This window comes from Triturus cristatus, chromosome 5_2 (genome assembly GCF_964204655.1).
Source record: "Triturus cristatus chromosome 5_2, aTriCri1.1, whole genome shotgun sequence".
Taxonomy (NCBI): Eukaryota; Metazoa; Chordata; class Amphibia; order Caudata; family Salamandridae; genus Triturus; species Triturus cristatus.
Window position 1 is genome coordinate 899,437,999 of NC_140588.1, and position 144,179 is coordinate 899,582,177.

At 46.0% G+C, this 144,179-nt stretch overlaps 1 protein-coding gene across 1 annotated transcript; it reads left to right on the plus strand.

Annotated features, from left to right (window-relative positions):
• The first annotated feature begins 55,466 nt into the window (after positions 1 to 55,466).
• LONRF3 (LON peptidase N-terminal domain and ring finger 3) lies at positions 55,467 to 112,609 on the plus strand. Its single transcript, XM_085608040.1, has 12 exons — positions 55,467 to 56,426; positions 59,397 to 59,515; positions 60,425 to 60,547; positions 62,639 to 62,794; positions 63,814 to 64,045; positions 64,345 to 64,435; positions 66,675 to 66,789; positions 75,426 to 75,547; positions 90,632 to 90,790; positions 94,418 to 94,580; positions 96,721 to 96,870; positions 109,091 to 112,609. The coding sequence occupies exons 1-12, from the start codon at positions 55,577 to 55,579 to the stop codon at positions 109,247 to 109,249; spliced, it is 2,439 nt and encodes an 812-aa protein (XP_085464166.1). The 5' UTR covers positions 55,467 to 55,576; the 3' UTR covers positions 109,250 to 112,609.
• Positions 112,610 to 144,179: the final 31,570 nt, after the last annotated feature.

Sequence of the window (144,179 nt, forward strand, 5' to 3'; positions counted from 1 at the left end):
CAGACATGGCTATTCTACTCCATCCGGGGGGTCCAACCCTCAGACAGGCGGCAATACCATCAATTTTTCAGCTATTGGTAGGAGGTGAAGCCGTAGGGCTTTTATTAAGGCGAACTCAGAGGAGTTATTTCAAGGAAATTGGATATAAGGCGCTTGAGGATGTATGGTATATTTGGAAAACTGTCAAAAAAGCTCAAAATATACCTACCATCCATTATCGCACACCACTTTGGAACTCAACACTTTTTCCAAATTTTAGTAGGGATGGAACGTGGCGTCATTGGGAGAGTCATGGTATAGTGGAGCTGGGGCAAATAATGATTGGTGATCAGTGCAGAACACTTGAAGAACTTACACAACACTATTCACTACGAGGCTATCAAGAATTCAAATACATGCAGATTGTAAATAGAATTAAATCAATTAGGCCATGTATCACTCTGCAAGGGAAATATGAATTAATTGAGTATTTGAAGTCAGGGGGCCATAGAATTAGAGATATATATAAAATATTAAATGATGCAATGATAGATGATATCGGGAAAATCGAAGCTGCATGGTCTAAAAAATTGGGAGACCCCGAAATAGACGTTGATAAGGCGTTAGCTATGGATAAGAGGTTCTTACGCTCCTCGAATCTCAGAGCCCAACATTACAAAACCCTATTTAATTTATACTACACGCCAGAAAAACTATTTTCGTGGGGGAAAGCGACAGATAGTAATTGCCCCAGATGTGGAAAAGGTACAGCAGATCTTATACACATGTTCTATGGCTGTGAAAAATTAAAATCAATCAAAACTGAAATAACACGGTTTTTAGAGGGGCTACTTGATGTCAAAATTAACCTATCCCCGACCCTGATAATAATTGGCTGTGACGTGAAACTAAATATAAGTATCGAGGCTGAAGCTTTAGTTTTTATCTCTGTAGCAGTTCTTAGGATTCTAATTAGCGCAGCCTGGAAGGATACAGAAGCCCCAACTTTTCAAATGTGGTTGTGCAGAATGTTGGGTATACATAATATTGAGGAGGCATTATATGATTTAAAGGGAGCAAAGTTAAGGGATGTGGGCAAGCGACTCTGGGCCCCAGTGGCTACATGGAGGACAGCAAAATTAACCACAAATGAATGACATACTGGCTGTGTCGATATTTAACATGTCAATTTAATTCGTATTGTTTGTCACTGTTTATCAATCTTTCTGGTTTTTGTCTCGCATGACGGTATAATGCTATGCTTCTATTCTATGTATCTATGTACCCATTTAGTAATATGTATTTACCGGTACGAACTCTCAAATAAAATAAATAAAAAAAATTAAAAAAAAGTGATTGGTTAATGGCGCTCGTAGCAATACAGCATGAGTAGCTGATCTTGCTGTCCATATTAGATTGCAATTATGAGATTCAGACTGTTTTTTTAAAAACTTTATTTACCATTTTAAACATACAGTAGCATTGTTATGAGTGCTCATTGCCTTATACACATCAATATAGGCAATAAAAAAGAAAGAAGCAGCCAACGACCGATGTATGATACAGTACTGAAGGCAATCGTTATATATAGGTCTAAAGAATATCAACTCTAGCTTGCCCATCCTTCCCACCCGCCCCAGCAGGTGTTCTCCCACAACTGGGTATAGGTTTAACAACAAGTTATGTGGATTCTCAACTGAGCAATGTACCAGTCAACACTCAAACCTTGAGGGGAGCCTAATTTAATGTTCCACAAAATCATGCTGGTGGTCTCCTTGCTTAGCACCGGCAAATGCGCTAATACTGGTCCTGAGACCTGTGCCAAAGAGTGCTCCGTTCCTTAAGGGATATCGTGACTATCTGTGTAAGTATTCCCTTGCATCAAGTTGTAAATGTTTTCTACTTTGTTTTTAAAAAAAGCTGCAAGCTTATTGCATCTCTCCTTTGATGATGATTGAGGGGAAACCTATTGCTCTATAGAAGTGAGAGATCTGAGCACCTTAAAAAGTTCTCTAGAGTAGTTGAGAGCTGAATTTATTTTTTCCTCGAAGTGCCTGGCTTGGGCTTGTTTAATTTCATCATGGTAATATCTGATGGCCTTCTTATACTCACCCTTGATGATCGGACCATATGTTTTTCTCCAATTTTTTTCGATTTGTTTGCGTGCTTTTTTCAGAGAGGCAAGATGGTTGTTAAACCATGCAGTTTTTCTCTGGGTTCGGTGAGATCTTGGCCTGTCTTTCTGGATACAACGTTCTGCCGCTTGATTGAACCAGTCAGACCATAACATATCTGCATCCTCTATATTCCCTGTCATGACCGGGATTTGTGCTTCTAGGTAATTAATCATGCTGACCGGTATGAGTCTAGGCCACTTCCTACCTGCCTTCAGGGTACTGTGAACTACTCTTTGTGTATGTGTTTTAGCCAGGGTGATTGGAATATAAAAGTGGGCTGACCAAGGAACTGGTATAGGTGTGTCCACCTCTAATTTGGTGTCGTTGAGGAGGATCGCATCTAGTGTGTGCTCTTTTTCATGTGTGACAGATCGTACATACTGTCTGAGTTGCATTGCTTCCATGTCTTGCATGAATCTGTTGGTGGATGCGTTGTTATGTTCGTCTAGGTGTAGATTAAAATCACCTAGTACGGTCACCGATCCTTTACTAGTGGTGGTACTCGCTATGAGATCAGGGAAACTCTCCAGGAATGTGTTAGAGTCCAGGTGGCCTATAGACAAGCATCCATGAGAAAGTACAGGTGGGGGATAGTCCGATACTGAATTGTGTACACTTTGTGTAAAATTGAACATCAGGGACCACCAGGCCACCATCCTCCATGTCCTGTTTCACCTTTGCAAGAGCCAGCCTACTGCGCCTACCCGTCCACAGGAGTGTCACCAGCAGGCTATCCAACCGCCAGAAAAAGTGATCTGTCAGTGGAAACTTAGGGCCACATTTATGAGGTTGTGGCATAGGGCAGCGCCACAAGGAATCTTTTTGCGCTGCCCTACATCAAACCAAAAGGGCTGGAATGCGCCGTATCACCAAGATATGGCACATTCCTGTCCTTTTCCACAGCGCTGATGCACAATGGGCTACCATATGCCAACGCAGGCATCTTGTGTTGCGGGGATGATTATTTTTGTGCAGGAAGGGAAACCTTCCTCCACAAAAACAATTACAAGGGTTATTTTCCTCTTTCTATGTGTGCTGCAAAATACAGACATCTCTGTAAGGAAGACCATTTTTGCTATTGCTGCCCTGCCTGTAATCAGAGAGGGGGAGCCGGTTTCAGAAGGTATTGGAGTTCTCCAGACCAGTCAACACCCTGTCAGCATTCTGATGCTGGTGTGGGGCATCTGTGTGGGTAATCCAGATCCCCAAATATCAGACCCCTTCCAGTTCCCATTGGAGTTCCACAGCTGGCAGCTGGTGTAGTTGTCTCCCGATCAGCCCTCCCAAGGGAAACACAAAGGACTTGTGGATGTTAAACCCTGAGACAGCACCAAAATCATCTCAATGCCTCATCAATAACGAGATGGATTCTACCGGTGAGCACACATACGCCAGCGCATCGCCCGTATAAAGCATGGTTACATGATTATTGTTCACCACACCGATTCCCAAGGGGGCCATCTCCGCGCGCAGCAACAGCTCAAGAGCCTCAATCACCTAGGCGAACAATAGAGGTGAGTGGGGACAGCCCTGTGGAGTGCCCCTACCCACCAGCCATGACCCCGAGAGGTCACCCCCCACCCTTATAGGTATCGAGGGTTCAGAGTACAAGACCCGAACCCAGGCACACAAATTCGGACCAAACCTCATGCCCCTCAGTAATGCCATGAGAAAGGCCCACTCCACTGTATCAAATGCATTTACTAGGTCCAGTGAAATCAGGGCCATCGCCTCCTCCCCATGTAGGGCAGCATGAAGCACATGTTTCAACCTGTGTGGTGCTGCACGTTTGCATGAAACCATATTGGTCCTCATGAACCAGGTCTTGTATTACCCCACCCAATCGTGTCGCCTATCTTGCATAAGATTTTTAGATCGGTATTTAGCAGAGGTAGAGGTCTGTATGCAGATGGATCCACGGCAACATTAAACAGACCACTCCCTCTCTCATAGTCTGCGGCAATTGTCCCTTATCTCTCGCATCCCGATAGACATCCAGCAACTACTCCCTAAGGGCCAAGGAATAGGCCTGATAGAATTCCACCAGGAACCAATCATAGCCAGGGGCCTTCGATTTGCATAAGGCCTTAATGGCCGCGCCCACCTCCTCCACAGAGAGTACCTCTTCTAACCCTAACATGGCCGCCCTCTGTAACTGTGAGAGTACCACCCGAGTAAGGAAGTCCTCTGTTCAGCCCTCAATATCTGGCGGGCCAGCCTTATAAACTGATTTGAAAAGGTCCAGTCGTGTTGTCAATATGTCTTGTCACTGGGAATATAAATGACCCGGCGCGTCCCGTATAGATACAATGGGGGTATCTCCGTCTTTCTCCTAAGAATCCACACCAGGAGTTTACCCTATTTTCCCCCTCTCTATGTAGCAGTTGTCAGTAATTCTATCGACCGCTTTTATCCAAAGTGTCCCAGAGGGAGCGTACCTCCCTATGACACTCTAGTGCAGCCGAACACTTCTCAGTCGTGAAAGCCTCTTGTTTTTGAAGACTTGCCAATGGGTCCTCTTGATTCTTTAAATTCGCTTTAAGCCTTCTACGCACTCCACAGACAGTACTAATACATTCCCCCTCATGACCGCCTTTAAAGCCTCCCACTCAATGGCCCTGGTGTCCATCGTTCCCTAATTGTTATCAGTATAAGTGTCTATAGCAGCCCTCAGGTCTTCCCTACATGTGGGATCCTCTATCAAGTCAGGGGGCATATACCACGACTTGCAACTACCCGACCTTCCACCCCAGCCCAGCGTCAGTAGGGTTGGGCATAATCAGAGAGAAAATGGGCCATGTGGGTCACAGTACTAATCCTAGAGTGATCCAGGCCACCCACCAAGAAATGGTCCAGCCGGCTATAAGTGTTATGGGTCAGGGAATGACACGTATACTCTCAGCCCTCCGGTGTCAGAGGTGCCACCCATCCAGCAGCCCCAGGTTACCCATTGCCCTGTCCAGAGCGCTTGTCATCAATGGTGTGGTCCAGTCGCAAGGGGAGTAGCGGTCTCCTGCCCAGTCCAGTACACAGCTGAAATCACATGGGGGATCCTACGCTGTCCGATAACAAATCCTGCAACCTCTCAAAGAAGAGCCTGTCACCAATGTTGGGTGTGTATGAATTAAGCAACATGAACTCTTTCCCATCTAAAGAATCTTGGATCAGGACATACCTCCCTTCTAAATCAGCCTCGCAATAGGTGACCCAAGCCGTGATTCCCAGGGCCACCCATCCAGATAGCCACCCCCTAGCATAATAGGAGTAAGAAGCAGAGAACACTGCGCCCTCCACTTTTTTTGTAACTTTCGTGCCTCGGCAGTCCCAAGGTGTATCTCTTGTAGACCAGCAATCTGGATCTTGTGGCGTCTGAGGATGGAATGGACCTTATAGCGCTTCGCGTAATCTCGAGCCACCCAGAAATTCCACGTAACAATGTTGATTCAGTCAGCCATACTTATTACGGGCATTCCCTCTCATCTTTCCCCATTCCTCATCACCCATAGGATTCACCAAAAAGGCCGAAAGCCAACCACACTTCACACTGCTGCAAAAACATGTATCATAACAACAACAAAAACTGTGGATCTTCAACCGAGGGATACAATAAACGTCCCCCCTTCCAGGATATACAGTGTAACAACATTCCTTCCCACTGCAAATCCAATCATAATATTGCTGCCAGGACCTACACCCTAACCCTATCCCCCCCCAACTTGCACCTACCACAACGGTAGGGGAGGCTGCCCAGCAAATCGTATCCAAAATTCCAGAAAACAGCCCTTGCAGGATGCTAGAACAACAATCTATACCCTTCCTAGTAATTGTAACCACATTTCAATGGTATACACCACTCCACCACCCTCCCCTTGATACATTTGTCACTACATATTGCAGCATAAAGTGAAGTAGGCCTGCTGTAAGAAAGGCAGTCAGTTAAACAAACTGTATTCAGGATTTTCAGTTCATCTCTGTAGGAGCTGTTCCAAGTACATCTTCCTTCCATTGCACAGCATCTTTTCCCACCTCGGATTGCTCTCCAATGAGGGCCAGAGCCATGGAGCCATCCTCCTGTATCTCCACCCTAGTGGTATCCGTCCTCTCTGAACCTTAATGAGGGCCAGATGCCGGACCCACGTCCTGCCTCCAGCCGTACCCCCTCAGCTGTGTCCCCCTCCAAGTCCCCGACCTCCAGGAGCCAGTACGTTTTCTGGGCACTTTGTCCGACATCATCCGTTGACTTGAAAAAGTGTGATTTGCCCACAGACAGAACCTTTAAGCATGCTGGATATAGCTGAGTCCCATAGAGCACAGTTTGGCCTTGACTTCCAGGAATGTCTTTTGGGCTTCCTGTACCTTGTTTGTGTAGTCCAGATAGATAGAAATCTTATCATTCTCATACTTAGCAGCATCAGCATCTCTGGTCACCCTCAGGATGCTGTCCCAATCTTTATAATTCAATATACATGCAGTTAAAGCCCGCGGAGGGGCCCCAGGCAGCGGCGGAGCAACCAGTGCGTGATGCACCCATTAAAAATGAACATGGGAGATAAGCCATTGAGTTTCAATGTATTCTTAATACAATTTTCAATAAACTCTTCAGGGTGTGCTCCCGCCACCCCACCGGAAATCACAAGAGACACACATTGTGACGATGGGAGTAGCCCTCTGTATATTCCACTCTCACCTCTAGGGTGTGACCGCAGCAACCTGTTTCCTCAAGGAGGCCACCTCCGTCTGCAGCTCTGCGATGGAGCCCTCTGCCAGATGAACCTTATCAGAGACCTTGCGTAGATCAGTGCGCAGTAGATTGCCCTCTAGGGTGAAATTCTCAATTTTATTTTCTAGGGCAAGGCGGGAGCCCTGTACAGCCTTCAACAGTTCAGCCCTCGTGGGCTCCCCCACCGACGGTTCAGTGTCCTCATCACCCCTGCCAGCCATCACCCGTGTGGAGAGCTGCGAAATGGAGGCCAGGGTTGTATATTGATCCAAAGTGTTGCTCTGAGGGCCCCCTGCCTGTTAGTTTCTTCCCATGTCGGCCCCAAAGATTAGAGGGCCGGCCTGTGCCCAAGCAAAAATGCCCAACAACCAGGTCCTGGGTGAATCCCACTACACAGACGGAGAACACAGCAGTGCGACCCACCAACGGTGGACCCATTCACAGAGCGGTTTGGGGGCCTCTGATGCTCCTAGAGGTTCTCAGCACACACCCCCCTCTGTCAGCAGGGGAGCCACAGAGTGCCAGTCCAGGCCCAGGCACTAATTCCGGATCTCTCTGGGCCAATGATGAGCCCACCACACACGGTTGTATGATTTTACTTTGCAAACAATTACCACGCATGGCATAACCATGCAAATGTTACTTTGCAAGTGGCAGTACCACACAGCTTTTTACAACGCAGCATTTTACCACGCTTACTTTTAAACTGCAAGTTCGTCCCTAAACATAAAACGTTCCTTAACCACGTTTTCCCTTCTAATGTACTTAATTACTTTGATTGGTTGAATTATGTCACGTAACTTTTTTTAACGTTTTTCTTTCGTCACTTTTAGTGACCCTCTACAAACGTGTCCCCAAGCAAGATGGCTGAAATTCTTTCAAATAAGGCCACTTGGTATTTTCAAAATACATTTTAAAATTCACATTTAGTCACGATTTGAAATGTTTTTAAAATCAGTTTCTAAAATGTATTTTATTTATTATTATCCTCCATTAACATATATAAAGAATTAATTTAAAGTAAATGTCCTGACCCGACCGCTCCACGCCTTACATCAGACCTTGACTTCCACCAACCTCTGAAACAAACCACAAAACGCATCTACGATGATCCTAGAAAGTAAAAAAGGACTCAATGAAGTACGTTCTGACCTGAAGCCGAACATGCGTTTAAAGGAAGAAGATTTTCGCTTGAGATTCTCGATCTTCTGCTGCTATTCCGGTCCTGTATCCTGTGAAATCGTTCCGATGTTTGTGAATTCCTGCCTTCTGTTCATGGTAAGTGCAGTTTCCTATTTCATGAATGTTCTTTTTTTATTCATTTCTCAACATCACGACGGGAAACAGGTGCGGGTTTTTTTGGGAGGGGGAGCCCACCAACCACCCCTTTTCAATCGCACGTTTTTGGTTTTTTTGGTGGGGGGAGACCCCGCGACCCCCCTTTTTTTTTTCCTTTAGCACACATGCCTTTACTACATATCTCGTAGTAAAGGTATGCGTGGTAAAGGCTGTTCATGGTAACCACGCATGCATTGTAATGCATGTGTGGTTATGGTAATGCGTGGAAGTGGCCGCGTTGTAGTGGCCGTTTCCCGCCACACACAGGCCTCTAGGGCCTCTCACCTGCTGTCTCCACTCGCCCCTCAAACCACCCTGCGGATTTCCTTGAAGGTGCTAATAACTCAGGCGGCACGTCCGGCTTGCCCTGATGTGCCACCTTGCCTTCAGCTCTCCGCAGAGGCCCCTACGTTTTCAGACCCAGGCGACCATGCCCAGGTTCACAAGCAGGGCCAGGAGCACACCGACAAGATCAGCGGCAGGACAATGGGCTGTGAAGGGGCATCGGCCGACACCGCCCCCCCACCCGACACAGTCAATTAAGACGGTCCGCGGCCGCTCCTCCACACCCACTCTAGGCCGCCCACCGCCGCGGGCCCAGCTCACTCCCCCATGCGTCCTCCGCACTTCTCAGTGCACCCGCTGCTGGTGGGCAAGAAGTTCCCTGCGGCCGCCCAGTGGCGTCCCAGGTTCCAGCAGGGGATTCGGTCATGCCAAAGGAGGGAGAACCAAGTCAAATACGGCCCAGCAGGCCGCAGTGCTCCTTCTGCTAGGCCCCAGGCTCACCGCAAGCTGTTGCGTATCTTTATTCTCCCCCGCAGCCCACAGGCACAGATCTTGGGGCGGTATGGGAAGGCTGGTGTGGATGCCCCCTTGGGGATAGCTATTCAGCATACAGTGTGGCCGGATTTATGCAGGATAAAGCGGGATCCACCAGGAGCCTTGGAAGCGCGTCCTCTCGGCCATCTTGCATGGCCATGCCCCATTCTTTGGAAGTTGAGAGTTGTGTACCTGCCGCGTACTCCTCCCTTCCCTCACTAACGCATTGCCCCAGTCTGCATGATATATCTAATTTAGGTATATATCCAGTGCTTTAAATGGGTTGGTACTCACTGGTACTGAGTACCGGCACTTCTGAATTTTCTGGCCCTCAGTACCAGCACTTTTTTTAGGTCAAGGAGAGTACCGGTACCCTGACCCACAGCACGGCAGGCTCAGGTTAGGTTTCTCCTCCAGTTCAGGGCAGATGCCGCTCTGGTTCCGAGGAGTTTGCAAGTCACTGAGCCCCTCAGTGGCCTTTTGCAGAGTTGCTGCTGGAGATTCCAGCAGCGCTCACTTGAATGGCCCCAGCCTGCAGGGGTCTGAGAGGGCTGGGTTTTTACGTCATGCTGTGATCAACAGGACTGGGTCTAGACAGACGCTGCACTGTCGATCAGGTGCGCAACAGCTATTAGGCTTAAAGTGTTAAAGCCCCCCACCCCTTTCCTCCATCACGCGTGTGAAATGGGCTGGGGCTGCCAGTCAGTAATCCTGTCTCATTTAGGGAAACGCACTGGCCGTACTAAAGTGAGCAGCAGCGCCACACAATCCTCTACCTTCCCCAAAGCCGTTTATTTAATCTTTTTGTTCAGCACAGAGGCTGTTTTCCTTTGTGTGCCCCTCCAACACTAATCGCTGCTTTTGCATGATACCATGACTGACCTGGGTACTGGCTCCATGGGTGTAAAGTTAGCCCTTCCCATAGAGAAACGAACAGCAGGGAACGCTGCAGCACTCCAGGAATGGCAAATGGATTTGATTGAGGGTAAGTTAAGATGAACATAGAAGGAAGGGGGAGGGATGACTGTATAGAAGTGTTATGATTGCCACTTTTTTCACATAAAAATACCAGATATTTGTTGAGTTCTGAAATCATGAATGGGCTGTAACCGAGGTCTGTACGACTCCATAGCCGGCCCACGCTCTCTCGGGGTCGACCCAAACTTTGAGATTCAACTTCGTCAAGCACGTTATTATAACTGCCGCTGGAGCTATTGTGTTTCTAAGTGCTAGAACTGCATTTAATCTTGAAGAGATTCGTATTTTTATTTGTGTATGTTGGATTTCTGTTGTTTTTGGTCGTTTTAATCAGATAAATATTGGCTATTTTTCTAAACTGGTCTGGAGTACATTTGTGGTGCTTTCACTGTGTTACTGTGTTTGCGTGCACATATACTTTACACATTGACTTTTAAGTTTAGCTTGACTGCTCTGAGCCAAGCTACCCGAGAGTGAGCACAGGTAAACGTGTAGTTTGTACTACACTTACCCTGACTAGGATTGAGGGCCTCTACTTGGACAGGGTGAAACCCTCTGGCAACTAGAGACCCCAGTTCTAAAAAGCATAATATTTCTCTATGTGATATTCTGATATAAATCTACTCCCCAGTGACACGGACACCACCACTCAAGAAAGAGGGCGAAGAGTTCAGGGCACCCAACACCCTTTGACACCAGTACTCGTTGAAGAGCCACCATAGGGCACAAGCTGGGCTTGGTGCCACTTTGGAAAGCTCTGCTTCTCCCAAGCTGCTCAGTCTAGCTTTCCTGAACAGTGGCAAGGGGAAAGCTTCTTCAAGAGGATATCAGAGACTTACAACTTTTTTAGGTAATATTTGAAGCAGTATCACTTCATCTTAGATCCAACGCCTGAAGTTCTGAAAGATTTCAGCAGGATCATTGACAGAAATGGTCTGATGACTCTGTTATGTTTCTGAGGAGATCAGCACATGACAGCCCTCTCTCCCAGAGGGTTATCACTCACATTTAACACCTGTTCCTACACATGTCACCAAATTGGGTGAATAAGTCACTTTGAGTACACATTCTCTCAAACCATGTTATGTTATGTTATAATTTTTTGTATAGTACACAATTCAGCCGTGAGTATATCCTGGGGCTAATATCCTGGAGCTGGCCTTTTACCACGAAACTATGGTGTCCATGCCATCATCCTTCGCAAAGTGGTCTATCCCACCCAAGACACCAAAGGCTACGGAGTTGTGCAGTCAAGCCACTTTCCCTACTATAAATTCTTAATCACTAAACAGCTATAAATGACTGAGAAGAACAAGTTACTTACCTTCAGTAACGCTTTTTCTGGTGGATACAGTATCTGCCTGTGGATTCCTCACCTTGTGAATATCCCCTGCGCCAGCAACATTCGGAAACTTTTGTAACAGTCCACGCCGATGAGGTCGAAGACGACGTCACAGAGACACGGCTCCGCTCGCGACTCCGCTGATGTCACCGGCTCCATAAGAAGACCTCGTCGGCGTGATGACATCAGTTCCGCCCTTTTTTCAATGCCTTCGAGGCACGCGGACGGACTGACAGCAATATATACACAGTATACACAGTACATAATATACAAATCAACACACACAGTGTGGAGAATAAAAAGGAAGGCAAAAGAAACAACACAATGCCTTTGACAGTTACAAATACATTTTGAAACACCATCATTAAAATTGTAGGTATACAAGGGTGGACAACGGGGAGGCGGGTGGGTCAGTGAGGAATCCACAGGCAGATACTGTATCCACCAGAAAAAGCGTTACCGAAGGTAAGTAACTTGTTCTTCTGATGGATACATCTGCCAGTGGATTCCTCACCTTGTGAAAAGATTCCCACAGAAGTCCCAATCCCGGAGGAGGGTGTCCACCCTTTTATACCAGAAAGTCCTAAAGGACGGAACGAGCAAAATGTCCGTCCCTCCTCACCTCGGAATCCAAGCAGTAATGCTTTGCGAAAGTGTGGAGGGAGGCCCAAGTTGCCGCCCTACAAATGTCCTCCACAGGAACACCTCTAGACAAAGCAGAAGTGGAAGACTTAGCTCTAGTAGAATGAGCCCTTAAACCCTCTGGAGGTTCCTTACCCGCCAAAGAGTAGCATATCTTGATGCACAAGACAATCCATCTGGAAAGGGTGCGCTTGTGCACCGCTCTGCCTTTCCTGCAGCCAATAAAGCCCACAAAGAGCTGGTCGTCAACTCGAAAGTCTTTTGTCCTGTCAAGATAGAAGCTCACCGCCCTCTTAGGGTCCAAGCGGTGAAGTCTCTCCTCCCCCTTGGAAGGGTGAGGGGGAGGATAGAAGGTAGGGAGGATTACGGACTACCCCAGATGAAAGGGAGTTACCACTTTAGGCAGAAAAGCAGCCCTGGTCCTGAGTACCATTCTTTCAGCATGAATGGTCAAGAACCGGGGTTTTGAACTCAGAGCTTGAAGCTCACTTACCCTCCTTGCCGAGGTGATCGCAATGAGAAAAACCGTTTTGAAAGACAACAGTCTCAAGGGACACTTGTGCAAGGGCTCGAAGGGAGAACCCATCAGATAAGTTAAGACAAGATTTAAGTCCCATTGAGGCACAATAAAAGGAGTAGGAGAACACTTGTTTGTAAGGCCTTTCAGAAATCATAAAACAATAGGAGATTTGAATAATGACGGCTGATCCGGCAAGCAAAGGAAAGCCGACAAGGCCGAAAGATAACCCTTTACAGTGGCTATAGCAAAGCCTTGCTGAGCAAGAGACAAGGCAAACTGAAGAATGTCAGATAAACGAGCCCTCAAAGGGTCAATAGACTTCTCTCCGCACCAAAGAACAAATTTAGACCACCTATAGGAATAGATAGATTTGGTGGAATGACGTCTGGCAGACAAAATTACATCAACCACATCTGGTGGGAGAGAAAAAGAATTCAGGTTGCCCCGTTCAATCTCCAGGCATGAAGGTGTAAGCTCCGGAGGTGGGGTGTAGAACCTGCCCCTGCGACTGCGAGAGGAGGTCCGCCCTGAGAGGGAGACGGAGCGGAGGGCATGAGGAGAGGTGGAGAAGATTTGTGTACCACACCCTTCTTGGCCAATCCGGAGCGATCAATATAACTTGGGCCCGGTCTTGGCGAATCTTCCTCAGAACCCGAGGAATCAAGGGTATGGGAGGAAACGCGTAAAGGAGACGTGAGTCCCATCTCAACTGAAACGCGTCCCCCAATGCTCACTGCATTGGATACTGGAGACTGCAGAATAACGGGCAGTGAGCGTTCTCGTGAGTGGCAAACAGGTCCACCCGAGGAGTTCCCCACATCCGAAAGACGTGACGAACCACCTCCGGATGGAGCCTCCACTCGTGGTCGGTGGAAAACTGTTGACTGAGACTGTCTGCACGCACGTTCAGAACTCCGGCCAGATGATTTGCCATCAGACAAATCTGATGATCCTGAACCCAGGACCAGAGACGCAGAGCCTCTCTGCAGAGACAATGCGACCCCACTCCTCCCTGCTTGTTGACATACCACTTTGCGGTAGTGTTGTCCGTCAGGACTTGAACCGACTGACCGTGAAGGGAAGGGAGAAAGGCCTTGAGCGCCAAACGTATCTCCCGCAATTCCAGAAGGTAGATGTGAAGCAACCTTTCCTCTGGAGACCAAAGACCCTTGATCTCCAGATCCCCCAGATGAGCACCCCACCCTAAAGTGGATGCATCCGTTATTACTGTGGCCACCGATGGAGGTAGATGGAAGGGCTTTCCTTGAGACAGATTGCCCTCCACGCTCCACCAAGACAGATCTGCCGCAGCTTCTCTGGAGATCCTCACAGACTCCCTGAGATCTCCTTTGTGCTGATACCCCTGCCTGCGGAGGCACCACTGGAGTGCCCTCATGTGCCAGCGTGCATGGTTGACCAACAGAATGCAGGAAGCAAACAGGCCGAGCAGGCGAAGGACCTTCAGGACTGGAACGACCGCTCCATTGTAAAACAAGGGAATCATTTCCTGTATGTCGAGAATCCTTTGTGGAGGTGGGAATGCTCGACACACAGTAGTATCCAGTAGTGCCCCTATGAACAGGTTGCGCTGAGAGGGCACCAGGTGAGATTTGGGCACGTTTATCGAGAAACCCAATTTGTACAACAGCGGAGTTGTAACCTGAAGATGACGAAGCACCTTCTCTGGCGACTCCGCTTTTATCAGCCAGTCGTCCAGATAGGGAAAAACTGGAATCCCCGACTTTCTGAGATGGGCTGCCACCACTGCCATCACCTTGGTGAAGACTCGAGGTGCAGTAGTAAGACCAAACGGAAGGACCGCAAACTGAGAACGTTGCGACCCTACCGTAAACCGGAGATACTTCCTGTGCGACTTCAGGATGGGAATGTGGAAATACGCATCCTGCAAGTTGATCGACACCATCCAGTCCTCTTGTTGCAGCGCTTGAAGAACCTGCGCAAGGGTGAGCATCTTGAACTTCTCTTGCTTCAGAAAAAGATTCAAGATCCTGAGGTCCAATATTGGACGCAATCTGCCGTCCTTTTTCGGAATCAGGAAATACCGGGAGTAGCATCCCTGACCCCTTTCCTGCTCTGGAACCACCTCTATCGCACCTTGACAAGGAGGGTAATTTGGAGGGAATTCCCGAAAGGGAAGGGCGTACCCATTTTCTACAAGGTCTAGAACCCAAAGGTCTGTAGTACCCGATCCCGAATCTTGTAGAAAATGGGCAAGCCGGCCCCCCACAGGACCAGCATGATCCAGAATGCTGGATCTAGGGCTGCTTTGCAGTGGTGGGAGGGGCTGAGGAGGAGGAGAGCTGTCGACCTCGAGTGCGACCCCTAATTCTGCCTCTGTAGCTTTTATACAGAGTGTTTTGCTGCTGTTGCTGCTGCTGCTGGGGCTGTCTGTAAGAACGAAAGGATGACCTTCTGAGGCCCCTGTACCTCTTGAACGAACCCCTTTGCTGAGTTTGAAGGCCCAAAGATTTAGCTGTGGCCTTACTCTCTTTAAATCTTGCAAGCGCAGCATCCGCTTTCTTGCCAAAAAGTCCAGAGCCATCAAAAGGCAAGATCAACAGCGTTGACTGGACATCAGGGGAGAACCCTGAAGATTTAATCCACGCACTCCTCCTGGTGGCAACAGAAGATCCCATGACTCTTGCAACCGAGCCAGCTGTATCCAAGCCACTTTGGATTTCCTGACGAGCTGCCGCTTGGGTATCCGAAAGTACCTCATTGAAACTCATCCTATCTTCTTCTGACAGCTTTGGGGCTAGCTGCTTTGCTGAGTCCATAAGAACATGGCTATAACGGCCCAAAAGACAGGTGGCATTCGTCGATTTAAGGGCCATGCTGGCAGAAGAGAAGACCTTCTTGGCCGACTGATCCAATTTCTTTGCCTCCCTGTCACTCGGGACTTGAGGAAAAGAACCTGTTGATTTTCTGGAACAGGCAGCCTGAACCACCAGACTCTCCGGGGATGGGCGAGATGATAAAAAGTCTGGGTCCCCTGGAGCTGCCCTATACCTCCTAGCAATAACTTTAGAAACTGCAGGAGCAGAGAAGGGCTTACGCCACACCTCCATTACTGGTTCTATAATGGCGTCATTAAAAGGGAGTAAAGGCTCCGATGCAGTAGAAGGAGAGTGCAGGACCTCCGTTAGGATGTCCTGCAGCAGGAGGAGTTATCTCCCATTCAGGCGACAAATCCAGGCCACTAGCCTCCTTTAATTCATCAAACACATTGTCCGACTCCATCAGCTCACCTTCCTCTACTTCCTCCATCAGGTACCTCTGTTCATCCAGCACCCTTTGGGCCTCCCTCCTAGACCTGATCCTCACAACAGGAGTCGGCGGCGCCGTGACCGAATCCGACGGCACGGGAGCCGGCGTCGAGCATGGATCCAAAGGAACAGCCGGCGTCGAACTTGGTCGAGTCGGCGCCGGTGAAGAAGGAAGCGGCGTCGATGTCCTCGGTGCCGGTAGATGCCAAGACGGCGTCGCCGGAAAAAATGGCATGAAGGGAGCCTGAGGATAAGCTTGGGGAACTCCCAAACTGAAGGCCATAGGACCCATAGGACCCAAAGGTGCACCAGAGGGGTACATGGCTCTGGAGAAGACTCCATACATAGCATTAAGATAATGCATAGGGTCCTGACCTGGGCCTGGAAACGCAGGATATTGCTCAGGCATCACCGGACTCGGGCCGACCGGCGCCAACGGTGGAATCAGCGGAGCCTAAGGCTCACCCGGAGCTGGAAGCTCCTCAATCGGAACCGGAGACTAAGCCGGAGCCGGAGATGGAGCCGGCGTCGGAGATGGAGCCGGGGCCGGAGCCGGAGAAAGCTCCGGTGAAGCCACAGGTGACGACAGGCCAATAGGTGAATCAGGAACAGGCGAAGGAGATACAAAGTCCTTACGGCGTCGGGAGGGCGATGTCGATCTCGGAGCCGTATCCCTATCTGAGGGATGTTGAGATGAATACCTCTTCTTTTTCTTGTGCTTCTTAGACTTAGAAGCATGTCCCGAAGTCGACTTCGATGCCGACCTCGACCTCGATCTTCTCCGGCCTCTTTTTTCCTTCTTCATCTTGGCAATGAACAATTTTGCTTCTCTCTCCTTAAGAGCCTTGGAGCTCATCTTGCGACAGCAAGAACATCCTTCCACATCATGGTCCGATGACAAGCACCACACGCAGTCTTCATGCGGATCCGTTATCGACATGTGCTTTCCACACTCTCGACAAGGTTTAAAACCAGACTTATTCGTCGACATTTCAGCTGAAGAAGAGAGAGAAAAACCAGCAGAAAAAAAGTAAGAAGTACAGCTACAGAGAGAGTCCCGAAATCCGTTGGCGTCGACGGCGCGGAAAAAAGGGAACTGACGTCATCACGCCGTCGAGGTCGTCTTATGGAGCCGGTGACGTCAGCGGAGTCGCGAGCGGAGCCGTGTCTCTGTGACGTCGTCTTCGACCTCATCGGCGTGGACTGCTACAAAAGTTTCCGAATGTTGCTGGCGCAGGGGATATTCACAAGGTGAGGAATCCACTGGCAGATGTATCCATCAGAAGAGCTTTATAGAAGCATGCTTCATCTTTCTTTATCCCTTTTCCTCCTGTACCATTTGTTCTGGAGAAGGTGAACTATTCAATAAAATGTATGGAAAAAAATTGTGTGAATACATTTTGTAATGTAACCTGGTATTTGTATTAGTAGTCTTGTAAGTAAACATCTAGTAATATGCAACATTTGCAGGTATAACTCTACAAACATGTTTGATTGAAGCCGGCTCTCCATTTTTTTAATAACTATTTATTAAATTTCTTGTAATTTTCAAGTTATTTCTACATTTTTCACAACTTTTAGCAGATTGACACAGATCCAATGGGTTATTAAAACATTTTCAACATTGTTAAACTAAAATAGAATAACATTGCTAAAACATTCCTCATATGTTTATATTGATTTTATTGGTTTCTTGATTTATAGTTTAGTAAATTCTTGGTGGGTCCAGTATGTCAACTCCTTCGCTTTCCACCCCTGTGATAAGCCTTTTTTGGGGTAGATCGCGCTTAGGCCCCTGTAACTTTCTGACCACATAAGGTATCCACGCGAAATCTGCGTCCTTTTCGTGCAACATCATGGGGATTCTAAAGGTAAAAACCAAAGGAAATGATGGACGGAGTGTTGAACATTGCAAGCACTCACCCCCAGTCAACTGATCTGGGTTTAATCCATCACCGTTCTTTAGCCCACTCTGCCACCCCAGTTCAGACATGGCCATATGCAAATCAGTCTGACCCTGTGCCTCATGGGAACAGTCCAGCCCGAACTGCCAAGCCATGTCTTCCCTGGACCGGAAACAAGCTTCCTAGGACCGGTTTCTGGCATTTCAGCCGTCTTCAGCCAGGCTTGCTTGAATCCAGTGGCAAAGTGAGCAAGGGACTCACGTCTGAGCATACCCTGCCAACTTATGGCGAACAAAGCAAAAACCAAAGGAAATGATTGACGGAGTGTTGAACATTGCAAGCACTCACCCCCAGTCTAAAGGTACCCATGGTTTGTGTATTCCCTTGGAGGGGGCCAAGAAATTAGCCAAAATACAGCTAAATGTTTTTTTGGGGGAAAAATGGAAAAGAAAGTGCTGCAAATGAAAGCGTCTGGTTTTTTCCCTGCAAATGGTATCAACGAAGGGTTTGTGGGGCTGAAATCACAATTTCTCCAGCTTTTATGGACAAGCACACTTTAGTCAGAAAACCAAGTTTTTTACACAGTTTTGGCATTTTACTGGGATATAGCCTATTTTTGCTATTTTCTGTGCTTTTAACCTTTTTCCAGTTAATGGTAAAAATGGGTATGAAAGCAATAATGGATCCTGGAAAGCTATACATTTTAGAAGAATAGACAAATTCTGAATTCAGCAAGGGGTCATTTGTGTAGATCCTTCAAGGTTTCTTTATAGAAACTAACAGATAAATATAGGAAAAATTGAAAATTAGTTGAAAAAATCAGCAATTTGTGCCAACGTTTTCACCTGTAACTTCTTCTATTTGTGACAGCTGTTTGAAAGCAATATACCGTTACATCCACTGGACCTTTCTGGTTGTGGGGATATATAGGACTTGTAGATTCACCAAGAATCCGACTAACCCAGAGCCAATAACTGAGCAGCATCTTGCAATGGTTTTTCATTATGTACCAGGTATATAGCAAATAATTTTGGGATAATATATACATGGAAAAATCGGAATGAAAGGCACCTATGTATTTCTGAAAATTGGAACACAATATAAAGTTTAGAAACAGTAGATATTTGCACATTTCCGAAATTGCGAGTACCCTTACTAGCATGAGAATTCTAGGTCATTTTTCAAAATGACTTTTTTTTTTTACACATTGTCTTTCATTTGGAAGGCAGAAATGCATCGAAAGTCAATAGGTAATCACAGTTGCTCTACAATTCTCTGTTACCCTAAGTCTCCCGATAAAAATTGTACCTCACTTGTGTGGGTAGGCCTAGTGCCCGTGACAGGAAACGGCCCAAAATGCAACGTGGACACACTTTATTTTTACAGTGAAAACTGACCCTTTTTTTGCAAAGTGCCTAGCTGTAGATTTTGAACCCTAGCTCTGCCGGCACCTAGGGAAACCTAGCAAACCTATACATTTTTGAAAATTAGACACCCAGGGGAATCTGGTATGGGGTGACTTGACTGGCTCTCACTAGGTTCTGATACCCAGAATCCCTTGCAAACCTAAAAATGTATTAAAAGAAACAAATTTTCCTCACATTTCTGTAGTGGAAAGTTCTGGAATCTGCGTGGATCCACAAAATTCCACCCACCCCGCGTTCCCCAAAGTCTTCCAAGAACAATGGTACCTCACTTGTGTGGGTAGGCCTAGGGCCCACATCAGGAAACGGCCCAAAGCGCAATGTGGACACACCACATTTTCACAGTGAAAACTGATCCTTTTTTTTTGCAAAGTTCCTAGCTGTAGATTCTGAACCCTAGCTCTGCCGCCACCTAGGGAAACCTAGCAAACCTATACATTTTTATAAACTAGACACCCAGGGGAATCCAGGACGGGATGACTTGACTGGCTCTCACCAGGTTCTGTTATCCAGAATCCCTTGCAAACCTAAAAACTTGTAAAAAAAAAAACATTTTCCTTACATTTCTGTGGTGGAAAGTTCTGGAATCTGTGTGGATCCACACAATTCCACCAACCCTGCGTTCCCCAAAGTCTTCTGAGAAAAATGGTACCTCACTTGTGTGGGTAGACCTAGTGCCCACTGCAGGAAACGGCCCAAATTGCAACGTGGACACACCACATGTTCACAGTGAAAACTGACCCTTTTTTTGCAAAGTGTCTAGCTGTAGATTTTGAACCTTAGCTCTGCGGGCACCTAGGGAAACCTAGCAAACCTATACATTTTTGAAAACTAGACACCCAGGGAAATCCAGGATGGGGTCACGGGTTCTGTTACCCAGAATCCCTTGCAAACCTAAACATTTGTCCACAAAAACACATTTTCATCACATTTCTGTGGTGGAAAGTTCTGGAATCTGTGTGGATCCGCAAAATTACACCCACCCCGCGTTCCCCAAAGTCTTGCGAGAAAAATGATACCTCACTTGTGTGGGTAGGCCTAGTGCCCGCAACATGAAACGGCCCAAAATGCAAGATGGACACACAACATTTTCACAGTGAAAACGGACCCTTTTGTGGCAAAGTGCCAAGCTGTAGATTTTGAACCCTAGCTCTGCGGGCACCTAGGGAAACCTAGCAAACCTATACATTTTTTAAAACTAGACACCCAGGGGAATCCAGGATGGGGTGACTTGACTGGCTTTCACCAGGTTCTGTTACCCAGTATCCCTTGCAAACCTAAACATTTGTCAAAAAACACATATTTCCCTCACATTTCTGTGGTGGAAAGTTCTGGAATCTCTTTGGGTCCACAAAATTCAACACACCCCTCGTTCTCCAAGGTCTTCCGAGACAAATGGTACCTCATTTGTGTGGGTAGGCCGAGTGCCCATGACAGAAAACGGTGCAAAACGCAACGTGGGTACACCACATTTTCACAGTGAAAACTGACCCTTTTTTTGCAAAGTGCCTTGCTGTAGATTTTGAACCCTAGCTCTGCCGGCACCAAGGGAAACCTAGCAAACCTATACATTTTTTAAAACTAGACACCCAGGGGAATCCAGGATGGGGCGACGTGACTGGCTCTCACCAGGTTCTGGTACCCAGAATCCCTTGCAAACCTAAACATCTGTCCCCAAAAAAACATTTTCCTCACATTTCTGTGGTGGAAAGTTCTGGAATCTGCATGGATCCACAAAATTCCACCCACCCTGCGTTCCCCAAAGGCTTCCTAGCAAAATGGTACCTCACTTGTGTGGGTAGGCCTAGTGCCCACGACAGGAAACGGCCCAAAGCGCAACGTGGACACACCACATTTTCAGAGTGAAAACGGACCCTTTTTTTTGCAAAGTTCCTAGCTGTAGATTTTGAACCCTAGCTCTGCCGGCACCTAGGAAAACCTAGCAAACCTATACATTTTTTAAAACTAGGCACCCAGGGAAATCCAGGATGGGGCGACGTGACTGGCTCTCACCAGGTTCTGGTACCCAGAATCCCTTGCAAACCTAAACATCTGTCCCCAAAAAAACATTTTCATCACATTTCTGTGGTGGAAAGTTCTGGAATCTGCATGGATCCACAAAATTCCACCCACCCTGCATTCCCCAAATTCTTCAGAGAAAAATAGTACCTCACTTGTGTGGGTAGGCCTAGTGCCCGCAACAGGAAATGGCCCACAATGCAACATGGACACACCACATATTTTTACAGTGAAAACTGACCCTTTTTTTGCAAAGTGTCTTGCTGTAGATTTTGAACCCTAGCTCTGCCGGCACCTAGGGAAACCTAGCAAACCTCTACATTTTTGACAACTAGACACCCAGGAAAATTAAGGATGGGGTGACTTGAGTGACTCTCACCAGGTTCTTTTACCCAGAATCCTTGCAAACCTAAAAATGTGTCCAAAATAACATTTTCCTCACATTTCTGTGGTGGAAAGTTCTGGAATCTGCGTGGATCCACAAAATTCCACCCACCCTGCATTCCCCAAAGCCTTCTGAGAAAAATGGTACGTCACTTGTGTGGGTAGGCCTAGTGCCCGCAACAGGAAACGGCCCAAAATGCAACGTGGACACACCACATTTTTACAGTGAAAACGGACCCTTTTTTTGCAAAGTGTCTAGCTGTAGATTTTGAACCCCAGCTCTGCCGGCAGCTAGGGAAATGTTGGACTTGGCCCTTCTGGCAGGTTCACCCCTGAACTTTTTGCTTTTTATTGGTGACTTGGTGTGGTGATTTTTGGTTTCTGCGCACTTTCCCTGTGTCCCAGGGTAAAGTGCGTGCGCACTCTGAGTGCATGTGGTGAGATAGGCCTGCCCTCCCATAGGAATGCATAGGGAATGTATGTGTCCCTAGTAGTTCCTGATGCGTGGGGTGTGCAGGCCCGAGTTTGGTATGTGCGGACTCGTGGGATTGAATGCTGCGCGATGATGTGTGCGGCGTGCATGTACCTAGTGTGGAAGTGCCACTTCTAGAAGTGGGCACTTCTGTGTGCAGTGTGTCTGGCGTGTGATTGGCTGGAGCTGGCTGGTGAGCCTGGCTCCAGGAGTCTGGTTGGGTCTGCCCCAGTGGTGAGTGTGAGATTAGCATGCTGATGGCTGGGGAGGAGTGCACCTTGGACCTGAATAGGGCAGGGCTTTCCCCACACAATGCTGGCTCCGCCCCCTGTGGTGCGACTGACGACCCTAGCCCTGCCAGTGAATAGAGTGAGGGGCTGAGCACATCAAGGGTGCTTCCCAACCAGCTGCGACTGGTTTTCCCCCTCACCCTGAACCCAGAACAAAGGGTTTGTACTGTATAAAAATGGGGCTGTGTCCCCACAGAAACTGTTCACTTCCAGGATCCTGAGGGGGGCTGCTGCTGCTGGAGGCCAGGAGGAACCGCCACTTGGGACTGCCTTCCTGCCCTGGAGGGCCCAGTGAGCTGGCCCCAGGCCCAGCCTTGCCCCCCACCCCTGCTTTGCTGTGTGCAGGGGAGACTTTTGCTGGACTTTGTGGTAATTCGCCCCTAAGCGCTGGGAGCGCTTTATTTGTGTCCCTCAAGCGCCTGGAAGCGCTTTTATTTGCCGTTTAGCGCCCGGAGCGCTTTATTTCTGAAAGCCGGTGCCCACCCGGCGTTTGCCCTGTCTTTTCCGATCCTGAAAGTCCCCTGGCAGGTGCCCACCCTGCCAGGGACATTGCCGTGGACATCGGCGGGTGCCCACCCCGCATTTTTGTATCCTCCGTAGCGGGTGCCCACCCCGCGCTATATATTTAGTAGAGAGAGGGAGCCTACCCCTCGTTGCAAATCCCCCGAAGAAGTGCTCGCGATCCGCGGCCCGCCTGGTTGGGGGCGGGGCTTCGCGGACGGAAGCGGAAGGGCCGTGCGGCAGGAAGCGCCGCGTTGAGACCCAGGCGGGAGCCCACCCCGCACTGGGACTTGCCGGCCGGAGTGAGGAAGCAGCCTGTTTGGGGGCTGCCGCGCCCCAGGACCAAGGCGGCGGCCTCCGGAGCAGGGCTCCCGTGTGTGGTCAGATCCCTGCCGGATGTCAAAGACGGGACCCGTCCGGAGAGCAGCACAGGAGCCCCCGCGAAACGTGGTGAGTGGGGCTCTGTGGGGCCTGTATTCATTATTTCAGAGTGCGTGGACGCTCTAACAACCGGGGGCATTTCTTGGGTGTGTGGAGCCCACGAGGCTCCCACGCGGCGCAACAGTTGGCCGAGCCCCGTGAGGCTCCACTACAGAGGGGCATTCTTTCCTGGTGGCAATCAGAGCGGCCCCGGAAGGCAGCGGGCCGCTCCACCGTTTGGAGGCACATTTGTTTTAGAGCGCTGGGCGCGCCAACATACCTGGGCATTTGTTGGCTAGTAAGAGCGGCCCCGGAAGACAGCGGGCCGCTCCACCGTTGCCCCCACATTTGGTCCAGAGCCCACGAGGCTCCCACACCGGGCATTGGTTGTTGCTCAGAGTCCAGAGGGACTCCAACGACGGCGCATTGTTTGTTCAGAGCCACGGAGGCTCTAGGGGGCATTTCTTGTGTTTTGAGCCCAGCGAGGCCCCAGCGTTGCCCCCCCCATTGTTCCCAGCTGCCCAGCACTTCGTGGGCAGCTGCTCCGTTTAGGCCCCTGACTCTGCTGGACAGGGCGTCCTTGCCCCTTCAAGGCCAGTTGGCCTAGGGACTGCCACAGGTTGTGGCTAATGTGAGTTTGGCGCTATTCTTGTCCTGCACCTCTGAATGTGTTATTTTATGCATCATGTGTTTTCCTTTTCCTACACCTCGGAATGTGATGCATCATGTGTAATGTGCGTTTACCCCTACAGGTATTGTGATACTTAGGTGGTTGTTTTCTCCCTAGTACAGGTGGTGCTAGTGAGGTCCTGATTCCCTGCGCAATATTTTCCTAAGGTGGTTAGGGTTGCGTAGGTGGTACTTACCTGTTACCAGTAGTTACTGGTTGTGTGCTACATGTTCTATTTTAGTGCTACAGTGATTGTGTGTGCTATGTTCTAAAGTATTATTCCTATGTTCTAAGTGCTAATTTCCACAAGTGCTAATTCATGATAGTGGTCCATGTGGCCCTGTCCCCTGTACATATAATCCCTTGTAAATTCTGCCCGTGCCTGTTGGCACATTGTAGAGTGTGTGTCTTTATCTAATGTGTTTTGGTAATACAAAGGCTATTTTTATAGAATACCTTGTGTGGAGTTTCCTTTGTGGTGGGCCTTGGGTGTTGTTGCTGGATGCGCGCGCAAACGCTTTACACATCGCCTCAGAGATAAGCCTGACTGCTCGTGCCAAGCTACCAAGGGGGTGAGCAGGGGTTATCTTTGGCGTGTAACTTCCTTGCCCTGACTAGAGTGGTGGTTTCTGCCTGGCTTTGGCGCAAGCCCTAGCCAACCAGAAATCGCCATTTCTAACAGGAAACCTAGCAAACCTATACATTTTTTAAAACTAGACACCCAGGGGAATCCAGGATGGGGAGATTTGAGTGGCTTTCACCAGGTTCTGTTACCCAGAATACCTTGCAAACCTAAAACTTTGTCCAAAAAACACATTTTCCTCACATTTCTGTGGTGGAAAGTTCTGGAATCTGTGTGGATCCACAAAATTCCACCAACCCTGCATTCCCCAAAGTCTTCTGAGAAAAATGGTACCTCACTTGTGTGGGTAGGTCAAGTACCCGCGACAGGCAAGGGCCCAAAACCTATTGAGGCAACATCAATATTACCTATCACAAAACAACCTTGTTTTGCAAGCGGGGTCCTATGTGTTTTTGGCCCCAGGCTTGGCGGCCATCAAGAGAAACCTACCAAACCCACACATTTCTGAAAACTAGACACCCGGGGGAGTCCAGTGAGGTATGGCTTACATGGATCCCCCAACGTTTCCCTACCCAGAATCCCCTGCAAACCTCAAATTTAGCTGAAAAAATCACTTTTTCCTTACATTTTTGCCTAGGATCACCGTGCCGGCACAAATGTCCTACCACTCCTTGGAGTGATAGTAGCGCTATAGAAGTGGATTTTACATTTACATTTACATTTACTCTGCTTTCCCCTTGTTCTCCTGACTAAAATAATACCTCACTTGGGTGGGTGGGCCAAAGCCCAAAGAGCTTACAACATAGGGATTTAGGGTATAGCACGAGGATTCGAGGGGCTACTTTTAAAAAAAAAGAAATACATTTTTAGCCAATTCTGCTTTGGACACTGTTAGAACCGGGGTCTCTAGTTGGCCGGGGGTATGTACCCTAGTCCAAATAGGGCAAAGAGGGCAAAACAAAATGTAGGGGACAGGTCTAACACGTGTCCCCGCCAGCCGAAAGTGGGGAGAACTACCCACCCTCTTGGGAGTTCTCGTCACTAAGGCGGAAGAACCTAGAGAGACCGTCAGCATTGGCTTGGTCTACTCCGGGTCGATGTTCCACCCTGAAGTCCATACCCTGTAGGGAAATGGACCACCTCAACAATTTCATGATCCCATGGAAAAATGTAAGGAAAAAGTAAATTTTTCAGCTACATTTGAGGTTTGCAGGGGATTCAGGGTAGAAATGTTGGGGGACCCACGCAAGCCATACCTCGCTGGACTCCCCCAGGTGTCTAGTTTTCTGAAATGTGTGGGTTTGGTAGGTTTCCCTAGATGGCCGCCGAGCCCGGGGCCAAAACCTCATGGGATCTCCCTTGCAAAACCAGGTTGTTTTGAGATAGGTAATTTTGATGTCGCCTCAAAAGGTTTTTGGGCCCTTGCCTGTCTGTTGCGTGTACTTGACACTTTTTTGTGTGCTCCTACGTAAATCTCGCAAGTCGTAGCACGCCCCAAGCAGTAGATGCTTGGGATGGCCCCAATGTTGAAGCATGTCACCAAGGGGCAACCCTGGGTGAGTGAGGGGACTCTAAAAAAGCATTTTTCTTTTCTAAATTGTTGAGGCTCACCAATTTGGTGAACCCACTGTCTGTTGACTTAGGCTAGTTTCTCATGATCCATTATCTATGGATCAATTGAGTGTACTTTAATGATATAGGAGGACGAACCTAGCCTGAACCTCCTTCTCCCTCTTATTCTGACAAGTAAATCGTAATGCAACAATCAGGTAGTTCGTTATGCAGAAATAATGCAATGAGTAATGCAACAATCAGGCAGTTTTTAATACCAAAATGATGTTATGCGTAATGCAACAATCAGGTAGTTTCGTAATACCAAAATAATGTACTCCAGCACCGATCACGGTGCTCGGGACCTACTCTATGCCACTTCTGCTGACTTGCGGTCAGCTACTGCTGCAATATGCCCCCAACACTAGTCTGGTGTAAAACAAAGTGTAGTTCCACACTCCGGCCTCGGTACTGCCACTCGTCGGTAAGTACGGGCCGCGATATGAGCTTGAGTGGAGGCTTGCGCTGCGAGAATGGGAAAGGCTTTCCTGTCTGAGCCCGCACCCTGCCCCAGGCAGCAACACAGGCACGCTCGCTGAGCGTTACCTGGGGGGAGCGACCTCGCTCTCCTCGCGAATTGAGCCTCCGATGCGACTTTGTTGACTTAGGCAGTGGAACTCGGGCCCCCCCGACGACGGAGATTGTTCGAGAACCCTCCTTGGCAAAGGCAGGCTCGGGCCGGTGGCACAGGTCCTCTGGGGATGCCGGTCCGGGCCGATGGCAATGAAGAAGATCTCGGGCTGCAACAGGGCACGTCGCTGGGACTCACTTGAGCTCCGGGTGTGTACAGTCACATGGCACTCCTCACAAAGGTCTCAGGCTGCACGAAGCACACGCACCCAGCGTTGCTGAGACTCCCTTGAGTTCTGGGTGCACACGATCACAGGGCAATCCTCACAAAGGTCTCAAGCTGCACAAAGCACACACACATATCGTCTCTGAGACTCACTTGGATTTCGGCTGCGCACAATCACTGGACGATCCTCACGAAGGTCTAAGGCTGCACAAAGCACACGCACACAGCGTCGCTGAGACTCACTTGAACTCCTGATGCCCACGATCACAGGGCAATTCTTACGAGGGTCTCAGGCTGCAAAAAGCACACGCACACAGCGTCGCTGAGACACACTTGAGTTCCGGGTGCACACGATCACAGGACAATCCTCACAAAGGTCTCAGGCTGCACAAAGCACACGCACACAGCGTCGATGAGACTCACTTAGATTCCGGGTGCACACAATCACAGGACGATCCTCACGAAGGTCTCAGGATGCAAAAAGCACACACACACAGCGTCGCTGAGACACTCCTGGAAACGTTTGTGTTCCTGAGTTTCCACAACAGAGAGCCAGCTCTCCTCGGGCCCTTAGGGATAAGTACTTCAGGACATAGAACACAGCAAAATCCATTCAAGCAGGGGGACACAGCACACAACAAAGTCCCTTTAGCCTCTCCTTGGTTAAAGCAGCAAACTGCAGGCCAGCCCCAGAACACACAGCAAGAGTCGTTCCTTTCCTTCAGTCTCTTCAGCTGTTTCTTCCTTGGCATAGGTTCCTCTTGACCACGAAGTAGGTTCAAACCTTTACAGTCTTGATCCTTCCATTTTTCCAAAGTTCAGGGGCTTCAGCTCTCATAGTTATACCCCTCAATGTCTTTGAAGTCTTTTTGTTCAGGGGGGCACTGACCCCTGTCCAAACCAGTTCTAGGGGTCTCCCTGCCAGTGATACCTTCTTCCTTTGATAGTGGGGGTCTGGATCCTTAATCACTCAGCAGGAGATGGAGCCATTGTTTTATGGCGACAGCACAGGCCTCTTCACCTCCAGGGGCTACTCCTCCCCCTACACTCCAGATGCAGGTCAGCCTGTTGTTCTCTCACCTCCTCCCCTGGGTCAAGACATTCCCCAGAGCCTATCACATTCAAATCCAGACAGTCGATCTGCAACCAGGCAGAGACACACAGAAGTGTTAAAACACAAAAACCCAGCCACTTCTAAAAGAGTGGTTTCTAAACACACAATGCAAAAACCACCTTCACAAAAAGATGCATTATTAAATTGTGAGTTCAGGCACACTAAACTTCACCTCTCCATCTTAAGCCTATCGGAAGATAGGCACGAAACATATTACAGAGTCTGCTCCATTCTGTCCTATGGGCAAGATGGCCTTTCAACAGTAAAAAACGAAATGGAGAGTATTTCACTGTCAGGACATGGTACACACCTTACTACATGTCCTACCTATCACATACACTGCACCCTGTCCAGGGGGGTACCTTGGACCTACCATAGGGGTGTCTGGTAAGTATAAAAAGGGAAGGGTAAGGCCTGGTAAGTTGGTGCACTTGTCAGGACAACATGCCAGTTTAACAAACTATTTGCAGGCACTGCAGTGGCAGGCCTGAGTTCTCTCTTTAAGGCTACTTGTGTGAGTGACACAGGCCCACTAGTAGCATTTGCATTACCAGCCCTGGCACACATAGTGCACTTTACTAGGGACTTTACCAGTAAGACAAACATGGACAACCAATTACCATTACACTTTACACAGGGAGCACTTGCACTTTGACACTGATCAACAGTGGCAAAGTGCCCAAAGCATCTAAGTTGGCAACACCATGTCAGAAAAAATGTCTAGGGGGAAGGCAAAAAGTGTAGGGAACTTTAGCCAAAAAGGGCCAAGCCCAACATTTCCCTAGATGGCCGCCGAGCCAGGGGCCAAAAACTCATGGGACCCCCCTTGCAAAACCAGGTTGTTTTGTGATAGGTAATTTTGATATCACCTCAATAGGTTTTGGGCCCTTGCCTGTCGCGGGTACTTGACCCACCCAAGCGAGTGAGGTACCATTTTTATCGGGAGACCTGGGGGAACGCAGGGTGGGACGAAATTTGTGGATGCACGCAGGTTCCAGAACTTTACCACACAGAAGTTTGAGAAAAAAGTGATTTTTTCAGCTAAATTTGAGGTTTGCAGAGGATTCTGGGTAGGAAAATGTTGGGGGACCCACGCAAGCCATATCTCGCTGGACTCCCCAGGGTGTCTAGTTTTCAGAAATGTGTGGATTTGGTAGGTTTTCCTAGATGGCTGCCGAGCCCGGGGCCAAAACCTCATGGGATCTCCCTTGCAAAACCAGGTTGTTTTGAGATAGGTAATTTTGATTTCGCCTCAAAAGGTTTTTGGGCCCTTGCCTGTCTGTCGCGTGTACTTGACCCACCCACACAAGTGAGGTACCATTTCTATCGGAAGACCTGGGGGGAATGCTGGGTGGTAGGAAAATTGTGGTTTTTCTGACAACAGAATATTATGACACAGTAATGCAAGGAAAATGCATGACTATAGTCACATTTTGAGGTTTGCATGGCATTGTGAGTAAAAAAAAAATAGTTGGAATCCATGAGAAGCACGCCACCCAGCACTCCCTATTTTTTTTAAATTTACATATCTAAAGTTGGTACATTTTCCCTAGAGACAGACTACACCTTAGCACAGAAAGACAAATGAGACAAATATGACTGTTCCTCAAGTACACACGCATCCTGGTGGGATTTGGCACGAGGGTGAGTGAAAGGTTCAAAATGTATATTTTATTAACAAGAGATTTCACAAAAAAGAAATGCACTGTTAATAATTAAAAGGTTAAAAACCTGAACCAATGACTCACAGCTCGTGAGCTGTAAAGCCACGGCAAGGCACCAACCTCTTTACAGGCCATTCACACACCTTTCATACGTGACACACAAGACCATTCACACCACCAGCCGCGAGCCCAGCACATTAAAACATTCACATCATTCACATCAACAGACAGCGCCATTCAAGGGCCCATCACTTTCATACGCCCACATGACTGACACAGCAATCACGCCGGCTGGTGGTTGACATAGTGTCTGCAGTGGCGTTTGACTAGTAGAGTGTGTAATGACCAGCAGCAAGTCACTACTCACACACTGCCAGACAAATGCCAGCCCACGCACACCGACAGCCAAGCACCATCCAACCCCCACTGCCAGCCAAGCGCCAGTCCACACACACCACCAGCCAAGCGCCAGTCCACGCTCAACGCCAACCAAGTGCCAGTCCATGCACACTACCAGCCAAGCGCCAATCCCCGCACACCACGGGCCAAGCGCCAGTCCACGCACACCGGCAGCCAAGCACCAGTCCACGCACACCGCCAGCCAAGCGACAATCCACGCACACCGCCAGCCAAGCGCCAGTCCATGCACACCGCCAGCCAAGAGCCAGTCCACGCACACCGCCAGCCAAGCACCAATCCATGCACAAGAAAGAAAACACAAACCAATTACAACTAGATACAAAACTATAACTACAAAAACAACAGCAGTAACTAAAGACAGCTTTCTATTGCCAAATGTGAACTGAACAACAACTATATAAACCATACAGACCAGGCAGTACACTTATAGACTAACGGTTGCTCCCAAAAACTCTTTTGAGTGTGATACAATCGGAAATATGTGGGCACACACAGCTCTGGATTAGAAGGACAATCAGCACATTGCATACGACTCTCCTTCCGCATACCTCTTCGCAAGCAGACTCTACATCTCTTACAGGGATTGGTCTTTTTGGGCTTGGGAGGAATTAAATCAGGAAAGTGGCGATCTTTCAATCTAGCTACATCCTCCACCACTCCAACTCTAGGAACACTTGCCTGCTCCACAACAACAAGGCTGCCTATCACAGACTCCTGAAACTAAACAAAAGTCATCTGTGACGCAGGAGAACACTCCTTGAACACAACAAAAGTACTGAAAGTTGCTAAATTCGAATGATGGATGGCCAGCTTCTTATACCAAATGTAAGCCTTACGAACAGCAGTGTAAGGTCCCAACCTCTGATCTACTCTATCGACACCACCCATGTGCTTATTGTAGTCGACAATGCACACAGGTTTGCGCACTTCAGCAACCTGACCCCAAACAGTCACAGGTGAAGTACTCTCATCATGAATGGTAGTCCTGTCCACAAATTTCACAGCTAGCAGTTCCTCACTACGCAAGGCACTGCACTGTTCCCTCTGAAGCTTTTTGCAAACAAGCTCTTTTGGGTAACCTTTACGGTTAGAGCGGATTGTACCACAAGCAAAAGTGTCCACTTTAAACAATTCCTTAAACAATTGCACAGCAGTGTAGACGTTATCAAGGTACCAATGGCGGCCTCTGTTAAACAGTCCTCTAGCAAAATCCCCCACAATTTTCTCTGAAACTCCAAAAGTGGACGGACAACCAGGGGGGTCAATAGTGGAATCCCTACAAGTGTACACCCGGAAATTATAGACATATCCTGTCCTACTCTCAGACAACATATAAATAAATAAATAATTCCGTATTTTTAATGCGCAAACTACTCACCCTTACGGGTCTCAAGGCGCTGGGAACCGGAAATTAAGTGAGCTACTGCCCAGAGTCACATGGTGCTGGGCTGAGCTGCCGCTGGGGATCGAACCGTGAACCCAGTGCTCAGAAGTCAGGTGCCCTGGCCGCTGCACCACACCTCTCCACTGTACATATACATCTTAATTCTATAACGTGCCCTCTTGCTAGGAATGTACTGCCTAAAAACCAAACGGCCCTTGAACAGGACCAAAGACAGATCATGAGCTATTTCTTTCCCTGAAGTATAGAGCTCTAAAAATCGATCCACAAGGTGATCAAGAACAGGCCGAATCTTAAAAAGACGGTCACAGTCAAGGTGATCACGTGGCAACGCCAAAGCATTATTAACAAAATGCAGCATCCGAAGAAAAGGTAAATACCGATCACGACTCATAATTGCAGGAAATATGGCCATTGCCATCAAGGGACTGGTAGACCAATATGAAGCCATGGACGGCTTCCTTATCAAGTCCATCAAAAAAGTCAAACCCAAAATCTTCTTCATCTCATCCAGACTCAGTCCACCGCGTAGCTCTAGAGCAGGGCCTAAGTCTGGCACTGTTGTCCCTCAAAAACTGTTCAGCATACAAATTAGTCCGCTCAACAGTCTCAGCCAAAAATACATCATCCATGAACAACTGAAAAAACTGTATAGGCAAAAAAATTCACAATCCACTCTACACCCTGCATCACCACTAAAGGCAGGCAACACCGGCTGCACCGTGTTTGAATCAACCCAGAGTCCAGCACTTCCAGTAGGAAGCCTTGCAGCCTCAGGCTGCAATACCAATGTCTCTTGCGGCACTATCGACACATCAGTGTCCTCCTCTAAAAACAGGCACTTCATCCGCACTGACAGTAGCTTCATCTCCACTGAGAGTAGCTTCATCATCAGATGATTGCACGTGAACAGAAAACTCACTGCCAGAATATTGCACTCCCTCCTCTCCCTCAGACGCACTGTCAGTCTCATAATCCTGCTCAGAGGAAGATTCAAAAAGCATACCAACCACCTCCTGAGCAGTAATTCTACGGCTAGCCATAATCCTTACTAATAAAGGATCTTGTCAAACAAGTCAACACCAACAAACACTTTGTAAAATAAGCAATAAACAAAATGTGTCTTTATCACACAGACCTATATACTCCAAAACAATACCACTCACTTGACTGAAGCAGCTAGACTCATCACCACCTACTCTGCACAGACACAGTAAGGATCAACAATATCCCACTACAAAAGAAAAAGAAAAAAGAAAATTACACATAAGACAATGCAAAACACATCGCAAAGAATTTCATGCTCAAAACATTAACTAAATATGCTGCCATTATTACACCACTTACAAAAAACTTCATTCATGCATGACAATAATACTCATTTGGGGTAAACACAACAAAAATGTTTTTCTTACCAAATAAATGCAATTACGCAAAATTGCAGAACAACCACTGCCGAAACCGCAAACAAGAATCAAAAGCATTACACTAGAATAAAAAGAAGAAAAAAACATTACAATCATATATGCAGATAATGCACCAGTCCACACACAATCCACCAACCAAGCTAAGGGGTAGGTGAGCCTAAGAGTATAAATAAAATATTCACCCCCTTAAAAGGGGAGCAACCCTTGCCCAAGAGGCCACTCCCCAATACCAAAATTTACAAAACCCTGGTGTCTAGTGGCTTCTGCCCCCCTTGGGGGCAGATGGGCATAAAAACATACTGCTGATCTGCCACCCAAAGAGGGCAGAAATGGCCTCAATCTTCCCCCCATAAAGGGGAGCGACCCTTGTCCAAGGGGCCGCTCCCCAACATAACAAAAAAAAAATCCCTAGTGCCCATTTGACCATATAAAAAAGAATCAGCCAATCTGCCCCCCAGGGGGCAGAAACAGCCAAATTAATTAACCTGTGCCTTGTAGAATTCGCCCTGAGTAAGTCATCCTGCAAGTAAAAACCCCAGCAGCTCTGGGAGTGGCCTGGACTCCAACACCTGGTCCCCTTCAGGTATCTCATTCTCCTCTACTCTAGAGCGAGGGCAGTGGATACCACGGCCAGTGCCTTCTCAGAGTCTGCCCTGATCCATTGACTTCTTTGGCACAGGGTCTTACACCTGACAGCCTCTCATATGAAGCTCATCCTTGTGACATTTAATTAGGATGGGCTTAGAAGACTTTTCCTTTCCACCCTTTTCCTTCCTTTTTTGATGACCAGGAACCCAATTCCCTTTCTCTTTCTGCACCCACTCCCCCCCCCCCCCCCCCGGAACCATGGGAATTGCCTTGACCATTACCCTCCAGTTTGAAAGCAGTCTTTGAATAATTCTTCTCCCCCTCTAGTCTACAGTCATGCTTCTCCAGCCCATTGTTAACCATTGTAGCTAACCATTTTTCAGCCAACACTGCAAGTTTCTCTGGATACTTCGCTGTTCAAGCTGACAGATGGTGTAGAGTACTCCAACATGATTCGTCCTCTAACCATCAATTGGTGCACAGCAAGAGCATATTTAGCCTTCATCCCTCTCACCCACTCCTTCCAATCACTCAATACTCAGTGAGTCTAAGTCCCAAATGGTAAACCATACGTTTTTGCAGATACTGAGCTGACTTTAACACAAACCTTATAATCGGAGCTTTTTTTCATCTACTCATACGCCATTTTCTCTACAACAGATATCCTTCTAATGACTGTTGTCACATCCAAAGCCAGCCGACTTGTGATAGTTGCTGCCTCAGACACATCATTCAAAACCTGAGCCTTACAAGCAATCTCAAAACTCACAAACCATTCAAAAATATGTTGTCCTTCCACTTACATGTGCATACGCTCTTTTGGAATCTTGGCAAGAACACCTGAAGAGTCTGGAGTTTGGATTACTCCGTCACAACCATGGCCAAACTTCTAAGAAGGCCCGACGGCTGTAAGGGCCACGGGAGAATTGGCTGTATGTCCATCCACCCAATCAGGATGGGGCAGGCATATATTCATTTTTTTTTTTACTGTTCGCCACCACCAGGCAAACCCTGGTGGTAAGGAACAGGAAAAAATAAATAATGCCCCCTCTGCTTGGAAGATGACTCCCATGGCGAGGGGGGCATTATCTTTTTGATTTTCAAAAGAAAAACCCACTTTCAGATTTTCTCTTTTAAAAGAAAAAAGAAAACTGCTTAGTTCAGGGCTCCATAATGTTGCTGGATCCCTCAACCAAACAGCAAAAAGCATTGCCCGGATAGCCATCACAGCAGTTCCTGCCAGTGCTTTATAAATAACTGCGAGCTTGACAGTCATTTATAAATCTAGCAGGCAGTTCTTCCTCCAGGGTGATGTAGCAATTCACTTGGTTGCCCTGGTGGGACAATGGGCTGTCTGCCAGGATATAAATGAGTCCATAAATCACATCCCTGCCTTCAGCTGGACTAAAAAGGTGGGACCATGAGTCCCACAAGTTGTCCTGAGCCTAGAGCACCAGCCTTCTGTCTGCCTGCCAAGGCAAACATACCCTGTGAGGAAGAGGTCAGTACATGGAGGGAGTGAAGTCCTTTGGGGATCCTGCCAAGTGGATACGGGTGAGCAAAGTGTGAGGTGTCTGGTCCAATCAGGACCGTTGTTGGAGTGAGGGCTGTCTGCCCCCTCTCGTGGCAGCCTGCAGCCTCCATATAACAGGTGGGGTCACTGTGATGCTAGGGCTGTCGACCTTGCTGTCTAAAGTTAGCAACACCGGTATGCCAGGTGGGAACCACCATGAAGTTAAGGCAGTTGCCATTGCTGTGTAAAGTCGGCAACCCCAGTATACCAGGTGACACCCAGAGCGTACTTAGGGCTGTCATCCTTGCTGTGTTAATTTGGTGACCCCCTTGTATGCCAGGTGGGGCCCAGTGCAAATTTAGAGCCATCTTGCTTGCTGTGTAAAGCCGGCAACCCCCCTGAATGCCAGGTGGGGGCTACTGTGAAGTTAGGGCCGTCGCCTTTGCTGCATGAAGTCAGTGAGCCCCATACACCAGGAGGGGGCTGCTGTAAAGTCAGGGCCATCAACCTGGAATGCTATGTTTAGCAGCCACGGACGGTCTATTGGGGCTGAGGGGCCACGCCCCTCCAACCTTTGCCCCTCATGAACATTGCCTGTCAGGCTGAACAATGGTCAGCCTGACAGACAATGTTCATTTTGAGGTCAGGCAGCCAGGAGCCAGACATGCACTAAATGCGCAGGCTCCTGGCTGCCTGAGCTGAACTTTGCTGGGCCAAGGAAGTCACAGCTCCTGTGGGCATGACATTGTCAGCTCATCAGAGGTCCCTGAGGTCCTCCCCTTAGTGACGAGGGGTAGCATCACTGATTGCCTCGCACCTGGGCGCTTCAGTTTTAAGCCCTGAAGCACCCTGGGTCGAGTGTCAATCAGTGACACTTCATCACAGAGTGGGGTCGGGTCACCAGTCTCACTGACCCCGTCCCACTCTGTGATGACATTGGAACTGCTGCCTTCCCTCACTGGCTGACTTTAGGTCAGCCAATGAGGGAAGGCAGCAGTCCCAAGCCTGCTGGAACCTCCGAAGCAGATCTTGCTGCAGGTAAGTGTGTGTTTTCTTTTAAATTAATGTTTGGTGCGTACATGTATGAATGTTTGGTAAAGAGTGCTGTGAATGGATGTGTTTGTGTGTGCGCACGTGTGAATGCATGGCTGTGAGTGTTATGTGTATGTGTCCCGTCCACCCCCCTCCCTCCAAAACTTACCGGCCGCCACTGTTGTTAAGAGGATCCCAGCCGGGGATTAACCACAAGGGACATGCCCTACAAGACCACAACCATGTTAACACTTACTGGCAGTTGAGGGAGCTGTGAAGACAACATCTGACACAGACGCAAACTGTCTGGAGACAGTGACGGCCCGAAGCATCATCTGGAGAAGACCACATAAGGTTGCAGTCCTCCAACATCGAGGGGTTGAAGCCCGCAAAGAGGTTTCCCGGTCATCTTGCATTGCAGACTGCCATTGGGTTGGATAAAACTGTTCTAGGCCACCAGGCCTCCTGGGAACTTATATAAACTAAGCACATAGCGCTGCTGAAGTTGACTCTTCAAGCCAAACTCTGACTTTGTTGCATGATGTCTCCATTCTCTAATGGGGAATAACAGCCCCACTAGAAGGGAAAGGAGGACTCATGGATACTACCCAGGGTGAAACTAGTGCACCATCATTAAAAGACTGGGGGACGGGGAAATATTACTTAGGGGCCGATTACGATGTGAGGCGGGAACACTGACTCGGAATCAGGACCGACCGACTTGCGGTCGGCGGTTCCGCCCGCCCAATTACGATGCGACTGAATACTGTTTTGTCCAATTCCCATTGTTTCCTATAGGAGCTTTTTTATTTTTTATTTATTTGATTTTTATATTGCGCTGGCTAGACCTGGAGGTATCATAGCGCTTTACATACGGATCCACAAAGTTACAAAATTACATCAGTTACTAGTTACATCAGTTACGAGAAAACATTTCAAGAGCGTCGGAAGATGGACTAAATGGAGCTAAGAAGGGTAAGGGGGTGGGGTAAAGGTGTAGGAGGGAGAAAGGATGGATGAAGAGACAAAGGAGAGTCTGCCCAAAGTCCGGCTGGGTAGGTGACGGCCGAGGGGGGAAGTCCACAGCCTATCTCCTCTATAGCTATCAGGTAGCTCCACCGGGCCTCAGTCAAGCGGCTAGGTCTCAATGAGAAGAACAATAAGAGGGCAAAGAGAAGGGATAAATGGAGCGTAAAGGAGAAAGTGGGTGGAGTAAAGGGGTAGGCGGGAGAGTACAACAGAGAGACAAAGTGAGGTCTGCCCAATGTCCGGCTGGGTAGGTGACGGCCCATGGAGTAGTCCACAGCCCATGTCCTCTATAGCTATCAAGTAGCTCCACTGGGCATCGGCAAAAAGCTAGTTCTCTATGGTCTCCGATATGTTGTTTCATCCCAGTGTTAAACAATGAAGTCCCACAAATGTTTGGGTGGCTGTCAGAAAGGTTAGCTTGACGCTTTGCCTGAAGGAAAATAACACATTAAAGGGCTGAGCACCATGAGAGTTGTAGAGGGCACTGGCACTTTGCTGTTCCTCAAGTACACACACATCCTGGTTGGATTTGGCACGAGGGTGAGCGAAAGGTTCAAAATGTATATTTTATTAACAAGAGATTTCACAAAAAAGAAATGCACTGTTAATAATTACAAAGTTAAAAACCTGAACCAATGACTCACAGCTCATGAGCTGTAAAGCCACGGCAAGGCACCAACCTCTTTACAGGCCATTCACACACCTTTCATACGTGACACACAAGACCATTCACACCACCAGCCGCGGGCCCAGCACATTACAACATTCACATCATTCACATCAACAGACAGCGCCATTCAAGGGCCCATCACTTTCATACGCCCACATGACTGACACAGCAATCACACCGGCTGGTGGTTGACATAGTGTCTGCAGTGGCGTTTGACTAGCAGAGTGTGTAATGACCAGCAGCAAGTCACTACTCACACACTGCCAGCCAAATGCCATCCCATGCACACCGACAGCCAAGCACCATTCCACCCCCACTGCCAGCCAAGCGCCAGTCCACGCACACCGCCAGCCAAGCGCCAGTCTACGCACGCCGCCAACCAAGTGCCAGTCCACGCACACCCCCCGTTAAGCGCCAATCCCCACACACCGCCTGCCAAGCGCCAAACCACGCACACCGCCAGCCAAGCGCCAGTCCACGCACACCGCCAGCCAAGCGACAATCCACGCACACTGCCAGCCAAGTGCCATTCCATGCACACCACCAGCCAAGCGCCAGTCCATGCACACCGCCAGCCAAGCGCCAATCCATGCACACCGCTAGCCAAGCGCCAGTCCACGCACACCGCCAGTGTAGTGAGGGCTGCAATTTATATACGTACATTGCTAAGTTAGCATAACCGCGTTAGATGTTAGAAAGCCATCTTGCCACTTTTGCTGCTTTTGCACACAACACTGCAGTTACATTTTATTATTTGAGAAATGCTTGCTCGCCTTTTCTTCACATGAGAACTGTCTGTTGTTCACATCCCTAGCTGTGAGCTGCGACCTTGGTATGAACATTGTGTAAAGAAACAGTCTGGGTCGCTAGACTGTGGAAATTTAGTTCGTATCTGAACATTATCTGCGCCATCTTGTCTCTCCCCAAGCGCCACACGCAGAAAACGCGCGACGGCCATTTTAGGCGCCATGGTCTCATTGCCGATCGCCAGCGCGTCCCTCAGGCGCTGCAAACATCCCCCGCGCGCCGGCCACCCCCGCTCTCTCATACATGGGCCATAAACCCTCTCCTTCTGCGCGACCCTGCCATGGAACCACATCCCGCGCCTGACCAACACTTCCTTTCATCCCATACATGGTCATACATCCTTTTTGATAACCTCCTTCCCCTGCGCCCGATTGTTCGAACCGATCCCAGGCCATCACCTAGCCCTGCGGATGCAGTTTATTGCCCCTACTGTAAGGGAAACACCTCACATCAAAGGGATTACAGTAGATCAAGGCCCCCACCCCCTGAGACCCGACCAGTCGCACACACCCCCGGGAATTGGCGGAATGTCCAGCTGTGTGATAGCCATCTCCTACTGTGGGTGGGGTGGGGACTTCCACTGTAGATATGTTTGAGAACGAGCTTGAAGTGGGGATTCCGAGGATGTTCTTTCATGTATCAAAGCAATCTCAAGAATGTGCCATGTACAATAAACCGGTAATAAAGCAATAAACCTATGTATAAGAGGCCAGGCCTCAGAGATGTGGTTAGAGCACCTCGAGACGATACCCTGCTGTCTGATCTGACGTGTTCTGCTCCGACGGAATAAAACTTTGTTTCCTGCCTTCCAGTCTCCGGCGCCTGCCTCTTTTGTTGGTTAATCATCGAATGGTATAAGAGGCGATTACCGCTGGGCAATATTTGAAAGGTTATCGACTGAAACTGCCGCTACCATTTAACAAGACGGTGCATGTTTTTGGGTTCAGGTTGATCAGCCCACTATTTAGCCATAACATGCACACAGCTGCAAATACCTGAGAGTCGAGCGCTTTTAATATTGCAGGCTGCATGCTTGACACATTCATTCGGAAGAACAGCTTTCCCAGGAGCAGAGTACACCTGATCCTGTGATGTGATTCCACTAAGCTGATCTTTACGGTATGGGGTTCCCCATTCAAGCCTAGATACCTTCTATTAGTCTAATAATATTAGTTTACTAGCGAAAGGAAGGTGGCTGTATTCCACTGTCATTATATTATGATTTCTCCTTTCATTTTCTATGGTATTGTAACTATGCTGATGGTTTTGATTTTAATAATTTGTCTGCTTATGTTAGCCAAAGTACTGCATCTTAGGACACGAGGTTTATAAAATAAACTCTTTAAACTTTACTGTGTCTCTGTTTACTCTTGTTGTGGACTGATACGAGAATAAAAACGAACAGGTATTTCTGATTCCCACCATTCCTGAGAATACACTAAGTCGCTTGTTCTGGGTTGTCTATACATTGGGACCGCCGAGATAAATACGGATAACAAATGGGACACTGATGCTGGTCGGATAGGGGTTCTGGGTACTGAGGGGAGTTTTTGGTACACCGCAATTCACTGAGGTCCTGGTTTCCTGCGCATAGTTCTGTGCATGAGCAGAATCCCTGCAACACCAGCCAAGCGCCAATCCACGCACAGCGCCAGCTAAGCGCCAGTCCACGCACACCACCAGCCAAGCGCCAGTCCACGCACACCACCAGCCAAGCGCCAGTCCACGAACACCACCAGCCAAGCGCCAGTCCACACACACCGCCAGTCAAGCGCCAGTCCACACACCGTCATCATTTTTTTTTTTAACAAGAATGAAAACACATATCAATTACAACTAGATACAAAACTATAACTACAAAAACAACAGCAGTAACTAAAGACAGCTTTCTATTGCCAAACGTGAACTGAACAACAACTATATAAAACCATACAGACCAGGCAGTACACTAATAGACTCACGGCTGCTCCCAAAAACTCTTTTGAGTGTGATACAATCGGAAACATGTGGGCACACACAGCCCTGGATTAGAAGGACAACCGGCACAGTGCATACGACTCTCCTTCCGCATACCTCTTCGCAAGCAGACTCTACATCTCTTACAGGGATTGGTCTTTTTGGGCTTGGGAGGAATTAAATCAGGAAAGTGGCGATCTTTCAATCTAGCTACATCCTCCACCACTCCAACTCTAGGAACACTTGCCTGTTCCACAACAACAAGGCTGCCTATCACAGACTCCTGAAACTAAACAAAAGTCATCTGTGACGCAGGAGAACACTCCTTGAACACAACAAAAGCACTGAAAGTTGCTAAATTGAAACGATGGATGGCCAGCTTCTTATACCAAATGTAAGCCTTACGAACAGCAGTGTAAGGTCCCAACCTCTGATCTACTCTATCAACACCACCCATGTGCTTATTGTAGTCGACAATGCACACAGGTTTGCGCACTTCAGCAACCTGACCCCAAACAGTCACAGGTGAAGTACTCTCATTATGAATGGTAGTCCTGTCCACAAATTTCACAGCTAGCAGTTCCTCACTACGCAAGGCACTGCACTGTTCCCTCTGAAGCTTTTTGCAAACAAGCTCTTTTGGGTAAACTTTACGGTTAGAGTGGATTGTACCACAAGCAAAAGTGTCCACATTAAACAATTTCTTAAACAATTGCACAGCAGTGTAGAAGTTCTCAAGGTACAAATGGCGGCCTCTGTTAAACAGTCCTCTAGCAAAATCTCACACAATTTTCTCTGAAACTCCAAAAGTGGACGGACAACCAGGGGGGTCAATAGTGGAATCCCTACCAGTGTACACCCGGAAATTATAGACATATCCTGTTCTACTCTCAGACAACATATAAATAAATCCGTATTTGTAAAGCGCTAACTACACACCCTTACGGGTCTCAAGGCGCTGGGGGCCGTCGTCGAAATTAAGTGAGCTATTGCCCAGAGTCACATGGTGCTGGGCTTAGCTGCCGCCGGAGCAGGGGATCGAACCATGAACCCAGTGCTCAGCTCAGCTGCCCTGGCCGCTGCACCACACCTCTCCACTGTACATATACATCTTAATTCTATAACGTGCCCTCTTGCTAGGAATGTACTGCCTAAAAACCAAACGGCCCTTGAACAGGACCAAAGACGGATCATGAGCTATTTCTTTCCCTGAAGTATAGAGCTCTAAAAATCGATCCACAAAGTGATCAAGAACAGGCCGAATCTTAAAAAGACGGTCACAGTCAAGGTGATCACGTGGCAACGCCAAAGCATTATCAACAAAATGCAGCATCCGAAGCAAATGTAAATACCGATCACGACTCATAATTGCAGGAAATATGGCCATTGCCATCAAGGGACTGGTAGAACAATATGAAGCCATGGACGGCTTCCTTATCAAGTCCATCAAAAAAGTCAAACCAAAAATCTTCTTCATCTCATCCAGATTTCTGGGAGTCCACCGGGTAGCTCTAGAGTAGGGCCTAAGTCTGGCACTGTTGTCCCTCAAAAACTGTTCAGCATACAAATTAGTCCGCTCAACAATCTCAGCCAAAAATACATCATCCATGAACAACTGAAAAAACTGTATAGGCGAAAAAATTCACAATCCACTCTACACCCTGCATCACCACTAAAGGCAGGCAACACCGGCTGCACCATGTTTGGATCAACCCAGAGTCCAGCACTTCCAGTAGGAAGCCTTGCAGCTTCAGGCTGCAATACCGATGTCTCTTGCGGCACTATTGACACATCAGTGTCCTCCTCTAAAACAGGCACTTCATCCGCACTGAGAGTAGCTTCTTCTCCACTGAGAGTAGCTTCATCATCAGATGATTGCACGTGAACAGAAAACTCACTGCCAGAATATTGCACTCCCTCCTCTCCCTCAGACGCACTGTCAGTCTCGTAATCCTGCTCAGAGGAAGATTCAAAAAGCATACCAACCACCTCCTGAGCAGTAATTCTACGGCTAGCCATAATCCTTACTAATCAAGGTAACTTGTCAAACAAGTCAACAACAACAAACACTTTGTAAAATAAGCAATAAACAAAATGTGTCTTTATCACACAGACCTATATACTCCAAAACTATACCACTCAATTGACTGAAGCAGCTAGACTCACCACCCACTAATCTGCACAGACACAGTAAGGATCAAAAATATCCCACTACAAAAGAAAATTACACATAAGACAATGCAAAACACAGCGCAAAGAATTGCATGCTCAAAACATTAACTAAATATGCTGCCATTATGACACCACTTACAAAAAACTTCATTCATGCATGACAATAATACTCATTTGGGGTAAACACAACAAAAATGTTTTTCTTACCAAATAAATGCAATTACGCAAAACTGCAGAACAACCACTGCCGAAACAGCAAACAAGAATCAAAAGCATTACACTAGAATAAAAAGGAGAAAAAAACATTACAATCACATATGCAAATAATGCACCAGTCCACACACAATCCACCAACCAAGCTAAGGGGTAGGTGAGCCTAAGAGTATAAATAAAATATTCACCCCCTTAAAAGGGGAGCAACCCTTGCCCAAGAGGCCACTCCCCAATACCAAAATTTATAAAACCCTACCCTGGTGTCTAGTGGCTTCTGCCCCCCTTGGGGGCAGATGGGCATAAAACATACTGCTGATCTTCCACCCAAAGAGAGCAGAAATGGCCTCAATCATCCTTCATCCTCCCATAAAGGGGAGAGACCCTTGTCCAAGGGGCCGCTCCCCAACATAACAAAAAAAAATCCCTGGTGGCCTAGAGGCCATATTAAAAAAAATCAGCCGATCTGCCCCCTAGGGGGCAGAAACAGCCAAATTAATGCTCCCCAAAGGGGAGCGACCCTTGCCCAAGGTCTGCCCCCCAGCCAAAAACATTGCCCCCAAGGGGGAGCGACCCTTGCCCAAGGGGCCACTCCCCACAAATTAATCCCTGGTGGTCGAGTGGGCCACTAAATAAAAAAAAATTGTGAGATCTGCCCCCCCTAGGGGAGGAGCAGACAGCCAAAAACATTGCCCCCTAGGGGGAGCAACACTTGCCCAAGGGGCCACTCCCCATAAAATAATCCCTGGTGGTCTAGTGGGCCACTAAATAAAGAAAATGGTGAGATCTGTCCCCCCCGGGGGGCAGACAGCCAAAAACATTGCCCCCAAGGGGGAGCGACCCTTGCCCAAGGGGCCACTCCCCACAAATTAATCCCTGGTGGTCTAGTGGGCCACTACATTAAACAAATGGCGAGATCATCTGCCCCCCTAGAGGGGCGCAGACAGCCAAAAACATTGCCCCAAAGGGGGAGCGACCCTTGCCCAAGGGGCCACTCCCCACAAATGAATCCCTGGTGGTCTAGTGGGCCACTACATAAAAAAAATGGCGAGTAGTGCCCTCTAGGGGGGGCGCAGACAGCCAAAACATTGCCCCCAAGGGGGAGCAACCCTTGCCCAAGGGGCCACTCCCCACAAATGAATCCCTGGTGGTCTAGTGGGCCACCAAATAAAAAGAAATGGCGAGATCTGCCCCCCCCCAGGGGGCAGACAGCCAAAAACATTGACCCCAAGGGGGAGCGACCCATGCCCAAGGGGCCACTCTCCACAAATTAATCCCTGGTGGTCTAGTGGGCCACTTAAAAAAATGGCGCGATCTGCCCCCTAGGGGCGCAGACAAAGCCAAAACCTATTGCCCCCAACAGCAGGGGAGCGACCCTTGCCTAAGGGGCCGCTCCCCGCAAACAGGTAAACACTTTTTTAATTAAAAGAACAAAATCCCTGGTGTCTAGTTAGGTGTTAAATTTACCAGCTTCCTGCACAGTAGGCAATCCTACCACCCGATATACTGTCTCCTTACCACTCCTGGCCTTCCTTATGAAGTCCCACGAGCATAGAGTACATAACCTGTGCCTTGTAGAATTCGCCCTGGGTAAGTCATCCTGCAAGTAAAAACCCCAGCAGCTTTGGCAGTGGCCTGGACTCCAACACCTGGTCCCCTTCAGTTATCTCATTCTCCTCTACTCTAGAGCGAGGGCCGTGGATACCACGGATTACACCTGACAGCCTCTCATATGAAGCCCATCCTTGTGACATTTAATTAGGATAGGCTTAGAAGACTTTTCCTTTCCACCCTTTTCCTTCCTTTTTTGATGACCAGGAACCCAATTCACTTTCTCTTTCTGCACCCCCCCCCCCCCCCCCCGGAACCATGGGAATTGCCTTGACCATTACCCTCCAGTTTGAAAGCAGTCTGTGAATAATTCTTCTCCCCCTCTAGTCTACAGTCATGCTTCTCCAGCTCATTGTTAACCATTGTAGCTAACCATTTTTCAGCCAACACTGCAAGTTTCTCTGGTACTTCGCTGTTCAAGCTGACAGATGGTGTAGAGTACTCCAACATGATTCGCCCTCTAACCATCAATTGGTGCACAGCAAGAGCATATTTAGCCTTCATCCCTCTCACCCACTCCTTCCAATCACTCAATACTCAGTGAGTCTAAGTCCCAAATGGTAAACCATACGTTTTTGCAGATACTGAGCTGACTTTAACACAAACCTTATAATCAGAGCTTTTTTTCATCTACTCATACGCCATTTTCTCTACAACAGATATCCTTCTAATGACTGTTGTCACATCCAAAGCCAGCCGACTTGTGATAGTTGCTGCCTCAGACACATCATTCAAAACCTGAGCCTTACAAGCAATCTCAAAACTCACAAACCATTCAAAAATATGTTGTCCTTCCACTTACATGTGCATAAGCTCTTTTGGAATCTTGGCAAGAACACCTGAAGAGTCTGGAGTTTGGATTACTCCGTCACAACCATGGCCAAACTTCTAACAAGGCCCGACGGCTGTAAGGGCCACGTGAGAAATGGCTGTATGTCCATCCACCCAATCAGGATGGGGCGGGCATATATCCATTTTTTTTACTGTTCGCCACCACCAGGCAAACCCTGGTGGTAAGGAACACGAAAAAATAAATAATGCCCCCTCTGCTTGGAAGATGACTCCCATGGAGAGGGGGGCATTATCTTTTTGATTTTCAAAAAGAAAAACCCACTTCCAGATTTTCTCTTTTAAAATAAAAAAGAAAACTGCTTAGTTCAGGGCTCCATAATGTTGCTGGATCTCTCAACCAAACAGCAAAAAGCATTGCCCGGATAGCCATCACAGCAGTTCCTGCCAATGCTTTATAAATAACTGCCAGCTTGACAGTCATTTATAAATCTAGCAGGCAGTTCCTCCTCCAGGGTGATGTAGCAATTCACTCGGTTGCCCTGGTGGGACAATGGGCTGTCTGCCAGGATATAAATGAGTCCATAAATCACATCCCTGCCTTCAGCTGGACTAAAAAGGTGGGACCATGAGTCCCACAAGTTGTCCTGAGCCTAGAGCACCAGCCTTCTGTCTGCCTGCCAAGGCAAACATACCCTGTGAGGAAGAGGACAGTACTTGGAGGGAGTGAAGTCCAGTGGGGATCCTGTCAAGTGGATACGGGTGAGCAAAGTGTGAGGTGTCTGGTCCAATCAGGACCGTTGTTGGAGTGAGGGCTGTCTGCCTCTCTCGTGGCAGCCTGCAGCCTCCATATAACAGGCGGGGTCACTGTGATGCTAGGGCTGTCGACCTTGCTGTCTAAAGTTGGCAACCCCGGTATGCCAGGTGGAAACCACCATGAAGTTAAGGCAGTCGCCTTTGCTGTGTAATGTCGGCAACCCCAGTATAGCAGGTGACACTCAGAGCGTACTTAGGGCTGTCATCCCTGCTGTGTTAATTTGGTGACCCCCTTGTATATACCAAGAAATCCTAGGGTCTATTCACATACCAATAGTGTACGTGAAACAATCGTACTCCTTAATTAAGGATGTATCAATAAACAACAATGGAAATGAAAGAGTACTCATGGGGTCACCTAAGGGCAGATCCCTTTAAGGACGTAATCCCTCACTCACCAAAGGTGACATGCTTCATCATAGGGACTCTCCTCCCAAAGGAAACACCTAGTTCCTTTGAGGGCTACAACTCTCTCACTGTGAGGGAGGAGCTCAGGGATGTTTTGATGGAGTATGTGGGTGTCCTAAACCCACTAATGATGAGTCTAATGTGTGAGTGAGAACGCAGCGCAAAGGAAAAATCTACCAAGTGTAAGAAAGTGAACGAATATTAAAACTGGCTATTAGGCTATAGAAATCAGTTTAATCAAGATATGCCTAATGTCAGGATTAAAATAGCAATGCACACACGGTATGGATTTAAACCGCTGTGGTGTGATGACCACATAAGGTTGCAGTCCTCCAACATCGAGGGGTTGAAGCCCGCGAAGAGGTTTCCTGGTCCTCTTGCATTGCAGACTGCCATTGGGTTGGATAAAACTGTTCTAGGCCACCAGGCCTCTTGGGAACTTATATAAACTAAGCACATAGCACTGCTGAAGTTGACTCTTCAAGCCAAACTCTGACTTTGTTGCATGTTGGCTCCATTCTCTAATGGGGAATAACAGCCCCACTAGAAGGGAAAGGGGGAGTCATGGATACTACCTAGGGTGAAACTAGTGCACCATCATTAAAAGACTGGGGGGCGGGGAAATATTATTTAGGGGCCGATTACGATGTGAGGCGGAAACACTGACTCGGAATCAGGACCGACCGACTTGCGGTCGGTGGTTCCGCCCGCCCAATTACGATGCGACTGAATACTGTTTTGTCCAATTCTCATTGTTTCCTATAGGAGCTTTTTTATTTTTTATTTATTTGAGTTTTTTATAGCGCAGGCTAGACCCGAAGGTATCAGAGCACTTTACATAAGGATTCACAAAGTTACAAAATGACATCCGTTACAAGTTACATCAGTTACGAGAAAACATTTCAAGAGCGTCGGAAGACGGAATAAATGGAGCTAAGAAGGGTAAGGGGGTGGGGTAAAGGTGTAAAGGTGTAGGAGGGAGAAAGGATGGATGAAGAGGCGAAGGAGAGTCTGCCCAAAGTCCGGCTGGGTAGGTGACGGCCGAGGGGGGAAGTCCACAGCCCATCTCCTCTATAGCTATCAGGTAGCTCCACCGGGCATCAGTCAAGCGGCTAGGTCTCAATGAGAAAAACAATAAGAGGGCAAAGAGAAGGGATAAATAGAGCGTAAAGGGGAAAGTGGGTGGAGTAAAGGGGTAGTAGGGAGAGTACAACGGAGAGACAAAGTGAGGTCTGCCCAATGTCTGGCTGGGTAGGTGACAGCCGAAGGAGTAGTCCACAGCCCATCTTCTCTATAGCTATCAAGTAGCTCCACCGGGCATCGGCAAAAAGCTAGGTCTCTATGGTCTTCGATATGTTGTTTTATCCCAGTGTTAAACAATGAAGTCCCACAAATGTTTGGGTGGCTGTCAGAAAGGTTAGCTTGATTCTTTGCCAGAAGGAAAATAACACAATAAAGGGCTGAGCTCCATGAGAGTTGTAGAGGGCACCGGCACTTTGCTGGATCATCTGATAAGAAACTGGTAATGTTGGTGAAATGCCTCCCATCATGGTGTAACAGAAAAGAGTTGAACCGATCTCTACCTTGCAGCAGTGTCCGACGGCGATATCACTGAATGGATGAGCTGAAATCTGAGTCACGGGCGCCATCTTAGGGTCAGGCTCTGCTCGCATGAAGATCGCTGTGGTGATGAGGTCGGCTTTGCAATGAAGCGCTCTTTACAAACAGCAGGCAGTGAGTTAACAATGATTGCCCAAATTGTCTTAGAGTTCAATGCGCAGCTCCACAGGAGAAGGTAAAACGCTCCCCGTACTCCTCATAAAGCCGCCATCTTGGGGTCAGGCCGCTTTAGACATAGATCATCGCAGGGTTAAAATCTTTTTGCGTAGCTGCAAAAGTTAAATATACCTTATCGACAAATTAGGCTGTTCAGATCTTCGTGAAATGGGTGCACGGGAGGGCAATCAGGCAATTACTGTTCCTTCGGTATTGAGGTTGTTAATGTTGCTCATCATCTGCCATTTTGGGCTGTTGCATTTCTTCGGTCGGCAGAGTTATGGGCGGTAATTATGCTACAACCAGCAACATTATATCAGTTATTGATGGCACCCACTGTAGCAGCGCTCCACACCATCGGGTCGGCCCCACACCATCCGCCGATCGGCTCGAAGGTGTCCAAGGCACGAGTCCTGCTCTGAGGCCCGCAGGCAGACTAACCGGGACGAGTTGAGATGCCTGGAGGAGCTTGTGTTCCACCCGACAACACAGGCTCCTATGTGGAAATGAGGGAAAATGGTGCCTGCCGTACAGTGCAGGGTTTTACAGGGGGGTCCCTTGGGAACCCCCTCGACCCCTTGTAATCCTTAGGTCGGAAACGCTGTCTATAGGGGTGTACAATGCAGTTCCGATCGACTCAAATCCTTCGGGAGCAGGTCAGAACCAATATGAAATATCCGTGCGGTTCACCTTCCAACCTAGTACATCGTAATCGGTCGGGCAAATTGTAAATCGACCAAGTCGATCGGAAGGGCTCCGACACAGTCAAGGAAAATCCGACTGTTGGGAGGAGGCTTTCCGTCCGACATTGTAATCGGCCCCTTAGTGTATGTGTAAGAAATTAGGTTGTTTGTTGACTGGGGCGTGAGCCCTGGTGAAGCGGCAACCACAATCCTTGTCACGGTGAGGTAAAGCCAACCTTAAATTAACCTGTGCTCAACCCTCTGGTAGCTTGGCACAGAGCAATCAGGTTTAACTTAGAGACAATGTGTAAGGTAGCTGTACAACACTTTAAACAGTAATACAGTGAAAACACCATTCAAAAAGGATCCCACACCAAGTTAGAAACATAGTACATTCTTTATTAAATAAAAAAAGACCTAAACAACAAAAATATAATCATTAGAACCATAGATATTCAATTTTAAATATTATAGTGAAAATAGCGCCAAAAGCATAAAGTGCCAACTGTGGATATCTGATTGCGGCGAACCGGGAAAAGCCACAAGTTCAGGCCGATAGCGATGGAGCATGGGCCAACTACTGGGATCCAGTTAGGCTCACTCAGCAGAGCACCTTATCTCCTGGTTTGCGGAGCGTTGCGAGAATCGTGTCGAAGATATGTCACGCGGGCGAAGCAATGCGTCGGCTCCGAGAGGTGGCTAGGCTGCGAGGCGATGTCCCACATTGTTGGCGAGGGTCCCATCGATGGGGCTTGCAATGCAAAGTCCGTTTTTGAGGCTGGGGTGCGAAGGCGGGTGATGCGTCCGTTTCAAGGTGCTGCAAGGCTGCAATGCGGAGTCCGGCGTCAGCATCGTCGAGGCTGCCATCGAGGAGGGATGGGACGGCCTGCACCGAGGATCTGTCGGGCAGTGGCAGTTCTGATGAGGCTGTGGAGGTGATGCGATCCAATTCATGTAACAGCGGCAATGGCTCACTTCTGCTCTGGTTTGCGCTGTGCAGCAAAAGTGAACCGTAGGTTCCGCTTGATCCATGGAGGTTGGTAGAGCACCTTAAGCCCACCTCCAAGGGTCCAGGGCTCGGATGGAACCACTTGGCAGGGCAGACACAGAGATAGCAGAGTCCAGGTGCAAGGTTGTTGCAAGCCTGTTGTGTCCCTGTTGCTTCAGATCAGGAGGCCAGTCAACTAGCCCTTGCAGTGACTCTGGGTTCAAGAGATGCAGGTCCAGTCCTTCTTACCCAGGCAAGAGGGCAGCAGGTCAGCACAGCAGAGCAGTAGTACTTCAGAGCAGCAGTCCTCCAGGGTGGCAGTCCGTTCCGCAACACATCAGTCCTTCTTCCTGGTAGAGAATCCACAGGTCCAGAAGTGAACTATAGAGTTGGTGTCTGAGGTCCAGTATTTATACCTAGTTGTGCCTTTGAACTTGGAAGAAGGTTCTAGGGGCATGCCTTTGAAGTGCACAGGTACCCTGCCTTTATGGCCCTGGCTCCAGACCAACATACAGGAGGTAAGCAGCTCTTTGCGTGGAGACAGGACACAATGTATTGAAGTGTAAGTGGGGGTGGGCCCAGCTCCTCCCTCCCATCTAGCCAGTGATGGCCTATCCAGTCAAACCTAAGTCTCCGTTGTGCGTGGCTGTCTTGGAGGAATACTTAAAACCCAACTGTCAACTACACCCAGTGATGTGACCCTGAGACAGGCACCAAATGACTAAGGCAGAACAATGACAAATTTCTAAAAGTTTTTCAAAACTGTAATTTAAAATCCGACTTCACCATAAGTTAGGAATTTTCATTACAAGTCAAAAGACAGCAAACATGAACTCTTTATCTGTTCCCATTTGGAACTTGCGCTTTTTAAATGTAATAAAGTAACTCCAATACTATCCTATGGGACAAGTAGGCCTAGTAGTGGTGAAAAACGAATTAAAGAGTTTTTCACTACCAGGATATGTAAAACTTAAAAGTACATGTCCTACTTTATTAATACATTGCACCATGCCCTCTGGGCTGTTCAGAGCCTACCTTTGGAGTTGCTTATATGTATTAAAAAGGAAGGTTTGTGCCTGGCAAAATGTTTCCTTTGCCCGGTTGAAATGGCAGTTTAAACTGCACATACAGAGTCTGCAATGGCAGGCCTGAGACATGTTTAAAGCGATACTTAAGTGGGTGGCACAATCAGTTTTGCAGGCCCACTAGTAGCATTTAATATTCAGGACCTGGGCACAGGTACTGCCACTTTACTAGGGACTTACAAGTAAATTAAATATGCCAATTGGATATAACCTATCTAACATGTTTTAAAGAGAAAGCCCAAGCACTTTAGCACTAGCTAGCAGTGGTAAAGTGTGCAGAGTCCTAAGGGCAGCAAAAACAGGAAGTCTGAAGGCAAAATGTTAGGGGGAAAATCATGCCACAGGTGGCAGGTCTAACAGTATGCTTTGTGTGTTTATATTAAATACTACATTTATCACACAAGCCAGTATTTGACTGGACAATCGCTCACTGAAATTGAGTGTATTTTGAATCTTGTGCCTGTGAACACCTTACACCTTCCTCCTCCTGAAGAGCCTTAGTCTACTCCAGCCATGCTATCACTAAGGTTCCAGTGCTGAAGGGATATTATTTGGCCCAATTGCTCAGACCCATAGTAGGTCGGGCCCCAGGATGCCAGGAGTAAAAGGCCTGATGCTGAAATATGAAAAAAACATTAAACAACATCCATGGATCATTCTACTTAATTCACTTGTCATTCACACGAATGTATACCACTGTGAGTATAGGACATTCTGCATTGATCTAAGGACACTAATTTAAAATCCAACAAGGATATCGCAAAATTTCACCTTTATGAGAATGATAAAATAGGCCACACTGAGTTAAGTAGTAGGAATTCTTATATGCAGCACCATAAAATAGCAAAATGTGTAGTAGCACCCTTTAAAACATAAGTTCTTAGATATTTTTTTTAAATAAAATACAAATGTCAGTAGATGTTCAAATTGCAATGGATGTAATGAAACAATACATATAAAATAACATGTCTCCAAAGAAGTGAAACGATTGGTGAAAGTAATGTATCACATCACTACACAAATAACCATTCCTGAATAATTCAGGGATTAATGTTGAGGGATATTGGTGAGCATTCAGAATACGTAACGGATTTTATATACCAATATCTGCATATTTGTTAGAAGCAAGACAAGATTTCTTCTTAGGGGCATATTTACAACTAACTGGTGGAGTGCAGTGTTACGACAAAATTGGTAACGCCCAGCTAAGACAGTTTCAAAATGTAGGGATGTGCCGTATTCAAAAGAATGCAGCGCACACATGCGTTACTCCTTGCGCTGGTGCAAAAAAGCTGCCTGTAGATAGTGCAGGCACACTAGCGCCATTTCGCTGTGGTGCCTGCGCTGCTGGGGCAATTGTTTATGCGCAGGAAGGAAGCATAGCTGCCAAGGTTTCAGATTCCTATGAGTGACATTTTCATAATTTCAGTGTAATTATGAGTAACATTTCAACGACTATGAGTGACACTTTCTGGCGAGCAAAATGAAGCAACAAAGTGGAGGGAAACATATAAATATCAGACATTACACCCATTTGCGCAACAAGATTGTCTGAATCTTACTGTGTGTGCTATCCAAGACCATTTATTAAAGGGGATATCTAGTGAATGATATCAATATAGGTTTCAACATCCGAGCAGACGTCATCCACGAAAGAACATTCTGGAATGCTTACTGGTGGTGCCTGTTTGTGCAGGAGAAGCCTGTTGCTCTCTCTTCAGAGGATGCCCCTTTAAGAGACAACAATCTCAGCCATGCAGCAGCTCTACAAAAGCGGTTTATGATAATATGATAAAATTAATTAAAGATAATTTCACTATGATAAAATTAATAAAAGATAATTTCACAGTGGGAAGAAGGCGGTTCCATCCTCAGCTCATTTATCATTGGTTGTTAGGGCAGAGCTGCCGTCATAGATTGAAAACTGGAATGAAACCCTGGCTACCATCAAGCATCTCTCCTTTCTCTTTCTCTCTCTCTCTCACTTTTATCTTTTTTATCTTCTTCCTCTCTTCTCCTTAATAATTTTTACATCTGGTCTTTTTAGGGGTCACACGTCCACTTTCTCTCACCTTTCTTTTTCTTGCCTGTTTCCTTTCACCACCTTCTCTTCTCTTTCCTTCCTTCCTCTTCTCTTCCCCCTCCTTCCTCTTGCTTTTTCTACTCTTTCCATAACTTTCTTTCTGTCCACTCTCTTTACTATCCCAATGTCTCCCTTCCTCCATCTCCCTGCAACTTATGTAGCAGAATTATAACTTCAGCTGACTGATACAAAACTTGAGTGACTGACTCGCTTTTGCCTCATTTTTTTCTAATATGAAATACATTTTTCTTCCACCAACCTCCGAGCCTCGTGCATTCCAGTGGCAAGGTCACCCCGGCCCCGCATTTCAATATCAGAGGATGCTTGTCACAAACATGACTCCTAAAGTACTCTGAGGCAAGACACATACTTTACCCCAGCTTTAATGTGCCCGTGAAAAAATGCTTCCCATTGGCAGAAATGCAAAGAGGCAATGCATCAGCAGGCACGTTCCAATCCACTTACCAGGCAGCTGACTCCGTACCAGAGGTCTTAAGGGGCACGAGACTGAAGCGTTACCTGGGGGCGTTCACGGCGATCAGGTCATGTTATTGCAGAGAGTAAGCTGCTGCTCCTGGAGAACAGAGACCTGCATTTCCCAGCCAGTTCCTCTCTCACCAATTTCATTTGCCGTTGCAGCAGGGGATCAAATTTACAGCAGCTGCTTGGCTCCTCACACTGAGACAGGTGAGCCACGCGGTGACGGAGGAGGCGAAGGCTGGCCCCGGCATGATGATTTGCTGCAACGCCTGCCTCCCAAAAGTTAATTTTCCAGCCTCAGGACGTGACGACCGGTCGGTCCCCATGCGCCTCATTCTACATTGTAGCATTAAGCACTGCAGCCTCTCAGCAGAGCGAGCCCCAAGCCTGCGGAGCAGCACACGCACTTGCACGCCACGGTGCGCACTGCCAGCTGCCACTTAACAGTTTTATTTAGGCAGCACTATAAACTGTCTTGACAGCTGAGGCGCTATGCATAATGCGTGACTTCGCATTTCAGTGCGGTGATGCGGATCACCGCACTGAAATGTGTTAGTCTAACGGCTGATGCGTGGTACTTGGCAAGACTGAGGAAGGCCTTCCTGCACATAAACAAACTTTACAGGCGGTTTGCCGTATCACGTGGAAAGAGCAAAATACAAGGAGAAATAAAACATTTCTCCTCGTATCGCCTGCTTAAGACCAGATATTCCCTGGTGGTATATTTCGTGCTGCCCCATACCTTGCAAATATAGAGCAGCGTCAAAAAGCAATGGGTGTTGCGGCGGAACGCCCATTGCATGTACATTTCACGCTAAGTGCTGAGTGAACAGGGGAATTAACGCCGCCTTGTAAATAAGGCGAAGGAGTTAACGCCACCAGAACGTCAGAAAATGTGACTGGTGGCATTAACTCCTTGTAAATATGCCCTTAGTCTCTTTTTTTGGAGCTAAAAATCTTCCAGCGGGGCAAGCCTGAAGCTGTATCTAATTAAGTCCTTTTGAAATCAGATACCTTTGTCGCGGGTCCTGCTAAAATTCTGGAGGTCTTGGAAGTCCAAGTCCCAACTTTTCAGACTTCTGGAGCAGTTCCTTTTGGTAATCTCTAAGCTTGCAATTTTTTAAAGAAATAAAGTAGGAAAGATGTGAATGTCCCATACTGCTCCACAAGTCTGTGAGCATACCATGTATTACAGCTTCCAACAAGCTATGAACCATGCCTTGGCTGATGGCGCAAGTCACAGGCAGGATGGCAAAAGTAAGTATGTGGCTTTTTAGGAGGCAGCTAGTGTGTTCCACGCTGTCGTTTAGGGCTGGCAGCTCGGATAACACCGGGCAAGACATTTCTCTGCAGCTGGATACCCAAAGGAAAACTGATGATGCAAAACGACACAAGAAAAGTTATAATTCACAAACCCTTTGTTATTTAAAACCTATGTAGAGTTCTGCTGACATGATAATTGGCTATAAGGTGGTGCTTTGTAAACGTCACCAGAACTCCATAAAGTTTCATATATTTTTGGATTTCCATACATAAAGTGTGTTACTCTACATCAATTCTTGTATAATTTGTAATACACATGCCTAAAACATAAGCATGCTCTTTCTGGCAAAGGGGTGATATGTAACGGCAGGCAGCCCACTGATGCCTGTAGTGCTTACCTCACCGGTTACCTAAACACCTCGCACAGCAGCCAGTTGGGTCCGAGTGCTTACGTTCTCAGCCCAGCCTGGCTTACAAAACAACAGTGAAGCCCTCACCACCTTTGTTGCTGAACCGCCAGCGGTTTTATAACCTGTCGCGCTCGGCTCCCCGCTGCCCAATGAGGAGCGCCGCCGCAGGTCACGTGGACATGTTTTATGTAACTCTTCTACGAGCGACGGTTATTTAGAAGCCCGGTGGGATGCTGCTCGGCAAAGAGCTGGGGTGGCCGCGCGTTAGGACAGGCGATCCCCCGCACCTCCCGCAACCCTGACGATGAGTCAGGAAGACGGTCAGCTCATGCTGGAGTTCGCCGCCGAGGCTTTCCAAGCGGGCAACTTCGAGTTGGCGGCCGAGATCTACGAGTGCCAGTGGAGAGAGCGCGGAGACGCTGCCGGCTGGGACTGGGAGCTGCTTCTGCGTACGGCCGATGCCCTTTGCGGGGCGGGCAGGATATCCGAGGCCTTGACCCTGTACCAGAGGGCCGCGGCGTGTGGGGAGGTGGGAGCCGGCCGCCTGGAGGCGGTGGTGCGGGCCCTGGCTGAGAGCGTACGGAGCCGTGAGGGCGTGTGCGGGGAGCGGCTGGAGGGCGCAGCTGAGTTCCTCTGCCCGCACTGCGGGGGCTTCTTATGCGACCCGGTGTCCCTGCCCTGCGGGCACACTTTTTGCCGATGCTGCCTGGAGAAGGACCCTGCGATGGTGGAGATCGACCCCACCAGATGTGGAGCCTCCGCAGCACCGCACGACCTAACCGTGAGTCACACGGTCAATGGTCAACCTGGCGATGGAGGCCACGCTCCCGCGGAAGATCGAGCCAATGATGAAATGGATTGTGAGGGGAGTCACGCCCCCGCGGGACTGGAGAAGGTGCGAGGGCCCCTGGCCAAGGACTCTGAAGAGGGAACTCCCCAAAATTCTCATCAGACTGTGTGTCCTCTCTGCGGGGAGCCCGTAAACCCGAACACTGTACGCTCCTACCGCACCAATGTAGTCCTCACCCATCTGCTGACCAAGTGGTACCCTTCTCGGGTGAAGGCCCAGCATCTCAGGCACGAAGGAAACGCTCTCTATAAGCGGAAGGAGTTGGCAGCAGCCCTACGAAAGTACGACGAGGCCCTGTGTTTAGGTAAATGCTGGGGACATTTATACTAGATTTTGCAGTTCAATGGCGTTTTTACAGGCGTTACCCGTTATACATGAGATACATGAGATGACCATGGTCAAAGTAGGGTGATGGTGCTAGGCAGCAATAACCTCAATTTCACATTGGAGTTTTTCGAGTCAGGCCTGAAAATACATTGAGCTTCCTTGAAGCATCCACGAAATGTGGGAGGTGTTCCTCCTACATAAGAGGGATGTCCTTTGTTTGTGCACGAATTCAGAATCCAGTATCGAGGGACTACACAAGATTGCAATTTATAATAATTGCATGCAAAGTGATTCGATGTGGGTGCTGTGAAAATAAGGCCTTAGTGGAAGTATGTTGGACGTCTCAGTTCTATACCATAAGCCAGTGATTCCCAAACTGGGGTCCGGAGACCCATGGGGGTCCCCGAAGCCTCCTCAGGGGGTCCACGACTACTCTGAAAATCAAATAATATTAACAGATAAATAAAGATGCTAAATGTACAATTGAACTTTTTAAAACAAACTGTAAATGTGTAGGAATTTGAAATGGGAGGCTAAAAATTAAATTAGTATCCTCAGATTAATTAGTGGGAGCAGTGCAAGTGTATCAATCTGAATATAGTATGGAGATGAGTGGCCTCAATTGAATTTAGAAAATCTCCAACCATTCTATTAAAATTACATTTTGATGCTTTTTTATTTATATCTGTTCTAATTAAATAAAAAGTGTAATTGGTGTATTTGTTTGATGAATGCTTTTTTTCTGTATTATTGTGCATTGTTTAGTGATTCAAATCATCAACATTGCTTAGGCCGGGGTCCCCGACTTCCAGTAATGACTCATGGGAGGTCCCAGGATTCGAATAATGATTCAGTTGGGGTCCCCGGATTGCAGTAATAATTAAGTGGGGGTCCCCAGAAGTCAAAAGATTGGGATCCACTGCCATAAGCAAATGCTTAACTGTAAGGTTATACGAGCTGGGCCGTAGTATTTCTCGCAGAGGTGGCACAAGTTTTCACATATTGAGCGTGCGATAAATGCAATAGTTTCCTGTCAGTACAATAGCAAAGGAAAACCGTTTTCCTTGATGTTAATTTGAAATCATCCAGTAATTAATTCAATTGCCGTACTTTACAGTTTACTGAAAGGTAATTTTTCTAACATCCCCTGTGAAAAAGAAATATGTGAAATAGTTACAATTGTTGCGAGTAAAAGGGCTGTAAATATTTTTTGGGGGAGGTAAATCTGACATTCACTCATTTGCCCTATGACTGGTAGAAATCGATGTTTTACTTTGGCAAGGATGGATGTGCTTGTTGGTTGAACGTTTTCTACCATACTGATAAAATTTGACTGCTCCCTTCTCTTGCCTGCCCTCATTTTCCATACACACATTTTCCGGTTCACACCTCTCTTTATGCACCCACATCACCGTGGGTGCGCACAAAGTACCATCTACGGGCACAAAAGTCAGACCCTGGTTAAGCGAGATGACTATTTTAAGACATGTATTGTTCTCATCTTATGAATGTGACAATTTTTCTAACATGGCATATTTTTGTCGCTCTGTGCTTAGGACTATGTGGTGGGGACATGAATATACACTGGGAAAGAAAAGTGGGTTTCCATTTCAATGTAGTGAACATATTGTTCATAAACCTTCCCAGTTGTTTCCAGGCCCAATTTGCTCACGCGCGCTTTTAGTACCAGAATAAATCGAGTTAGCTGGATGTGAATATAACCCACATATTTTCCGGCCCGCTTTTCTTGCATTTAAGTGTGTACACCTGGAGATTTTTGTGCGTCCCCAAAAAGTACTAACTTAAAGAACATGGTAAGCATAAACTTGGACTCATAAAGAGCGCTTTCTGTGTGAAGCTGCCCTGCGCTGCGCCTGCTGTCAGGGCAGATCCCAAGGTAGAGTAGTGTCCGTGTCCAGGGATGCTCCATGCTCGATACAGTACTTCCAGAGCCTCGGTGATGTGTGGCGGTGTGTCAGGTAACGACGGTGGCTCTAAAAATAGATGTGATTACCGAGAGGGACAATAGGAGCTCGCAGTGATAACTTTTCAGTGAAAGGTGAAACTAGGTCAGCATCCCAGTTGCGTAAGCAGCTGCTCTGGATTCCCTGCCCGCATGTGAACTGGTTGTGTAACAAGCATGCTAACAAATGCATCACATGGGCCAGGCTCGGGAATCTGCCGAATTTTAGTGACGACTAACCCGCATCTTTTGCTGTGCTTGTCGAGCAGTTGTTATTTCTATAGAATGGCTACAGAACAGTACAGGGTATCGGGGCCCAAAGTAAAATCGCTATATTTATAGTGGGCTGCGGAAATCATTACGTTTCCCACTTCTCTCTTGAAAACATGGCCAGTGCTTGCTGTGTAAGAGCGTGAATATCATCGGCAAGACCATTTCCACGGATAATGGGAAGACAGGTGGCTTCGTGGGTTAATGATCGGGTGTGAAACAAGGCAGACCCAAACTGTAAACTCGACTTCTCAAGATCACCGGACGGTGGACCCTGATAAAAAAACTCTCTCCCTGTGCTTCTGTGCTTTTGTTTGCACGAATTAATGGGATTTAAAAATAGGATGCTCTATGAAATACTGGACGTTTACATGGACAGTTTAAACCCACTATTGATTCAGTATGTGTGCTCACGACATAACGTCTGCACCGTAGGATGCTTATTATTGTACAGTAAGCCGCAGCAGTACATTGTTTTGGATTACTAAAAAGCCTTTTGCTTTCTTAAACTTTGAACGTTAACTGGTAAGGATGCCTGGTAATTCCTTAGAATTGTTTTTATTGAAGCTCTTAAACCGTAGTGTGCGAGCTGCGACTGTCAGAAAAGGCACCTTGTCAGTTTATAGAGATATGTTTAGAGGAAATTACGTTATTTGCTGTTCTTAGTATTGTAAAGTCAAACTTTCTCCTTTTCATGTTTTCTATTAATTACAGCGCCATATGACCACGTGCTCCACAGCAACCGTTCTCAGATCAATACGAGTCTGAAGTGCATTGAAGCTGCATTGCATGATGCTGAAACTGTGTGCAGAATCCAGCCATTGTGGTTAAAGGTGAGCCCATGAAGAAGGCAATGGTTGTGTTCATGCCATCACTTGCCACCTTCATTATTCTCTGCGCCTTTGCACTTTTCATTTAAGACCTGTTTTTTCCTTTCCTCCACATTTATCCTATTAGAAATAAGTTGTGTCCAACCATGAAACTATTCTGTGTAGAATGTGTTTAGTAGTTTTTGAATTTGGTAAACTAGAATGAAAATGAGGGACTTGGAATCTTTGTGTAGAGAACTCCATGCCAGACTGTGACTCTAAATATTTGTTGATGTCCCTGCTTACTTTGTTGAATGTACTTTAAACCGTTTGGGAGTGCCCTCGTAATTTAGGTCACAGCGTTTTTAATATGGGTCAATCATGAGTCGTGATCACATGTAGTTTTGGGAGTACCCCAATTTTACAGTAATTAGTCAGAAAGTAGGTCAGTTCTTTTCTACAAAGTAAATGCAATATATCATTTTCTGTTTCTCCGTGTTTTCTTAATAATTTGGTAGACAAACTATGCTATAACATTTGTTGCGTGCTACTTGTAGAACATTATTTTACTTTCTATTTAATGAAAAAGGGACCACACCAAAGGCTACCTTTAATTACCATTTAAACTCAGCCCTTGGGGATCTCCTGTACTAAGCATTAAAACACTGTATACATATAGTAACTTTAAGACTTATGAAAATTCTGCAAGTAGTCACAAATGTGTGACTGATTTGCAAGCATTAATATGCACTCTAATATGCACTCATTGTAAAGGTAATGGACAAAACATTAATAGCAATTCCAGCTTAATATCTGTGCTGAACCCAAAAAAATACAGCATGTTTTAAAAGGCTTTTGGACCCACGTATATTCCTCTTTTCCACTGCTGGAAACTCCATCTAGTGAAATGTAAATGTGAATTATTATTTTTAGGGTCATCTGAGAAAAGGTCAAGCATTAGCCAAACTTGGGAAGACGGAAGAAGCTCTAAGAGAGTATTTGTTTTGCCTTGCCTTAGACATGAGTAACAAAACTGCTAAAATGGAGGCCCAGAAGGTGAGTTTTCACTGTCCCTTTTGTAGTGAAAAAGTTAAAGAAATTTATACTAACGCCTAGCATTTTGTTATTTAGCCTGTTTATGAGGATTTAACCCAGGGCTTTCAGTAGGCAGTTGGAACATACACTGATAATAAGAATTTTGATATTTATATGTGTAAGTCTACCAACCAGCTTTAAACACTGTCTGGGCACCTCTGTTGCAGGCTACCTTTATTCAAAGTGTATGATAAGATAAATCCTCGCAGGTTCAATCACTTTTGAAATAAATGTGTATCTAGAAGAAAGTTAATACACAGACGATTAAATGATATAATGAAAATAAAAAAATAGGGAAAATGTGAATGTTACAGACAAAAACCCCTAACACGCTATTGTTTAATATTGGACCCAGAATACAAACATGCAAGTGGTGGTCATTCAAAAGTATATGACTGTGAATAATACAACTCAGTATTTGAGCTAGACATCGTTGTTCAGCAGTCTTATTGTAGGATAATTGACCATAAGTAATTTGGATTTGCTGATTAGCTGCTCATGGGTTCTTACAAAACATTCAGGAAATAGTTCTAATTTAGCACGAGTGAAGTCAACCTTATTGCTGCTGTGCCTTTGTCTCCTTGATGTACTTGTCAGACTGGAGCTAATAGTGCAGGCCTGGATACTTTCTGATTGTGTCAAAATCTTTTTCGAATTCAGTGCTGTTTTTTCTGTTTTGGGTTACCAGTTCACTGTGGTCGGATTTGTTGTGGCCACGCAGACCACAGACTTCAGCAATGGTTAAAAGTGTGTTTTCTTTACTGTTATCTGCTCTCCTACTCTACCATGGTGCCTCTGTTGCGTTTCTTCTCTTTATACTGTAAATAAATACATTTGTATGTGGCTGCTCCATGTTTCTGTGGCTGTATGAAAAGTCGTTTAACACTGGAATGAAATGATTTTTAAAAATACTTTTGTACCTCCCTTTTTGCCAGTATAAAATCTGTCCAAAGCACTGTCCTATGATGAAGAGAATGTGATACAGGGGTAAAGCATAATTGATACTTTGCTTGGTTGTTTTTTTGTGTTAGATGCTGCATCCCCCATATAACACTAATAATGTAAGGAACTAGGGGTCTCATGTATGAAACTCTTTTGCAATGGAAAAGCCTGGAAACCGCAAAATAACAAGCTTTGCAACCACAAATTACTATTTGGTTATATACAGAACCCCTCATTAAGAGTCAGAAAAGTATGTCTGACTTGTATAAGGGGTTTTGTGACTTGATACAAATCGCAAATATGAGGAAGCATGAATTAGATGTTCTACTATTTGGGAGTTGCTGCAGAATTTATCAATGCTTTGTGATATTTAAGCAGCACCGGGGAAAGCGGTGGGCAAGCAGTCATCTAGTGTCCCCCTTTCACACCTCCCCGCCGTCCTCTAGATGTGTTGCCAAATGGAAAACATTTTTTTTAAGTAAAAAGGAGAAACAAATGTGCACCTTTCCTTTTAATGTACATGGGCTGCTTTTATTTTATTTTTTAAAGATGTTTCTTGAATGTAGGAGCAAATGCAAGGATGGTGTGTGGCTTGCTGACCCTTTGATGCCACCTTCCCTACATTCACAGGAAGTCACAAATTTGAACCTGCCTCATTTAATACTCATTAGACATGTCTTTTTATGACCTCCCTGCAATTGTACAATTTGAAATGCAAGCTATTAATACTTAGGTCTCTGCGCTGACTTTATGGCCATTTACATATCAGTCAGTGTGCAAACTGGACACCCTGGTTTGCAAATGAGTTTTGTACATTGAACCCTAGTTTGCTAGCTGAGAGGCTTCACGGTAGCAAATACCAAGATTTAAGAAGGAACTTACTTATCTTTGTGGTCTTAACAGCGATAGGCGAAGGAATTGATTGCACTGAGGGGTCTCTCTGCTTCATGACATGCCTTAATATTGATTAATGAAGCAGATTGGGTGCGTCAAGACGAAATTTTCAGCGTCTTTGAACAAATGTTTGCCTCTATTTTGACAAAAAATTACAAAAACGTGCAAATAATGTTATAACCAAGTAAATGGTTTTTCCTTTTTTCTTTACAACAGCTCCTTCTAAACTTATTTTCACTCCTGTCTGGAACGTCTCAAGGACAGATACCAGATATCCTGCAGGTGTTGTCACATCATTCGAGGTTAAAAGGAAATATTCTGAGTTCATGGTCCCTGGGTGGTGCCAGCAATTACCCACATAGTTCGTTAAAGGTAAATCACAGCTTGTTAGCCATTTTCTATTTTTATACCGTTTTTGGTCAGTTATGCAAAGGAATGGGGGAGGGGAGAGGCTTAAAGGAAAATAGGTGTTGTATATTGTCTGTGACAAAGAGCAAATTTTTGTCAGGCAGAATCCTTATTGGGGAGCACTAGTTTGTTAGTTATAATATTTGAATTTTTAACAGGAATAAGGATGTGCGTCTTATATTGTTGCCCATTTATCTGCTATTTATTTTGTCGTGGGGAAATATATCCGCTTTTCTTAAACGGAGGAGCACTTTATTTTCTTTTCTACTTTTATCAAGAGTGCTCCATTATTCTCTTATAGCAGTACTGTGGCTATTTTATTTTTGGCAGATCATCATTTAGCTTCATGTCATCAAGTTCCTAACACTAAAGAAGACGGATTTTCTTGCAGTCTTCCATTTAGTATTTTGACAATGATAGCCAACATAAGCTAGGGGGTTACGCATGCAAACAAAATATGAAAATAATGAGAACCCTAGCAAGGACTTGCATTACATTATCTCTGACTCAGTAGATATTATACACATTACTTGTCAGAATGTATGTTTTATTTGTGGTTGTATTTTGATACAATTATTTCTCCTGTCTTCATACTCAGAGTAACTCGCATGTTAGGTGTGAGAAGCATAAAATTAAGGATGAGACTTTCTTACTCTGTGGTCACAACTCTGGGTGTTAGGCTAACATGCCTTTTAGAATCTTGAGAGATTTACCTTACTTTATTACCCTAGGCAGTTTATACCTGTGTGTTTTATAAATCTGAACTCCTTTTTTTAACTGATGCTTTCAGAGGCTGTATCGCCTATTGTTGCCGATTTGCATTGTATCAGTAGGTCCAATAGATAGCAGAATGTTGCATTTCTTATTCATAACCATGTGATAGGAGGACTCCGGGTTTGATGCATTATTTAGAGACCACACAATCTCCGTGTCTCTGTATCCAAAGTACCATCTCCTAAAGATAAAATGTTTACGTCATCTAGGTGATCATGGAGCAGAAAAGGGATTCGAAAATCCAAGAAGATCCAGTACCTACCAGTTGTGATCTAATGAAGTCTGTACCAAAGGAAAACAAGAGGAGCTTTCTGGACGTTGAAACCAAACAGTCTTTTCCACTGGAGTCTGCGAGTCACAACGTTTTAAAAAGGAAACACTGTTCCTATAATACAAATGACACAAGGAGCTCAGAAATACCCAGCAAGCATATGAGAAAAGGTAACTTTATGATATGTATGGTGCATTGTCTGTGCTTACCTCATCTTTTCTCCCTCATTATATTGCATTTTATGTATTTAGCAGAACAATGGCGCTTGAATGCAAATTTTTAGCACGTCCCAAGATGATGTAGATCTGAATGGTAGTAAGCATTTGAAAGCTACAAATTGACTAACATGGCGTTCATATATGTACAGTTAAGACACTGCAGCCTTGCTTAAATGTCAATTGGAAAATATTACTTTGTTGGGCATATTCAAATATTGTTATTAGAACGGTTTGTCAATTTTGCATTTTAGACGTACCTGGTACTCAAAGCTGCGAGACAGAACAACCCATGCCAGCAGAATGTATTGACCCAGCCGACCTGGACTGTTCATTGTGCATGAGGTATCAATATCTGCCTGCTGAGCGCCCTGACCTGTATTTTACACTTTGCAAAGTGGATTTCCTTGTTTGTTAATTATGGATTAATGACTAGTTTTTCTTTACAACCATTACTCAATGAATATGGTGTATAACGAATTCAGCAAATATGTACTGTAATGTTTGAAATAATTGTACAACAGTTACCTGTGTACAGGAAGGCGCAGATTACTGAGCATTTTGATTCAATTTCTTTTACCGATATTTAGGGTCGCATTTTCTTTTTATTATTATTGTGATCTTTTTTCAGTCCTACAAGTATATAGATCATCACCTCTCAGTTAAACCGCTTTGACCATTCGATCCGTCTTATGTCAAAGGTCAGAGTTCAGACGTGATTTACTGCAAAAAGTACAGTTCTGATAGGTTACGTTGCCATCATTCCCAACACTGTGGGCTTGGCATAATGGATGTGATTGGAAAGCAGTGAAATATAAAGATACCTTCCCAATATTTAATTCATATAGTTCAGTCTCCTTGCTGTCTTTGCCAATATTAGTTTGCTATACTTCTAATTGCTTCACTATTGCCTCCATTATACATGGAACAAGGTGTACATAGTTTTCCACCCTACGATTATCGGTGGGTATAATCTCTACACCACCTACCATGGTATTACCTATAGCATGCCTAGGTGTAAACAATGTAGGGTCAAATTGGCATATTAGTCGATTGTGGTCACTTTCTAGCCATTGCTCTAGGACCATATTCACCCAAGCTTCATTAGCGTAAAACATAGTTGCTAACGATTGGCCTTTTTCCTGAATTAAGCTTTTATCTGCTGAAGAATCCGATTGCATCCGTACATTTAAAGAACATAGGTCACAAGCAAACATACATCATGCATAGTCACTTCCATGCCTGCTGTTTTTTATGCCAGTATCAAAAGCAAAAGGGGGAGAGTAGAGGTGGGCTAGAGTAGGGACCTGTCCTCCACGGCACTATATAAATAATCAAGAGAGGCACCCTCTAAAGGGGGAACGGGTATTCTTTACAATATCTTGCAGGAGATACAAAAAGAACAGAAAAGGTTTTCTTTTCCGGGTTGCCCCTTGGTGGCATGCTTCATCATTGGGTCCATCCCTGTCCTCTACGGACAGGGGCATGCTGCTACCAACAAATACGCGGGAGCACTGAATTGTTAAATATCGGGGGGGGGGGGCCTATACACCTAACCACATATGATACATTTAAAGGGAGTGGGTTTTTTTGTTGCAAAAATGAAAAAAGTTTAAAAATACCAAATTTGGTCCAAAAACAAATTTATTCCCTAGCCCAAAGAAGGTATGTTAAAATTTGGGGACATGTGGGAAAAACCTTAGGCGTCAGTACCTATTGTTTCCCTTTATGGTCAACTAGTTTTATGCCTCTCCCCAAGGCATTTTATCAGGACCTAGAAGGAAAAAGAATGTTCCCACTGTGTCACAATTAACACAATTATTAAGGAGAAAATGGTCAAAATAAATATGCCGCACCTAATTGGCCTGTGTTAAATATCACAAAGACTTATAATGCGACCTTCATTGGGCCCCATGAGTCCATCGGTAAGTATGAGTAGGGACGCTTGAAGTCAAAACTCCGTCAAGGCTACTCCTCTTCTGTTAAACCTGACCGTGCTCGACCATGGTTCAACCTTGCTTGAACTTTGGAGCCACGGTCGGGCACAGTCAGTTTTTACAGAGAGGGATTAGCCTTGACAGAGTAGCCATCTCAAACACTGTTATGCTATGGCTAGAGGATGTCAAAGGTATTCTGCCTATAGCAGTAGTCCCTCTTGATATGGAACAAGCAGACATGTTTAGAGAACAGCCATATTTGATATTGTCTTGTTATCATCATTACCCAGTTTTCAATCACAATTAGATTAGTAGCACAGGGGGCCATTCTTGAAGCGTCAACATTTTATGTGTACAGTTGCAACCATTTTGTACAAGTTCATGCGTTGGAAACTGAATTAAGTTTGCAGATTATATGAACTATGATTATAGTTTTGATGAAATTGATATAAACACATATTCAAGTGCCAACATACAAAATGTCTTGATGGAAAAGGGTGCAGTGTAAAATAATTAAAATATCTATTATAAATACCTTATCTTTGATTAATGCAATTCACCTATTGATACGTCTGCAAGCACGGCTAGACAATAGCCTAACATTCTTTCTGTTGCAAGATATTGTTGTCTTCTGTTTTTTGCTTCAGGCTTTTTTACGAACCAGTCACTACACCTTGTGGACACACCTTCTGCCTCAAATGCCTTGAACGATGCCTAGATCACAACTCAGCATGTCCACTCTGCAAAGAAGACCTTTCTAAGGTATGGCCAAGCGAAACTGAAGTTGCCATTGGACCAAACCTTCAGGTTCAAAGAAAACCACCAGTTTCCATTATCAAAGTGTACATCTAGATCGTATATATTGAGAGTACCTTACTTCCAGCCTGTTACCCCAACTAGCTATCTGATGACTCTTCCGCTATGGTGAACATAGCATTGTGTAAAATCCATATTACTGCTCTAGCTCTTTTTCCAAGTACAAAAGCAGTAGATGGTGTGCAATGCTATGGTTTGCCAGGGCCACACAAGAAGCAATATTTATAAACACCTGTGATGAAATACATTTAGCAAGTTTTTCAAGAAAAGCTTAAGGAGCTTTTTGGTGTTGCCTTACTTATGCATGATCTTAAACAGTAAGATGTGAAAATCGTCTTGCAGTATGTCTAGCTTATTCTTGAGCTCAATGATGTGGGTATTTGTTAAAGTACAGTCACTCTTTTACTCTGGAATTAGTTTAAATTTGAATGTAACTGATTACAATAATACTCCCTCACATTTGAGCATCTTTCACAAATTGACCAATTTTTTTCTGAATTGTAGGGATTTTTATTAATAGTCATAAACCTTAGAATAATTGCCCACTGCAATCCATATATTTATCCATAAAATCGTAAATGGGTTGTGAATGACCATTTAATGTACAGCACCCTGAGAAAACTGGAGCTTATTACATGCAAGATTGTTCCAAATATGTAGACTGACAAACTTGAAAAAATTTGTTTCAAGACGTCATTACAGCATCTAAAACTTTTTGAAACTTTGTGGAATAGGCTTACATTGATGAAACTTAGATAATAGTTTGCTGTACCTTAAAGACTGCATGTGCTCCCACTACCCCTTATGCTTTTCACTGGCAGTTGCCTCACAGAGCTGGTTCTTTTTCCGGCTTGTGTGAGGAGGATCCCAGTACACACTGGAGGTTTAACACCTCTGTTTTGTAAAATGTCACTCCAAATTTGTGTTTTTTCAGTTTCACTCTGCACATTTACTAACTAACTACTTAGCAAACATGTTTTTTATTTTTATGTAGCAGAATTATTTTCTGTCACAATGTCTTCCCTAATTGTACGGAAGCCAATGAAGCTGCTTCAAACGGGGTCTGGGGATGTGATGATGAATCAACCTGACCGCCACATTCTGTATCATTTGAAGTCCATGGGTCAGGAAAGCCGGAAGCCCCAGATATAAGCTGGAAGCGTAATCCAAGCGCGATGTCACAATTAATCGCATGGAACATGATCTTTGGCAGGAGGTGCAATAGTTTCCTGACTGATCTTAAGTACAGAAAGCAGGACGAACAGATCTGCCGTACAAAGGTCAGAGTCAAACATGATCCCTAAGTTTCTAGCTGAAGTGGCCGGGTTTGGTGGCGAGACTAGATGGAAGGGGTGCCATCTGACTGAAGAAAATCACCTCAGTTTTGTCCATGTTCAATTTCAAGAAGTTGGTATCCATCTATTTGACAATGCCCTTTAAACACTCTTTGAGGTTGAGAAAGGCATCTTCTGAATGTTCTCTAAACGAAAACACAAGTTGTGTGTCATCTGCATATCAAACAACCTTCACGCCCCAGGTCTCAATAAGGGGGGGCCAAGCAAAGGTTGAAAAGCAGTGGATTGAGGGCCGAGCCTTGTGACACCCCACAAGCAACAGGTTTAGGTGAAGATGAGAATGGGCAAATGAAGACTCTGTGAGTTCAATCTTCTAAAAAAGATCGTATCAATGACATCCCAGTGCTCTGAAAGCCAAAATGGCATAATCTATTCAACAAGGTAGAATGTGCTACCGTGTCTAATGCTGCTGATAGGTCGAGATTCACTACTATAGCAGAGGCACCGCCATCCAGAGCCTCTCTGACAGACAAGATAATTCCAGTAGAGACAGTCTCCATGCTGAAGCCTGCACGGAAGCCAGATTGGGTGTCGTGAAGCAAATCATTAGCTTCAACAAAGGCAGACAATTGGCGATAAGCCAGTTTTTCTAAAAAACTTCGCAGGTGACAATGAAATAGGCCTAAAATTGCTGAGCACCCCAGGGTCCACATTAGGTTTTCTCTAGCAATGGCAATAGGAACTCCTGTTACTGTAGAGTAGAAAAAAGGTCTGATTTCAAAGAAGCATTCCAGATCCTATTAAGGAAACGATTTACAATAATGGCAGCCAGTTTAAGAAATTGAGGAGGACAGGGGTCCATCCTCTGGGCAGCCAGAGTCGCGTTTGAATAACTCGTCAAGCGAGTCTTTTTCGGAAATAGTGCAAAATTCTGATAAAGCAGGTACTTGACTGTCAGACGGTGTCAAAGGTCTTTCTGAGCAGATTTCGGATGAGAACAATGAGTATAGTTTTCTAATCTTCTCATCGGGACAGATAAAAAGCACTTTTAGAGTCTTCCGGTGTAGTAAAAGATTTAACGATATTACACATTTCACTGGATGAGATAACAGCATTCTTGATGCGAAACGAGAAATGCTCTCTCATCGTTTGCTGCGCAAGACATTTGTTACGGGCCGCCTTGTAGACGTGAAAATGCTACAGGGTCATAGAACCTTTTCCAGCTCCGCTTAAGCCTCTTACAGAGGCTATTCGCTACTCTAAGGTCAGCAGAAACCCATGGAGCAGATGGCTTAGATCTGTTGGGTGTCACTGTTTTTAGGGAAGCAAGCAAGTCCAGCACCTTAGAGATCCATACATTGAAAAGGATTGAATCTCTGTTGAGATTGTCTGTAAAGGATGGCAAAGTAGGTTGAAGAGAGGGGACAAAGGACTCTGTAATATTTTGCCAATTCCTCCTCCTTTCAGATGCTGTACTTATCTCTGGTTTATTGCCCACACCATAAAAGGTGAACGAGACAAGTAAATGATCATTCCACATCGGGCGCAACTGTGTAATGCATTCCAAGGTATGAATCAGCTGAGAGGCCTGGGAGCAGTTCGGCTCATCAACATGCGTGTTAAAGTCTCCCAAAACCATGAAGTTAGCATATTGTAAGGATAGTTGGGCGATGGCATCACATAATTCTGGGAGGCTGCTGTTCGTGTAATCCGGGGGTTTATATATCAACAAACCGGCTAAAGTAAAAGAGGGGGTAAGTTTGATAAAAAAAAATAAGGCCCTCAATATTCCCTATTTGACCCAGCCTAGAGGATGAATCTTCCCATGTGTCCCTAAGAATAATAGGTACACCTCCTCCTATCCCATCCCCACCTCGGTTGTCACACAGGATCCGAAAACCAGGGGGAAAGGCCAAGGCGAGATCATGATTAGAGCCGCCACTCCGCCGCATTTCCATGAGAAACATAAGATCCCAAGTATTATCTGATAGGGAGAGTCATATGTCAGCAGAGTGTGTAGGAAGGGTCCTGAAATTAATAAGGGCGACTTATTCAGTGAAAGGATATGAGTTGTGTTGAAACATTTCTAAAAAAAGCTTGATGGATCGGGACCATGTCATACTAAGGCAGGTTGGAAGACAGAAGAAAGCCGAAAAGCCCTCCAGCCATGTAGCCTCTGCTCAAAATGAGCCAGTACCTCATAAAGACCCTCATAGAGGGAGAGCTTAAGAGAAGATGTCGAGCAAAGGGGAAAGGAGGTATTATCACCATTCTCGTCGTCATCCTGATGGACGTCCATGGGCTCAACGTCAAATGCTTGGGCCCTGACATGCTCACTTTTCAAGGCTGGCTTGACGATGTTCACCAGTACAACTAGAGATCATCTAAACCTTCAACATCAAGGCACTCCTGACCGACCGTGACTTATTCACCTTCATCGCCAAAGTCAGTTATTCAGCAACGCCATCACAGTCTACTACAAAGGGCTCCTAGTGCATGGCGACGGCTCCATTTGCCATCAGTACAGTCCATCAGATCAATGTTGTCACAGCCCTCCCCGATGCTGGGCCTTCTGTATCCCCCCACATTATGATGCCACGATTGAGGCCTACATTCATCATTGTCTCTGTCACCAAGGAAGAGACTGAGACTGTCTTCTGAGTTGCCAGCATCTGCACCATTGGGCCCTCCATGCTTCACCATTCCTGTAAAGGCCCTTTTAAAGTACACCTGAAGCCATTAAACCTGCCTCTACTATACATTATTTCATGTCTAATGTCCCCGTCACAAAGATTCCTATGGCACCCAGAGAACCATCACCTGCAGGATCACCCCAGCATTAGCCAGCCTCTCCTCAAGGGAGAAAGAACTTTCTGTGCACCCCAGAGTGGTGCAGTAGACACAGATCTCCTGTATTTTCCTGATGGTTACAATTTGATGGTGGTGATAATCATACATCTTACACTCGATTGTCTCCTTCAGCTTCACAAGTGTCACCAGTGGGTGACATCACCACCTTCCACGACATATTCATTAGGGGTACTTCTTAATTTAGTATCCCAGTAGAAGCACCACAAGCTGCAGTAGTCATCATAATGGAGGTGCTAGAAACCGAGGGTTTCACCAAGACCTCTCATGCCTCTAGCTCCAGGGCTTCTTGAGATCGTAGAAAGAGAAGTTCCTAACTCCTGCTTCTGTATTTACGGAAACTCCATGCCGTCTTAAATAATAAAAGCTACCGCAAAGTGACATAGGATTCTTAAAATAGGATGGGAAACATCAGTAAACGGATGACTTGCCTAAGATATCACTCCTCCATCAGAAAGGGCGAGCAAGCGCATAGATGCTACAGCAAAGAAAGATGTACAGCACAGCATTACCGCATTGTAAAAACACCAGTATGACAGCTTTCCTGGGAAGGCAGATCAGAGAGATATAGGAGGAGATGAAGTATTTTACATAGAACCTCCCTTGACATATACAGGGAAATATTAAAATAATGGTAAAAGAGGGCGCGTTCCATTTGTGCCGCAATGGGCTCAGCTGTGCTGGCAACAACAGATTATTGCCATGGAGTCTCCCTTCGAAGAGCATCTAAGATAATCATGGCTAATGCTGATACGCTGCAAACTAAGGATCTCAAACCTGCCTTTCTCAGGATCCATCTTATTTGGTCACCATACCGAAGACAAGGTGGTTAAAATGGAAAATGAGGCAGGGGCCCAACAGGTAGTAGGGCCTGAGGAGAAAGAGGCTTCTCAAGTCTCAATATAAGTTTAAGGAGCATTGAAATTACTGTTGGAGGGTTTAGTCCTCTTGCTGGCCTTATCAGCAGCAACACCATCAGCAAGGCCAGAGTGATCACTACCAAAGGCAGCCACCCAAGGCCCAAGTTAGTACCCTCAACACCTTCTAATTCACTGGGATAGCATTACTTTGGTAACTTTCAGTGATGACCTCATGATCTCCCACACACACACATACATAAGGAATCAAACATCTGATCCTTGGAGTCCTTTGTCCTGGGTACATGAGGGAGCAGACCCACTCCTTCAGGGCTCCTTTCAGGGTACATACAGCAAGCAAGCAAGTCCTCTCCTGATCTTCTGAAGGTCCAGAAATTGTTCTGAGGAGGGTGCCACATTTATGGGTGGCACCAGTTAGTGAGTGGGAGTGACTCTTGGCTACTCCCTAACCCATGTGATAGTTCCCAGGCAACCCAACCCACATTTTAGCAGTTCCTGTTAGCCCTACTGCAAACAATCCCGCAGTGCACCTTAAAAATTCAAGATGGAGAGACCCTTTCTCACTTGTACAAAGTCTGCGTGCCCACCCGGAGTTGTTGCCTTCATGATCACTCAAAATAGTTCTTGCGGTAGCCCTAGGCGCATTTTTAAAATCCATGGCCATGGTAGCGGCTCACCCACCACACTCCAAGGAAATTTGTCTATCCATATCTAGAAGACCGGCTAAGTAAAGCTTACAGTCCATTGGGGTGAAGCAAGGCATCAGGACATCACTATTGCTTTGCAAACTAGGCCTCCAGGTCACTCATCAGAAATCGGTACTAACACCTTCTCAAATTCTATCCTAGATAAGGGCAACAATAGACACAGTAAAAGCAAAAATAATTTCTTCGCAGAAGAGCAGCACCAGTCCAACAGCTCAGCAGATCCTCTCCCTTCTCGGTTCTGTAGCTTCCTGCATTACCTTGATCCCGAATGTAAAACTGCATAACAGACCCTTGCAGTAGTGCCTAGAGAATTAGTGGTTGCATAGACATGACAACTGGGACACCAAGCTCTAGCTAGTGATTACAGCATAGCGCTCCCTCTCATGGTGCAAAATAGGAGATTTTCAACGATATTCACTTCAACAAGAAACGCAGTTGCAGACGATTGTCACAGATGCATCTCTCATGGGATTGGAAACTTATCTAGTAAAACTGTCCGTACCAGGTGATTGATCAGAGAAGGAGAGCTCTTATCAACTACTTGAAGTTGAGAACAGTGCTTTTGGCTCTCAAGGCTTTTCTTCTGTCTCTGAGAATGAAAATCATTCTCATTCAGACAGAAAATACAACGACCAGGCGATACCTAAACAAGAAAGGAAGCCCAAGATCGAGACCATTATTGCTGGAGGCGCAGAAGGTTTGACAGTGGGCAGTAACCAGAAGTCCCACATTAAAGGCAGTGCACATCCCCGGCATGCAGAATTGACAGGTAGACCTTCTGAGCTGCTTCTACCAAGAAAGTCACAAGTCGGTTTTGGACGGTGATCTTAAAAGAGTAAGCAACTCCATTACTAGACCTTTTCACATTAGCTCCAAACTGAAAATTCCAAGGCTTTGCATCCAGAACCAGACGCTTTGGGCAATACCCTTTTAGATGAGTTGGAGCAGAACATTATTACTTGCCTGTCCTTCAGTCTCACTGATTCCATCTGCAGCTTTGAAGTGCCACTGTCTCAAATGACAATGATACTCATAGCGTCAGCCCAGCTTCAACAGCAGTGGTGCCCAGATTTAATGCAGTTGCCTATCATACACACACTCGGTTGCCATGGAGACCAAACATACTGACCAGGCCGTGGGCAATTTCAACATCTGGATTTGATGTCATTGAATTTGGCAGTCTGACTCCTGAAATCAGACAATCCATATGATCATTTAAATCTGGCACCCGCGCATATAGGCATTCTAAGGGAGGCAAAGCACCCATCCACAAGGACCTGCTTAAATGGAAATGATTCAGCATACGGTGCCTGAACAATGCCCATAAACAAATCACAAGGAAGTCATCCTCCCATACCTCTTGTAGTTGGCACAATCCAAACTACAGTTTTCATATATGAAAATTCAACTTGCTTTAATTACAGCCGTTTGAAATACTCCAAACCAAGTGTCCTTCAAAACATCTGTGACCAAAGACTTTTTAGAAGGTGTTCCTCTAAATAGAATTCCTTTTTCCTCCAGTGTAACTTAATCTAGTCTTATCTAAATGAATAGGCCCTCCTTTTGAGACTATTCACAAGGCTATGTTACAGCATATTTCCTGGAAAACAAATTCTTAGTAGCAATAATATCTGCACATATCATTAGCAAAATCCAAGCTCTGTCTCCTTTGGAACTTTACACAGTATTTCGCTCAGAGTGATAATGAAAAAATCCCCATCTTTTCTCGCTTAGGATGTGTCAGAATCCCACATTAATCAATCCATTACCTTGCCTTGTTTCCTAATTCACTCATGCCAGCAGAGTGTTCCCTTCACTCTTTAGATTTAAGAAGGCTAATGCAACACTAAGACACTTCATAAAACCAGACAGTTATTTATTAACTGTGCGCATATTCAGCAAGATCTAGCTACAGCCAAACAATCTACTGGCTAGTGGTTTGTGGCCTGCATATCCATATGTTACCAATTAGCTTGTAAATCTCTTTGAGGAAAAACAAGGGCCCATTCCACTACGTGAAAAGTAGCTACCACAGAATAGCTTAGAAATGTTCCACTCAGACATATGCAGAGCATTCACCTGAAGACCATTGCATACCTTCACAAGGCATTACTGTCAAGAGAGGGATGATTTCCAGTTCGCTACTCTAATCTAGCATTTATGACTATCAATAAAGATCTTACTATGCAGAATAAATGATTACCTATTTGTAATCCTGGTTCTGCAACATGGGAATATTATTAAATTAGTAAAATGCTTTAACTTTTCCCTTAGTTCAACTATCTTGGCCATTCGAAACAGTAACTGCTGCATAGTTTATCATATGCTCTTTATCTTACCTCAAAAAAAACTATCTGTGATGCAGCTGCCAGTATAAAGCAACGTAAGTAGTGGAAGCTCCTGGAGTCTTGAAGGCTATTTACCACTCCTCTTCAATGTAAGCCTATCAGGCTGAACTTTTCCCTCAGTGTTAGACAAGTACTCACCATTTTGCACTGTTGGTGCTGCATTGAAGTCTCAAAGCAGAGTTTTTTGGAATTTGTCGATCTAAAGATCAGAAAAATCCTGTCTTTGCTGTTAATTTATGGGCAGATGTATTGATATGAAGTATTACGTTCGCAGCAGGCAAATTATTCTGTGATTTATGACTTCAGTGAAGATTCCTATGATACAGAACCAGGACTATAAGTAAATAACCCTTTTTATTGAGTATACATAACCTATAGTAAGAAAATTTAAATAAGGCAAAGGTGTATTCTGAGATTCTCAGTTTGTCACCAGATCTTTCTTTTGTCAAAAAAGTTTTATATGAGGGTTTTGCTTTCTTGTTCCAGTACCTCGCATTGCGAAAATACTGTAAAACTGAATTGATGGAAGAGCTGATTGCCAAATACTTGCCAGATGAGCTCATTGAAAGACGAAAGGTTTATGAAGAGGAAGTTGCAGAGCTTTCAAAGTAAGTAAGCTACAAATTCAGATTGGTCTTTTTTAAAACTGTGATATAATATACATGGTGTGTGGAGGGACTGACCACTTGTTAAGCAAAATACTTCACATTCCCGTGACAGGCATTCATGCTGTGAGTGGTGATAGGAGGCTACTAGGTATGTTCTGGGAGTGCTATTAAAGAACCTAGTTAGCTAGGCGTAATAACTACTCGTACGTGCAAGCAATCTAGCAAATTAAATTTGCTATGGAAAGGCGTATTGCAGAATACACCATTGCCCTATTATAATGTGCGTGCTGTAGAATCTTTTCTAAACATTTTTTTATTTTGGGTGTACAGTCTGTGTGTAAGCAAGAAGTTGGGCACTGAGTGAAAAGGTCTAAGATTTAGCGTAAGCATGTTAGAGATGAGATGAAGGGAATAATATATTGGTAAGTGGTACAAAATTAGACTAGAAGGTTTCCCTGAGTGCAAATAAATGCGGATGCAATGGCTTTGTAAGCGTGTCACAAAATTGCCCCCAATCTCATCAGTGCTCGGAACATGAATAGCAAAGAATTTCGTACTTCACAGTTTTATTCATCAGTATGGTCTCCTAAGTAAGGCATCTATTGCTTCTTTCATCTTTGAAACATGGAATCCATGGGGCGTATTCACAAAGCCATTTATATGTTTGTGAAGTAGTATACCTCTAGTAATATTTCACATGCACTTAAATGCCTTTACGAATGACCCCAAAACGTATCCAATGTGAATATTTGGGAAATATTCATCTACAATTAGTATAAAGAGAGAACTTTGCCCTCTTTGAACTTTTACAAATATGGAGGTTGAACATTTCTGGCTCGCCTTACAAAGGTATTTCTGTAGTAGGGGATCTCTGTGTATAGTCATAATCTATGAATAATCCCCGCCCATGTGCGGGGACCCCGGAGCAATCAAAAAATATCTCTTAAGCTGTCCGCATTTGCAACCTGCAAAGACACTTAAGAGACAGACAAAATAATACAGCCTAATCACAACAAGGCTGCACTGGCCAGCACTTCCTCTGAAGTGAACACAAAAGCCAAAATAAAGTTGAAATGTCATTTTTTATTCACATTTGACATGTTCCTTTATTATCACACACTCCCTTCACCAAAATCCCTTTAAACAATAGAGAGGAAGGGGTGGACAGACAAGCCCTATAGGCTGTCATTATGTGTCTGCTAAAGGGATACCGTGCCTTTAAGAAACTCTCCAGAGACCCCCGGTATCCCAGGATGCACAGCCAACACAAGTTACTTTCAGTTCTTTTTTCCGGCTCCTGCTAGCAGGACCCTGGAGCTTGAGCTCTACCCTTTTGGGTGGTTTACTTAGTTAAAATTGGATTTTTTGAATTAAAAGTGGTTTCATTCGACGTCTAGAGCCTTTGTCTACTACTGCCTGCAATCTGGAGCAGTTTTGGCCCACTCTCAGCATGGCTTTATTCGATAAATGCCCTGAGTGTGGGAGGAAGAAGGCTAAGACGGACCCACATGAGGTGTGTATCCTCTGCTTGTCGCCCTCACATGTCCCAGCTGCCTGTGACATCTGCGGCACCTTTTCGAAAAGGACCCTGAGGGACCGGGAGAAGACTCGCCTTCAGGGACAGGAGAAGCAGAGGACCGGTGAGACTTCAGGGCATGGAGGGTCCCATTCCCCCTCCTCCGCCCATGCTCCAGCCCCCGGAGGGACCTCCGGGCAGAAAAAGGAGCAGAAACGACGACTACCGGCTGGTAGGTCGCGTTCGACGTCGAAGGCGACGACGTCGACGGCGAGAGAGAAGGCACCGGTATGTTCGCCGTCGATCCAGGGCTCTGGGTCGCGGCAGCCTCGGCGTTCGACGTCGAGGGAGGGGCCGGCGGGACCCGGGACCGGGTCGCCGTCGCAGGTGTCGCGGTCGACGTCGACAACACATCGACGTCGTACCGAGCCCCATGGACTGCACTCGCCGCCGTCTACCCACGGCTCGACGCTGACGGAGTCGACGCCGAGATCCCGGCGCCCGCCGTCAAAGCGGAGGCGGTCGACGCCGAGACGCAGGTCGACGTCGAGACACCAACGATCGACGTCGAGACACCACCGATCGACGTCGAGATACCAGCGATCGACGTCGAGATACCAACGATCGACGTCGAGATACCAACGATCGACGTCGAGATCGCAGCAGTCGACGCCGAGGTACCGGCGGTCGACGTCGAGACGCCAGAAGTCGGCGTCGAGACGCCAGAAGTCGGCGTCGAGGAGACAGTCGACGTCACGGCAGACACCCCGACGACGGCGATCAAGGTCGACGTCGAGGAGACTTGGTTCGACGTCGAGAGGACGGTCGACTGCGGGGCGGCACTCGTCGTCGAGGGCGAAGAGACGCCGTTCGAGGTCGAGGTACAGTTCGACGTCCCAGACATCGGGGAATACGTCCTCGGTGATTACGATCTCCAGTCGAGGATCAGGGAGGCGCAGACGTTCGCCTTCGGTGGCTTCCCCGCGGGACAGGCCCGCCAAGAAGAGGAGAATGGCCGCGAGCCCGGACAATGATGATGGGGGCTCTCCGGCTAGAAGTGATGGGGCTTCAGACCATCTGACCCCGCTGCGTACCCAGCGGCCCCCTTTGCCTCAGGTGCCCGACCTTCCACCGGCGCCTCCACCGGTGCCTGCACTGCCTCCTCCTCCTCAGCCTCCTCCTCCTCTTCCTCCGCCTCCTCTGCCTCCTCCTCCACCTCCTCCGCTGCCTCTGCCCGTGCCTCAGCTGCCTGCCTCACCACCGCGGCCACCGCCTCCTCCCCCGAGGGTCCCTCACCGGCAGAGATCTCGCTCTCGCCCTCGCAGGCGCTCACGGAGTAGGCGCAGATCCTCCACTCGCTCTGGACATGGTCGACGGAGGTATCGGTCCCGTTCCAGAGGGTCGAGGGGCACGTACTCTCCGGGGGCTGGCAAGTATTCGCCCTCGCTGTCAGAGACTCCTCCTTCCCGCGTCTCTCCAGTGGATGACATTGCCACGTTCCAGGAGGTGTTGCTGAGAGGGGCTGCAAAGTTGGGGATATCAGTGACTACCCCTATTCCCACTACGTCTGTGATTTTTGAGACTTTGCATAAAGTACATCTGTCGCGCCCCCTCCTCCCGCTGGTCCCAGGACTGGAGGAACCTGCGATGGAGGTGTTCTTAACGCCGGCTGTGGTGAAGCCGGCGCCCTCGAGACTGTCAAAGAAGTACAGGGCCCCTGACTCGGATCCGGCGTTCCTCAGAGTGGACCCCCCACCGGATTCCGTTATCGTGGCGGCGGCTCGTAAGCAACACTCTACGACGCCTTCCTCCACGGCTCCCCCGGATAAGGAGAGTCGCAAAATGGACTCCTTGGGGAGGAGGATGTGCTCCACGTCGGCTACTACAATGAAGGCCGCTAGCGCCTCCGCTCTGTTAGGGCGCTATGACAGGTCGCTTTGGGACTCCCTGCAACAGTTCGCGGCCTCCCTGCCCAGAGACAAGAGGGAGGATTTTCAGGAGGTGCTGAACGAGGGCATGATGGTCTCTAATCAGATCATCAGTGCGGCGGGGGACGTATCGTTGTTGGCGGCCCATGGGTACTGCCACGGCATACATATGAGGAGGCATTCCTGGCTGCGGCTGACTCCGCTCAAGCCGGAAGCGCAGCAGAAGATCGCCAATCTACCATTCTCTGGCACGACGTTATTCGGGTCGCATGCGGATGACGAGATGGCCCGCATGAAGGCTGAGGCGGAGACCCTGAAGGCGGTGGGGCTGGAGCGGCCTAAGGAGCAGAGGAGGTCCTTCCGTTCCTCGGGCAGGCGCTACACCAAGCAGAGGGGCCAAGGGCGTCAGTCGGGCCCCCAGCAACAGCCCCAGCAGCAGCAGCAGTACCACAGGCAGCCCTTTCAGAAGCGCCAGAGGGGCAGAGGCCAGCATCAGTCCTCGGCGGGGAACAAAGGCCCGTCCGGGTCGAAGCCCTGAAAAGTTACTTCCCCCTCATCCGTTACCCGCTCCGGTGGGGGGAAGTATTCAACACTACCTGGCAGAGTGGAGGACAATAACACAGGACAAGTGGGTGCTGAATATTGTTTGCAATGGCTACTGTCTTCGTTTCACCAGTTCGCCTCCACAGATTCCACCAGTGCGCTCCCTTCACATGGTGCGGGAGCTCCAGCGGGAGGCGGACGTTCTATTAAAAAAGAAGGCGATAGAAGCTGTTCCTTTGAGGCAAAAAGGAAAAGGTCTCTACTCACGGTTCTTTCTCGTAAGAAAAAAAGACAAGAACGAGTTCAGGCCTATTCTGGATCTGCGTCAGGCAAACAGGTGGATCCGGCGAGAAAAGTTCCGTATGTTGTCCCTGCATCAGATTTACCCTCAGTTGCATCGAGGAGACTGGCTGTGCGCCATAGATCTGCAGGACGCTTACTTTCATGTGCCGATCGCACCGAAGCATCGCAAATTCCTGAGGTTTCTGGTAGGCAACAACCATTACCAGTATTCCGTACTCCCGTTTGGCCTGAAGTCTGCGCCACGGACGTTCTCCAAGTGCATGGCGGTGGTCGCGGCACACCTGCGGAAGACCAAGGTGTTTGTGTACCCTTACCTGGACGACTGGTTGATCAAAGCGTCCACTTATCAGGAAGCCCAGTGCCATTTCAACAGGACGGCGGCTTTGCTTCACCGTCTGGGGCTGCACATCAACATGACGAAGTCAGTGCCGATCCCTGTGCAGTGTCTCCAGTACTTGGGGGGGCTTCAGTCAATACCTTGACCGCAAGCGTGTGTCCTTCGGAGGAGAGACGCTTATCGATCCGTGGGAAGGCTCTGCATCTCATCTCAGCCCGCTCTCCTACGGTGAGGACGGTGTCTTCATTACTGGGGTCGATGGCTTCTTGCATCTTCCTCACCCCCAATGCACGTCTGCATATGAGGCCCCTGCAGGAATGTCTGGAGGATCAATGGGACCAGAGGAGGGGGCGTTGGGAGGACAAGATCCAGTTGTCTCAGCACGCTCGGCAGTCTCTGAAATGGTGGTGTTCCCCAGGGAATGTCTGCAAGGGGACCCCTTTTCACAAGGACATTCCGGCCCAGACCATAGTGACCGATGCGTCTCTCCAGGGCTGGGGAGCGCATTCGGGCCCTCTTCAGATTCAGGGGATATGGTCGCAGATGGAGACGACCTACCATATCAACTTTTTGGAACTCAGAGCAGTACACTTGGCCTTGAAGGCGTTCCATCCCTCCTTCAGGACGTCCTCCCTGCTGGTTCAGACGGACAATACTACGACCATGTATTACCTCAACAAGCAGGGGGGCTCCCGGTCACGCACCCTGTCTCGGGAGGCACAGGCGATCTGGAACTGGCTGGTGGCCAGGAATCTGACGATCACGGCGACCCACCTGCCGGGAGTGCAGAATGCCCAAGCAGACGCGCTCAGCAGACTCGTTCAAGAGAACCACGAGTGGGTGCTAAACGACGACGTGCTAAGAGACGTCTTCGCAGAATGGGGCACTCCGGATATAGATCTGTTCGCCACGGCAGAAAACAGCAAATGCCGCGACTTCGCGTCCAGGTACTACCAGCCAGGGACGCTGGGGAATGCACTATGGATCAGCTGGTCCAACAGCTTTCTCTACGCCTTTCCACCCATTCCCCTGATTCCGGCGGTGCTGATCAAGCTGTCGCAATCCAGAGCCAGAATGATCCTGATTGCTCCGGAGTGGCCGAGACAATGGTGGTTCACCGACCTTCTTCACCGGTCTGTTCTGCCACACCGGCGCCTGCCTTGCCGGCCAGACCTCCTCACGAAGTTCGGAGGGCAGATGGTTCACCCCAATCTCTCGTCCTTGAGTTTGGCAGCATGGCTCCTGAGCTAGTGCAGTATGGACACTTGAACTTGCCTCAGGACTGTATGGAGATCTTAAAAGAGGCTAAGAGACCGTCTACGAGGACCTCCTACGCCTATAAGTGGAAGAGATTCTGCTTATGGTGCAAGGCGAAGGACTTTGACCCTACATCCTGTAAAGAAGACGTTATTTTGCCTTATCTGCTGCAGTTAGCTCAGTCTGGGCTTAATTTCCAATCTATTAAGGTCCATCTCGCAGCTCTGACTGCGTATAGGAAGGGCCCTTCTCAAACTTCATTTTTTAAAATCCCTGTGATTAAGGATTTTTTGGAGGGTTTGCGTAAGGTGTTTCCCCCTGTTAGAAGGCCTTCTCCACCTTGGGAATTGAATGTGGTGTTATCTAGATTGATGAGGGAGCCTTTTGAACCTATCCATAAGGCTTCTCTGCAGCATTTGTCTTGGAAGGCGGCCTTCCTTGTAGCCATTACATCGGCCAGGAGGGTGAGTGAGATTCAGGCTCTGTGTTGCCAAGAGCCGTATACTGTTTTCCATGCTTCTAAAGTAGTGATGCGTACCCATCCTAAATTTTTGCCTAAGGTGATCTCAGATTTCCATGTGAATCAGATGATAACTTTGCCTACGTTTTTTCAGCATCCTTCCTCTCCGGCGGAGAGGTCTCTGCATTCACTTGATGTGCGTAGGGTGTTGAAATTCTACCTGGATAAGACAAAAGATATCCGCAGGTCGGATCAACTGTTTGTTAATTATGGTTCGGTAAGAACTGGTTTAGCTACCTCAAAGCAGTCCATTTCCAGATGGATTGTTTCCTGTATTCAGCTTTGTTACCAAAAAGCTAATAAAACATTAGGGGGTAAGCCTACAGCACATTCGACTAGAGGAAAGGCGGCTACCACCGCTTTGCTTAGGAATGTTCCCATTGCTGACATTTGTAAGGCTGCCACCTGGAAGTCAGTCCATACGTTTACAAAGCATTACTGCCTGGACTCTGATGCTAGGGCAGATGCGCAGGTTGGACAGGCTTCGCTAAGGAATTTGTTTGCACAGTGATTTGTTGGTGGTTGGTCTTACTCCACCGCTTCTTGTTGGTGGGGATGGGCTTGCCATTCTATTCATAGATTATGACTATACACAGAGATCCCCTACTACAGAAGGAGTAGTTTCTTACCTGTAACTCCAGTTCTGTAGTAGGGGTATCTCTGTTATAGTCATAAGCGACCCTCCCTCCTCCCCGGTGGAGTAACCTGACGGTATCAGGCCTGTTGTTATACACCTTCAAAAAGAACTGAAAGTAACTTGTGTTGGCTGTGCATCCTGGGATACCGGGGGTCTCTGGAGAGTTTCTTAAAGGCACGGTATCCCTTTAGCAGACACATAATGACAGCCTATAGGGCTTGTCTGTCCACCCCTTCCTCTCTATTGTTTAAAGGGATTTTGGTGAAGGGAGTGTGTGATAATAAAGGAACATGTCAAATGTGAATAAAAAATGACATTTCAACTTTATTTTGGCTTTTGTGTTCATTTCAGAGGAAGTGCTGGCCAGTGCAGCCTTGTTGTGATTAGGCTGTATTATTTTGTCTGTCTCTTAAGTGTCTTTGCAGGTTGCAAATGCGGACAGCTTAAGAGATATTTTTTGATTGCTCCGGGGTCCCCGCACATGGGCGGGGATTATTCATAGATTATGACTATAACAGAGATACCCCTACTACAGAACTGGAGTTACAGGTAAGAAACTACTCCTTATGAGTACACACATTAGTACTTCTATAGTACTACTTCACATAGTCATAAATGCTTTTGTGAATCAACCCCATATTTTCTTCCATGTTACAATATACCTGGCCCGTGAAAATAGGGCCTGTTTCAGCGTATCTAGTACAATCATCCCAGCTCTTATGAGCTACCAAAGTGTCTAATTTAATTAATTTCCGAATTGCTTAAAATTCCTTCCTGCACTGTGTAACACAACCTTATAAGACCCACCTATATTGCAATGTGTTTTGGGTGACTTTGACCAAATACACGTCGTAATGAATAGAATTTTATTCTGTTTTGCGAACTAATTCTTTACAGAATTATCTGGTTTTGGCTGCAAAGTGACTTGAGTGATTCCTAACTCAGAGAAACGTGTATTCATCATAAAGTGACTTTAAATCTATGTTGACTTAGACTCCATTGTGCATTTCTCCTTCGTAGGATCCTTGCTGAAATTCATCAACTCTGAATATCACTGCGTCTCTGTTGGCTTCCAGAATAATTCATACAAGAGATATCTCTCTATATAAAAATCTCGCCAATCCTTATATAATTTCTATGCCTATGAAATGAGGCACTTTTTCCTTTTGTCTGTACACATAGGTGCCTTTCTAATAAGCATTCTAGACTGCATTATGCCAAATTAATCTGAAAAATATTATTTGTTTATTTTTACATTTTTAAAGCCAAATACTGCAATTTCACTTTTTTGAGAAAGGGAAAATTAAAGAACATAGCTGCATTGACACAGAGAGCCCTAGCTAATGTCAGAAGAGAAACTGCACTCTGCGTTTCATACTGCAGCTTGACCTAGGTATTCCACGAGCCACAACTCGAGGCATTTGGGTTCCAGTACATCTTACTGCACTTCAAGTCAGGATCCTTGAACACAGTCCTCTTCACAATTTTGATTAAAAGGATTGTTTTTAAAAATTTGGGCATGATTTAGAGTTTGGCAGAATGGTACTCCATTACATATGTGATGGATATCCAATCTGCCTTAAGTGTATTATATCTCTATGCATAGTGTTGCAATGCAGGCAACCCCCTTTTTCCACTGAGCTTGAGGCCTTCCTTGTCTTTCAATGTCATCCTGGATATTTTTCAGCAAAATTCATAGTCCTTCCTTTTATGGCTGCCAGGGAGGCAAAGAATACAGAGAGATTATGGCTCTTTCTCTACAGTGCATAATGCACTTGTAATAAGGCGAACAGGATAGCTGTTATGTTTGTGATGGAGTACTCGTCCGCCAAACTCTAAATCAGGCTTTTTTTTTATTTTCTGGAGTTTTATATCCGATATCAGAGCGCTTTACACAAGCACCAGTTACGTTACAGAAGGAGACATTCATTGTCTTTTGGATATTATTTTCTTCAGTTTTGAGACTCCCAGGCTTTTGACGGGTTTTTTTTCTCAGTGAAAATGGGCCCGATTCACAGAACTAACTTAAGACAAAATCCTAAACTTACTACTTTTGGTATTCTCAGAAGGCATTTAGTAGTAGTAGTAAAGTTAGGATTTTGTCTTAAGTCTGTCTTAAGTCTGTCCTAAGTTTGTCTTAAGACTGTCTTAAGTATGTCTTAAGTCTGTCTTAAGTCAAACTTAAGACAAAATCCTAACTTTGCTACTACTAAATGCCTTCTTTGAATACCAAAATTAGTAAGTTTAGGATTTTGTCTTAAGTTAGTTCTGTGAATTGGGCCCACAGCCTTTGCGTTTTGTAAAATACCCACAGTGTGCGAGAAAGAAACAAACGAAGGATCCACACATGCTTTCTTTGTGGGTCCGCAACCATGGTGTCGCCAGTAGATTATGTTATTACTTTTCAGGAGCTTTTAGCTAGAGGAAGTACATAGGCATAGCTTTTGAAACTGTGCAGGGTATCTCTTCTGTAATATTTGAAACCGTACATCACATATGTCAGTTGATGCTCCTTGTTCCAGGAATTGTGCAGCCAGTCATGAATATTTTTGAAACCCCAGCAGCTCATTAAGCCACCACGCATCGCCTTTTCAAAATATACAGGGACCCTTAGCAAGAACTTTCTTTTGTTAGAAGTGATCATCTCCAGATTCAATTATTCTATTGACAGCTAAGAAGAGATTCTAGCATATGATCTCTACACAGTACTCCCAGAAAAAGAAAGTAGGAAACTGGATGCAGTGGGGAAGAATGTTTTTGGAACATCTCTGATACATTAAGAGCAGCAAGCCCTTCAGCCGTGTAAGGAAGTTGTGATCACTCACTATGGTGTACCCTCATTTTGTAGATTGTCTTCCTTCTGAAGATAATTAAGATTTTTTTTGGAAGTACTTACGAAGGTAAGCTGGTGGCTAACCGAATTTGGAACTTCGGCAGATGTTGAGATTTTGCAGCATATGATTACTGCCACAGCTTGTGTCAGAAAGATCTGTATGGGTGTGACTTGCAGGTCTCAGTCCTGATGCACAGCAAAATATAGTGAGTCTATCCATTCTCCAATACTTCGTTGTTTGACTCCCATACTGATTGCAAGATGCTTATCATGAAGGCCGGAGCAGATAGATACCTCATCTCTAAGCCGATTGGCTTAAAAAGGAAAAAACATTTCTCTACATCCAAGTATAAGCACTGTCATCATTATCATCAGCAAGAACAACAAGACCATTATCGGACCTTTCAAAAGTAAGCCTAAGCTATCCATCAAAGGGAACCTTCCAAAGGGAGGGGCACTATAAAGAAGCATAATAAACTGAACTCGAACATTTCTTCTGTAAAGAGTCCAGGAGAGAATCATCTTTGATTCATAGCCTTGATTGTTTCAAATCAGAAAGTATGTATTCAGTTTCATCATGAACATGTGATTTCCATAAAATATCAGAAAGTTAAATAAGACGCTTTATTTATAAGGTTTTATATAGCACGGACTAGACCCGATGAGGGTATCAGAGCACTTTACAGAAGTTACATCAAAATAAAGTTGCGTGCTAGACACATTTAAATGAGTATCTAAGAAAAAATCGTATATGTTTTAAGTTATTGTTGAAGGTCAGGATTGTGTTAGTCATTCTCTTTTTGCGATCATCATGTATCTTGGTAGACGAGCTGCTTCTGGTTGGTATCAACTTGCATCAGGGTTGGGATCCAGAGAAAGTTTTATTCATTCAAAGTAGTTTGACTTCATTTTTTAAGGTGGTGGTGGAGGGGTTCACCTTGATTGCTTGGGGCAGGGCGTTCCATATCCTAGGTGCTAGGCCAGAGAAGGTGCGTGTGTAGGTTTTCTTTTTCCTAAATTTTTTTTGTTTCAGTAGCAGGGTGTTGGTGCTTCTCAGAGTTCTTCTGTTGCCTGATAATTAGAGTTTATTGGCTAGATACTTTGGTGTATTGAGGTGTAGGGCTTTGTGCGTCATGCATGCAATTGTTAGCTGTGCTCTTGCCTCATAGGGGAGCCAATTCAGTTCCTTTAGACCCAGGGTGATGTGGTTGTTCTTTCTGGAGCCAGTGATGAGTCTTGCAGCTGCGTTGAGTGAGGCTCTTAAAGCAGCCAGACTGGATCTCGGCAAGCCACATAAGGTTGTATTCCCATAGTCTATTTTGGGTAGAACTAGAGATTGAACAGCTGTTTTTAGGTCGTTGTCATTGAGGTAGGGTTTTAGTTTTCTGAGAATGCTTATATGAAAGTTGGCTCCTCTGGTGGCTGTGCTGATGTGTTCCCTCATGTTGAGATTCTTGTCAAGTATTAGTCCCAGTGATCTTGTGGAATCGATAATGTGAGGTTTGCAATTGAGGATTGTTAGGTGTTTCATCCAGTTTACTATGTCACCTTGTCCTTGTGGTGGGGAGATAAGGAAAAAGTCAGTTTTGAGTGCATTAATTTTGAGGTGGTTTTTTGTTAGCCAGATGTGGGTTTTTTGTAAGGTTGTGTTGAGTAGGCGGATGTCATCCGGCGATGATATTTTTAGGTATAGTTGGGTATCATCCGCGGACATGTGGTAGTGGATATTGGAGAGTTTCAGAATTTTGGTTAAGGGTTCCATGAATAGATTGAAGAGGGTAGGAGATAAGGCGGAACCTTGAGGGACTCCCAGAGTGACCGGTGTTGTCAAGGATAGCGATTGGTTAATCTTGATTCTTTGAGTTTGGTTGTCTAAGAAGGAGGCGAGCCACTTTAGGACAGCTCCTGAGAAGCCCATTCTGTGTTCGAGTAGGTCCAGGAGACTGATATGTTTGACCGTATCAAAGGCTGAGGATAGGTCAAGGAGGATTAGGAGGCAGGGTTCATTTTGATCTAGTATTCTGAGTGCATCATTGTCGATCTGGGTCATGGCCGTTTCTGTGCTGTGATTCTGCCTGAAGCCTGATTGGAACCGGTCAATGAGTTGGAATTGTGCTATATGGTTGCATAGTTGGGAGTGGACGCACTTTTCTAGTAGTTTTGCTAGTGTAGGAATAGTGGATATTGGACGGTAGTTATCTGGAATTGTGTAGTCAACCGAGGTTTTTTTTTTATAATGGAGGTTACCTGTCCTTCTTTTAAGCAGCTTGGAAGGGTTCCTTGTGATAGAGATGCATTCACTATCTTTGTCCAGATGGGTATAAGAGCAGGTTTGATCTAGCTGAAGATGTCGGCTGGAAGCGGATTGCAGACGTGGTTTGACGGTTTAAGTGTTGTTATTAGCTTGAGGATGTCCTCTTCTTCAAAGATCTAAAAAGTGTTCCATGACGCATTGTTTTTGAGGGTAAGATCATGCTGGATAGGTGTTTGAGCCGATTGTGGCACGTTGGGGTTAGGTGGGGGCGACAATAAGAGTTGTTCATTTGCTGTAAGGAGCTCTTTTTCTATCATTTTGGATTTTTCCAAGAAGTGGGCAGCAAAAGTGTTGCAGTTGGGTTGCAGGTTGGGGCCTACAGAGGGGTCGGTATGATGTTGAGCGGACTGAATTTTAATAATTTCGAATAGTTTTCTTGGTCGATTTCTAGCATTGTTTAGTTGGTCTTTGAAGAAGTTAGCTTTTGAGATTCTGATGTGTTTGTTGTAATTACTCCTCCTTGATCTTAGTTGTTTAAGGTGCTCTCGGGACGGTGCCGATCTCCAGGTCCTTTCCGCTATTCTTAGGTTGCAGCGTTGATCATTCAGGCTCCCATTGTACCAGGGTTTAAAGTCTTTCGAGGATGGCCTTTTTAGTTGAAGGGGTGCCACTGTGTCGAGAATGTTACTCATTGAGTTGTTGTGGTGGGTTGTGAGTTCATGTACATCTGTCAGGTCTACTGGTGGCGATAGGAAATTGTTGGTGAGGGAAGTTAGGTCATTACGGTTAATGTCATGAGTATTTCTTTTTCATTGTTTGGGTTTTTTACGTTGTAGCTTATGGGTCTTTGTTGGTTCAGTGATGAGGAAGGCGATGCTGAGGTGGTTCGTCCAGTCACATGGGATGATCGATTTACGTAAGATGGAGTTTGGCCTGTCAGTGATCAGATCCAGCGTTGCGCCTAGGTTGTGCGTTGGGTTATCGCAGAATTGGACAAGTTTGAGGTCAGTTAGGAAGGTTTTTAGGATGTTAACTGTGGGATTGTTATGGTCGTTCCAGTGAATATTGAAGTCACCGAGGAAGATTTGGGGGCAGTGTTGCCCCAGGTTGGAAGAGATGATTTCCATGATTTGTTCGGTGAATGCAAGATCGTAATTTACATAGGTGACTGTTGTTGCTCACGTTTATGCCTAGGTATTCGCACGTGTCAAGATCGCAAGATTGTAATAGTCACCACTAGGTTGATGCTGTGTATGCAGGCTATGCCTCCCCCGAATCTTTCCTGTCTATCGGCTGTTAAGATGTCATAGCGTGGGGGATTAGAATGTCCAGGATTGGTGCAGAATCGTTCTTTAACCAAGTTTCAGTTAGAAGGAGTAGGTCAAGGTCCTGGGCGAGGATAAGGTCTGTAATGTCAGCTGCGTGTTTCCAGGCTGTTCTTCAATTTAGGAGAATGCATTTCAGGTGGGGTTTGGTGTTGGATGTGGTTTTCTCTGAGATGGGTAACAGTTTGAGGGTGGCCTTTTTTAACTCTCTGTTGTTTGGTTTCTGTTCCCTGTAAGGATTTGAAATAATTGTTGAGATGGGGTTAAGGCTATGTGACAGGTCAAGGTGTGCACTCTTGTATGTATGGAGAATGACTTGGATGTCCCTGTCAGATAGAGGTCTTGGTTCTGGCTGGTCTTGATGATCGCTTCAAGATGGATCTAACACACATTGCAAGATATTAAAAGCAGCTGTATCTCCTTTGTTGATAAATATTCTAGTTTCAAAAATATACAAGGCTGCAACATAGTGAGCATTTTGCCAAACATTACTGTGTAGACTCAGATGCAAGACTAGATGCTCAAGTAGAACAAGTATCACTATTCAATCTGGCGAGAGCAAGTCCTACTGAGCTCATCCTTGGGTGTGGCCTCTTATTATTAGCCCCCTCTTATAAGTAGTGAGCTTGTTATTCTACTCAGTTATAAGTGTTAGCAAGGATTCTACGATGTGAAAAAGCTACTTGCATGTAATACTGGTCTCCATCATAGGTATCCTTTCTGATTCATGAACAGCCTCCCGCTCCAGGTATCAGGGGACCAGGTCATGAGCTCTGTGAGTTGGGCTTTGTTAGTTTGACTTAAGTGCAGAACATTAAGATGAGCTGGAGCCCAACTCTCACAAGCTGTGCCTCATAGGATTCTTGCAGACTTTAATGCATAGTATAGATGTTTTTCTTACTTTGGTTAAGGGCTCTCTCTGCCTATGCCTCTATTATATTTCATTTTCCCTCGTTCAAAAGTACAAGATAGGGATATTTTTTCTTTATAAATGGAAAACTAAATGGAAGAACAATATCTTTATTTTAATTAAGCATAGTCAATCTAAAATACTGTTTAGAAAGTCACTTATGTGCGCAGAAAAAGAAAATAAAAGCGTCTTAATTTCCCTGGGGTGGGCATTGGTTAAGATATGGTGATTGTACAAAAAGAAATTTCTCTTGTATACAGTGTTTCGGAACCCTATACGGAGGAGGAGATGTTCAGTGTTCTTGAATTCAACAACTATACCTCTCATGGAGAAATGGTATTAGACAGTTGTAACTTTCTGCATCTGAGTCCAGGGCATGCAGACTAGTTGTCACTTGTCTGTCTTGTAGAGACTGTAGTGCTGATACTCTCTTGTGAACACCAATAAAGAGAATGTGAAGAAAAGCATTTCTAGAGTTTCCAAAACACAAGTTACAATGGAAATAATATATAAATGACATGGGAGTATACTATTTATTTAGTCTGCTTGCCTTCCTTTTGAATAACTGGCTTTGTTGGTGTCAGAGTCTTCTAAAATAGAAGTGTACAAAGTACATAATGTAGAAATGCAATATTTACTTGTGACATGGTACCACATTTGTAGTTTGATGTGATAGTGGATGTATAGGTACTTAGATGTTTATTTTTATGTTTTTTTAAAGCTTAAATACAAATGTGCCTATATTTGTCTGCACGATGGCCTACCCCACTGTGCCATGCCCACTGCACATATTTGAACCCTGTTACCGGCTAATGATTCGAAGATGCATGGAGACTGGCACCAAGCAATTTGGGATGTGTATTAGTGACGCTGTGAAAGGGTGAGTGCTTTTCCATTATTCACTATTTCATGAGTTTTTTTCGGTGCCAAAGTTTGCTGAAAAAAGCCTTATTTAATACCTACTGTGAAGGTGACTGCTGCAAGTGTTTACTGCAGTAGCATGTGTCACTAGGAAAGTAATCTACATACAAATTGTTCAATAAAAAATACAATTTTCTCCAGAATAATCAAGATTCCACCCATTTGTTTACTGGAGCAGTGACATTTCAGTGTAATTTCTCAAATTGGTTTGGATTTGGCAGCATCTAGGTATTAGCTGACAGGCTAGAGAGTAGAATTAAGCAATTCTGTGTTGGAATTAACTGCTCGCAAATAGGCCCAAAAACCTAGATTTCGATAAAGCCTCCGATAAGTTACTATTAATAGGGGAAGATTATGGAAAGCAGTTCTCACTTCATATTGATCTTAATCTCCTGATGTTGTCGGAGGTGTTGCATAAATAAACTGTGAGGACTAGTCCAAATGAGTAAAACAACTGTGAACTTCTCCACCCCCCATCCGCCTCCCCGATACAATTCTTACTCAGAATGGGCTTAAGTGGGGATCCGTTCTTGCACCTTCTCTTTTTAATCTGTACGAAGGAGACGTCTCAGAATTCTTGCGATCGGCAAGATACTTCCCCCTAAATTAGACGCAGTCCATGTCAATTTCTAAGATTGTTGACAACCTCGTACTGGTGGGTAATACTCATGTTGGTCTGCAGCGCTTCTCAAGTACTCTCTCTAGATACAGTTATTTTAGCAGTGTAAATGTGAATTTAAAGAAGATAAGATTACAATTTTAAGGAGAGGTTCGTAAATGGACGTAAAATTGAGAGCATAAAGGATGCGAATGGCTGAGCATTACATTTAAGTGTTTGTCCTGGGTTGAACAGATGGGTGATTGGCTGCTAAATAAGCGAGAAGGCTGGCATAAGAAGATTCCAAACCAAGTACCTGCTGCCCTCGTGGAACAGCACCTGCTACCTGTGTTGCACCAGCTTGAGTGAGAGTGCATACCACAGAGGTGCTGCAACTATGGCTCAGGCAGTCATAAGATTGAGCGACAACACAGAGGTTTGGTTCATGCCTCTGCAGAACTTTTCTGTATCTCATGCTGTGGACATTTCCACTGGAGGCATGGAGCTGCAAGGGGTTCGCAGTAGCGTAGATGCCCAGTTGGTGTTTCTTCTGCAGTGAGTTTCCTTTAACCCTAATTATTTGTTTTGGGATGTGCTTCTTTTTAGCATGCCTCATTGTATATTTAAATATCTACCCATTAGGATCCTGATGTGACCCAAACGACATTGTGCTTGGAAGGAAATTTTCAAATTTTCTACTACTTAACATTTCATTGCTTCCAAGGGAAAAGCAGAAAATTAAAACAAAAAAATAGAACACAAACTGCTTGTTTTTTCACAAAACAGAAGCCCTTAGCTACTAAATGGCTCTATGGCATTCAGTCCGTTCTTTTTATTTAGCTAACAATGTAATCATTTGGCTGCATAACTCAAACGGGAGGCCAAGGTTACCTTTAAGAACTGTTTCACATCGGTTGCGTTTTGGATGAGTAACAAAGTGGTGGCAACTTGCTTTCTATTTATAAAGAGACTGAGAACAAGGTGTCCTTTTAATCCCTAACAGAGTAAGAAAGGGTGTTCAAGGCAACAGTGTTATCCAGGCTGAGTTACTTTAATGCTGTTCTGCTAGATAAATTGATAGACAAACTTAAGTTAATACAGAATATGACAGGGCAACATCTCCATAGCTGGCCACATATCCTTTCTTGGACTAGGTACATTAGTTAATGATAGAGAAATGGATTGTGTTCAAATGTCTCTGCCTGACACAGAGCGTTCTACTGAAATTGATAGCATGACTTACAAGATAGGCTTAAACCTCAAATTTCACCATCTTCTAGACAACTCTCTATCAGGAACGCTTCAGGAAGATTCACTGGCTCCCCATTCACAAGCACAGCCAATTCAAACTTCTCACACACATCTGCAAAGCCCTACACAACACAGGACCAGAATACCTGAACAGCCGCAGACACTTTCACCAACCCACCAGACACCTACGCTCTGCCTCACTCGCACACACTCCTGCATTCGCAAAAGCAAATCTGGAGGTCGCTCATTCTCCTACATCGTACCCAAGACATGGAACAACCCCCATCAACACATCAAGACCTACTCCTCACTTCTTGAGTTCCGCAAGAAGCTGAAAACCTGGCTCTTTGTGTAGGCACCTCTGGGACCACACACCTATACACCTGGCCACGTGCCTGGATACCCTCAGGTGATTAGTGCACTAAACAAATCAATATAACATAAACTGTGTATGCCAAATATATGGTTGTGTTAGGGTGGACAGGCCTTTTCTGTGCAGGCAGCAAGGAAATGAAACGCTTTGGCATAATCTCTTAGATTGACGTCTGATTTTTAGAAAGACCCGTAAAACATTGATAAATAAAAGATGATGATTTTACAAGTGCTTATTTGGTAGCTGATGTTAATGGTCTGTCTTGATACAAAGACAACCTTGGGGTATATGCGACGCCCTGCTAATAAAATAACATAACAAAATAGCATAACCTTATGGGATTTCAAGTTTTGCATTCCCATTATAAGTAAGGGTTTAAAAATTCCACCATGTAAAGCTGTGTTAGGTAAAGTTACGGGACTGGCTGAAGGTGCTACATGGCATAGAGCCATTTGAGAGCTAAGGACCCCTGTTGACATACTTTGTGGAAGATCAGGCTTTGACACACATCACCCATTAAAGCCAACATTGTGTTTTAACGTATGTTAAACTGCAAGTCGTAGTAGTGCAGTGAAAGCCGCCTCCCTTTATGGACATGCACATGCAGTGTAACAACAAGGAAAGCTTCTGTTCTAGTCAAAACAGGTACAGATCAGGCAGCAGTGCAAGTATCCCTTCTCCATTGGAAAGGTGTAGAAGCTGTGCAAACCCTCCTCCTTCATAAAGATATAGCTGAGGGAGCAGTAATTCTAGATACTCTTCATCCCAGAACAGGCACAACAATGCAAGGTTCCATCCTTCACAGAATATGTGCAAGTCATTGATTAGTGGCTTGCAAGTTACACACAGATCTCTGCAGTAAGTGTTTAACCCACTGAACAGAGTTTGAGTGGATGAGTAAATAAATGCACATGAGTACTGCTGCCACTCACATTCAGTTGTTTTTTTCCTTCCAATATTCCTGATATCGGTTTTTCACTCTTAATCTCACTTTCTATGGTGTTGTGATGCTTCACTTGTATCCTCATACTTCTGCTTTGAAATCTATGGGTTCTCCAGCGTTGGATCTTTCATAGAATTACATGCTTGGAATATTCCCTAACATTGGGGAACAATTCAAACGTGACTTTATGAATTAATCTTTTGGGTACTTCTTCACACCTCGCAGTTTTCTTATGTGGCAATCATCTACTCACAATAACTTTAGAAAGTTCGTCTAAGTAAAGACAAGTCTACGAATACAATATTTGCCACATACCGAATCCTAAAATGTTATTCTGTAATTTTACAGCGTTAATTATTCTGTGACCTTGCATTTATTATTTATTCAACTGATGCATCTGATTTGTTTTGCATTTCAATAGATTTGCAGATTATGGCTGTATTCTGGAGATCAGAAATGTAGAATTCTTCAGTGATGGTCGCTCGGTTGTAGACAGCATTGGGAAAAGGAGATTTAAAGTAATACAGCATAGCCAGCGTGATGGCTATAATACTGCAGATATTGAGTACATTGAAGACAAGAAGGTGGGTGTGAAAAGATGTTTCAAACCATAAGCTATATCACTAACTTTATGTAACAAGAAGACCATGTGCTCAAATCATTCTAAAAGCTATACAGTAGAGACTTTTAAGTAATGTATTTAGTGTGACTTTTATAAGTTATTTGTAGATTTGATTACACTATCAGAAGGCTTTATAATTAGAGGCCACGTCAACCATGTGGGCATCAAATCCTGTGCCATGCGATATACTTGCAGATGGTTGTAAGATGTTCATTGTCAAGTAGAGTACTACTTTCAAATATGCCATTAATATCTATTAACCACTGTACATATTCAATCCTTTTATGCCGTAACGAACATTACGTTGCCCTCTTTCTAGAAGAAGAAAGATGTCCACAAGGATAAGGCATTCACAGGACCACTAAATTAGATATTTACCCTGAAGTGTTGGACACTTTGCTAAAAAAATCATAGCTACATTTCTGTCTCAATTGTGAATTCTTTTGACGATTTTGCCATAGCAACGGCTGCTGAATGGCATTTTCATGCATTTTGCACCCTTTTGGAAAGTATTTTTTCCATTATACTTTTTTATGTTGCTGTTCTGGAACTGTGCCACTACTTGAACACTTTAAGTGTCTGTGCTGTATTTAAATATTTCTGTATCCCATACAATGTTTTGGATTCAAATTTAAGTCCAGCACAACTCTCATATCATATCATTTTGGGGATGGCTTTGAACCATTCCAGTAATTCTCACCTGGATTGTTTCTAATCCTTTTTTTATCTTCTTGCATATATGTCCACCAGAACTAGACAGGACTCAAGGTAACTTAATTGATTTATACAGTGGAAACACAATATTCAATTTTTCTTTCCTTGAGCACCCAACGTTTCACAAACTCTTCATGCTAGCATTGGACAAATACATTCATTTTGGAAAGGTCACAGGCTCAAACCCCATGAACATGCTCATCCTATCATCCTTCAGAGGTCGATATAATGAGTGCTATTGAGTTGGATAATAAGTGCATGCTAAGTGCCTGGAAACCAAACATATGGCGCAGTGTACCATATAACTACTAATTATTGTTAAAGCCCCTTTACCCTGTTTGGAAACTTATGGTAGTTGGATGTGATAACTCCAATGAAACCTAAATTCCCAACACATCATAGAATTGCAGAGAGAGCTCTGACCCAGTGTGTTGACAAAACAACAACCGTTGGCTAACAAGACCCAATTTAATGTTTTGATTACAGAGCGAGTAAGGCTATCTGCGACAAGGTATAATGAGTTTTATTCTTTTTTCTCCCGTGCTGGTGACATCTTTTCCCTTTAGGGACAGTACAGAAAAAGATGTCACCACACTGAAAAATGTCCATAGGCATATTTTTGGCCCGCCAAGCCCTTGGATCGCCACAAAGTTATAATTGTAAATTGTGTGGTACAGAAATTAAGCACTTTTAGAGAAACCCATGTTATCTTCCATTGTCTGACGAGAAAACCACAACATTGGCATTAGTGTTTTATTGTGACAACCGGGTCATTATTTCCTTGGGGGGCCCTTCTGATTAGTTACATATGGACTTTAGTATGCTAAATATCCTGATTCCTTCAGTGACTGTCCCGCAGTTCCCCGTGCATATGTAACTTAACCAGGTTTGTCATTGTGTAGTACTGTTGTACTTTGTTTCTTTTATTTACAATGCAATACTTCACCTGCATTGTCACTGTGGTTCTGGTTGCACTCCGCTTCACCATGTTATTGTAGCCAACAGCGAACCATACTGCATCAGGTACAGCTTGAGGAGCCTAGAGTTTTAGAGCCAGGCACCCGTCATTATACACAGCTCTTGAAATGTTCATTGTATCACTTTTGTACTAATAAAAAAACCTAAAATCTCAATGAAATGATGTTAAGTTTCGAAAAACACTCAAATAGAGAGGAAAGACAATAGTTCATGAAAATCTGCTATAATGTTATTTTCAATTTATTTATCTTTTTGGTGATTGTCAATAAGAATTTTAAATCTTGGTGCACAGATTATTGCACTCCAGACATATCTAGATTAATAAATATTACTTGATTGTACTACTATTTCTAAAAAATCCTAATGAAATCTTGGCGACATTACTAACCATTAATTTGATATTTTTTCAGGTGCAAGGAATGGATTGTGCTGAACTTCTCGCTTTACATGACTCTGTTTATGATCAGGCTCATACATGGTTCAACTCGCTTAAAGAAGCACTTAAGAGTCGAATCCTTGGTCACTTTGGTCCAATGCCAGCAAAGGATCCTGACCCACAGGTACATTTTATTTTAAGCAGCGATTATTGTAAATTTGAAATTACATGCTGTCAAGAATACCTTTTAGGGGAGGAGCCAAGATGGCCGACGGGTCGGACGCCTGAGCTCCCGGCTCCGTGGACCGTCCGGCTTCTTTTGTTAATCCTGATTAATTCTCCTGACCTGCGCCGCCCAGCCGCCGCGGATTACCGGCATTGAAGTGACTGGCGTTCTCCTGACACCTTTGTCGGCGGGTTTGGTGGCTGACTCGGTGTCTACTACGACCTCCGGCGCTCCCACGGGTCCCTGCGTAGATGGCCGCCGCTGGACGCCGAGGGATGTGGACGGGGTGCTGAGCTGGAATACTGCGGGTGATCGCGGGGGAGGAAATGCTGGCCGGGCGACTGGAGTCAGACCCTTACGTCCGGGTCGGACTCCCCCGAGCGCCGGCAGTGGTGTGGACGACGTCGGAGCCCCCTAATGCTAGCTCTCCTCCGCCACCCTGAAGACAAGCGAGCGGACTCCATTTTGTAGCGTCTTCCTGCGGCGAACGGCCGGTTCTCGCGGTGGCCGTGGGGCGCTCTCGCCCGGTGCAGCTCCCGAGTGGAACACGACGCTTTTCCGGTGTCTACATCCTCGGATCATAGTCATTTTTGTCCCGTCACTAATTGCCCGCAGTGGAGATGACAATGGCGTCTGCTCTTCTTGCTGAGACGCTGGCTGACCCGGGACTCGCAGTGTCTGCGCGCCCATGTGCCGCATCGGAGGAACAGCGGGATAGTGCGGACCGATGCTTGGTACAGAGGGACCCGACCTGTGGGGATGTATTGGCCGCCCTTGTGGCGTTAAAAGTGGCAATGCAGAGTACTTGCCAGGCGCTGACCCGGAGAATCGATGAGGCACTGGTTGCAACGGGACGTTCCCGGCTGGAGGATCCCCCGCCGCCCCTGTTTTCTCCTGGAGGTGAAACAATGTCGCAGAGTGGGGGGCCGGTGGTGCGGAGTCCTCCTGGCTACAATGTAACGCGTCAACCCATCGACACGGATACAGTTGCAGGGACACCCTTCACTTTGAACGTTGTGACTCTGCCTACGAACTACCTGCTGAGACCTAGCCTTTCGCTTCCCTTGCCAGATGTTACCCTGAAAGCACCTATCGCTCGAGCCTCTGTGGCATGTTACTGCTGCGTTTGGGACCCTGTGGTACGATACGTCTTCATTGTCCCCTTTCCTCGAGAGCGGCCATCTTGTCTCTTTGTCCTGGCTGAAGGTGACTCGCAGCAATGGACGGGCCTGAATCATATCTGCCGGTCCGGACAGGGGTGATGGCATGCCGGTTGTCGCTTTGGTTGGATCGGCATACGGGCCCTGGACTGATACACGTTTTGTAATTTTGGATGAGTAGCCTTTAATGACCAGTTTTTGTTACATGTCGCTGTGATTTCGCCTCCTGTTTCCTTCTTCTGCCGGGGGGAGGACTTGTGAAGTGCTGAAGTGCTGGGTGTTATTGAATCGGGACCACCGGGTTTACGTGGGTCTTTTGATACTGTACTGTACATGGCGCAGGATGTATGAGCGGCGCGGGAGTCCGGGAGTTCGGCAGTGTGGTGGGCTCCTCCCCGCTTTATGGTCTTTTTTCCTTTCTTCTTTCCTTAATTCTATATTTCGGGTTCCTATGGGGCGACAGACACGTAGCTAGGGGGGGGGTAGGCCATAGCCTCGGCATGCGTGTAGGGTGGGGGGTCTTCTTCGATACGTTTTTTGTTACTATGGGCCTTCTTTTTCCTTCTTCTGTCCTTTTCCTACTCTTTTTCTAGGGTCAGTGGGGGGGAATGGTGTTAGGAGGGTAGCGGCTGGGAGGCACATTTCGCTGCGTATCTATATCCTGGTATTATAGTTTCGTGCCGCCATTTTAGATATGTTCACTGTTAGTTGACTCTCCTGTTGGATGTTACCCATTTATCGTATGTTCGTCTGTTCTGTGCACTGATCCGTTCTAGCTCTGTATCTCCTTAACTTTAAAACTTTTTAAAATTAACCTTACTGTCTCCTGCCACTCAGTGCACGTGGATTTTGCAACATAGGTCGTATGCTTTTAGGTGCTGCCGTGCCACCGAGTGGACGTATACTTTGCTATCAAGCATCAGAAGTGTCGAGGCCGGCCGGATGGTTGTAGGCCCGTATTTGTCTTGTACACAGTGCTAAATAAAGGTTTAAAAAAAAAAAAAAAAAAAGAATACCTTTTAGCCAATCCAGCCTCTTCCCGCAGTAACATAATGCCATTGAAAACCTTTAAGGGTAACTATATTTGAGCTAATAAAACTGTACCTTGCCGCCTCATTTCTGAAGGTTGAGAAAAATAACTTTAGTGCCGCTGCCCCCTCACTTTGGATCAGTGTTAAAAAAGTATGAGTAACAGAAAATAACAGAGGCTTGTTTTAAACGATTAACAAAACATAGATTACAGAAATCTTGCGACTTTAAACCCAAAACAGAGTATTGGCATACAAACGAGGTTTTTTTGGCATTTCGTTAAGTTTCTGACTTTTAGTTGTTTTATTTATTTTGTAATATGCCTGCTTGTGAAAACTGCCACTTGGTACGGCTGATTTGTAGCTTTCATTTATAATTGATGGACTTAAAGCAGTTCATAACCCCTTCCTGGTGGGCAAGCCCCATGAGCTCCCTGACTAACACATGCACCCCCCACTTCCTTTTTGATCACAGATGTGTGTCATCATTCTGGCATTCGTTCTGTTTTGCCCACTCCAACAACCGAATTAGAGGCATTTGCTCCTGTACTCGATGAGTGCAAAATTCCCTTTAGTTCCAAACTGCCATTTGAGATTTTTATTTCAGTGCAGCAGTAGTATACTTCTGCCTGCACACTTGGTCCTCATCCTTGTATATGCTACAGTCTTCGGAGCTTAAAGAATTTAATTCTTACTGGAAGTGCAACGGGATCTCGGACAGATGCTCCCTGTGTAAATCTTCTGCCAAACAGGTCCTAAGCACCGTAACCTTCTTCAAGCACAAGAGTGGCCATTTCTAGGACAGAGAGGGACTCTTCCAAGGAAGTGGTGTTGGACCAAAAATGTCTATATTTCAACACGCCAAAAGAACAGATGTTGGACGGAATGCTGAACAAATCAAACATTTACCCCTAGTCACAGATCTGGGTTAAATCCACCCCAAACTGGGGTGGCATTGTGAGCAAAACAACAATGGATTTAACCCAGATTTCTTGACTGGGGATGAGTGTTTGAAAAGTTTCAGCACTCCGTCCATCATCTTGTTGTGTTTTCTAGGTTCGCCCCAATTGGCCAAGGGTATGCCCAGGCGTGGGACCCTCGCTCACTAGGCCACTGGATTCAAGCTAACCTGGCTGATCAGGGCTGATACTCCAAAACCGGTCCCAGGATGCTTGTTTCTGGTCCACAGAGGACCTGCCCTGGCAGTTCGGGATGGACTGTTGACATAGGGAGCAGGGTCAAGACTGATCTGCATGTGGCTGGGTCCAAACTGGGGTGGCATTGTGACCAGAAGAGCGATGGATTTAGCCCAGGTCTCTTGACTGGGGGTGAGTGTTTAAAAGGTTTCTGCACTCCGGACATCACCTTGTTGTGTATGCTATATTTCAACACGGTCACAAGAGTGCCAAGGTTTTGAGTGGGTAGCTCTTTAAAAAAAAACATGCCAAATGTAGTAACCTTCTTCCTACCATGCTCCGAGATCCTGTCCACACTCCATAATTGAATAACACATGGCTAGGTGAAAATACCTTCTGGTAGTATTGATGTGGGTTCTGCATTTGTCTTCCAGACAATACTTCAAGAATAGGCAGTCCATGTTCATTTTTGGTCCCTGAGTGTCTATAAAAAGTTTTTTGTGTGAATATATACGTGTGTGTGTGTTTCATTGATTTCGTTTAAATTGTTTCTTTTCATTGTTTCCTATGGGGTGTAGTGTTTACTGTAAAGCCTGCCTCCATTGTTTGGTGTTGCAGTACTAGTGGTTGGTGATGTGCGGTGCTTGCCTTACTCTAAGGCTGAGCTGTATGATATTTAAGCCTTTTTGTCACTATCAGATCTCTAGTAGAATTAGAAGTATTTTTGTGAATGGCAATTGTGATACTTTTATGTGTATGTGTGTTTTGCATTAGCCTGTCCCTCCCTAAACCACTCCTTCAGTTGTCATTAACTCAACCCACTTTTTAGCAGGTGGTTTAATTTTTCCATCACTTACGAGTATGCAGATCTCTGCTACTGGGGCAGAGATCTCCTTATAAAAAAGATAGGAAAGGCAGAGGTGGAGATCTCCACCATGGGTATGGGAATTGCATTTTGCAGTACATAAAGTAGTACTACTGGCATACTACTTTACGTCCTCCAAAAACGCCTTTCGTGAATCGAGCTCAAATAGGTTTCACTTGCTAAAGGTTGTCATCTACCAATATGCAACTATTAAGTGATGGACTAGAAGTGGTGATGCCCTGGTAAACATAGTTCAAGCTTGTGAAGCCATGAAAGAGCCTATGCTACAGGACGTATCTCTCAATATCAGGCTGAGTACCTCTAGTAGCCAATGTTTGTACAGCAGTATATCAATACAGCAATTAATATTGAAAACAAGTGGACAAATATAGGTAGACAATCTCTAGCGCATCCACCTCATTACATGACCTGAGCTCCGGCCAGTCAGGTGGAGGAGCTCAGGGTTCCAACCCGCCTCAGATTCTTCAACTGTCAGAAATTCTACTGCTTTGATCAAATAACTGGCAAAATCCCTTGAATTCCACTAAGTTCCTTTTCTCCACTGTATTTGTTGACTGAAACCCACCTAAGAAATTGTCCAGGACTATGAATACTTCATTTTTCTGAAAGCTTGAAGTTTAGTTATTTGTATTATATAAACCATGGAAGAATTCACTCAGCCATGGCCACTCTACAGGCTATGTGGCACTGTGGATCCATAAAGGTATACATGGGTGACCTACACACTAAATGTATTTATTGCTTTCTGCAATCTGGTCACACATACAAACATTACAAAATATCTGCTGCTTTAACTCCAAAACCTTGAAACACAGAGAGGGTAGCGTTCTACATCTCCTCAGTGACAAATCACCAGGTCTTCAGAAGCAAAGCTCTCTGAAGTCTAAAAAGTGCAAACATTAAGACTTTGGATCAAGGGAAGCAGCTACTGGGTCTACTTCAGAACCGAGTCTTTCTCCCACCTAAAGACCCTCTGTGCATGCTTCGAATGAATAGACTTTTGGTCGTGGTGAAGTTCCACCGGTGATGTCAGTCGTTTCGCTGGTGAAAAAGAATTCAAGGTCGGTGCCTCCACCATCTACAACTATGAATTGCATTCCATTGACTGAAATTTTTTTTATTAGAGACACTGCCAAACTTTTAAAGTGCAGGTGTCGTTGTCACCAATAGTCCCATCATTGAAAATGTTACCGACGATGAGAGATTGTCTGCAGGACACAAAGATTGCTCAGTGTTGACGAAACCACTGTTGACTACGACTCAGCCTCCAAAGTCTGCTGCGTCACTCAAGAAATCATCTTATCAATGAAAAAACACTGCCATCAACATCGTTGGCAAAAACGTTAGTGATGAGAAAACCAATGCCATTAACAAAGGCATTGTCAATGAATAAACCACTTCTGTCGATGAATGTGTCGTTGATCACCAAACTCCCTTTGATGAAGGCTTCAACAAGGAGGCAGGAGCCTCTGTCGATGGATACAATGGCTTCTACCGTCCAGAGGATAAAATCTGTCACATCATCCACGTCATCACTAGTAGTGGCAGTGACAAAATTATCTGCAGTGTTACATGTCACTACAATCACCACTGCTTTGCCTCAGATGTTGATTACCTCTGTTACCCTTCTTCAGTTGGTACCCCCAATAACAATTACAGCAAAACCACCAGAACAGTTCCTAGATGATTTAGAACCGTCTCCTGCTCATACTGACAGGATCCCTGATCAGGACTGTGACAGAGACCAAAACTACACTAATGTTATGTCAGATCGGCCTCCCAAGTAGAAGGGCCACATGACTTGGACATTTTGTTTCAGAAAGCTCATGTTCATGACAATATAGAAGAATCTTATGACTGCCTAGAGCAATGCTACTCTGGTGTCTCGCAAGAAATGCAGATTCCACACACTTCTATCTGTCAAATTGTAGAAGTACCCTTTGGAAATTTTCCAAGTTAGGAAAAAATCAATGCTAGACTTTTATAGAGGATTTCCTCCAAATAGACCCATAGCCCCCTTCAAGATTCGCCTCTAGGCTTGAAACCCTGACCACTGACATGTGCAATGAAACAACCTGCGACATCAGATAAATATTTCTCTTGAAGAACCAACAGAATTACCAAGAAGAGGTACAGGGCATGAAATCTTCTTTGCTTGAATGCAAAGAAGAATACGATTTACCCAATCATGACACAGACTCTACTCATGAGGTTAATCAAGATTCCAATTGGGAAGACTATGTGCCAACAGAGTAGCCAATACTAGATCGAGTTATCTGGTTCCGAGGGTCTCCCCACCAGATGACATTTACACCTTTCACATTTTAGTGGGTAGAACCGAACCAAAATTTAATTTGCGGGTGCCAGCAGTAAAGAAAAAAAATATTTCTGATTTCAAAGATGAAAATGGAAGATCAGTCATAACAATTGCAGTGCTTAATTATATTTAGGAAGAAGGCCTTAGCTGCAATCAGAACAGGGGCCAAGCTAATAGAAAACCTGGAAAAGAAATACAAAGCACCTGATACAGCACCTGTGTGCTTGCTGAACCAGATCGAAACAAACTCCATGATCTCGGCTGCAAGACAGACAGCACGTAACCCAGCAACTACATGTGTGGTACAGACAGACAAAGAAGGCTGAATACATTTGGAAGAGGATTGCGGTGTTCACCACACCTGTAGTAAAGATTGCCAACACAAGTGCAGCCCTGTCAAGATATCACTGACAAACATGGAATGACATACCACTGTTTCTCAACAACTTCCAGAGGATTGTAAAGACCAAACAAAAACAATTCCCACAAAGTGAAATCACATCAGCTGCCCTCATAGATACAGCCCTAGGGTCATCCAACACTGCCTTTAGTCAAATGGCAACAGGGCCGTTGAAGGCGATGTTTCTGGATACACACCACAGCCTTCTGACTAGAGGTGCAGTCAAACGTCGTCAACATGGCCTTTAACCCCATCGCTGCTGCGGACATTCCGCTGCAGCGCTGGGGGGGGCAGGGGGGCAGCGCGGCGGGCCTGTGCTCATGACGGAGCCGCTCCGTCATGAGCCACAGTTGAGCTGTGCTCATGACGGAACGGTTCCGTCATGACTCCGCCCATTTGCGTTGTCGCCCCGCACAGGCGGGGAAACAGCGCCGCGCAGGCGGAGCGGCCGCCGACAGGATTGTCATGACGGAACCGTTCCGTCATGAGCACACGGCAACCGTGGCTCATGACGGAACGGTTCTGTCATGAGCAGGGAAGGGGTTAATGGTCATTGGTTATTTGTATTGCATATTGATAAGACCTTAGAGTCAATTAAAACTGATATCAGAACAGCAAACGTCTTAGAAATATAAAATACTACGTTAGTCTTTACTATAAAAGACAATAATATGGGCAGAGGTCTTACAAGCTTGGGGCTTCATCCATTTTTCCTCCCTACAGACAGCGATTATGTAAAGAGGCAAATAGGAAACTAACAGCAAAGTAAGATTAGAGGCCTGTCCGCAAACAAGGGCCATTTTTATTATCATCTGTTTTTATTGATTTTTCAAACACAATTACAGGAATTCGATTTACTTGTATATGAGTTCCTTCGTTGCAACAGCGTTATATGGTGCACATGATGGGGACATAGTTGGGACGCAGCATGGAGACTCCACCCAGTTGCTCGGAACCCCTAATAAAGTACAGATCTTAAGCATTTGTGTGTGCGGCCCATTATTCCCCTACATGAGCACGTCAGGATGTCCCATTGAGTCCCTCAGCCGAATCCATATCTACTTTCAAGAAACAATAATGAAACAAACATAGAAAACCTCAACCACCTCAAAATTAGACCAACTCCATTGTTCATATCACCGTCTCTGCCCCCGTATACTCCCCCCTCTCCCCTGGTAATGTTCAGTGAGTAAGCTACGGCACATAATCCTGTGTGTAGATGCGTATTCCCACATCACCCAATCTAGGTGTAAGTCATGCGTGGAACCCTACGAGGTCGCTCGGACGGATCTCCTGTTGCCCGTGCTGGAGTCAACCCACCCCCCCCCCCCCCGTCTGCTCATCCCTCCCATTTCCCTCCTCAACATGTCTGAGCGCTTGAAGTAGCTCCTCCCACTGCGCGGCTATGGGCGTCTTCCTCAACCCTAATGTCTCCTCCCGTCTGATGGCAGTCCCCTCCGCTCCGGCCCATGCAGCAAGTGAGTGCCTCCATGCCTGCAGATGAGGCGGATCTTGCGCCTTCCACCTCCTGGTTATGAGGCGCTTTGCGACCGCAAGCCCCAAATCCAGAAACCGAGACGTCACCTTAGTTGTCTGTGTCCTGCGAAAGTGATGCAGCAGGTAGACCACCCAGTCAAAAGATATGTCCCGTCCTGTTATAGTGCGCAAGGAGTCATGAATTGTACGCCAATAGGAGTGTAGTTTACAACAGCCCCACAGCATGTGTATGAGATCGGCCCCCGATTCAGCGCACCTAGGGCACCTTGTGTCCGTGCGACGGAAATAGCTGTTAAGAACCGCGGGGGTAAGATATGCCCTATGTATGACGAACAGTTGTATCTGTTGGAGGCGCATATTTCTAGGTATACGCACCGGGCCTTTGAATATGCGTTCCCAGTCTTTATCCGTCAGCTGCCTCCCCAGATCTACTTCCCATTTGTGCCTGAGTGGCTCAAGGGTAATCGCCGTGTGTATCCTCAACGACGCTGCAAACCATCGAATCAGACGGCAGCCCCGTCCCAGGACGTGTAAATACTGTATAGTGAGGTGCTGGCTGGGCTCCGCGGCCATGTCTCCCCACCTAGCAACCAAAGTCCTAACTAAAGAGTGATAAGTCAGGAATTGTCCCGGTGGTAGTCCCCCCTCTTCCACAAGCAAGTCACACGAAAGGAGCACTCCGTCCCGGTACAAATCTCCTAGGGTCTGAATATCTGCCTCTCGCCATTGTGTGATCGCGAGAGCAAGCAAGGGCCATGACAGAATATGAAGAATCTGATAGCCAGAGCAGCCCACCTCCATCATTGTTCATGCCAAAGGCAGGAAAGGTGAGTGAGTATTTTCCCACATGGTAGACTATAACATCAGATGGATGGGGACCTGAAGTAATAGACACAAAACAATTGACATCGATGTCGCCACATACACCTCCCATCAAGGAGAAGCATGACTACTTGGAGGCACTGGTCCTCAGAAATGCTATAGGACCAGTAGCAGAAACCGAAAAACCTGGTATTTTATTCAAGTTAATTCCTTATCTGCAAAAAGAAGGGGGAGTGGTGGCCCATCATGGATCTCCGAGCATTAAATAAGGTTGTAAAAAGGCAATCTCTCAAAATGTTACCCACTGCAATCAATAAACAAGAATGATTATATGGCATCCGTATATATAGAACAGGGTTCTCCAAAGTAGGTCCTGGAGGACCATGCCAGATTTTAAGCATATCCCTGTTTAGATATATGTAGTTGTCTTAAAAATCTGCCATGGATCTGGTCCTCCAGGACCGACTTTGGAGAACCCTGATATAGAAGATGCATATTTCATTCTGCTGATCCATGAAAAGCACTGGAGATACCTCAGTTTCATAGTAGATGGACATCACTACCAGTGAAAATCACTTCTGAAGTCAGCACCCAGGGTGTTCATGAAACGCTTAGCTCAAGTAGCGGTTCACTTGCCTTGTCAAGGGAGAAGAATATATCTGCACCTCTACAGCTGGCTTATCAAAGCACCATTGCCTCAACAAACAGTTACTGCACTATCTTAACCAAGGACCTGCTAATCAAAATTGGGTCTCACACTGAACATCATTGAGTCTCTCCTAGTGCTAATACAGAAAATATTGTTCTTAAGGGCAAACATCTCTTCAAATCAGCTAAAAGTGTATCCATTGCAAGAAAGGATAAAAAAAGCTTCTCACTGTGATTCAGGATAACAATAAGGAAGTTCAAAGTTCTACTAGGGATACTTTCTTCCTGCATTTCACTTATAGTACAGTGCAGACTGAGGCCACTTTAAGAAGGTTAGGACGCGCAGTGGAGATAAATAAAAGGTGATTGGGATGACTACATAGAGTAAACCAACAAAATGAAAAAATACATGACTTTCTGGATGGAAAAACAAATGTATATGCTGACCAACACCTATTTAAGATTTAACTACAGTTTCATCTAACCACAGATGCCTTAATGAAAGGCTGGGGAGCACACTTGATGGATACGTCAGTAAGAAGAGTATGGTCATCAGAAGAACAAAACATACATAAAAACTTCCTGGAATTGAGGGCAGTCAGACTAGCATTGAAAGCTTTCCTACCTATGATAAGACAAAACAATGTCAAAGTACGACCGGAGAACATGACAATGCTTTATTATATCTGAAAATAAGAAAAGGTCCAACCAACTATCCTAAGAAACGCAACAACTGTAGCACTGGGATTAAAACACATCATCATCCTATCCATAAAATCAGTTATGTGTTTACAGAATGAGACAACCGATGCACTCAGCAGAAAGCACATGGCTATTCATGAATGGGAAATAAACAGCAATCAGTCAGATCTGATCTTCAAATGATGGGGAAAGCTGCAACTAAAACGGTTTGCGATGCCAGCGAATGCCAAACCTACACAAGCAGGTCGTCGTGTCCAGACTTTCGGGGAGAATTGTTTTTGACACCCTGGTTTGGAAAATGTATCTTCTTCAATTAAGCCATGGTTTAAAGTTCCAACACCTTTCAATCTAAATGAAAAAGTACATCTACCAACCTTTTTCCTCAACCGCCTACAACTGCAGAGAAAGTGCTACACATCACTAGATATCTAAAAATGGGTAAAATTACATCTGAAAAATACAAAAGACTTAAGAAGAACTGACCAGTTGTTTGTTTCTCATGGAAACACTAACAAAGGCTTCCTTCTGTCTAAGTAGATCATTTCAAGATGGATCACTGCATGCATTTTTACATAGCCACATGAAAGCCGGCAGATATGTGAAATGTTGGATGGGACCTCACTCGTAAAGAGACATGGTGGCGACCATTGTGCTGTTTGCATGTGTACCTTACAAGTCATCTGCAAAGCAGCGATCTGGTCTTTGACCCACATCCTCACCAGGCATTACTGTTGGGATGTCAAGTCATGAACTGAAACTGCATTGGGCCATTGTGAAATGACCCACTGGTGCATAGTAAATACACGTCCAGCTTCTACCAACTCCAACCGCTTCTGCCCTCCCGTTCCAACCCATGACATGAATACATTCCATACGACATAAAAACATTCTACATGACAAAGAGAAACCATGGTAACATCAAACTTGCATAAACTTTATTGGAACATATAGTGTGAACACACCACAGTCATGCAGTGCTGCGCAATCTTTTTTAGTCAAATAATCCCTATATCCTGCATAAAGAAAATAAGATGCTACTTTGGTAATCATAATTCAAGCATGTGAATCTATGAAAAATACAGTGGTGTAGATGAAAAAGTTATTTTTCTGTAACTACATTCTGCAGCATTAGTATCTTTTTTAGGCCCTCCCCACCCCTATTAATGAGGTTAATGCATAATTGCTAACAAATTATGAAAATGTGGCAGTTGGAGCCTCGAGGAGGGTTGGAACCCTGAACATGTCTACATCCTTGGCTATAGTTCAGGTCTCATAATGAGGTGGATGGGCTAGAGATGGCCTACTTATATTTGTCCATTTGTTTTCAATAGTAATTGTTGTATTGGTGTAATACTGTACTTCCATTGGCCACCGTGGGTTCCTAACCTGACTTCAGGAGATAATTCAAGCATGCAAATCTATGAAGGATAACAATGTTTTGGAACTGTAGTTACAGGTAAGTAACTTTTTCGTCTTTAGTTCACCCCTGTCTGCTTTGAAAAGATGTAAAGATGACACGTTTAGAAATGTAAAGCTATCTACAGAGCCTATTTTTCTGACCATCATTTCTGTACCCCCACAGGTTAATCCTAATGGTCCCTCCTGGTGTTGGTGGGTTCTGGCTGTTCTTCCTTTGGAAAACAAGGCACAACTTCCATTTCTTGCTATGACATCACTGAAGGATCGTCTGAACAGCATTCGACGTGTTCTAATGTTTATATCTCGCAGTCGATCACGATGATGTAGAAAATGTTTTAGTGTTTCTCAAGGTATCCAGTTTCAGTAAGGTTTGCCAAATTGTTGGTGGCATAACAGGACTTAAAATTGTATCTAAAGTTATCTTCTACTTGTGATTTCCCTGGGTTCTCGCACTTGTTCATTTGTAAATACATAACCCAAACACTCCTTAGTTACTAACCTTTGAAAGGTTGCTTATCCATTTTAATGTGAAGTTGTGTGTAATTTACATGATATCCTTATACATTGGTGTTTTCTGAACTTTGCATGGGCCCTGTTACATATCGTTATTGAAGGTTTATATTGTAATTTATTTGTGCATAACTGTCTTTGATATCCCAATTGAACTTGTAATGTGCTATTTAAATTGTAAATTAGCAGCTTTAATCTGTATGTTCCTTGTTGGTTGACTTGTGATTCAGGACCAGCTACATACGAGGTCTGCACTGAAAACACTCTTTTAACCCAAATATGTGTTGGACCCATTCTTTCTTTCATCAGTGTTTGCTCTGTTGATAGAAACTGATTATTAACGCCAAACCATTCCAAATATAGATTTTGCATGGCTGAATGATTTTTTTTACTGTGGCATTCAATATAGGTACAGACACCATCTGCTTAACTAGATACCACCAATGAATTATAGTATCTTCACACATTTATCATTTATGCATGGCTTCACTTTGTCGCGCAGTATTATTTTCTAAAAGCATCTACGTTTTTCTGGTTGGATGCTTCTATAGTTATTTTTTAGAAATATAGATTGATCATGTAAATTCTAATGTGACTAATCTCCATCCGTCTAATTACATTTCCTCTTCGTGGTGTTTGCACACTGTAAATTACCTTATACAACGTAGCAATCAGTCATACATTAATTTGTGCTATGTATCTAATCTGGTATGCAGTTTATGCACCAAGTGAAGTGGAAAGAGTGTATGGATCAATTCCAAAACAACAATATGGCATATGCAGCATCTCTTTGGTTGGCTAATCTTTTGTGATTTGCGTAATATTTCAAATAATAAGTTGTGTATAATTTAACTTATTACCTCAAGAAGATTATCTGACACTCTCTGAATATTTTATGGCAGTGATACTTTATAATCAGAAATCCTTACAGAAAACAGATTGTCGCATACCAGGAGCTGTGAAGAAGCAATATTGCTCATTTAAACTGAGACAAATATTTTAGCCTTGCAAGATACAACAAATATTTCTTCCTCGTGTAAAGTACACACAAGAAACTAATGGTATTTGAGTTACCATAAAGTGTAGCTTATTTGTAAAGCTCTTATGGAATCTTTAGCAGTGGGATATGTGTTGTACGTCTTTTTGTGCGGTATGTAGTAGGATATCGTTTACAGGTTTAGCATTAATATGATGCAGGTGCAATGTGTTTCATACTCTTAAACTAATGTAGTAGTCATATGATTTCCCTTAATCAGGGTTACTTATATAAAGTTATTGACAGTTGTCATAAAACTGAATGTTCTCCTGTTTGGGATTATAATTTAGATGCTCTTAAAGTCACTTTACAAGTCACAGTAAGCTTACAGTGTTAAAGTTCATGAAGAAAATATGAACGTGCTGCTAAAACAAGAGAAGGGAACCATTTATGAAGAATTTGGGAACATTGATAGTTTGAATGTAACTCTCCATTATTCCAAGGTTAATTTTCTTCCTGAATGACTTACTTTGGGTGCCATTTTTTCTGTGAAAATGCAGTGTCAAATAGTACTTGAAGAACAAATACATGTTTTTGCACGTTGGAAATATGAGGGCCTGTTCAGTCAATGTTTTCTTCCATTGCATGTTTGTTTGTAAATCCCTGGTAGAAAATGCATAAAAATATTTTAAAAAGACACACTTTTGTATAACTACGTGCAGTAGTAAATGTCTTGACATGGGCCAGCTATTCCAAGGATTTGTGCTGGCACATGTCCAAAGCGTAAAGTTGGGTTCCATATTAGTTGTTATGTGTATACCTAGCTACCTAGTTTTTTACTTTGGACCATTAAATAGAAGTGTGACAATTGAGGGCAATTGTACACAACTAAGGGGCTTATTTACAAGCCCCTTGCACCGCTGCTGCTTCACTTTTAATATAGGAGAAAGTGGCATAACGACAGCACAAGGGCCTTGTAAATAAGCCCCTAAATGTTTTACAAATAGTGTGTGAAGGAGTCTAGGAGAGGATGTGGGGGACAGATGAGTCAGGGAGCTGAAAGCTCCTTACTAGTATAAATCACTGTCATGGATGTCAATTCACCAAAACGCCAGTGGTAGTGGAATTTGCATCATCACTCTTTGATGACTTATAACAACATAGGGTTCACCCCTTATCCACCCTTCATTCCTTAATAACCTATATGCTGCCTAGGGACTAAAGCAAGCAAGCCACGGAAACTAAATAAGCTAAGCTATGCAAGGTGTTGGAAAAACAGAAGATAAACATGTTTCCTAAAACAATGCTTACTTTCTGTTCCTGTTGCTGCCTTCTTGACCTCCTGAGGTCAGAGTAGGCATGGCAATTTTGAAGGTACCAAAGGGCAAACTAAAGGCAGCAGCTGTTACTTCTGGCACTCCTGAATTGGCGTCCATGGTCTCTGCGCTATCCTTCTCTTGATTGAATCCTAAAGTAGCCTGGCATACATTAAGCCAGGTTGATAGGTCTGGTTGTGTGCAATCAGACCCTAAACTATGCAGCTTCATGTATGCAAATTTATGGGGTGGGCCCAACTATGCAGATTTCCACATTCATAACTGGAAATCACCCATAATGTCCAAGTTTCTTTTGTTTTTTTTACACATCTGTTTTAAAACTAAGCGTTGTTTTAAAAGGCCCGCTATTGCACTACTAGGTATTTTTGATAATTCTTTGAACCCTTCCCCATTCTATGTCCCCTCTCTTCCACGCCACGTTCCACTTCTTCACATCCAATGTAAGTATTGGAAATCCAATTGAATTAAAAACCAAACACGTTTTTCCTTGTAGGGTTATTTAAAGGTAAAATGCATTAAATGCATGCACTACGACTGACTATTGACTTCCTTATAGGCAAGAGACTGTAATAAAATTAAAATGCAATGTTTGTTCTGTAATCCCGTGAAGATACTGTATTTTGTGCCTTACATGCTGGCTTTATCTTTGAAAGATAATTTATTTCTTTATGTATTAAAATTCAGTGAGTTTGCTTTACTAGCTCCTATGATCATTTGGGGTGAACTTGTATCAAACTCTTCTGCTTGTGTTGTTGTCAAGCTACCTCTGTTTTTTTATTACTTTTTTACTTTTTGTTCATATTGTTGTCAATGATATAAAACAATTTGTATTGACATAATAAAGTCAACGGAAATACTATTTGTGGTGTTGCTTTCATATATTTATTTTGTGGTGGCTTGAAAATGTGTGAAAGAATAATTTCTTAATCTATGCCATCAGGTATAACATTGAGCCATTATTCCCTTGTAACTGCGTTATTACTACAATAATTCACATATGTTGCAATGAGATGTTTATTGTTATTTATAGGGTTGGTGGGAATCACTAAATTAACTAGAACGAGCATTGTAGCCACTTGAAAACGAATAGTCGGGAAAACCAGATAAAAAATATGACAAACTTGAGTAGCACAGAGGTTTCCATAGAGTAACTAAAGAAAATAACAGAGCCAGAATAAAAGATTAGTCAACTGTAAATAATTGTTGATGAAAGCCCTGATGACAGTAATTATCTTCATCCTGCTGGAGATATAATGTATGTATGGTTGTAAATCTCCTGCTAGTGCTGCTATTTTCACACTTTATTTTAATACTTTAAACTTTTTAACTTACTGTCTCGCTGCTAATTGTCTCCATTGGCTCCTTTGCTGCTGTGTTGCTTTTTGCACTGGGCACCGGTCCCGTTCCACCGCGGCTATAGAGTGCCGATTGAGTGGAGGACTGATGCCCTGTACTGGGCTCCTCACTTCCGCCCGGCTGGCTTTGGCTTTCGCTTAGCGATCTAGTCTGCATATAAAAACAGATGCAGACTGACGCGTGCAGAGCACGCGCCTCTGGCGTGCCTAATGCAAGCTCGTCAGCGTCCCGGAGGCTTCCTGCGCTGGCCATAATGTCAGCCATACTACTGGTAAGATCTTACCTATATGGTATAACGGGGAGTCTTTATTGAATTGAATGCAAACACCTATAGATCAGTGTGGTGTTGCTGATTTCTGCCAACTGTCAGATTTCTGCTGCAAGAAATGCAGGTGGTCCCTTCCTCTTGCCTAATCACCATCTCTGAAGTTCTTCGATGATGACAAAAAGACAGAAATTAAAAAAAATCTCGGGGTATCAGGGCGGCCCTTGTTAACTGTCGTTCCCTGCAAAAACATACCACATGATTCCCGGCAATTATCGCCCAATCTCCCTTCTCCCTAGCGTAGCTAAGGTTTGTGAGAAGGTGGTGACCAGACAACTCACTGAGTTTGTGGAAAAATCTGATGCTTTGCATCCAGCTCAGTCTGGGTTTCGGGCGTCTTACAGCACGGAGACAGCGTTAGTTGAGATCTCTGAAGCTATCCGTGACTGCTTAGATGACGGTGGTAGAGCAGCTTTGGTTATGCTTGATTTGTCAGCAGCTTTTGACATGGTGCCGCACTCCAAGCTGCTTACCCGCCTCTCTGAGATTGGGGTCTCTGGATTGGCCTTGGCCTGGCTGAGGTCTTTTCTGGAGGGTCGAGCCCAACAGGTTTGGCTGCCACCGGCAGCCTCGTCCCTGCAGGAGGTCTCTACAGTCTAAGCCCCCTTCTCTTTAACATCTATGTTACCCCTTTGGTCTTTTTGGCCGAGGAGTTGGGGGCTAAGGTGATAGCCTATGCTGATGACACCCAGCTCCCTTTTACATTGGGCAAGGGGGATGATTCTGTTCTGCCTGTGCAGAAGTGTTTGTATTCGGTATTTGGGTGGCTTGCCAGAGCCCAACTCCAGTGCAATGAAGACAAATCGGAGATCCTTCTTTACGGCAACTTCCCCTCGGCCTTTAGAAGTAGGATCTGGCCCCCTGATTTCCCCCCTCCGTCCTCTAATGGGAATCTCGCTAAAAACCTAGGAGTCTGGTTTGAGGATAACCTCTCATTCTCTGTCCAGGTGAATAAGATCTCAGGCTGTTGTTTTGGCCTTCTCAAGGTTTTTAGGAGTTTTCTCCCCCTTCTCCCAAGGTCTGCCAAGGAAACGGTCAATCGGGCGTTGGTTTTGTCTCGCTTGGACTATGCCAATGCCCTGTATGTCGGCTTACCCGGCTACTCCATGAATAAACTGCAAGTGATCCAGAATGCGGCCGCAAGGCTGCTTCTTGGAATCGCCAGAAGAAGTAGTGTACGTGTACATCTTCGCGCCCTGCATTGGTTGCCCATGGTGGAGAGGGTCAAATTTAAAGCTTTGGTTATTGCCCACCGGGCACTTTACAATCTCGGCCCCATTTATCTCCAGAGGCGGTTCTCCTTTTATGTTACGACTAGAGTACTGCGCTCTTCAGCTCTTCTGTTGGCTAGGGTGCTGCGCTTCTTCCAGTCTAAGGTGGGGGGGCGGTTCGCTCGCTGTTAAAGCTTACCTGGCTTGGAATGCTCTTCCATTTTTTCTGCGTAACACTCAGGACCCGCTATGCTTTAAGAGACTCCTAAAAACTCATCTGTTCCCGTAGTCATTTACTTTTGTTGTCTCCTCTCTTGGCTTCGCGCTGGGATACTCTCTGGAGTAACTATTGCTCATTATAAAAAATATCTAACATAACATAACATGATTTCCTTGCTGATGAGAAACTGGACTTGTTGTTTCTTACTGAAACTTGGCTCTCCGATGTCTCCAACCCCAGTATCGCAATGGCTGTCCCTACGAGCTATAAGATTCTTAGGAAAGACAGATTGTTGGGGAAAGTGAGGGTGTGGCAATCATTTTTAGGTAGGACTTAGAATATTCCCAAATTTTTACTGAAACTATAGAGTCCACAGAGTTTCTAGGTTTTCGCTACATCATTTCCCCTCACCAGAGCATTGCTGGATTTCTTATTTATCAGCCCCCGGGTGCCATTAGTAATTTTATCGCCTCACTTGTTTCAGCCACTTCCTCGTTTGCCTTAAAATTTAATAACTGTCTTATTTTAGGGGACTTTAACATACATATGGACCATGATAAAGACCCCCATGCTAACTTTCTAATGGAAACGTTGTATACCTTTAATTTGGTTCCAGTTATTTCTATGGCTACTCATGTGAAGGTCCTACCCTGGACCAAATTTTTCATAATTTTGATCTAACGGCTATCTCCCCTTTCTGTCACCTGGTCCGATCTCACTTTGCTTAATTTTGACATCCCCCTTGCCACTGTTGCCCCCCCCTTGCAACTTTGGTGCTCATACCCTCTATTTACAGGACATTTCACAGGATTTCTATTCCTGCGTTAGTAGATGCCCTAAATTGCTCCTTACCTAGGCTGATGGGCACGGCCGACCAGGATGCTCTCCAAGTGGATTGTTGGCTGCGCTCCAACATCGAGCCCGCTGCTCCGGCCATTACTCGTTCCCCGAAAAGGTCAACCCCCCGGCTCCCTGGAACTGTAATCTCCTTAGAGATAGTAAACGGAACTGCCGAAGAAAGGAACATAAGTGGCGAAAATTGTACCTTCCAGAAGATAAGAAGGCGTATAAAGTTAGCCTTAAATCTTATCACACTCTGGTTAAAAAGGCCAAGACTGATTTTTATAAATCTAAGATTGACAATGCTCAAAACAGGAGCAAAGACATTTTTAGGATAGCTAAATCCTTTATTTCCATGAAAGTCTGCGCTACATCAGGGCAATTCACAGAGGAATGGGCAAAGAAGATTGCCAAACTCTTTCATGGGAAAGTTTCCCTGATCCAACTTGCACTCTCTAACATAAGTGAGGACGAGCTGAATTTTTACAATAATGCAAACTGTAACTCCCACACCTCTGATCATCCACTACTCACTTTCCCTGAGATTCGGTTTGAAGAATCTTTGTCTCTTCTCCAAAGTATTCAGTGTGGCTCTCCCTCTGATACCTGTCCAGCTAATATTCTGTCTCAGATTGCTTCTACAATCAATCCGATTGCTTATCAGCTTTGTAATACTTCCCTTTTCACTATCATAATGCCTAAATCATGGAAGCATGCTAAGATTCTGCCCTTATTAAAGAAGCCTAATGCAGATCCAATAGATCCGGCCAATTATAAGCCAATTTCCTTGCTTCCGGCCCTTTCAAAGGGCTTGGAGAAGTTTGTAAATAAGGTTCTGGAAGATTATATTGAAGATGGGAAGCTTCTCCATGAATCCCAGTCCGGATTCAGGGCCAACTTCAGCACTGAGTCTGCGTTGTTGGAAGTTACTGAGTTTTAGGGGTAGATTGGATGCGGGACGTAAGGCCGTTCTGATACTGCGTGATCTGTCAGCGGCCTTTGATAGGGTCCCACATGAGAGGCTTCCAAATAGACTTAAGAACATTGGCCTCGGTGGGACCGTCCTCAAGTGGATGTCTTCCTATTTGGAAAACAGATCCCAGGACATCTGGCTCCCACCTTTCTCCTCCCCAGTCCCTACTATTATTGTTGGCGTCCCCCAAGGATCTATTCTTAGCCCAACCCTTTTAAATATCTACCTCTCTCCCTTAGCATTCTTAGTGGAGGAAGCGGGCACCAAAATTGTCTCCTACGCTGATGACACGCAGCTCATTTTTTCGTGTGACAAAGGCTCTGACTTTGATGGGTCAATGGTTAACTCCTGCCTCTCGAAGGTATTTCATTGGCTCAAGGTAAAGCAGCTGTGATGAAATCCGGACAAAACTGAGGTGGTTTTCTTTGGTGGTCATGAAACACCTGATTGGAGCTCTTGGTGGCATAGGGACTTGCCACCTCGGCCTGTGGAACAAGAGAAAGTAAAAATAACTATGAATAATCATTGACAATTCACAGATCCGACATCTCTCCGGTGTCTGCTTCGGTGTACTCAGAATATTGAAAGAAAAGATTCTTGCCACTCCTACCACTGGAAAGCAGAAGGATCGTGGTGCAGGCTCTTGTGACATCTAAGCTCGACTATGTCAATTGTCTGTACCTTGGTATCCCCAAATCTCTGACCCAGCATCTGCAAGTAGTCCAAAATGCGGCTGCTAGAGCTATCACGCGATCGAGTCTTAGGACCTGTATGACTCCAGTTCTTAAATCTTTGCACTGGCTCCACATTAAAGAGCGGATTGACTTTACGGTCTTGACCATCTTTTTTTAAAGCTTTTCACAAGGTTGGTTCTATGTACCTCAATAAACGTGTCAACCGGTATTCAACGTCCAGACCCTCAGGGTCCTCCAATACTAATTTGGCCACTCTGCCCAAAATACGTCTCACTCGTACAGGGGGCAGATCCTTTGGTTTTCTGGAGGCTAAATTATGGAACAATCTGCCGGAAACCTTTGAGGCTTGACCCTAACTTACTTTCAAGTAGAAAGAACCTCAAGACTTAGTTGTTTCAATAAATACCGGCCCTTCACTTTTCTCTTATCGCTGCGCAAGCGCCTGGACACTCTTGCTTGAGTAGCTGTGCGCTTTATCAAATACCCGTTTCATTAATTCATTCACATTTGTGTAACACAAACAGCTGGATTGCAATCAAGTTATGTACATAGTTGAGGATTTATACATTTGCATTTCACAATTAAATATTTAATATTACATTTTTTCAAGGGGAATTATTATCCTATATTTAGTTTTAATTTATTTCCCTGGTGCGCGTCATAGGCAGTGATTACTCGGTACTAACAGATGCACCGTCTCGGCTGTTGCCTCTATCAGACCGATCCAGTGTTATCCTAAGTGGGAAAAGTCAACCATTAAACTTTATTTTCAGTATTGCATTGATCGCCATGTTTTCCAGGTTTTATTTTGTTTATAGTATATATCAATTAATTTCTTTTGTTTAGAACGCACTGTCACATGTATCTGCTCCAGGTGCTTAGTTTCAGGGTGTGTATTTATTGCTCATGAAAAAAAATGAATTGACAGCATGTTGGGATGGGAATGTCCCCTGTAAGTTGGTGACCCGATTGTCATCATGCACATTGTTTCCAGTCCTGTTCTTTTGATGTTGCAACCAAAGGCATTTTGGGTTTTGTGGTCTTAGTTTGCCTCCACTGAGAAAATTAAGCCAACACAGCTGATTCCAGAGCTCTTTGGGTTTAAAGACCGCACAGCAAACAATGTCAGTGATGACATAGAGTGAGGTGGTCATGAGTCCTCTGCATGGTAGTACAGATGTGCAGCCCTGTGCTGAGTAACTCCAGCTGTAGGTTTTCTGGTATCCTGATATGTTCGGCCCAGCATATGGTAACCCTGTGTGTCCTCTGAGCCTAGCCTTGAAATTGACCACTAGATCCAGAGCTTGGCTCTGATGTCTGGAGAGGGTGTACCATGCACACACTCTAGTTGACATGGGACAACCATCCATGTCCTGGGGCATGGACAGTGGTGAAAGCAGACCATTGTTCTGATTGATAATACTAAGCAGACTTTTTTTATTATTTAGGCTTGAACAGGGCACCTACATTCCCCACTAAAGTAATGTTCCTCTAGAATATAATGCCCAGACCCGGTGCTGACCTGCCTGTGTACATGTCATGTGCATGATGGATGCATGGTGACAGGTAAAAAGACTCTGGTTAGTGTGAGTGTATGGTTGCAGAGACCAGTGCGATCAATTTTGAAGGCCCCTGCCAAAACATAATATAAATTGGAGGTTGTAGTACAGCTTCCTCAAACAGCGATATTGTATTGCTAACATCCCAGAGTAGGAGGGTATGTCCTCAGACACTGACCTGTGGGAGGATGGAGGCAGGATTGGTTAAGGACTGCAGCAGCGATGTTTGTTAGCAAGGACCTGCTGATCCTCCCTTTTTGAGAACTGCCTCTGATAGAGACTTCTAGCCACAGATTCCTTACCTTCAAATATTCCCCCTGCGTCACACTGGATCTGCAACTTTTTTGTCATCAGTAAACCTGCGCGGCAGTAGACACTTGCGGTACCCATATAGGCACTGATATTAGTTCTGCGCCAGTCAGCACAGACCCGGCGAACAGCTACCCCTAGTAACTTTTTGACTGACCTTTTTTCAACCTTTTGTCAAAGATTTTTTTGAGATATTGTCTATTAGTATGGCACGAATATATGCGAGGAAGGCTGGTCTCAAGCCCTGTGGCGCATGTCACCTGCAAATGTCAGTTAGGGGGCACACCTTGTCTGTCTTTGGTGTTTCAAGCGCGACCACAACGCCAAGACCTGCATCATGTAGCGTCATGCACCCCTTGAGGAAGAGGTCCGTCTAGCTCCTTGCTGCTTGACTTGTGATGGTCTCGATCCCGGTTGAGAGGAAGGTCCAGGGATCGTTCGTAGAGCCATTCCAAGCTCTCAGTGTCTAAGTCGTCTGGGTGTTCAGATAAGTCCCACAAACATAAGAAGACCAAGAAGTCGAAGAGGTGCTCGACTTTGCCCCATCCGTCAAAGTCATCAGACGAGACAAGGTAACCTCAGCATTTGAGGCCTGGCTCTGCGGTTGACCCTGCGCCAGGGCCATTTCCACTTGTTTCCTGTAGCCGGAGCGCCCCCCTTTAACACTGAGTTTTATGAGGCCATGCAACTCATATTTGGGCGGCTCGTCCCCACTGGTGTGCCCTTGGGCCCCGCCGGATCATGAGGGTCCCCTACCATTTTTTTCTTTCCAGTGGGCTCGCCCCGGTCCTATGCTGCCCCCTTGGATACTTGGACGGATCTGGAGTAAAGCCGGTCGAACCACCTCAACTTTCCCTGGTGCCAGCTCCATTGCTGACGCCCCCAGTTGTGCCATCACCATACTCATCCCTTACCCCAACAAAGAACCGAACCGGATGCTTGTGTTGTCCGACTCCGGCGTCAACTGGAGGCATTCCCTCCAGCCCGGAGCCTGTGTCCTATTGTTGGATCTGATCGATGCCAGTGGTCTGGACACCTCCCCAGACACTGACTTGGTCTCTCCTACCATGGCTACAGAAGAGGGAGACTCATTTGTTATGGTGTTGAGGAAGGCGACCAAGGTCCTGGACCTTCAGCTGCCCTCTGGTGGTCGAGGAAAACTTCTTGACGGAGGTGCTTCAACTGGGAGTGACCCCATCCGAACCGCTTTTCCTGGTTAACAAAGCCCTCCTGTTCATCCTACTCTGGACCTGATCAAAGCCCTGCACAGGGGCTCCTGTGAATAAAACAATTGCTGGCCGCCATTGTCCCACCACAGGGGACCCCAACTTCCTCACCCAGCACCCTACCCTGGAAAGCTTGGTGGTCCAAGCCTCCACTTCTAGAGTAAATCCTGGCGCATTCCATACCACTTCATTTGACAGGGGAATCCAGAAAGCTGAATACCTTGGGAAAGAAGTTTTCTTCCACCAGCCTGACACTGCGGTCGGTGAACATTGCATGCCTTTTTGACCAGTACTCCAATTCATTCTGGGACTCTGTTTAGTAGGTGCTGCCTATGGTTTCGGAGGAGGCCCGACCCTTACCCTCCCAAGCTATTGCTGATGGGAGGGATGCAGCTGAGATTACCATACGCTGTGGGCTGGATATGACCAACCCACTAGGCAGAGCGGTTTCATTGTCAGTTGCCCTTAAGCACCATGCCTCGTTGGGAACTAATAGCATTTCGGGGGATGTCCAGGCCTCACTCATGGACATGCCCTTTATTGTTTCCCGTCTCTACTGAGACAAGGTGGACTCAGCGCTGCAGCACTTCAGGGACAGCAGAGCTACGGCAAGGTCCTTGGGCCTTTCCATGGCCCCTCGTCAACCCCAGTCCGCCTTGTGCTTCTTTCATGGCCACGGAAGGGGCTTCCAGCCACGTCTCTACCCTCCCAGCCACTGCGGCCCCCTGGCGTCCCAGCACTTGCATAGCCGAGGATGCGGTAGTCACAGTCCTTGTGGGCCAGGTAGCCAGAGGATGGGCCAGTCCAACCTCCACCCACAACCCCACCCTCTCCAAGGTAGCTGCAGCCTCCCAAGCCTTTTTAGTTTGCCTTCAAACCATCATGGCAATATACTTCATCACCTGCACCACTGAAGGTTGTTTACATTCGATTGCTGGGTTCTCCGGATTGTCCAAAAGAGCTACTCCATCCCCTTTATTACAACACCTCCACATGTGTCACTCAATTGCTACAGGCTGACGGAGGACCACATCTCCTTACTCCGCAAGGAAGTGATGGCTCTCTTGGCCAAGACAGCCATAGAGAGGATGCCGGCATCAGAAGCAGGTCGCAACTTTCTAGTGCCCAAGAAGGACAGAGGCATTCTTCCTATCCTATACCTGCACTTTCTCAATTTTTTCCTGAAAAAATTAAAAATGCTCACGTTTGGTCAAGTCCTGTCTGCCGTGGATCCGGAAGACTGTATGGTAGTGTTGGGCTTGCAGAATGCATACTTCCACATTCCCGTCCTCTTTGCCGACAGACCATACCTGTGGTTTCTGGTAGGCCACAAGCATTTTCAGTTCGTCATGCTTCCATTTGGCCTAACCAGCACTGCTCTGGTGTTCACCAAGGTGATGGTGGTGGTTGCAGCTCATCTGCCGAGATCAGGGGTGCCAGTCTTTCCCTAACTTGACGACTGGCTGTTGAAGGCAGAATCGCCCGTGGCAGTCGTCTCCACCTCCAGACTGCAGCGGATCTCCTGCACTCGCTTGGGTTCACAATAAACATGCCGAAGTCACACCCTGACTCTTTCTCAGATGCTCCTTCCAACAAACTTGCCTCTGCCGTTTTGGATTCCTGACGACACTCTGTGAAACTTTGTCCACGCCTCGCGGAACCCGCTGCGCGGGTCCCGCTTCGCAGAGGGGCGCTTTCCTGGGCTGAAGCTGCTGCGGGGGTACACCAGGGGCCGAGGGCTGCGAGCAAGAGGGCTGGGACTCCATTTCCCAGGAGCCCCAGCAACCCGCGCCCGCTCCACCTGGGCTGCTCTCCCTCCCCGCCCCGCCCCCAACGACCTGCTCACCTCCACCACAGCTATAAACTAACGCGTGAGTACCGCTGCGCGGGAGCGCGCGGGAGCTCGCCGGGAGAAGCCCGGGGCAAGGGTGGGACCGTCTGTGGCTGTCAGGGGCCAAAGGAAGCCGGGCTGGGCCATACCCCTTATCCTTTTCACCCAAACTCTGGTTGAACTCTGCTTGTGCATAAGGTGATGCCCTCACCTGCGGCACGTGAAACTCCAGCAAGGGAGGGGGGTAGCAATACTGGGACGCTGGACAATTACTTCAAACCCGCCAAAGGAGATGGGGGCAAAGAAAACTCCCTAGAGAGACGTAGGGCGGACCGTCGGCGATCCATTGAATCAATGAAGAGTAGACCCCTGACTGAAATTATCCCGTATCCTATCCCTCAAGAGGAGGGTACTCCCCCCAATAGCTTGAATCCGACGACCCTTGAGGACTTCCCCCTCTTACTTCGGGAAATCCCAAGCACCCCTGGCATGCTGCCTGAAAAAGTCGCAGACACAATTCCACTCTTGTCATCTGACACTCCAGTTAACCTGGTTATCCAATCTCCCCCCTCGAATATAAATAAGAAGAGCAAGCCAAAGCAAAGTGTTGTGGTGGAGATGCACATGCCTCCACCTAGCAAACGCAGTAGGAAGTCCATGGGGGGGCGGGGGAAAACCAAACTATCTCACCTAGATTTTGGCAAAAAACATAAAAATGCACTCCAATCTGGGAAGGACAATGAGACTGCGCCTATCGCTGTCCCCCCCAAAGATCCAAGCCCCAACACAGCTGCTATTAACAGCGATCCAGTGGCCAACACATCCAACACAAACCCCCCTCTCACATTTATAGGGAGTATAGAATTCTTATTTCGTTCCCTCTTGCAGCCTATTAGTGACAGCCTGAAAAAGGTTGAGATAAGGCTGACTATACTAGAGACATCCCTAAATACCTTAGTTAGTAAGCAATCCAAGAATGTGGGACCTCATCTCCCTGTAGTGAACGCCCCTAAAACAGGAGCTTTACAGGGTACCAACATAGTCCCCTCCCGGGGTGCTCCTACTGCTCCCTCCCTGCAGCAACTAATGGCTATTCCAGTCCAGCCACCGCGTAATAATCCAATTTATAGGCCTTTACAACCAACAGACTCTGCCCCCCAAAGCTCTCAGACAGGGACCAATGATGGCCTCCCCGAAGCTGGAAGCACCCTCCTTCTTCCCCCGGGGCGACCAGTCCCAAGACCACGGAGACCAGATCTGCCGCCAGAAGCTAATAATCTAACGGTGGTGTTAGCAGGTGCTCCTCAACTAAGAACTGGCGAAAATGAAGATTACCAATCCCTAAAGAAAAAGGTGATCAAGTGGCTAAATTGGAACCGACCCTTACCATCTCATTTTAACAACGAGATTATTATGGTTAGAAGGGTCCCTTGGCTAGGGAAGACCAGAAAAACAATAATAGGGGACTGCATTCTGGTAACTTTTAAAGATCCGGGCACCGTCTTGCATATCTGTGAAGGAGTAAATCGTTCATTGGATTCCACCATCCAGACCCGCCCAGTATCCTTTTTCTTCCCTCCTATTCGCATGCACTATGCTCCTCTGCATGACGAATGGATAAGGGTGGAACGTAGACGCGGACACAAAGCTTATGCACAGCACTCTAACTTCCAAGTGCCTGATACACCCTATTTCCACTTCAATCGTTTTAACTGCTTGAACAGCTTGGATGGGGTTGACTGACTCTCTGCTCACAGCCCAGTGACTCTGGATAATGGCACCGACGGATTTCCTGATCCATCTCCCCCGATCGCTGGTAAAATTCCTGGTCTATTGAATGTCACGGTGACCCCGGACAATGGCTCTTGCAGACCCTCTGATCCACTCGCCCGTAGTGCTGGCAATGTTCCTGAACTATTAAATGGTCCAGAGCTCCTGGATAATGGCCCCTGCAGTCTCCCTGAGCCATCTGCCCCCACTGTCGGTAATGTCCCAGAACTATTGATCGAAGCGGCACCTGTAACCATCTCCTCCAACCCTTCTGGCACGGCAACTGACACCTCCGAACACCTAAGGCTAATCTGCTGGAATGTTGCTGGACTGGCCAACAAACTGGGTGACCCGGACTGGGTAAATTACATCGAGACTGGAGATGTATGTATGTTCCAGGAAACCTGGGCTAGAGAGAATTATGGTCATCAAGGCTACATGTCCTTTTCCATCCCAGCTAGGTGGGAAGGCAAGGGCCGTCCGTCAGGGGGGCTGACGATCTGGGTTGCATCTCATCTAGGCTGCACGGCAACACGGCTGCCGGCTAACTCAGAAGACATTCTTGTGGTTTCATTATCCTGGCCTAACCAAGCCAAACTTGTGTTAATTAACATCTATTCTAGGCCAGTGGGAATTGCAAAGGAATCACCGACCATAGATGAACTCACGAACTTTATATCTGAACTACCGAGTGATTCATTTTATGTGGTGGGAGGGGATTTTAATTCTCATTTTGAGCCACTTCCTGGTCTTTTGGAGGGGTTCTCATCGGAAGAAGAGGCCAGATGGGCAGTCCCCCCAGTGGAAGCTCCCCCCCCGAAGGCTTGGACCCCACTTGCATTACAAATCACAGCTCTAACCCTAAAGTTCGGAATCAGAGCCTGTAACGGGCGAATGAAATCAGATATACCCAGTAAAACCACCTACAACAGACTGGGAAGAGAGTCCCGCCTGGATTATGTCCTGGCCCAAATAGTGAAGTGGCCGACCATTCAGGATTTTAGGGTTATGGAACGGTCAGATAGCGACCATAATGCGCTCGAGCTCGACCTGGTCACCCCTGGCCCTCAAGCTCCTGTGACCAATGTAGAAGGGAACAAACCTGCGCTTCTCCTGGAAAATAGTAGGAGAAGAATCAGGTGGGAGCACTTGGTTACAAGTAAGGACAAACTCCCCATGCTCTATGACGGGATAACTCCCATCTTGGAAACTGTGGGGAGTTTGGACAACGAGGCAAGCAATAATGATTCCCGGGCTAAATTCTACAAGGCTCATGAGGACCTTATAAAGGCTGCGGCCCCTCATCTCTCTAGTAGCTCACGAAAACCTAGACAGGGGCGACAAGGCAAAACAACATGGTATAGTCCGGCATGCAGAAGGGCAAAATCAGAACTCCTCAGACTTATTAAGGAGGGACTAGGGGGGGATAGCCTAAGACAAAGCAGGCGGGCTTACAAGAAACTAGTTACCCATGCTAAGGCCGAGTGGGAGGAAAATCAGTGGGAAGAACTTAGCAAGGCCCTAGCGACCCAAAACCAACGTCTGTTCTGGAGGATATTGAATGGGGGGTCGGGGCATCTTCAATCGGCAATAGAGCCCAATATTGCCCCAGGGGTGTGGCAGGCTCACTTTCAGTCTCTTTACAGTTCTGAGCCGGGAGAATCTCCTACTGTCACCGAGGTTGGTTGGCCAGGCTATGAAGGAGAGCTGATAACGCTGGGTGAGGTCACCGCTGCCATCTCAGGTCTTGCTTCTGGAAAGGCGCCAGGACTGGATGGCTTACCTGGGGATATGTTCAAACAGGAGCCCATTGTATGGGCCCCCTACCTTACTGCCCTTTTCAATGGAGTTCTAAGCGGCATGGAAATCCCTGGTACTTGGCTGGGGGCAGAGGTGGTCCCTATCTTTAAAAAGGGCTCGCCTCTCCTCCCGGCCAACTACAGACCCATCAGCTTAATCGACGTAGCACAGAAGCTGTTTGGCAGGGTTTTGCTGAATCGCCTCCAGGATTGGATGGAAGAGGTGGGTGCCCTTAGTCCCTATCAGGCGGGATTTAGGAAGGGGGTATCCACAGTGGACCAGGCTTTTAGGTTGAATCTCATCTATTGGAGGGCAGCAATATTCGAGGGCGGCAGTCTGTACACAATTTTTGTGGACTTACGGGCCGCCTTCGATCTGGTGCCCAGGGGAAAACTCTGGAGCGTCTTGGCAGAGATGGGCGTCCCCCCGGACATCCTAGTAATCTTACAGAGGCTTCACCATAATAATTATGCCCGAGTGAGGTGTGGGAGGTCGGGGGAATTGACCGATAGATTCCCCGTTGACCGAGGGGTAAGGCAGGGTTGTGTGTTGGCACCGACCCTGTTTTGCCTCTTCGTCAACAGGGTAATCGCCCACCTAAATGCCACCGATTATACTGACGCCCCCAAACTTAATGGCAGCAGGGTGCCCGCAATCATGTTTGCGGACGACACCCTGCTGCTATCTAAAACCCCCATGGGGATACAGAGGATCCTTGATTCATTTGTAGCCTTCTGTACGGACAGAGGGCTAGAAATCAATGCGGCCAAAACTAAATTCATGGTTTTAAATCCGAGCCAAAAATAGCGGCCGAATCCTCAATTGGGAGTAGCACGGCTCGAGAGGGTTGTCACCTTTGAATATCTAGGTGTGACTCTCAATGAAACCATGACTTGGGGATCCCACCAGATTAGGGCGAACCTTAAACTTACACAAATTACTGGGGGTATCGCCCGGATGATGACCGGCTCCTCATACCGCCCGCTGGGGGCCCTAATTCAGATATACAAGGCCCAGGCCAGGGGAGCGATCATGTATGGGGCGGAACTGTGGGGACACACACCATGCCATAGCCTGTCATTAATAGAAAACAAGTTTATAAGACAGATAACCGCGCTTCCCCCCAGTACCCCGCTCCTCCCCTTGAGGCTTGACCTCGGTCTACGACCATTATCTGATGAAATAAGCCTGAGACCAATAGCCTTCTGGCGTAGGTTGTGGAGCAGTAATGATCTTGCAGCATACAGGGCGGAACTGGCAGAATTATTGAACCACCCAAAAGCGCTCCGTATCCCTTGGGTCAAAAACATCCAATCCACCTGCATGGAACTAGGGCTCCCCGACTTATGGACTGACCCTGCGAATGCCGCACTGAATATCTCTAAAAGGTCCCTGACTAACGTATACCACGAACGCAAATTAGCTAGGGCCCGAGTTACCCAGGCAGAAGGGTCTCTATCCTCTGTGTTTTTGCAAAGCAAGGACCTTTATAGGTTTGAGAGGGTATTGGATCCTATCTTTCCGGTACTTGCTAGGAAGCTGTTTCTCCAATGGAGATACGGCTCACTGCCCTTTCGGTCCTTTACAAGTACTTGGTCATCGCCCCCCACTATGACGCAGTGCCCGGCTTGTGATGCCTTGGAGGAAACCGATTTACACGTGGCCTTCTTCTGCCCAGCCTACAGGGCAGCACGGAAATACTGGCTTCTTCCCTTGATTAGGAATATGGGCGGCAGGGAATATGCTCCAATGTATAGGATTTTAAAATCTGATCTCTCTGGTTCAACTGTCCTCGCATTATCAAAATTTCTTACTAATGTTTGGCATACGCGCAACCGCATTTTAAAGGTGTTGGGTCCCCCTTAAAATTTTAGATGCACAGTTTTTATTGTATTTTTAACATATGTACTTCCAATGTTTTAATGTTTGGATTTATTGTGATTGTATATGTGTATTGTTTTTCTTTTATGGCCAAATGGCCGAAATAAAGATTGGAAAGAAGATGCTCCTTTTCATCTGAGCTGTTCTGGACACAGCATGTTTGGGCTTATCCTTCTGAGCAGCGAGTTCAGGATATTCAGGTTGTTGCTCATATATGAATTTACCTTGAAAAATGAAAAGACGAGGCATTTGGCAAAGCAGTAATAAGTTGGTTTAATTAAACGCAGCGGCTGGTAGAGCATCGATAGATTAGCGTCTGAAGACAGTCTCAAAGTACATTGGTTTTGGTCGTCATTTTATCCATTTCACAAAGTGTAATACAGCGATTTGTGCATTCTTCTTCGAACAGGAATCTGGGCTCGGTCATTAATTATTAGTACAACCATCTGATAACAGGGACACATGCGGCTCTCGACCTCGAGGAGAACTAGGGAAAGCCAGTGTGTATGTGTCTAGATGTCCGGTATGGGCAACGCATTAACACTACGTATGGTGTGCGTGCTGTGTTCCTAACTTAACTTTGTGGTATTTTGGGAACGTGAGCTTTTGGCCAAGCATGTTTTATTGGGGACAATTTCCTCTAACCTGTTTATGGTATAGCTGCCTATCTGCAGGATCGTTCAGGGTTTTTCCTGGTTGTGCGTTTGCCTTTGGGCTGAGTGTAACCCCAACTGTGACCTATCTATTGGAACGCAGAGGTTTGGGTTGCAGTGTCATTTAGCTCCTACAAATCTATAGAGGATCTGCACGTTTAGACAACATAGACTAAGGGATTGGTGTCTAGAATGATTCCAGACACCCCCACAGGATATGTTCGCCTGTAGGCCAGCTAGCTCCCAGTGCCACTATAAGCCCCACAACCTTACCGAGGAGTGGATAGTTTCTGGCAACTATCAAACATGACAACCCTGATCCCTCAGGGATCGAAGAAACAGTACAGTACTTTTCACTCAGTCACTCGTGCTCACTTTGTCTCAGAGAGATACACAGAATAAACAGTGGGGACGTTTTCAATAAGCATTTATTGAACCAGCGTCATTCTCGTGTAAAATACGTGTGCTGCAACAACCATTAGACAAAAACAGATATATACGATTACTAGCACCAACAGAGTAAATAAAAGATAGAATTCTACCATAGGGCTAAAACAATGGATATATGCAGGCATATAGATACATGACCGTATTAATGCGTACTCCTACGATGTTAGCCCTAACTAGATGTACCTAGCATGTATGTATGTGTATAGCCAAGAATACCCCCAGGATAGAGCCAACCCCATTACCTGATGTGAGAGAGATCCTAGGACCCTGTCTTGGTCTCGAGTTGGACACTCCGTGAGGGATGTTAGACGGAGCTTGCAACGCTTTGGTTGCAAACCTATCTTGTCTCTTGTAAGGGTCCCCAGCCGCAGTGATTCATCTGGTATTCAAACTGCTCTTGAACAGGAGTTTTTTGATGTTGAATAACCAAGCTCCGTGAAGCATAATATCCTGACAAATTAGAGACCCACTTAACAAACTCTCGCAGTCTATACCGCTGAGAAATACTTCAGTGTCACCATTCCTGCATATAAATCTGTACGGTAATTCTCAAAATTCATGGATGAATTCCCTACCCAACACTTCATACCTGCCTACTTGGTGGTACTGTATAAAATATTGAAATTGAAATGTTGTCACTGGCAATATTATATGGCCATGGATCAACTGTTACTGTTCATGCATTGCACCATTTTATGTTCAGCCGCCACTTTGAATCATGTCACTAGCTATGTATTCCCTGACTCGAGAGGCAGGCTGTGGAGATTTTAATTTCTCTAAGGTTAGGCCTTGCTCTGCTAACGAATACACTGTTCCTATTAATGCATTCCTTTCCCATAGATAGATGCTTTCTCGCATTAGCCTAGCTGTAGACATGAACAGAATAACCTTGGCGAGTAGATAACGTGTGCCTGGTCCCAGAGTCTAAACTCATCTTACTGCACTCCATTGTTTTAGCTGCGCCTGCTAGTAGATTTCCATTAGGGGGGGACATTCTTGGTTCAGAAAGCATACATATTGTATCTCTATGTCAGTCCCTCTGCAGCAATCTAAGGAGGCTGGTCAGACCGGACTCTGCTCGAGTGTACCTGAATAAAATATACTTGGTTTGTATTTTCTACTGTCTGACCGGCTCTTCATTTGTATGGAAAGCTGAGAGGTGGTCGCGAGTGACCCGGGTGGCCCTAGTCAGATCACTTCCTTCAGTTGGCGCCTGAACGGGTGAGGAGGTCAGGGCCATCGTCGGGTTGGACAGGTGGACCAGGGATCTGTGCACGAGAGAGTCCTGAACTCGCAGCTGCCTATCTTTCTGACCGGGCGGTGCGATCATCCCAATTGGGGTCCTGAACGGCGAAACCCTTGGATCTGACCGTTTGGTCTGAAGAGTAAAGTGGAGAACAAATTTGTTTGACCTATGTGCGCCGGGTGAGTTTGCTTTGGTTCTTTGTGGATATGGTACAGTTTTGCTTTGTCTTGGGTACGGTCTTAGGACCAATTTTGAATTGTCTTTGGTACGGTCTGAGGACTGCTTTAGATACATTGGGGCATATTCACAAGAACGTGCGATAATTATCGCCAAAGTAATTTATCGTCAGAAAAGTTAGCACTGCCTAACCCCGATTATTATCGCCGTGATAGCGGGGTATTCACAAGCCCGTGCTACATGGCGATAATAACAGTGAACGGCGGAGAAAATAGACGACAACAACATCGCAATGGCGATAGTTATTCCTACGTTAGCAGGCAATAGCTGTGGATCGGCACGTCAGTGCCAGAAAACTCACCTTTCTCAACCCAGGCGATATCGCATTGCGAACATGGCCTTACAAATATTAGGATGTGAGGGTTAGGATGTCAAGTGATTAACAAATGCAGGAGACATGTCTGGTTCATTTAACATTTGGCAGGCAGCCTGAAAGACTGCTGTGTCAACAGAGGCCCTTTCCCCGACCTCTGTACCCCCGCTCTATTGAAAGACCCTGCCAGCCAGCACCTACAAGAGATAGATGGAAATACATTCACAGGTGAATGCTGAGGGGTTGACAGGTTATTAAAAAAATATGGCGGGGGGGGGGGGGGCTAGAGGGCCTTAGTGCAGCTCTGCCCGCTGATCCTTAATCCGCCCAATATCTGCTTCAAATCGGGGCATTCTAGCATCACAACCTACTGATTTGCACAGCACGGCATCCCGGTGTGCAGTGGAGTCCTTGCAGTTGGATAGAGCCTCAGTAGTGGCTGAAAACGGCTGTGGCAGGTCCTGCGACGAGAGTGCAAAATGGCGGCTGTTGAGATGCCGTTCTGAACTGGGCCATAACGCCGCCCTGCTGCACTGAGGGGGCGGACTGTGTTTGCGGAGCCCCGGCTGGTGAACGTACTGCCTGATGCTGACGACCCTGGCATCAAAATTGCAGAGTGTTCGGCGAAGCTGAGCAATGTACCTTGTGGGCGCCCGGCCTGTTACAAGAAGCTGTGGGGATTCTGCACAGAGGAGGCGGAGGGAGGACGCTCGATACCATCGGTGGAGCCGGACACGGACCATCGCTGCCCGCGTGGCGTCTTGTGCTGGTTGCGATAAGTGGGAGCGTGGCGGCAGGTGTGGGCGCCAGGCTGTGTCCCGCGGCCGGCTACGATGCGCGCACGTTGCTGCAGCCTGCTTGTGACTTCTGCCTGCTTAGTTGGGACCCTGTGAGCTGCTTCAACCGCTGCTAATCTCCCCCATTCACTACCGGACCTACACTTGCTGGATCGTGACCGCTGGAGTGCGGTTCTCCACGTGTGCTTCCTCCTCTCGCCGGCACTACCACAGGAAGGTGCCCCGATCCGTGGGCCTGGTGGTGTGAGCCCCGTGTGACATGCTGCCTGGCGCCTGATGGTAGAGTGGTCTGTCCCGCTGTGCTGGCTGGCCCAGAGGCAGTGCATTGGAATTTGCGGCCCAGAGCTCACCTCTTCTAGGACCTGGGCCCCCGCGACCACCGAACTTCCTCATCAGCTTAATTTATCCATATTTCTGGGCCTGGGTGAAGATACATCGAGGACCTGGCCATCTCCTTGTGGTTCTGTGTGTGCGAAAGACTGTCTATTGGTATCCCTTGGGGGCCTGTTGGGGGCCTGGCCTGCTTATTTCAGCTGCTTATGCCTTGACAGTTCTGCTGCATTTGGCCAGACTGTGGGAGCAACTGCATTGCAGGATATTTCTAAAGGTTCTGGTGGTGGTCTCACTGTAAATAGCCTGCGGCTGGATTGTGTTGAGTACTTTTACCTGCCACTTGGAAGCTTGCACCACTGGATCTCTGGGGAATCGCTGCACTGTGGTAGGACTGCATCTGAGCCTGCTGTAGGTGTTGGGTCCTCTCTAAGTCTCAGGAGTGTAGCATTGTGTTTATTGTGCGTGTATGGAAGTTTGATGGCAACTGACCTATAGTTATACACCAGCTGCACTACATTACCAAGCCACTCGCTCAAAATGTGTTGCTTTGTGATACTTCTGGGTGGTTGTTGATATCTTGTACTCCCTACCGCTTACCATGGGGAAGCCGGATAAGTTGCAGCCCCGCCTCACGTTTGAGGCGCGTAAATCGGGCAGGGCACAACAGAAAGCGGCTTCTGACTCTGAGGCCGATGGACAGGGAGACGGCCCGCCTAATGTGGAGTCCACGCTGCTGGCCATGCAGAAAATTCTCCAGTCTATAGAGGGAAGCATGTCGACTATAAATCATCGGCTGGATCATATGTCCTCCCAACCAGAAAAACAATCTACGAGAATGGGAGAGGTGGAGCAGAGGGTCTCTAATGCAGAGGATGGTCTTGGTGAGGTAATGAGCAAGGCCCTTAACATGGAGAAGGTGCTGGCCCTCATACAGGCCAAGAACGAGGATTTGGAGGCCCGGTCTAGGAGGAATAATATTCGCATAACGGGCCTGCCTGAGTCGACGAACACTGGGAGAATGGGGCACTTCATTGAGACCCTAATCACGGAAATATTTGGCTTTGAGCACCTATCCTCCATGTTTGTCATGGAGCGCAGCCACCGCTCTTTGGCAGTGCACCCCGTCTCTGGAGCCCCACCTCATCCCATAATAGCTCTATTATTGAATTGCCGGGACCGGGACTCTATCTTACGACTGGCCAGGGAGAGGGGTGCCATCAGGGGAATACCGTGTCCTTCTTTCCCGATTTTACTGTCGCAGTGCAGGCTGCGAGGCGTGAGTATGGAGCAATCAAAACATTTTTGCGGTCCAAAAACAATCCTTACGCCATGCTGTATCCCGCGCGACTCCATGTGTGGTCAGAGGCGAATTTCAGGGTTTTCTCCACCTCTAGGGCAGCGTTGGACTATGCTAAGCAACTGAAGAGACACCGGCGCGGGGCCGAAGCAGAGCATGGGGAGGACGATTGATATTATTTACTGAGGGCTCTTATTGTGTTGGCTTTAAGACTTGGTTGCCTTGCTTATTTGTTAATGTTTTTGTGCACTTCCACTCATATTGCTGGGCCTGGCAAGTTCTAACGCGCTATATGTATGCTGGGGATGCCTTATGTGTTAGTATTCGAACGACAATTGTAACACAGGTTCTAGACCTGATCAGCCACCTCCTACGAAGTGGGAGGGTAGTAGCACTCAGACACCCCCGTATGGGAGTTCCCCACACCACGCTATTGTGTTGTTGTTCTAATGGGGTCTGTCACTGTTGGAGGGGGGGGTGGTATTGAATCGGGATGGCTTTGGCAAGTTGGGGATGCTGAAGTGGGTGGGGGGTCAGGGGAGGTTTGTTTTGGGGAAGGCAGAATGTTATAGCTGGACTAGTCATCCGCCGATCTGGTGGGTCGTGGTACTTCGGACATGCATTACATGTCTTATTACTCATGTTTCAGTTAATGATGGCTTTAAACTATAAACAGTACAGTTAAGTTCCTTACTTGGAATGTACGCGGGCTCAATACACCTAAAAAGATAAGATCAGTATTTGTTTATCTAGATCGCATGGGAGTTCAAATAGCCCTATTGCAAGAGACTCACCTAACCAATGATTCAGCAAAGAAAGTGGATGCGCACTGGGCGGGCGCCAGAGTTGCGTCTTCTTACTCTACCTACTCTAGAGGTGTGCTGACTCTGGTGAAAAAAGGTGTTCCATTTACTGTGATTCGCTCTGACACGGATGAATGTGGACAAGTGGTGCTCCTGCATGGGCAACTAGGTGGCACGAGTGTATTGCTTGTAAATGCGTACGGCCCTAACACGGATGACCCCTCCTTCTACTCCGATGTGTGGCGTAGAATTTCTACATTTCCTACTGCTGCAATCATTTGGGGAGGTGATTTTAACGTTTGTCTGGATGCTACATTCGATGGAGTTGGCAACAGTGAGACGAGGCCTAAACAAGCTGCAGAAGTACTGTTGGGGCTGCTAGATGCAGGTAATTTGTATGACATTTGGCGTAGCCGTCACCCCGCTGGCCGTGAGAGTACCTTTGTGTCTTCTGTTAATGGGTCCTGGTCCCGGATAGACTTTTGGCTTGTTTCGGAGATAGTTTGTACTTGGGCAGTGGCGGTGACCCATGAAGCCCGTACTCTTTCTGACCATTCCCCCGTACTCCTTGAATTACAGATTCCCACCTGTGAGAGACCGCCCTCTGCGTGGAGACTTCTGCCCTCTGAGCTTACTGATCCAGTATTCCGGCGGACTATCGCTGAGGCGATTAAAAACATTTTTAAAGAGAACGAGGGACAATTCAAGGAACTTGCATAGGGGTCCAATCCGGGGTGTTGCACGATATTCGGAGGAGAATTAATAGATTAGCATCTGATATCTCTAAATTAGAACGTGAGTATGAATCTGATCCTTCCACCGCTAAACTGGCTGAAATACGGGAACTTGTCACGGAACATAACGATACGGTTGACCAGGAGCTATTGCATTGCTCCCTACTATGGCGAGGGAGGCTGTCCTGGTCGCTCCCTTGCGCAAAAACTAAGAGCCGCACAGTCAGGAGCGTATTACAGAACTACTAGACGAGGACGGGGTAGCCCGATACTCGATAACAGAACTCTGCGATACTGTCTTGCAGTTTTACACCCGTCTTTATGCCTCTAGGGCTTCTCCGCCGATTGTAGAGATCGACACATACCTGGACGATGTTACGTAGGGATGGCTATCTAATTTGCACCGCGAATACCTTATGCAACCGTTTGATGAAGAAGATGTTAAAGAGGCCATAATGTCCCTTCTGACCTGTAAGGCTGTGGGGATAGACGGGCTGCCCAGCGAATTCTATAAGGCTTATGCATTAGAACTTGCCCCCAGGCTTTTGGAAGTATATGCGGAAGCCTATGAGAAGAGGACGCTGCCACCTTCCCTCCGGGAGGCTTTGCTTGTTACATTATTAAAACCTCACAAGGCCCCTAATCAGTGTGTCTTATCGGCCTCTCCCGATCAGTAATATTGACGCAAAGATTCTGGCAAAAATGATCGCCACTAGGATACAACCGCTGGTCCCTCTTCTGGTTCTGCCTGACCAGTCTGGGTTTGTCACAGCACGATCCACAGCTCATAATTTGCGCACTGTTTTCTCTACCGTACACTACTTTGATCCTGACTTTCAAGCAGTTGCTGTGCTGCTAGATGCAGCAAAGGCCTTTCACTCCCTACAATGGTCTTTTATGTTCACGGTATTGACTAGGATAGGCTTCCCGCCGTTCTTCCTACAATGGCTTAAGGTACTGTACGATTCCCCTGTGGCCCGGGTTCGGGTTAATGGGGGGTGTCTTCGTTGTTCCCCATTGGGAGAGGCATGCGGCAGGGGTGCCCCCTGTCACCTATGCTGTTTTCGCTTGCCTTGGAGCCTCTAGCCTGCAAATTGCATCAAAAACACACTGCGGCTGCCTTGCGGTTTTGGCAGAGACCACTTGTAGTCTCCCTCTATGCAGAAAACATGTTACTGTATGTCTGTGAACCTGCTGAGTACCTGCCTGCACTCCTCAGGGAGTATGTTAAGTTTGAGAGATTCTCAGGTCTCGGGATCAACTGGTCAAAATCTGTGGTGTTTCCCCTTACAGCGCACACGAAAGAGGGGGAGATGGAATATCCACAAACCTGGACGTCCGATACCGTAAAGTATCTCGGGGTGTGGTTACACAGGGATCCGGATACGGTTATATCTGAGAACTATGGCTGCACGGTCACGCGCATCACTGAACTGGCTGAGCGGTGGGCACATTTGCCCCTCTCCTTGGCAGACAGTATAGCGGTTGTAAAAATGGCCTTTCTACCCAAACTGCTTTACTTCTTTGTTAATATTCCTATAAAATTGAATGTGGCAATGTTTCGAACTCTTTAGTCGTCACTGCTGACGTATGTATGGGGCGGTAAGAAACCCCGTTGCAGGTGGGACCTTCTGGTACAACCCTTTGACCGGGGTGGATTCGAGGCCCCCGACTTACGATTATACTGTCTATGCGCTCAGGCGCAATTCACGCACTATTGGCATTTTCCCCAGCGCTTTCAGCCTCATGTGGCTATTGAATCAGATGCTGTCCTTCCAATCCCACTGCAGGCGGCGATCTTGTCGGGGGGCTCAGGCGGCCCACGGACTGAAATAAAACCCGTACAGTGCACGGCGTGGGCATGGCGAATGCTTGCAAAACAGGCCCAGTTATCCTATTTATACGCTCCGTTGCTACCCCTAGCTTCACACCCTGAGATCTCTGCGGCATGAGAGACGTTGGCCCTACGTGAGTTGGCTAAAGTGGGTATCACTCGGTTGGGTGATTTATACAGAAATGGTCAATGCAAAATATTACAGGAGGCGCAGAATGGAACAGATCAGGACTTTATGTTTGGCTTTACATATGTCAGAGTCCGACAGGCTATTCGTGCGGTTTATCCAGAATCCCCCGCGGAGCCCACTACTCTACAGGCATTGCAGGCGATGCTGATGGGAGAAGGGCGTAAGGGGTTAATCACTAAACTTTATAATGCTTCCTTACGTGAGCGGGAACAGGGCGATCACCCCTCTTGTCTATGCTGGCAAACAGCGTTGGGTATCACTCTTGCACCGGAGGTCTGGACGGCGTGCTGCCAACTTCCGGTCGTCTTACAGCTAACTGCAATCTCAGAATTATTCACTTCAAATTCCTACACCAATTATATTACACCCCATCACAACTCTGTAGGTATGGTCTGCGAGAGACTGCTAACTGCATGCGCTGTGGAATGGCGGATGTAGACTTCTTACATGTGGCATGGATGTGTGCGGGCGTATTTGCTTTCTGGACTGCTGTGATGAAAATGCTTACTGATGTTGTGTTGGAACCAATGCACTGCACTCCTGAAATATGCTTACTCTGTTATGTTAAACGCCTTAAACCCTGTAATAGGCGAATTGTTGCAGTTTCCACTTTATTTGCGGAGAGGGTTGTTGCGCAATGCTGGGGTGCTAAGACAATTCCTACGGTAAAGAAATGGCTTTGTGACTTGCTCTACTGCAGGGACCAGTTGTTGATTTATGAGGAGGAGTTGCCAGATGCTTCTCGCCCCAAGGACTTCTGGGCCCCGCTTACAGCATATCTGCTGTCCCGACAAGACCTGCTGTGAGTCTCTAGAGTTGTTTGCACTCTGTATATCGGAACGGATTTTGTGGATGTGTTCGCCCGCTGAACTGGTTTATGCTGTCCTTACATGTCACCTTGGGTCTTTTGTGCCTCTTTACCTGTTGTTAATAGCGGATTACATGTAAGCACCTATCCATTGCCATCATTGTTATTGTCTTATATATGACAATTCACTATTGCACAGGTATCGTCCGAATGTACTAGAACTATGATCTCGCTCTGCTTGGGGGGGGTTACGGTGAGTTTGTTTGATTCTATTATGCTGTACCATATTTGCATTTATCGGCTGCTCCTGTACCTGTTGAAACTAATAAACATATATAAAAAATAAAACTAAATATGGCGCGGGGGCTGGGGGTTTTGGCGGTGGGTGTTGTGACCCTCATGGGTATCGGAGCTGCATGAGCATTGCCTCCATGGCATCTGTGGGTCTTCACGTGTGGCTCTTGGCTGGGCTCCCTTTCATGTTGTGGGTAGTCGCCCTGCTTAGCACCAGCAAAAGGCAGGTATAGAATCTCTGGTGCTACCGTGGGTTATCACCTGTTTTTGCTTCGCTTCGCAGATCTGGCAGTTTTTTGTGAATGTGGTGTTGTGGTTTTCTTGTGTGTTTTTGCACGGCAGCGCCTACTCTGCATCTCATTAGTGTTAGTTGGTGGTGTCCACCGTGGAGATAAATTTTGGGGCAGTTATTGCGGGAATACTGGTGTTGTCTGCAGTTTGCACCAACTTGTGAATGGGGTGTTAAATCTATCTCCACTTTTGCTGCGTTAAGGTGTAGATAAATCGGAATTAACTCCTTGTGAATATGCCCCATAGTGTTTCTGAACACTTCGCTAGGCAACATAACGGATTTGGCATACTTGCGATAATGCCTTGTTTTGCTCGTTTCTTGGTTTCTTGTTGCCGTTGTTGATGCTCGACTGGAAGAAAGTCAGCCAGCGCCTCCGGAAGCACTCCGAATTTTGATATGTATGTGAAACATGGCCTTGGCCCTGTTATGTTTAGTACGTTATGGCGCAAATATACGAGGGACAATGCCGAGTTAGTGGCTTTTGACGGGCACCTTTGATGAACAAAAAAGTGGGGGGCTCATTTATGAGCCCTGCGTCACTTTTGCGCCACAGGTGCGTCACTTTTTGTGACGCACCAGTGGCGTAAAACATGCGCCATGTTGCGCCATATTTACGAAGTGACGCATTTAGGTAGATGCGTCACTTCGTAACCCCCTGCGCTACATTATACCTGCGCCAGGTATAATGTATGCAGGGTGGGCGTACCCCCGCAAGAAAGGGTCGTAGGAGTGGCGCAGCGAAATCTATGAGATTTCGCTGCGCCACTTCTAGGACGCCAATGCGTCAAAACCTTACGCCTGCCTCATGGCAGGCGTAAGGGTGATGCAGGCCCTTTCACATGGGGATTGCCCCATGTGAAAGGAACATTGCTGGAGTTGCGTCAGGCTTCCGACACAACTCCAGCAATTCGCCACTTTTGCGCCAACAGATACGTCAGTTATACTGACGTATCTGTCCTTCCTTGCGACATGATGCGTCATATTATAAATATGACGCATCATTGGTGTCGCAAGGAGGGCGCACTGAGAAGTGACGCATCACTGCTTTCACGCAGCGATGCGTTACTTCTCATAAATGAGGCCCACAGTTTTTACAGGAAAAGTTGTTTGCAAGAAGAAGTAGGCAGTCTATGTTTGATTCCCTTAGAACATGGCAAAAAGAGGCTAAACTGAGGTGAATGAAAGCAGAGAAAGAGGCTCGGAAGGGGAGAATGCAGACTGACTCAGAAAGCTCTAGCGGATGATAGAGAGAAACAGGAGATAGGAATCGAGCGTGAGGATATGAGATTTTGACTGAATATTGATAAATCTTATGTAGCCCGAGAGGAAAATGATGCTTTCGTTGAAGAATTGCTAGATGCTCGACCCCCAACTTCGTATGCCCCGCAGAGGGTAGACCCCGTTCTTCCTCCACAAGCCCAGCTGCCCGGTTCTTCTGCATCTGCTGTTTCTGCTTCTGCTACTGTTGATCAGACTGCTTTGACCATGGCACCTCCTGTCCTTTCTTTGTGTTCGCCATCTGTGGCAACTACGACTGTCAGCATTCCTGCAACTCCTATTTCTTCAGCCTCCCTTTCCCCACCTCTTACGCCCACGACCCAGCCAGCAGCGACGTTAATGCCCACTACCTCTGTTATCACTCCCATTGTTTTCCTCCATTCCCCGACCATGAAGAGTATTGGGATACCAGTACGCGGCCCTGAAGATAGAGACTGGACGAAATTCAAGGAAGGATTAGGGTGGGTGTTGATACGATCTGACGTGGGGGAGGCAGAAAAACAGTAGCTAATCAGGCTGCGCAGTGGGCCCGTAATCCCATTCAAGGTGTAGAAGATGTATGGAGTGTGATAAAAGATTATAAACCCTTTGTACAGCAACATGCCCAAAGCACATGTCGGCTACCCTGATTGGTCTTTCGGAGCAGCATTTCAAGGGTGCAGCACCGCAGATCATATGCGATATTAGGTATAATGTGTATGTTTCTGATATGGAGCCTCCTCATGTCTTTGGACAAAGTCGCTGGGCTGAATATCATATCCTGGCCCCTCGGGTACAGGTGGCAGGGAGTCATGTATCTGTTGGTAAATAGAATGCAGATTTTTAGTTAACTCACACAGGTAATCTTTCAGCAAAGGATACTCAATTTCTGAAAACTTACACGGTCGCAGGACGCCCCAGACATTCGCCGGGTGCCCGAACACGACCTTGTAAGGTGACAATCCTGTCCTAGAATGTGCTGATGTTCTTGTGGACAAAAGGTAAAGCATCTGGCCACTGCAACACTGTGGTCTCCTGAATCTTTGCTGATTTTAGTTTGAGAGTACCGTTGTACTTCTCAACCAAACCTGCCGACTGGGGGTGATTTGCAGCATGGAACTTCTGTCTGATGTGTAGTCCCTCGCAAACTAGCTGAATAATCTTGGCATTGAAATGACTTCCAAATAAATAAGTTACAGATTTAAGCGGAAGACACTAATGTCCTCTCAAAATTGCAATATGGGTTTCGATCGGGTCTTGGGACCATTGAGCAGGGTTTAAATTTAAGTCTTCAATTAAGGAAATATACACAGGCCAAGGAAGGAAGGCTTTTTCTGGCATTCGTGGACCTTCGCTCCGCGTTTGATTGCGTGAGACATGAAAGGCTTTGGAGAATTTTAGAAGATATGGGAGTGGATCCTTCACTTATAATTTTTATGCGCGAACTTTACAAAGATGCAGGTGCGAGGGTTCGATTTGGAAAACAAGGTAAATGCTCAGCAAAGTTTCCAATTAAAAAAGGAGTGAGACAGGGCTGCGTGATCGCCCCTTTTCTTTTTACCGTATATATTAATGGCCTTGGCCAATTTTTCATAGATCATTATCAGGATCTTCCAATTATTAATGAGTGCCAAGTTCTAGTTTTATTATACGCAGATGATGCAGTTTTAATGGCACGTACCCAACTCGGGCTGCAAATAATCGTAACTAGCTTCGTCACTTTTATGCAATCCAGGGGTCTGAGTGTAAATACCACCAAAACCTATATAATCAAATGTGGTAAGAACAGTGCTAAATGCCGCAATATTTTTATTAATACTATTAGAATTGAAAGCACTAACGAATTTTCGTTTTTGGGGATTAATTTCGATCACAAGGGGACGTGGACTGCCGCAGTCCAGGCTAGGAAATTCATGTTCTCAAGAGCTACAGGCGCTGTGGGTGACTTTACTAGAAAATTAGGTCTTAGACCAGTCCCAGAATTATTACAAATATATAAATCAGAGTGCCTTTCGACAGCTTTGTATGGAGCAGGCCTGTGGGGTATTAAGGATGTGCAGCCAATACAATTGATTGAAAATGATTTACACGATACTTGTTGGCTGTCCCGAGCAGTATCGCTAATTTTATTTGCCATTCTGAGCTTGGCATTCCATTTATCTCGGATTGGATCAAAATTGAACCTATTTTGCAATATCACAAGGTGTGGGTGTCATATGAGATCAGTTTTAACCGTGATATTATTAATGATTGTTTAAAACTTGATAAAGTTTCTTTTATCCCCTGGCTCAGATACATTAAACAACTAACTAGTGACATTGGACACCCTGAATACTATGAGAGGCCTGAAAGCATGGTTCTTATCCTGAGAAAGACATTGAAAGCAGATTGCCTTGCCCACTTACAATTAAAGAGATGGTCTAAAGAGAGCGTCAAATCAACTGTTATGGACAATCAGTTAATGTTAACATGTTTTGGCACCCAGCCATATTTGGTCCAAGTTCTGGGAAGCTATGATCGAATGCTTTTGACCCGTTTCCGTCTGGGGGTTTTCCATAGACTCACTAGCTTCCCAGTTATCAATGACTGGTTTAGGAATTTGGATGCCTGCCCATGTGATGATGTATCAAGTCAATCCACGATCCATATGCTCTTATTTTGTAAATTTTATTCTAGCCCTAGAAAATGTTTATAATATCCATTTTAAAAGCACTGGGTTTAAGACAATGTCGTGCAGCATTTCTGACAATACAAACTCTGGATAATGTTTACAATGGGCCCGATTCACAGAACTAACTTAAGACAAAATCCTAAACTTACTACCATTTTGGTATTCACAGAAGGCACTTACTCATTTTGGTATTCACAGAAGGCACTTACTCATTTCGGTATTCACAGAAGTTAGGAGTCCTAAGTTTAGGACTCCTAAATGCCTTCTGTGAATACCGAAAGCCTTAAAATTAGGATTTTTCTCAGTTTAGTAGTAGTATAGTTAGGACTGCTAACTTCAGGACTCCTAAATGCCTTCTGTGAATACCGAAAGCCTTAAAACTAGGATGTTTCTCAGTTTAGTAATAGTAAAGTTAGAAGTCCTAACTTTAGGACTCCTAAACTGAGAAAAATTCTAATTTTAAGACTTTCGGTATTCACAGAAGGCATTTAGGAGTCCTAAAGTTAGGACTCCTAACTTCTGTGAATACCGAAGTGAGTAAGTGTCTTTTGTGAATACCAAAATGAGTAAGTGCCTTTTGTGAATACGAAAATGGTAGTAAGTTTAGGATTTTGTCTTAAGTTAGTTCTGTGAATCAGGCCCCCAGTCTTTTGTTCTTTTTTTTAAAAAAAGTGTTATCAATTTTAGGAAATCAATGTGGAACTGGAACCTTGGATTTTAATTATATAGACTTGATCTATTTATGTCAAGTTTATGTTTATTTGTCTGGAAATGTTTTAAAATTGGCTTACTATATTCGTGCTTTTTTGATTTATTTTTTAAATCGAATAAAGCTATCTTTGAATTGAATTGACTTCAATTATCACTCCAGATCAAAGGGGCAACCCAAAGCGAGGAAAGAACTCCTTCAGGAGCATCTTTTCAGTCGCAATGGCTGTATTCACTTTAGTGGGGTAAGCCTCAACCCATTTACTGAACGCACCAACAACCACCAACACATACTTCAAAATATTGACCCTGTCCATTTCAATAAAATCCATTTGAAGGACCTCAAAAGGGAAAGTGGGAGTTGCAAAATTACCGGGTGGTGTAGGGGTACCCTTGGCAGGTTTGTGCATCATACACACCATGCAGTTTTTATTAAATGCGTAGCTGTCTTGGAGATGTTGTCATTTTGCCATACGGGATCTAACAAATTGGAAATACTCTTAGCACTGATATGAGACGGGCCATCGGCCGTTGTCACTACAGGAAGAACATTTGCATCTGGCAACATCCATCTCTCCTTCCCTGACTTGTCAATCCAGCATCCTTCATCATTCAAATTCGCTGTACTTTCTTGCCACACTGCTAATTCCTCCACTGTGGCCTCACTCCGGATCTCCTTCATGTTTTCTAGTGTATCCTCAAACATGGAGAACTCGGACACCCACCTAGCGGGACCTGCTCTGAACATTCTTTTCATCTTTGTTGGGGCTGTTTACTTAGCTGTCTGATCCACAAAAGCGTTCCCCTTACCCACATCGTCAGTAATTTTCTTATGGGCGCTGCACTTCACTATGGCCACTTTCTTAGGGAGTGTCAAAGCGGACAGGAGCCTATGTATAAGGGGACGTTGCTTATCCCTGAATTTTTGTGTTAAAACAGAAAATGCACAACCATCCAGCTCATGGACGTACAATAAAAAGCGCTTTGCATAATTAGGGGTACCAAGCACTGGAGCCTAGCAAAGCACAGTTTTTAATTGGTCAAAAGACTGCTGACACTCTGGCATCCAAGGCAGGGGTTCATGCAGATCTTTTAATGTTAGGGTAAGCAGGGGCTTAATAAGCAGCGAGAATCCAGGTATCCACTGCCTGCAAGTGATACTTATGAAAGCATGCACATCTTTCTGAGTTTGCGGGACAGACATTTTAACAATGGTACTGATGCACTCAGGGGTCAGTGTCCTACCTTCCTTTAACAGTAGGTGACACAAGTAGGTGACCTTCAGTCAACAATACTGACATTTGGAAAGTGATACCTTATGACCATGGTCAGCTAGATGAAGCAACAATTTAACCGTACTATCTCTGCAACCTTGTTCTGTGTCTGGGGCGATGAGCAGGTCGTCAACATATTGAAGTAATACAGGGAGGGGCTTAATGACGCTCCCCATTGTGATGGAGTGTATGTATGTATGTATAACACACTTATAAAGCGCTCCTGTCACCCAACGGGCATC

Bases quoted from the DNA above. Each gene is read 5' to 3' on its own strand.
- LONRF3 (XM_085608040.1), top strand. From the start codon at position 55,577: ATGAGTCAGGAAGACGGTCAGCTCATGCTGGAGTTCGCCGCCGAGGCT. The intron at 66,790-75,425 runs GTATGGCCAAGC...TTCTTGTTCCAG, and splicing joins GCAAAGAAGACCTTTCTAAG to TACCTCGCATTGCGAAAATA. The intron at 90,791-94,417 runs GTGAGTGCTTTT...GCATTTCAATAG, and splicing joins ATTAGTGACGCTGTGAAAGG to ATTTGCAGATTATGGCTGTA.